Here is a 108,947-nt window from a genome sequence, read left to right on the forward strand (position 1 = left end):
TGTCTTTTTTCCTTTGTAAACTTTGCTTTGAGAAATTCATTTTACTGGAAATAACTGAATATTCTTAGAGGACATCTGCAGTAATTTAGGGTTCAAATACTGAATTCTGTAACCTTTGCCCTTGTGCTACATACACAATAAACTAATATTACTCATTCACCAAAGGGAAAAAAAATAGCTGTGGGTAAGGTATACTCATTATTTAAATCACTCATGATATATTCATTGAATCTTACATTAACACAAGTTCTGCTTTATCTGGAAAAAACACACTATGCCTCATTGAGGGAATATAATTATAATAATAATAATATTTTGCATTTGCATTTTAAATAAACAAAAAAAATCTTTAAATAAAAAATAAAAGGATACTCGACCAGCCTGAACAGATTCTGTGTGTGCTGCTAGTTTTGATTCAGCAGGACTGCATTGCAGTAGAATTAAGCTTCTCTAGGTGTCTTACCATAACTTGTAATGCATGCATAAAACTTGTAATGCATTTTACTTGAATTTTGCAGGAACACTGTTTTAGAGAGAAGTGTTAGGAGTGGTCACAATGTTAAAAGACCTGAACTAGAGATTAAGCATAAGAGTTGTGTACAAAGCCTGTATTGAGTACCATTAAACTTCCAGGAATAGAAGATGACAGCACTCATTTTTTAAATTCCCTCTTAACCACCAAATATACTGACTGGAGCATCTATCATGATAACCAGAAAATAAGAGGCTTACATATAAAGCAAACAATGGCTTTAGGGGTCCCAGACAACATAAGCCAGTTTAACATTAGATTCAACGGTTTCTGCAATAGGAGTTGCACAACCACTTCTAATTTCCGAGGGTTCCTTTTTCAAAAGGATTTCTTACACTAAAGTTATGCAACATGCAACAGGAATCTCTGACCACCAGAAGGTTATATAAAGCGGGACTGTAGTTATATTACTATATACAGGTATAAAATTCCAAGTAAACATTTTGCTTAGTTTTTCCATCCAAATACTCCTTTCTGTGTTAACAAGGCTCATTAACAGTGTTCTTCATAAGCCTGATATGGATTTATTCCTGAGTATCATCAAAATAACACTCTTTATTGATCAACTGAACGTGCAGTAAATGTAGGTATGTAGCTTTCCAAAATCAAGGATTGTCTAGTGTAATGGAGTGCAGCATCGAATATTATATTTTTGTTTCAAGTTCTTAGTTCCAGTGCATATAATAAATTAAAACCTGAGCACAGTGTTGTGTATTTACAATGTTACACAGCGCAGAGGATAGGTGTGTAAAGGTCTGGATTATGCAAATTAAAGTATCAGTAAGTAGAATCAGTAAGTAGTCATATACCTGGGATGCAAAGCTTTTGCTTATTTTGGTCTTTTTTTAATTACCATTTGAAAGGCACCCATTCAAGAGTTCATAAATAAAGTGAGAGAATAGTTCCATAGGTAAAAAAAAGTTGCAAAAAGTGTAATGAATACAGCCATCTTAAAAAACTATTTAACGGATTCGGCACTAATTCTGCCTGTATGAAAACTGTACTTTGCAAATGCAAATACCCCATCCCTTGTTGATTGTATAAGGCTCTTTCCTTCTACCACAGCACACAGCTGAACCAGTTACTGGAAAGAAAATCTTTTTAAGTATGATAGTAAATGAACTATGAAAACATGAAAAAGTAACAAAATCCCAGACAATTCCCACCTCCTCTTCCAGGCCATCATGCAAATGTTATTATTCACTACCTTTTAAATGTTTAATATATATTCCTGTTTAATCCCAAAGGGATATCTGTTTAAGAGACCACGTTACCACACACACACAAGGCACTGCTGAGGGCTCAGGTTATCACTGGACTAGCCTTCTGGGGCAGAGGCATCTATCTAGTACTGCACGACCCCTTATGACAAAAGGGTGCTACCAAGATTTCTGCCTGAAAATTCAAAGGCTGACTAAGATTTCACTCTGGCATCCTGCCCTAATAAGACTTAGGAAGAACACTGTTGGTTTCACCCTCGTCATATGAGCACATCAACATCTCCTTCATGGTCTTCTTCATTCACTTTCACTGAGAGCACTTCCTCATTAAGGAATAAGCCACTAAGTCTTTCCTTTCTGGCTTGCCTCTGTTCTTTTAGCTGCCTTTTGCGCAGGGCTTTCTGCTGCAGCTTCCGCTGTTTAGATCGTTTCTGAAAAAGGAAAAACAAAAAGACGCCATGAGATTGGAGAAAAATATAAATTTTGGCGGTTTACTCATATCCTCAATGAAAAACAGCAATCCTTGGATATTCCGAGTCCATTCAGCCATCCAAATATTAGTGTGTATATCCAAATTTATTAAATACATTATTTTATTATATTTGACACCTTGTAAAAAGGCAAGATAGGTAAAAAAGTAAACATCCTTCCAAAGTATTTAAAAATAAATTACAAGTACAGGGGATGGTGCACACTTTTTATATAGTATTGATCAGTCTAAAGCAACTGGACTTGGGCAAGTGTTGAAATGTGTTCAAGATTACTCAACAGTTCAACGGAGTAGTAGGAAGTTTACTGGTATTTTACATAGTTACATAGTTAAATCGGTTGAGAAAAGACAAAGTCCATCAAGCTCAACCCCCCCAAATGAAAACCCAGCATCTATACACACACCCCTCCCTACTTTCACATAAATTCTATATACCCATACCTATACTAACTATAGAGTTTAGTATCACAAAAGCCTTTGATATTATGTCTGTCCACAAAATCATCCAAGCCATTCTTAAAGGCATTAACAGAATCAGCATCACAACATCACCCGGCAGTGCATTCCACAACCTCACTGTCCTGTCTGTGAAGAACCACCTACGTAACTTCAAATTAAATTTATTTTCTTCTAGTCTAAAGGGGTGGCCTCTGGTACAGTGATCCACTTGCTATTTGTCTATAATGTCCTCTAATGTACTTGTAAAGTTTAATCATGTCCCCTTAAAGCCCTTAAACCAATACAAATCAGAACTATTCGGGTTAAGTGTTACAACTTCTTTGGGTTTCAGCTATGTTTAGTTCCTCACAGTTCAAAACAGTTATCAGCCTTAGTGGATGCAATATCATCAGTGGCAGATTGCTTTGGTACACGAATTACAAATGCACAATGTACCTTTGAATCTCGAATTCTCTCAGCTGCACTTGCAGACAAATTGCTGTCACTGTGTGTTCGGCTCATATTGGCACTGGAGTTTGAAGCAGAATTACCACCACTAGAGCCGGTGCTGCTGGCTGTACTGACCATACTTGCACTGCTGCTGCTCACACTGGCTCCACTCACTCCACTAGTGCTTGCTGTGCTGTAGCTGCTTCTTTTCCAGCTTTCCCGTGTAGAGCGTTGCCGAGGACTGTGCTCTTTGATATAGCTCCTGACCTGAACAGACAAGATAATTAAAGATTACATTTTTAAGAAATAAAAATAAAGTGTTAGGAGATAATTTTTTCTTTCAGTGCTGAAATAATTAATTATGCATATACCACCTGACAATTTCACTGCAGCACAGAGTCATTTCAAGATGCACTCTAACCTATATATTCCTTTTGTATTTGCCTGATGGAAATATTAAAGGACATCCAAGTCTATTTCCCTGGGAGCTGTAAAAATCTTAGGGCCCTCCAGTAAAATAACTTGTTTATTCTTAAAGAGATCATGACATCAGAAAATAAACTTTTTTATCATCGATCATAACATTGTCTTTGAATGCTATTTATAATTTTGCCATAAAAGTATTTGCCTGATGCTTTTACATTACCTTTCTTACTAACATGTTCCTCTATGAGGGGGCTGTCATATTTGTACAGCAGTAGTCTGTTAACATTAGAAACTCTAACTGACAGGTTAAGAAGGGACAGTCAGGTTGGCAAAACAGTCAGGTTTAGGAACTTCAACTTGACCTATAGGTAACTTTTGATGTAGATTAATATTTTGAAAAGAAATTTTTTAGTGTCAGTATGACTTTAAGTACTGCGCCGGCATTTTATTTACCTTTCTATTGGTGTGACCAACATCCCTTGCACTAACTCCTGTTTGCACATGTGCAGTAGGGTAAACCCTTTTTACCTTCTAACGGTGTTTCAGGCAGAGATTACAGTTTTAGCTTTGTTTAATCTGCAAATATTGCTCAGGCTGGCCGAAAACTTACTCCTCAGTTTTTTGTTATTATGCCCTAACAGATTTTAATGCAAGGCAACATGGCAGAAAAAAAAAAAAAAAAAAAAGTTTAATGAGTGGATTTAGATAAATTAATTATATACCGTACTCTTAACTGCCTCATTTTATTTAAGGACGAACTCTACAAAGGCTAGCAAAATAGCTGATTCTACAAAACAAATGTGTATGAAAAATCAGCAGAATTGGTTAACCGCTTTTCCACCAGCTATCTCATGGGTTTAGTTTTGTTGCCAGGCAATGTTGTTATAATGAAAAAGTTCTCCATTATTGGAACAGAATAAATTGGATATTCATGGAAATTTGGCCTGAAGTTATAAATATGCTGGCATTTCTTGAAATACGTCTTTATAAAAACAAGAATGTTTCTCAATGTTTAAACTATAATCTTGATAGTGATTTCTAACTCGACGGCTTCATCTCATACATAACATTAAATTATTAGTGTGAAACTAAATTGTCCAATTTTACACAACATTCAAAAAGATGCAAATATACCCATTATGTTGTTGCTCCCCCATCAAGAAAAAGCAGAGTATCCTCTGTCCACCAACCTGTTTCAGTTTTTCATCAGTGAGACAGTTCAGTTCAATTATAAATTCACTGTCAGTAGGAGAAATCTGTGCAGTGGGATCAATAATCTTAATGATGTCAAGTTGCTCACGAAGTCCCATCTCTGTGCTGACCTTACGACTGAGGTATTCAATATACTCAACCTGGAGGAAGCAGATAGTAAATGATTGTTAGAAAATCACATTCAATCACAACTGAAATGTTTTACATTTTGAGCATAACTGCACTTAATCGGCTAGGACAGTTTCACTTGACTGTACAGAACGGCTAAAATATTTAGGTGCAAGGTGCCGTGTATGTATTAACACCAAGCATAGTTATAGTAAGAAAGGCATTAGCATCTCTCTATAAAATTCACTTGCTCCCATGCTTAACATTTCCAAAAGGAAAATGCGAATATGTAATAGATTGATAGAATAATTTTTCCCCTTTCATTCCATGGAAGCAGAAAACACACCTGCAATGCATCTTGATCATTTTTTAGCAACATTAAGAGGGTTATTTATTAAAGGTCGAGTTGTGTTTGCTCAAAAAATTTTTAGTTTTTCAAGGGTTTTTTCAGGATAAAATTATTATTTTTTTTTATGAATTTATTATGCCCCGAAGCTGCTAAAAGCCCAAATCTAAAACCTGTCAAGGTTATATAGAAGTCAATGGCAGAGGTCCCTTGAACCATTTGAAGATGTTTTTCCCTTCATGATTTTCAGGTTATTTTAAAGGGGTGGTTCACCTTCAAACAACTAGTTGTTTGGAAGGTGAACAACCCCTTTAACGGTGGTGTGCTCTCGAAAATGTTATCAATTCAAGGTATTCGAGGCTTTATAACCTATAACTATCAATTTGAGGTATTCAAGTTTTTTTCCCTCGACTGCATTCGAGTTTTAACATTCGAGTTTTCTCATAAATAATCAAACATTTGAGTTGTGAGTTTATTCTAGGTAACATCACAAACTGGACCTTTGATCAATAACCCCTTAATGTACCAAATCTTTTCATGAGAAATAAGACAAATTAAATTCAACTAAATGAAATTAATAGAAGTGTGTGTGTGTGTTTGCTAATAAACCCAAAACCTATGGTGATGGACAAATGTAGCCATCACTCAGATAGGAAGGCTGGCATTTAGGGGCTGTGCTACCTGTTCATCGTTTGTCATTGCACTCCATGGAAGCTCATCCAGATTCCGGTGCTTATTCTTCTTTTTGGATGGGAGGCATGGGGAGCTGGGTATGCTGGGTATGACATCTGACAGCACATCACTCCCACTTGCAATATCACTGCCTGGCAACTTAGAAAACAAAACATAATATGAATGTGTTATTTTGTTACGTTTGCACTGAACAACAATTAAGAGAAATCATTTAAAAAGCAACATTTGCTTTAAAATTTTATTGAGCTTAAACTGTAGATCTAAGGGACAGGGGCCCTCTTTCTCCTATGTCTCTTAACATGTGGCACTTAATCTCTGAATTTTTTTGTAATCTCTGTATATTTATTTTATTATTATTATTATTATTATTATTATGCTTGCCCCTCTATATAGTTATGCACACTGTAAGATTGTACAGCTCTATGTATCCTTATAGTGCTTTATTAATAATTTTATACATAATGTATTCTGCACTTATTGCAAAAAGGGGGCCTAACATATTCCAAAGTGCCATTTGGACTATGTTACTGGAAAATCTGTTTGCCCTTTCAGCTAACCCCCTAGGCTGGGCTGAGCAGTGCTGTGCGATTCACAGGAGATGCAGAATTCTACCACTACTCATCCAGCATCTTGGCAACTAAAAGTTTCCTGTGTAACTCTACAGTGCTTACCTGCCATTCAAATTCACTATCAGACCAGTCCCAGTAAGTACTAATAGAGGAAGAAACATCACTGCACACACTTCCTTCTGGGAACAAGTCAAATGATGTGAAGTCTTGGTCATCCAGAAGGGAATAGCAGTCATCCTGGTCTCCAACTGAGACAGAGGAAAACAATTCCTCACTGCATTCAGAGCTTGCAACACTCGTCCCACATGATGTTAGATTCCACCTTAAAAAATACATAAGAAAGTTTTAGAAAGGATGCAGATTGAAGTGGAATCACTGCTGTGCTTCAGAATAAAGGCAATGCTACACTATTCATCCCAGGGTAATAAAAAAGCACAGCTCTGACTGCCACACCAGCTAATTAATTGTTCAGGATTTGTAGAGGTCTGGCATGGAGACTTGTGAATTGCTAATGTGGTGCCGTTATTCAAAAATTGATCCAGTTCTTAGCCTGAACACTAGTGATGTGAAGGCTGACTCAAAACACACAGGTTGGGTGGGTTCATGCCGACTTCCTACCAAATTGTGTAGATTCGGGCCAAGGTCTTAAGCTGGCCATAGACGCAAAGATCCGATCGTACGAATCGTGGATTCGTACGATTTTCGGACCGTGTGTGGAGAGTCCCGACATTTTTCGTCCGTCGGAGATCGGTCGTTTGGTCGATCGGACAGGTTAGAAAATTTCTGTCGCCTGCCGATAATATCTCTGCGTGTATTGCCGATCGTACGATTTTCAGAGGGAGACTGTCACTAGTGTTGTCAGACATAATTATCGTACGATTGCTGTCAGGGGCAGAACATTGGGTGATCTGTTCTTATTTGATCGGAATGGTAAAGACTTTGATCTGAATGGTTAGTGGAAGGTCGGGAGATGGGAAAGTCCGATCGTACATTGATTCGTACGATCGGATCTTTGCGTCTATGGCCAGCTTAACTTTCCAGTTTGTCCCAGCAGGATTTTATGCACAATAGATCTTGCCTAACGAATTGAATTGCCTTTTATGAGGAGGGGAGCAGAAACCTAGGATGGCAGTGGATGTTATCTATGCATTTAATACTCTACCACACAGGAAGTTACGGATTCAATTAAGGCACAATGGTCTGGAATATTTGTACTTGTATACAGAACTGATTTGAGAGATAGATTACAAAGAAAGAGGGGGGGGGGTAAATGTAACATTTTGCAATTTGACCAATGTTGTTAGTGAAGTACTGCAGGGGTCTGTATTTGGTCCTTTGCTTTTTTTAACTTGTTTAGTAATAACATACATAGTTACATAGTAATTTAATTTTAAAAAAAAAAAAAAAAAAGGAGGACCATCAAGTTCAACATTTTAAGTCTATATATAACCCGCCTGCTAATTGATCCAGAGAAAGGCAAAAGAAAAAACATGAATCCTCTCTAATTTGCCTCAGAGGGGGAAATTAATTTCTGACTCAAAGATGGTAATCAAACCAGTGCCTAGATCGACTTGTACTATGAGCTATCTTCCAAACCCCTGTATTACCTCACTTTGCTAAAAAGCCATCCAAACCATTCTTAAAGCTATCTAATGTATCAGCCTGTACAACTGATTCAGGGAGAGAATTCCACATCTTTACTGCTCTCACTGTAAAAAAACCCCTTTCCGAGTATTTAGCTGGAACCTCCTTTATTCTAATCAGAATGGGTGCCCGCTTGTCAGCTGCAACAACCTACTTGTAAATAAAGCATTTGAAAGGTTATTTTACAATTCCCTTATATATTTATACATAGTTATCATATTCACCCTTAAAGGGATACTGTCATGGGAAAAAAAATGTTTCAAAATGAATCAGTTAATAGTGCTGATCCAGCAGAATTCTGCACTTAAATCCATTTCTCAAAAGAGCAAACAGATTTTTTTATATTCCATTTTGAAATCTGACATGGGGCTAGACATATTGTCAATTTCCCAGCTGCCCCAAGTCATGTGACTTGTGCTCTGATAAACTTCAATCACTCTTTAATGCTGTACTGCAAGTTGGAGTGATGTCACCCCCCTCCCCCCCCAGCAGGCAAACAAAAGAACAATGGGAAGGTAACCAGATAGCAGCTCCCTAACACAAGATAACAGCTGCCTCGTAGATCTAAGAACAACACTCATTAGTAAAAACCCATGTCTCACTGAGACACATTCAGTTACATTGAGAAGAAAAAACAGCAGCCTGCCAGAAAGCATTTCTCTCCTAAAGTGCAGGCACAAGTCACATGACCAGGGGCAGCTGGGAAATTGACAAAATGTCTAGCCCCATGTCAGATTTCAAAATTGAATATAAAAAAATCTGTTTGCTCTTTTGAGAAATGGATTTCAGTGCAGAATTCTGCTGGAGTAGCACTATTAACTGATCTGTTTTGGAGAAAAAAAAAAAAATACATGTTTTCCAATGGCAGGATCCCTTTAAGCACATCTTCTCCAGCGTGACCTTCAGGTTAGCATTGTAAGTACTGTCTCCATTTGTTGAAGATACTAAATTGTGCAAAACTAGGTTCCATGCAGGATGTTGCTACTATGCAGAGAAATTTGACTAAACTACAGAATTGAGAAGCAAACTGACAGATGAGGTTCAATATTGACAAATGCAAGGTTATGTGCATCAGTAGAAATAAACGAATTACCACTTAATGGGTGTGTTTAAGGCCTCCATAATTGAGAATGATGTGGGGATTTTTGTGGGTAACAAAGGTGGGCAATCACGGGCCACTAAAAGCTGCCAACTAAATCCCTCCTTGCAGAGTAAGCTAATTATTTGTCCTTATATTGGGCCCCAGGGCCATCTGGGGGGGGGGTTGGAGTGTCCCATGCAAGTGTCCCGGGCCTGAAGGGGGAACAGCAGTGCTGCACTTTCTAAAGAGCCGGGCCCCCCTTGACAGTGCTGAAGCCGTGCGCCATTTCCAAAGTCCCGAACAGGTGAAAACACCCGAAGCCACAAAAACAGCCGAAGCCGAACTCCCGAAGCAGCAAAAAGACCCGAAGTAACGAAAACAGCCGAAATTTAAGTCCTGAAGCGGTTGAAAAGACCCAAAGTCACGAAAAGGGGATTTTGTTAATCCCCTGGCCATCAATGTATTATTTTAATATTCTATAGGCCTCTGCCAGCAATGTTTTTTTAAATATATTGTTTGGGGCCCCAATTTTTTTTTTTTCTTGTAAGGGGGGACCTGGTCACCACTCTTTTTTTTTTTTTTTAATTGTAGGGGGGCCCTGACCACCAATTTTTTAAAAAATATTTAAGGAGGGCCCTGACACCACAGTTTTTTTTGTTTTTTTTTACTTATAATGGGACCCTGACCATCAATAGGGGGTTACCTTTTTTAGCACTTATGTCTGTGTGGTCTATTAACTGTTGTGTGGAGTGGGCGGGATCTGGGTGGGCAAAAATTTTGTTGTATGGGACCCCATGATTTCTAATGGCGGCCCTGTTGGGCCCACAGTATATCAGCTAGATATCAATCATGCAGGTTTGAATATACAGTTGATGCCAAGATGAACCAGGGGCTGCCTTTTTAGACTTGAGGAACTGAACTTTCATTGGAAAGATGGTGGTTCTTCACATGAGGGCAGTGAGGTTGTGGAATGTCCTGCTGGGTCATGTGATGGCAGAATGTATTAATGCTTGGATGGTTTCTTAGGTAAGCATAACATCAAAGATGATTGTGCTCCTAAGCTCTTCAACTAGTATACTGGTTGGTATAATAATAGGTATGTGTATTTAATATATGTGCGTTGATTGATGGAGCTGAACATATCTTGTAATGAGAGGAGCACTCAACACGTGAAATAAAATTCAACAGAACAGCAACAGTGCACCTTTATTAGTCACTAAAGATAAACTATATGTATTATTAAAGGGAATGTTGACCCTTTGCAAAAGCCTACCTGCGTCGTTAGTCTTTCACAAGAAGAATTTTGTCTAGGATATTCATTTAAAAATAAAAATGGCTTGTTAAAATGTGCCTACCCTTGCTTCACCATCCCTGCCCAGCATGGCAGTTGCACCCACTAAAAGAGCAGCAAAATAAGCAGCAAGGACAACATTTTCAGGTTTCTATTTATAACTCAAAGTGATAGTGGCATGTTATAGTTATGCAAACAAGTACAGGGTGTTCTTTTTGGCTTCTGAGAAAAGCATGGGCCCCACCTACATCAAGCATGTCCTAGTTTTAAAAGTTATTGCTGGGTAAATACCAGTCGAGCAATGAGCCCTCACGTTTCAATTAACTCATTACGTCATTAAGAGTACAGTTACAGAGCACGTCACTCCTTAGAGCAGGGATCCCCAACCTTTTGAACCCATGAGCAACATTCAGCAGTAAAAGGAGTTGGGGAGCAACGCTAGAATGAAAAATGTTCTTGGGGTGCTAAATAAGTGCTGTGATTGGCCATTTGGCTGCCCCTATGTGGGTTGTCAACCTAAATTGAGGCTCTGTTTGGCAGTAAACCTGGTTTTTATGAAACCAAAACTTGCCTCCAAGCCCTGAATTCAAAAATAAGCACCTGCTTTGAGGCCACTGGGAGCAACATCCAAGGGGTTGGAGAGCAACATGTTGCTCACGAGCTACTGGTTGGGGATCACTGCCTTAGAGCATACCTCCCAACTGTCCCATTTTTAGAGGGACAGTCCCTCTTTTGACAGCTCAACCCACAGTCCCTCATTTGTACTGGAAAGTCCCGTTTTCTTCTCTGCATTGAACAGCCAGAAAAAGAAACAAAGTTTCTAACTTAATTGGCTTTTGGCAGAGAGCCCAGAACAGCCACAACAGAAGAGGATACATTAGTAACAATTCAAATGTATCTAGATAAGCAAATAAGTTATTGTAACAATATAAGATAACAGGCCCCTTGGGAAAAGTTAGACGCACAGCTTAAAGGGCAATTCGCCTTCATTAGCAAAACTAATAACTGGGGAAAAAAACACAGAAATATGCTCAAACTTTTATAACCTGCAAAATGTTGTAAAATGAACATGGTAATTAGGGGGTGTGGCCACAAAAATGGGCGTGGTAACTATTATTTCCAGAATGTTGGGAGGTATGCTTAGAGGAAGCAATGTGGCACCTTCCCAAAACAAACACTAAGCCACCCACCGAAACACACATGGGAACAGGGTGTGACTGTATAACAAACAGATGGCCCATGCTGTACATAAAAAGGCTAGCACATGGAACGTATAGACTTCCTATAGACCCTGCTCGGGGCTGTTGTCCCACCTGTTGGAGTTGAAGCGGTGCAGCGGGTCAGTCCGGTGGCAGGAGGAGAGCTGGCAGCCAAAATCACTGACATCCAAGCAGCCCTCCTCACTTACACTGCCCCGCTGCTGGGACAACAAGGGAAAAGGCTCATCCGGGGCCAGGAACTTCTCATACAGTCCTTCCGACATGTTCCGACGTGTAAATGCTGACCGCAGCAAAGCCGGCCCGGAGGAGGAGCTCTTATATAACCGGCATGGTTACAGCATTTGAGAACGACCTATCTGCGGCCAGTTCTTCCCTCTTGGTGCTGATCTCATGTTGCGGGGCCGCCAGTGCTACATACAAACAGTCCACCCTCTGGAAACAGCGAGACTTGGCACTGCCGAACCTGGATATGCCGAGTTCCGCCCCAATACGCCGCTAGTCCTGGTACTATAGGCCCTATCAATTCGCTAGTACCCAGCAAGTGGGAGTTACATAGATGCAGCGCCCCCTAGCGTGTGGGAGGGCGGGCAGCACTTATTACCAACCAATTACCAGAGCCCAATTGAATCTCAGCCGGTGAGTCACACGCCTTCTGTCAGGAACGCTCATGCTGTGATACTGTGAAGAACCACAGTTCCCATAATGCACCTGTATGCTATGTGCTGAAGTTGTCGCGTGCTAAGACGCCTTCTGTGAGGAACGCACGATACTACTGTGAAAAACTACAATTCCCATAATGCACCTGTATGCTATGTGATGAAGCTGTCGAGTGCTTAGGCACCAGTTTGTCTGCGAGGGAGACTGGGTGGCTCATTATATTCAAAGTCAAGTTCTCCGACTTTAGATTAACGAAAATAATACGCAGTCTAAAGAAAAATACTTAATATCACTTGACTGTAAGATTGATGTATGTAGGAGGAGTAAATAGAAGTCCGGGTGACTGATGCACTGTTGGGCAGAAGAAGGCACTACTTCTGTGATCCAACCGCAATAGAGGATTGACAAATCGAAATAAAATAAGCTATAAGTAGTTTGGTCTGTAGGGGGAGCTGTAGAAAACATTTCATTCCTCTGGGCTAGGCTTTTGCGCTGTCTGTTTTCCGATGTCTGTCACGTGAGCAGCAATGTCATGTGAGCTGGGACAGCTCTTTTCGTAGTGGGTATGAGAGGTTCCATGAAGGGGTAGTGGGGAGAAGATGGCAACTGTTAGATCTGTCCATCCTTTCTCCTCCTCAGCTACATCCTTAAATAATGACAGGACCAGTTACCTGGGAGCCCGGATTCCCCCTGAGGTGGAGGCTATGGCAAAATATATGAAGGACCTGGACAAAGATATATTTAGGAAAATCCTTAAAGGTAAGGGAAAAGCGAGTATGTGCGTTCAGGTCTTCCTATTCTGTTTGTCCTTTAGTTATATAGTGATCATAGTCTAGACAAAGGTGTATATATCATACCACCCAACATTTTGGAAATAAAAAGAGGGACAAAAAAGAAAAGTGGGACAAAAAAAAGTTGGCATTCATAGCGCTACAATTTTTTTGACCACTCCCATTTGTGTGGCCACACCCACTAAATTACCATATTCATTTTACAAAATTTAGCAGGTTATGAAAGTTTGAACACATTTCTGTGGGTTTTTTTCCCAGTTATTACAGTTTTGCTAATGAAGATGAATTGCCCTTTAAGCTGTGAGTCTAACTTTTCCCAAGGGACCTGTTATGTTATATTGTTACAATTACTTATTTCCTTACCTCGAAATAGTTACAATTACTTTTTTGAAATTGTTACAAAAGTATCTTATATGCAGCTGTGGCTTTTCTGGACTCTCTGCCAAAAGCCAATTAAGCTAGAAACTTTGTTTCTTTTTCTGGCTGTTCAGTGCAGAGAAAAACGGGACTTTCCAGTACAAATGAGGGACTGCAGGTTGAGCTTTCAAAAGAGGGACTGTCCCTCTAAAAACAGGACAGTTGGGATATAGGAAGCGGGCTCTGGGTGAGAGGCAGTGAACGATACCCAGTTTTAGTGTATGTTTATGAGTAATATCTAATTTCTAGAGTCTGAGGTGTCCTACCATTATTTGCTGTCGCCCCCAGAAACTTCTAGTAACCCAACACATCTAGGAAACCACCATGCACACTGCACTAAAATACCCTTTTCTTATATCAGAGCTTACCTTATGGAGGGCTACACAGGCATTTAGTTGTCTTTTGTGATGTAACTATGTCTAGTTGCTTAATTGGAAACAGAGCTACAGAAGTAAATGGCTCTCATTCACCAACTGCTGGACATGTAACCAAATGTATTAAAGGGAAACATGATAAAGCAAGGCTGCTTCTTTTATTATTCATAGCTTGTTATGCAGGGTTACTATCTAAATCATGGGGTTCCATACTACTTTAGGGCCTTCATCCCTGGACACCCTGGTTATTAGCTCACTGTACTTTTTTTAAGCCCTGCCATCTAAGTAGAATGGGACCCCAATTTAAAAACAAAGGCTCATCTATGATGATTTGATCAGTCCCCCCAATCTGAAACACATCCACAAATAGCCCAACTGTGGCTATACCCCATAAAGCCCCACTACTGATGACAGCATTGATGCTAAGAACAGACAGAGAAATGCCATTACAAAGGGTAACACAAGATTGAGTGCATGTGCAGGAATGAATTGTTCCATATGGTGCTGGTTACTTCTGAATAGGGAGCTACTCCATCATCTTTGTTGAATTAACTTTCTTTTCTTTTCAAGCTGTGGTAGAAGCCTTGGAGGGAAAGGACAGTCGAGAAACCTTACAGTTGATATTAGAAAATACCTTAATGTCAGAAGAGAAGCTAAGTTTTCTTATTTCTGGGGCATACACCCTGTTGAAAGTAGCCCTAAGGCTTCCAGTATCAACACTTAAACAGGAGGTAAGTATATCCAAGTAACTGCCATGTCAAGGAAAGAGACTCTCTTGTCCTAATAGTTTGTTCTCCTTGACTTTAGGTTTTTAAGGAAGACTTGAAAGAGCTCAGGTAAAATAAAATACAGTTATTGCACTATTGTGACTTCAACTCTTTAACATATTGTGCACAGTCAATTCCTCTTTAGCTTTGTATAATGAAATATATAGCCTAAAAGAGTCCCTTTTAAAAAATATTATTTCTGCACTTCTATCTAGTACTGGACAATTCATTTTTAATTATTAATATTACTAGTGTTACTATGGGTTTTAACATATTTTATTTTGTGTTATTTGTTTTTCAAGGATCCCAGAGGATTTTATAGAAGATTTTGCCAACATAGTGTATGGAAACAGGTCGGTGATATTATTTATATTATTTATAAGACCGTTACACGACAAGTATCACTGTTTAAAGGCAAATCATTTACATTGGTGTACTAACTACTTTCTAAGTGAAAAAGATATCATTGAGCCAAAGCCCTGATTTTTATATGTGTACGTTTTTTATTTGTCTTATAATATATAAAAGCTCTTGTTAAATTGTTTAACATCCCTTGTTAAATTGTTTACACGCGTTGTTCAGCATCGGCAAGATAGAGGATATGATACATTTTTTCTTTTTGTAGACTGGACAATGAGTGTCCAGATTTAGAGCCGTGTTTTTAAATATGTTTTGAACCCATGTGTCTGTAATTGTGTATATAAATATAGAGGTCATAGACTTTGGAAACAGTATGGATTAATGTGGAGTCAAATTTCAATAAATCTATAACAGTAGTGGTATGAATAGCCGTCTCTATTTATTTACTGTGGAAGTTGTCATTATGGTTGGTGTGTTCTGGTACACACCCAAATTAGGGAAAATGTTTACAACCAATTCGTTTTAGCAACTTACTTTGGCTATATGAATGCCAACAAAAAGAGAACGTTTCATGCAATTAATATGGGTATCCTGGCTGGCATGCAAATTCCCAGCAATATTTGGGTACCATATATATTGGTCAGCCAGGCAGTTCTGAAAATATTTTATGCTGATGCAGCATGCGGGCCATTTAAAGGGGTGGTTCACCTTTAAGGTAACTTTTAATGTGTTATAGAATGGCCAATTCAATTATTCTTCATTATTTATTTTCTATAGTTTTTTAATTATTTGCCTACTTCTGCTAACTCTTTTCAGCTTTCTAATGTGTGTCACTGACCCCATCTAAAAAACAAATGCTTTGTAAGGCTACAAATGTAAAGTTATTGCTACTTTTTATAATTCATCTTTCTATTCAACTTCTCTCTAATTAACATCTCAGTGTCTTATTCAAATCAGTGCAAGGTTGCTAGGATAATTTGGACCCCAGCAACCAGATTTCTGAAATTGCAGACTGGAGAGTTCCTGAATAAAAAGCGAAGTAACGCAAAAAACACAAGTAATACAAAATAAAAACCAGTTGCAAATTGTCTCAGAATTTCACTCTCTACATCATACTAAAAGTTAATTTAAAGGTGAACAACCCCTTTAACAAACAGCACAACATAAAGGTGGCCATTTGTGTATGGTATTTCCCCCATGTATGGCCATGTTGATTTCCTTTTTAATATCGTTGAGACATTAGCATTTGCAACAAATGTAACTACACAGTATCTACACCTACATACAATCTACCATTAGAAGTACCTGTATTTTTTTTTATTTTTGTAGGAGACCAATTCTTGAGAATGCGGCTTTGAAAAAAGGTGTTACATTGCCAACGTTAGAGGATATCCGATGGAGAGTTGATGTGGCAATTTCTACAAGGTACATAGAGGCCAGTCACCTTACTTAAGCTGGAACTATTTATATTCCTGCAGATTTATTCTATGCATTACATTTAAAAGAATATGTTTCTCTTGTTGTAGTCTGACATGGCAACAGTCATGTATCTCTCTTATAATACACAAAAGCCACGAATATCTTGTAAATTATATCCTTATAAACTGTGACTAGTGATGTTATCAGTTATAAACTGTGAGTATTGATGTCATTCTTGTCACATGACTCACTGAAACGTGTGTATTATAATAAATAAAGTACCCCCTGTTGCAAAATATGAAGATATTAGAAGTTACCTTGGAGTTCCATGACCATATTTTATATGGTCATGAAACTCCTCGGTAACTTATATTATCCTTATAGTTTACAAGAGGGGGTACTTTATTTACTATATGACAGCAAGTTGTAATATGACCATATATCTCCATTATAACTGTTGTAAGATACTTTTGCGCGTATCCTTATCTATGTCACTATAAAATACTTCCCCAGGTATTGTTGCCTTTGCGGTATATTTTGAAATGTCAATGCTGTGGTTGTTAATGATATTTTAACTGCATACTCTTGTAGCTCCCTCTCCCGAGCCTTGCAGCCTTCCATTTTAATGCAGCTCAAACTCTCGGATGGAATTTCTCATCGTTTTGAGGTAAGGTCATTTCACATCTCTGCATTGTGTTCCTTGTGTGCACTGGGCCCGCTTGTCAACAGTTGCAACATAAATCTATCCATGAATTCATGTTATGTATCTGTGAAGGCTTAGTTCCCTTAATACATTATGAGATATTCAGTTCTCAACTTCTTCAGTACAGCTCTCTTTTTATAGCCTGCCCACTACATGACTATATTCTAAATGAAATACCGTACAGCTCACAATTGCAATCATTTTCTACTGTCTAGACAGTGTCCTTACCTTTAAATAAACAATACTCTCCCAATTTATAACAAATAATAGCAGCCAGGTAATAATACCTTGCACGTACTTCCCTTTACATGGTCATTAGTATTGATATAATGCCATATTCACTGCAATACAATATTAACCATACATGATTCCTCATATTGAGAGCAATCCAATATAGACGGATTCTAGTTTATAGGCACCACTTCACAACCCTCTCAGGCTGGGTTTCATTTAAACCCTTCCTCCTTTGTCTGTGTGCTAAGCCAACATGGAGAGCATAGGGACTTTTAAGTCCCAGAATCTGTCATTTAAACATGAAACTAGGTGAGGTGGGCTTGAATAATACTGCCAGCCTAAGGATGGTTGGAAAAGAGAGGATCACAAAAGGGGATGGGGGTGGTTGGCATTTTTGTTCTGTGGAACAAGAAATCTTGAAATGTTGCCATGAGTAAACAACAGAGAAATGTGAAATGCTTTATTGTATGAGGCAAGCAGAAAAACTACTAGCCACAGCTATTCCACAGTATTTGCTTAAAAGAGTGCTTACTACACAATTTTTTTTTGTTGCTCCGAATATAATGCTAAATCATATAACGGCTAATCGGTAGGTGATCTTTAATGCCCTATTCTCATTCTTGCTCATAAGGAACAGAAAATTACTCAAGAGTTTTAAATTGTGCCTTGTCACAGAGTGCTTCCTCCAAGCTTCTAATCTTAGTACCTAAATTACTTTGTGTGGGCTGGAAGCCCATTCATTTTATTTTTATAGATGTGGCCAGATGCACACCATAATAATCTGTATATACATAAAGCAAACACAAAATGCATTTGAACATTAGCGTGAATTAAGTTTCACCTGTTATCCATGCCATTGTGCCTATTAGGGAATGTGATCTGTATTCCACAGACATTCCCTGTAGATTTAAGCAATTTTTATTATTTTGAAATTATACCTCAGCACAGATTCGGGCATCAGTGTTCCATGCAGCCATCTTCCATGTCTTCGGGAAGCTGAGTGGGAGGCCAGTGAAGCGCCGCATGCACAGTTGGAGCAATTTACTGGTTTGCGACAACTGTACATGCGCCGAAATGGACAAATTGCCGAAGCGCCGGAAGATGGCTGCGTTGAACTTTGATGCCTGAATCTGCGCTGAGGGGCAAGTATAAAGTTAGGGGCATTTCCCCCGGGGGGCAGTTATGCTGGGGGAGAGGGGGGGTCCAGGGCCGGACTGGGAGTAAAAAGCAGCCCTGGCAAAAAAATCAAAGCAGCCCACACATAACTGCGTGCTGGTCTTTTACTTACATACACGCATATTTCATTTGTATATATACATATATATATATATTATATAGTGGATAATGTACCTCCTACTGTAATTTATAAAGATATTATAAGTCTCAGAGGAGTTATGTGACCATATAAAAGCATAAGGCCGCATAACTCTGAGGTGATCACATATCTTGATAAATTAGGGGGTACATTATGAATTATAATTTACAGCAGGGGTGTCCAACCTTTTGGCTTCCCTGGGCCACATTCGAAGAAGAAAAATTTTCTGGGGCCGCACATGAAATACATAACACTTTTGATTTCTAAAAATAAAGGAAATACACAGAAATTAACTACAATACCTGTGCAGTAAAAAAAAAAAGTCTAAAAAATAAATGAATATATTTGAAAATATGCCTTTTTCAAATTTTGCAAATTTTTCCACGAAGCAAAATGGGACAGATTTAAACATCACCAGGGGTGTAACTGCTGTACATAGGGGCCCAATAAGGCCCTAATAACTGTCTCTACTGCTATTTCCCTAGGAATGACTCAGTTCATCAAGCAGCTGGCACAGGTGGAACGCACCTTTCTGCTTTAAATATCCAACACTGAGGCATAAGGGCCAGTGGCGGAACTACCGGGGGTGCGAGCGGGCCAGGGCCCGCACCCCCTCAGGGCCCCCCGGCAGCGCCACATGCCACTGAAATCCCCACTAGAATTTGGCCGTACGGAGGGGGGCGGGGCCCAGCTGCGCGTCACGCACCCTCTAGGAACGCTACTGATAAGGGCCCCATAAAACAAATAGCAAGAAGTGAACTTATAATGGGACAGGATGTCAGGATTTGGGGGTGTTGTACTTCAAAAACAACAGATTTCCATTACAGATACACTTTACCCTTGGGCAATACAATGTTCTCTAAGCAGGCAGTAATTGTAATACATATTGTAGGAGACATTGAAGGAACTAACTAATGACCCTAACCCCCCCCCCCCCACCACTCCCAACATTCCAGATTGTTGCTGGTACCTGAGCAAACATTCTTAGCAGTAAACAGTGTCAGTGACCCCTCACCTCAGCTCCCTTCTCGTGTCTATATGCCTACTGAGCAGTAGTTTTTCCCGGGACCTCACATGCTGACCTGACAGATTTAAGATGCAGAGCGCAGGGGCAGGCAGTCTCTCTCTCTCCAAAGGAGACGAGTCACGTGGCTGTGACTAGAGCCATGACATCTCCACAAAGTTGCAGGGGGAGGGGGGTGTGCCGTCACTGCTGTGGAGCAGCAAAGCTCCGCAGCAGAGTCTCTCTCTCTCTCTCCATATCGTTAAGTCTCCACCAGCGACGTGAGCAGCACCAGCTGGGCCGCACGGATCACCATCCCGGGCCGTGGGTTGGACACCCCTGCCCTAAACGGAGCAGTCAGAGGCAGGGAAAGAGATGTGCAACACTTATCAGTAAAGCCGACTTCTCCTCACTCGCTCTCTCTCCCCCCTCCCTCTGGAAATAACTTCTGCGTGCGCACTTAAACTAAGTGAACTGTGCGCTCCTTGCTGCTAAAATATTGTTTCCTTTTAATAGCAGATAAGTGCAGCGCCCGGCCCACCTCATCACAGGATAGAGCGGCCGTTCGGGCAAATGCCCGAACGGACAGATTATCAGTCCGGGCCTGGGGGGGTCTATGTGGGGTGGGGGTTTTTTTTTTAAACCGGTTGAATTCTCCTTTAACTTTTGTGCCCTTTACTAGATCGAAATCCGTAGTCTTCACAAAAACCACTTATTAGTACTTGGAATAAAAAAAGACCAACTGAAACTTATTTTTAAAAAAATCTAATTTGTAAATTTGAATGAATAGGCTGTATTCGAATTGTTGGAATCTAAGTTTTATCCCCCAAAAAACCAAATGACTCCAAATAGGAGGAGGAGGTACCCCATAATTTAGATATTCGAATCGAATTTTGAACTATTCGATAGTCGAAGTACATTAAAAATAACTCAAATTTAATTTTTCAATTCGACCCTTGATAAATCTGACCTCTGGAGGCACATTTATCAAGATTCTAATTCATGTGAGTTTTTTTTTTTAACTCAATTCAATTTTACTTGAAATTTGATTGGGGGGTAATTTATTTAAAAAAATGGAATGTCAAACTCGGACGAATTTTACCGACCCGAAAACTCGAATTGAATTCAACCAAACTCGATTCGAGTAAATGTCAGGAAGGCTACAAACATCTCCAAATTGGTCACTGGACCTCTCCCACTGACTTATACAAGAATTTGCCAGGTTTTAGATGGCGAATAGTCTAATTCCAATTCTTAAAGGATAAATCTTGAAAATCGAATTCAAGTTTTTAAAAAAAATAAATAAAAAAAAAAAACCTCAAATCGAGTTTGGATAATTCCCTAGTCAAATTTGACAGTTTTGACCATAAAAAAAATTAGAAAATTTTAATTTTCAATTCGACCCTTGATAAATTTTGCACAGAAAAAAAAACATTATTCAATTAATAGTCTTACAAATAAGGCAGCTCATGCACTGTTTCTGTCTCCATCTTGATATTTCAGGGGTTTTTTTAGATATAAATGGACACTTCTAAAAAGTCACACCCTGTTTTTTTTATATTTTGTCTATGTATATCTTGATCACCCTGCTTTTGTCTATTCTAGGTTCCAGTAGCCAAGTTCCAGGAACTAAGGTATAACATTGCTCTAATACTGAAAGAGATGAATGATTTAGAGAAAAGAAGTATTCTCAGAATCCAGGACTAATTCTGTCTCCTGTGGAATCCCGACTTTGCCAGTCATTCTAACAAATATCTTCTGCCTTGCTGTAATATATATATATATATATATATATATATATATATATATATATATATATATATATATATATATATATATATAATTCAACAGAGAAGGTCCGCACTCTCAGGTCTTAAAAGTAAAAAAATGGTTTATTTTAAAAAGACTAACGTTTCGGCCTCTCCGAGGCCTTTCTCAAAGTACAGACATGTATACAATGAAGGCTTTATATACCCTAGATGGCGGGAAAGGCTAATTGGCTGACAGCATCATCATCATCATCATCATCACTATGCGTCAAGTACTATAGTTGTTAGGATACACATGTATAACACATTAAAATTCATAACACTTTTAAGTTAAAACCCCAATTCCAATGAATAAGGAAATAAAAAAATATACTATGTAACAGTATTATTTGTAACTTTTTGTTTTACAGCGCTCAGTCACCTGGCTATGTTGTTAAGGTTACATAGTAAAATATTCGAGTAGATGAAAGGTCTGTATATCACAATACCCCAAATACAATGTATAAGGATACAAAGAAAAATATATACAGCATGAAAGATAAAGCCTAGAACATGTCGATGGTCGCGATCCATTAAACCATTCAAATGTCTGTGCTAACTCTTAACTACTGGTGCAGAGGCCCACCCTTTATCAGTATACTACAATTTAACCCATTAGTAATATGTCGTTATTGTACTGTGTAGATACTTATAAGAACACCCATAGTCTCGGTGATAGTAAGTAATATAACCAGAAAGTGTCTCAAATACTTATTAAGTAAATAAATAACCCCTTGGGGGGAATTCACAAAAGTGTCGGGAACGAAAAAATGTCTTTAAAATGTCGTAGAAAGTGTCGTAGCAACAGCCGACAAATTCACAGAGCATTTCTCCGCCAATTTTCCGACATGTGCGACACTTTTGAATTAGTGTCGTTAAAAGTGGGCGTGGTTTTTTCGGCGCCACTTTTCCCGCCATTTTTATGAATTACTCGTAAACTCAATTTTTTTACCGACAATTTTTCAGACACTTTAGGCTCTCCAAAATGAAAATGTCAGACAAATTGTCGTTTAAAAAGTCTTGGTAAATGTCGTTTGTACGATGAAAAGATATACGACATTTTAGAAAATTGTCAGACTTACGAGACATTCTGAGATGGTAACATCTGCCTTTGTGAATTTGCCGTTCATACGACATTTTACAAATTTGTCGACCGCCACTTCTGGGTTACTTTTTTTACCGACACTTTTGTGAATTCCCCCCCTTGTGTCGGGAGTATTAACCCTAAATATACCAACTATTCCCATTCTTAATCTATCTCACTGAACCTTATAAGTGAACATATATCCTGGAGAATAAGTGCTGAAGATTTGTATAACATGTTTGTCATCCAGAACTATATCAAGTTAAATCAGAAAATCAAAATAAAATAAATCAAAATAATAAGTACATAAAAAATGAAAAAATAAAACTATATCTTAAAAACGAAAAAAAGGAAGAAAAGAATACTAAAGCACCAAAAAATGAATGAAGAAGTCCCCAAAGTTTGTGAGACATATAGTTCAGTCAAAATATCCATATTGTTGAGGCCCATCAAGTAGACATGGATAGAGTCAACCGGGTAATCAGAGTATATGGCTTGCACTTATGGGCTCCATGATTGAAGTGTTAACACGGAGGGACTTTAACACGTAGGTTCTTTACCGTTTAGCAGATCGAGAGGGAGGCATCAGTGTGTGTACCGTGTACCATGTTTCGTGAGTGCCGACTTCCCCATGGATTGTTACTATATATACACACACACACACACACACACACACACACACACACACACACACACACACACACACACACACACACACACACACACACACACACACACACACACACACACACACACACACACACACACACACACACACACACACACACACACGAAACCCATTAGAAAGTTACGGGAAGGCCATCCCCCAAAAAATAATTTACTTTTTCTTTGTAAAAATAAAACCGTACCTTGTACTAGTTAACTAAGCTGCCTACATTCATGATAGTGGTTAAACAATGCTATTGGGGCTATTTAATGTTAAAATGATTTTTAGCATACTGGGGATCCAAATTTCAAAAAGGTCCCTTATCTGGAAACCCCCTCAGCATTCTGGATAACAGATCATATACCTGTAATAACTCACTTTAACAAACAAAAAAACTCAAGTGTAATAAAATGCATAAAGTTTGCCCAGATGTAGTAACCCATAGCAACCAAACAGGCATTTGCTTTTAAAGGACCAGTAACATCAAAAAAAATGTAAAACAATTCGTTAGTACACATCAAAAAATAAACACCAACACAAATTATACTTTAAAATCACAAAGCCTTTATTAAGAAATAACTTACAGAAACTGCACTTCCTGTCCTGTACAGAAACGGCGAAAGGCGACCATCGATCCTGCTGAGCTTGATTTCTCCTCCTGGCTACTCATGGATGTGACGCGACTTGCTGAACTCCCAGCATTCTCTCACAGCCGCGGCAGCATGTGGAGTGAGAGAGGATACTCCGATCATCCCACGCCCATAGTGACAGCAGCACAATGATCAGCTCCCCGTACAGCAGGCCAGCTACGAGTCCCAGCAGCCCTTGCGTCTGCGGCTGTGCAAGAATGCTGGGAGTTCAGCAAGTCTTGTGTTCCCTAGGAAACCAAATACCAACGTGTCAAGCACAATGATCAGCTCCCCGTACAACAGATCCCCCGTACAACCGGATTTACAGAGCAGGAGCGGGACTAAGAGACCATTAAATATTGTGCCCACAGTGGTCTCATTAGGCCCCAGGCAGCGCATAACTACTCCCCCTGCGCTGGCTGCCGCTTTTCTTCATCAGCGACATCATCCATCGTATAGGAGGAGGAAGGGGGCCCGGGCAGTCACTGCATCACATCCATGAGTAGCCAGGAGGAGAAATCAAGCTCAGCAGGATCGATGGTCGCCTTTTCTGTACAGGACAGGAAGTGCAGTTTCTGTAAGTTATTTCTTAATAAAGGCTTTGTGATTTTAAAGTATAATTTGTGTTGGTGTTTATTTTTTGATGTGTACTAACGAATTTTTTTACATTTTTTTTTTATGTTACTGGTCCTTTAAAACAGGACACCAGTAAATTGGGATGCAACAAATACAGGATTCGGTTCAGTATTCGGCCAGGATTCTGCCTTTTCCCGCAGGATCCAGATCCAGATGAACCCACATGCCTGGCTGTACCGAATCTTAATCATATGACTTTTCGTCACACAAACAATGAAGTGAAAACATTTCTTTTGTACTAGTTTAATTGAAAAACATGAATACAGGTAATGGTAAACATATATAAGGATCTTGAAGCTCCATTAGGTTTATTAGGAGTATGTAGGATGAACAGTTGTACAAGTAGTACATGCAAAGGTGGGGGAGAGGCAAACCTTCTTTGCCCTGATTTGCATGTGTAATTTAGGCTAGTATTCATTTTGGTATTAAACCGGATCTTTCAGGAAGGAACGTTTTAAAAATGGTGGATTTGGTGCATCCCTACCAGTAAATCCTACCTGCTGATTGGTTTCTGTAGGTGATAAGAACTGTAGCAAACTTTGCACGGTATATAACATAACCCCTGAAGTTTGCCTATAACAGACTTGGTTTGCAAATTATTCTATTGTTTTCAATGACAAGTCAGAACAAAACATTGTGACATTTTTCTGTACTCACATGGCATAAATGCACTGGTGCTACAATTTTATTACATTAATTCCATGTTGTAAGACAACTTTCTTAATGGTAAAACTGGAAAGAGGACCATAGATTGTTGTGCCTTCATATAGACTGTGTGCAATACATCACAAGCTATATTTTTCAACAGTTTTGGACAGAAATTCCGTGCAGCGTCTGCATCCGACAGTCACGTCGCGTCGGATCAACAATGCGACTACATCTGACATTTCTCTCTTACCTTATTTCCGTTCAAGCGATTTGTTGCAGTGTAGTCCTACCCTAAGAGTTGAGAGACCTTATACAAGGCTGCGAAAATGTACATAGAAATAGTTCTGTGAGGTGGGTGAATATTTTATTAATTGAATAAAGGAAAGCAATTACATAAACCTACTTACTAAAGGCACATAGTGCCAATCAGTGTTGATTATATAGCAAGATGCTGACGCAAGCCAGTAGCGAGTAATATTATAGCCTTGTTTAGTCTTGACTTATCTAATCAACTCCCTATCCATCATACTAGTCTCTAACAGCTGCTGATGTACTGGAGCTGGAGGCTGCTGCTATGTAACAAATTGCAAAACATCTATCTACCAACAGATGTGAACAATAGGGATGCACCGAATCCAGGATTCGGCCTTTTTAGCAGGATTCTACCCGGCTGAACCAAATCCTAATTTGCATATGCAAATTAGGGATGGGGAGGGAAATTGCGTGACTTTTTGTGACAAAACAAGGAAGTAAAAAATGTTTTCCCCTTCCCAGGATTCGGTTCGGTATTCGCGAAGGATTCAGGGGTTCGGCCAAATCCAAAATAGTGGATTCGGTGCATCCCTAGTGAACAATGGAGTAGATATTGGAGAAACAGGAAAATACTGTTGGGACATCAGTAACAAGTTTTTTTCCTTTAAGCCAAAATAGTTAAAATGCTATTTATATGTTATCAGGCCTTAAAGGGGTAAACATATTAAATATAAGGATGCACCGAATCCGGTGGGGGAAGAGAGTAAGAAAAATTTGACTTCCTTGTTTGTGTGACCAAAAGTCATGTGTTTTTTTAGATTCAGTTCGGCCAGGCACTCGGGCGAATCCTGGATATGGTGCATCACTAATTAAATTAAACTTAACTCTTAAACACTGCCGGTTAAATAAAAGCGAGCCAATTAAATGGTAAGGGCTAGCTTATTTAAAACTGATGTCAAATCAAGAATATCTAAATGCCTCCAACTGGACAGGCCTGGTCTATGAAAAATAGCCATGTATTTGTATAGCTAGTGTATAAACACATGCAGAGAAACAACAGTTCCACTCCATGATGTAACTGCATCAACAGATATGGTGACAGCACAGTTTTGCCACTAGTCACCTGTCACTGTCGGCACCCTAAATTAAGAACCAATGCTAAGCACCCTTAGTGCTTAGCATTGGCTCTTGCTTCCACCTTTAACAGCTGCCTTTCGGCTAATCGGGATGCCGCCAGGTCTTATTAAGAGAGGTGCCAAGCGAAAGGTTCTGAGCGAGCAAAGGGGCATGACGGTAATGCAAAGTCTTTTGGGCAGACGGTCACGATACAAGGCGTAGACAGAAAGCGTCAGATCAGGCCGGGTTGGGGCAGGCAGAGTACAAACGGTGTCAGGCAGTCAAGGTTCAAACCAGGAGATCAATCAGAAGGGATACGGAATAAGCAGAGTCAGTTACCAGGCAAGGGTCAGGATACAGAAGTCAGAATCGTCAAAAACCAGGCAGGGATCACAACAATGTATCAGAATCAGACAAGAACAAACTCAGAAGGCACCAGGAATTCTCTAGGAATTAACCTATAATGGGCAGTGATAAAATCCACAGTGTTTCTTTCAATACTTTAAACTTTCGCGCCATCGCACGCTGTCGTCAACACGCCAGTGCACATGCGCCTATAAATGCCACGCGTGCCCTAGCGCCTACGAAGAGGAGCGGCGCGGCGGGCATCCCTGCCGCGCTGCTGGACAGTAAGTTATTATATCACCACAGTCACTGGGTGAATCACATATGCTTGAGAATGCACAATTCATATAGACCAGGGATCCCCAAATGTTTTTACCTGTAAGCCACGTTCAAACGTGGCTTACAGAAGTAAAAAAAGAAATCAGCTGCCTGTGTACAGCCACCTTTACAATTTGTTGCACTCACACACATTCACAATGTAGGATAGTTGCATCTGACAGATTCACACTGCTATTGAAGCTACTTTCTCGCCAGGAGATTCTCTGCTCTGATTCTATCGCGCCTCACACAGGAACCTTATAGTGTAGAGAAGGGGCGGGGCTAACTCCAGGAGGCAAAGCTGAGCAGTTTGCGGCGACCAAATAGCTCTGGAATAGTCCATTTTTTTGAAGGGATGCTTACTTCAACACACAAACCTTGTTTAAACTTGTTGGGGGTTTGTAATGTTAATCTTGAGAAATGTGCTCCTATCAAAAAGTACAAAATTATATATATATATATATAGCAAGGAAATAGCCTTTATTTTGAAGTACAAATTTCAGAGGGGGGAAACAAACCCACAGCTGTGGATGCCCATGCAGACAATGACTGAATTTGTTACAAAACACAAAGAGGTTTTATAACAATTTAAAGGCTCGGCGGCCAATGGGAGGAACGTCTGGGCATCATGTGACACGGCATTTATGTAACACTTGACTGGAAGGCTCTCTTATTAGCAGGAATGGAGCAGTGTAGAGAGCTGGGGGAAGGCAAGGGCTACTGAGAGCTAGAGCCACAGTGTGGAGGCGCAATGAGTGGCCATGAGGCAGACAGTATTATGCTGGAGTTCGCGGCTCAGGCTTTCCAAGCCAAAAACTTCCAGCTGGCGTGTGAGATCTATGAGAGGCAACTGAAGGAGCAGAAGGCGGTGGACTGGGGGCTGCTGCTGAAGAGGGCAGACTGCTTGGCATGCTCGGGCAAACTGGAGGAAGCCTGCGTCTTGTTCCACAGGGCTGCGGCGCACAAAAAGCTGTGTGCGGAGGATCTGGCGACTCTTGTGTCCTGCATGGCAGATCACTTACGGACCAGAGAAGGGCTGCCCGCCCCCGCTGCCCAGCAAGATGCCAAGTGGGGTGCCCTGACCTGTAGGGAGTGTCAGGGATTCTGGTTCGAACCAGTGACCTTGCTTTGCGGCCATACGTTCTGCAAGAAGTGCCTGGAGTGCCAGGCGGGCAACAAGAGTGAATGCAAAGTGTGCAGGGCGAGCAGCGAGCATCCCTACAGAGTCAACGTGCTGCTCAGCAACATCCTCAGCAAGTGGTTCCCCAGCAAGGCGCAGGCTGTACAGCTCAGGCAGGAGGCCAATGGCCAGTACAAAGACTGCAAGTGGCAGCAAGCACTGGCCACATACAATGAAGCCATCTCTATAGGTAACCACTATAATAAGAGCATGGGTTTGTGGGGCAGGCGTGACAAGTATGGGGGTATATGCTCTATTCTGGGCCAAAAGCTTGCCATTAAATTACTATCACACTAGGCAGAATGGTGGTAGAAGTTCTAAAGAACAAGTGTCAATTCTATTATTTTTTTTCGCTATGAGATAAAAAAGTGTTACAAATGTATAACGCTGCAAGTGTTTTTATATGTAAGCTTATAAAGTATAGCTGCAGCAACACTATTATACACATATATATATATATATATATATATATATATATATATATATATAACCTGTAACATATATTCTTATAAATAGTGCCTAGTGCTGTTATGTGTCACATGATTCACTGAACATTGTGCATTAGAAAAAAAACAAATGTACCTCCAGTTGATACATTAAATTGTTCTGTATAAAATTATTACAATAAGGTACCAACCGGAGCTCCACAGAGCTTACAATCTAACATTTACCCCATACAATTTGTAGACATATGCACTGGGACATACTACTGTCACTATTCGTAATAATTTTACATTTATTTAGGAAGGGAGACATTTTAATTTGAGATTTTATTCTACTATTCTGATAGTTTACCATTTGTTGGGGACACCTTAGATATTCCAATGTATGCATGTAGTAGCAATGTGCTAACATACCCCCATTAGTAAGTAACAGTCAGTAGCAATTGGCCATAGAGCACTGATGGGGTATGAAACAAAAAAAAAAATAGCTTTACTTTCCCAAGGCAGCAACTCAATAGGTAATTAATTTTGTTTTGTTGCATTTGTTTAACTTTTTTGGCTTGTTCGGAATCTATATCTAGTGCTAATAGATAAACAAGTCCACTTCACACCAGGTGTTTATTGGTTTTGGGGGCCTACTTGTTGCCAGAGTAGTGTTCTTCACCTCTCCACTAATGACACATACTGTAAGAAGATGCCTGGCTGGTTTCCTCCCCGCCAGTGAAGCTATGCTGGAAAGTGGGTCAGGAGAACAGTGTTGTATAACTATGAAGGCCGTTTTGTCTATCAGCTCTCCCTATCCCCCCCCCCCATGCCTGGTTGTATAACCAGTAAAGTAACTCACAAGTAGGTCAAACACTTCCCGAGTCCCCAACTACCCCTGTCTTTTATTGGGAAACTATGTTGCAATGATACAGCCCTTAAGGTTTACATTTTATTAAGCAGATCACCTTGTTTCCCGAGAACATTGTGTTGACTTGTTGTGGATTACAAAACATGCTTCTTAAACATCCTATGAAACTGGATTTTAATAGCCACTTTGGTCAGCTCTTGTGCTACATAATATCTGCGTGCCTCTTGATTTTTCCAAGATTGTGTTGGCATAGAATATAAAAAAATAAACATTTATTTAGTTTACCTAGATAAGTAAAAATCCTTTTTTCTCTATTAAATTCAGAAATCCTGTTCTTTAGGCAGTGCTGTGCAACTTTATTTCATACAGTTGGACAGAGCACATAGCTATTATAAAATGTCCTACAAAGAATTCTATGGATATTTTTAATATCCTAAGGACCATAAAAATGCCCTGACGGGTCACATCCAGACTACTGCAAAGGGATCAATTTTTGAGTGCCATCCCATAGGTTAAAAATCCCTGGTGTGAGAAAGCTGCCCTATGTGTATTTTAGGAACCCATTATTATAATTTTCAGCTCCAGTAGCAGTAATCTAATGCTAAGCCCATACAATGTGGTCAGTTGATGGTTGCATGCCCAGCCCATGTATTCATTCAACAATGCAGAATTCACTCTAGTAGATTCTGGGCTAAGTGTAATAGGTGTATATAGAACTATGGTGGAAATAAGGAAGGGCTAATGGGAACTGTCCTTGGCAGGGACCCACTAGAGCTGGGACCCACGGGGAGATTCTCTGCTACTTTGATAGGCCAGTCAAATGCTAAATATGGCAGGCCAGTCTCACCCTGTATACATATCGTTTGGACACTCTGGGTGTTTTAGACCCACCTATAGGGGGCCTACCTAGCAGTCCTGCTGTCAGGGCATCTGTGTAATCTAATGGCATTGGCAGTACAACATGCTGTTAGTGGGGTCCACCTTACTCAGATTCCGGGTGCCTTAACGGAGAACAACCCCTTACGTTTGTACAGTACACAGTGAAACGAAACAACGTTCCTCTAGGACCATGGTGCTACACAACACAACATAGATGTACCGGACAACAGCCAGAAAGTGCAAGTGCAAAAATATGCAACTCCTGCAAGACAGGTCAGCATAGTGCAGGGACAGGACAAGACAGTGCACACTCAGCAGCACACTAGCCCCAGTAGACAAGTCTCCAGGGTATACACTTGGGGAACAGCTAGATTGTCAGCCAAATATCGCATCACCTCCCTCCAGAACCTTTGTACTGGGGGGCAGTGCCCTCGCCAGGTGCAAGAAGCATGCCTCTGACTCCTGACATCTTGGACACTTGGGAATCTCTTGAAGATTTAGTTTTGCCTCAGTGGATGACACAGTATTGCAGCTCCCTCTTTACTTTACAAATATATAGATAAAGCTCTATGCAGAATAACCACTTATTTTATTGCATAGTTATAATAATGAAGTTGGAGCTAAAGTAAAATTCTGCTTATAAACCAGGTATATTGTATTATTTTTTTGGATCTGTTGTGAACAAGATAGATGTATTATATGCCAAAAAAATAAATACACTCCGTCTGCAACTGGACACACTAATTAGAAACACCAATATCAAGGACTGCTTAATTATGCAAACAAGTGGTAGACTTAAGCTCCCCACTGACTGTAAAGTGAAGACTCTTCTGTTGTGGGAAAACCGTAATTAGTATTTAATGAACATGCTTCTTATTAATGCCATCACTGAACTAACATTCCTACTGTATTTAAGTTTTGTAGATGAGATTTCTCAGCCACAGGAGGGCTCTTTACCTGGTTAATGCATTATTAAAGAAGCAAGTGAACTTGTAACACTAAAATTCACTGCCCACTCACTTACACTGTCTAGTCTTTTTCAGTTTGTTTTTTTAATAAAGTAGATGAATTCCCTCTGCAGAAGAAGACGGGCTAACATTGTTGTGCTTTATTCCATCTTCATTTACTAGCTCCTCAAGACTATTTACTGTACAGCAACCGTGCTATGATTCACTTAAGCTTAAAGTCTTACGGATACGCTTTACAAGACGCGGAGACCGCATGCAAACTCCAGCCATATTGGGTAAAAGTAAGTGCTTGTTATTGGCATCTCGGTGTACAGCATATTTAAAACAAAATGAAGGCTTGGTTTTGACTGTGATAAAATTATGAGGCATGTTTGGGGGGGGGGGGAAAGCTGATGTTTAGCACCATTGTCTTGGATATAACATCATCCTTTCAGGGACCACCGAGTTATGACTTAACACAAACAATTACCAAGACTTTCTCTATATTTCCTTTTTTTCCCCATGACACTTTCTTCCATGTCTATGACTTTCTCTCTGTCGTTGAAACTCTCTAACAAAGCACCCAGCCACACATACACAGATCCAAACACAAGCACAGGTGTTCCTCTAATCAGATCCATACACATTTTGCATTTAAAACAACAAAGTACCACTAATTATCTTTAGCTTGTAATATATTGCTTAGCTGAGTGCTACAGTGAACTCCATAGTGGTATGGATAGATGTAATATTTTTTGTTCTATTGTTTTTTTTCCCCAATAGCAGCAGGCACACAATAAAAGTACTATACACATTAAAGTACTGAACAAAGTAAAACTACAAGTACTGCAGTGTTCTATGACTAAGATAAAGACACTCTGCAGTCATGGAAATTCTCAGGGACTTAAAATAACCTTTTATATTTATCAGCAGATAACCAATAGCACATATTACTATCATTATCATTTCTTTTTAAGCACCAAAAATCTTAGTGTTTTATTGCAAGTTTGTATTTACTTCCTTGTATTACCAGTGATGAGTAACCAACCCTTTTCATGAAGTCATGACGCAATGTGCCAATTGTTTTTCAATGCCCAGATAAAGCCTTTTGAATGTTTGATACATTTGGCGCTTTTAGGAAAAATGTACTTTTTGTGTAAAGCAAAACATAAAAAGTATTACCCTATTAACTATAGTAATAATATGTAATATGTAGGGTCACCTGAGGAAAGCACAATCGTTGGTCAACTTAGGAAGAAGTGAAGATGCTTTGCAAGAATTTCTTTTCTGCCTTGCATTGGACACTGGGAACAAGAGTGCAAAGTCTGAGGCCCAAAAGGTAAAGTGTTTAGTTGTCATCCTTTTTCAGTTGTGAGTGCAGTCATTATGGAAAATAAACTTGAAAAAAGATTCTTTGTACAAACCAACCTTTCAGTTAGTCTGTCCATTCCAGAGTCATTTATGTTTTGGGGACCCCAGATAAGTAATACAGCTATATGATCCATTATCTGGAAACCCATTATCCAGAAAGCTCCAAATTACGGAATGGCTGTCTCCCATAGACTCTGTTTTATTGAAATAATCCAAATATTCAAAAATGATTTCCTTTTTCTCTGTAATAATAAAACAGTACCTTGTACTTGGTCCAAACTAAGATGTAATTAATCCTTATTGGAAGAAAAAAACAGCCTATTGGGTTTATTTAATATTTAAATGATTTTCTAGTAGACTTAAGGTATGAAGATCCAAATTACGGAAAGATCCATTATCCAGAAAACCCCAGGTCCCGAGCATTCTGGATAACAGGTCCCATTCTGTAACATAATACTTTCCAGGATCTCACATCCATTAAAAGACTAAACTTGTAACTATCATTTTACTAGAGCAGCAACAGTCACTAATGTCACCTTGAGGCTTGAGATGATATAGGTCTTGTTACTGGAGCCTAAAATAAAATTTGTTTTTCTTCTGCCTACAGCTGCTGCTCAATTTATTAAGCTTGCAAAATAACCATGGAGACTTGCCAGAAATCCTCCAAACAATGTCGCACCCATTGAGATTAAAGGGAAATGTTCTTAGTTCACTAAACACCCTGGCCCCTAACAGGAACATGCAGAGATTGAAAACAGTAAGTGTTAATGTATTATTTAAAAGTAACATATACTGTTGCAATGGTGACTTATTAGTATTATTGTTAATTATTGAGCTCAAATATGGTTGCTCTTCATAAAAGGGGCAAAATCTATATATTTGCTAAATTGATGTATAATTATATTTCACAACCAACAAGTGTTATTAGTGCTACTTGTCCCAAGACAAATATAAGCACTCTTGCCCGCATATGTAATAAAAGGCAGCAACTTTGCCCAGGTGCAGCAACCCATAACACCCAATAAGAAGTTTGCTTTTAAATAGGTGATTAGTATATTCTGATTAGTTGCTGTGGTTTACGGCACCTGGGAAAACACAGTGTTTATTATTAAATAATTGGAGTTATTTAATTACCTTTCCTAATTAAAATAGGAAAGGCAATTAGTTGCACACAGTCTGTAACTATTGCCTGAAAATGTCAATGTTCAGACATGCATGCATACATGCGCGATTTGAGGAATTTCTTTTAGAGAAAGATAACCATTTTTCAAAGACCTTAGATGGCTAAAGTAATCAAATAGGGGAAGTTTCAGGTATTGTCCGTTACCTGAAAAAGTTTTAAGAAACTGTGTATTTCACTATAGGCCATGCTGTTTTCCAACACAAGACATGTAAGTGTGCAGCCATTATCTTCTCTCACTCAGGTTAATATGGATATTAAAAAGGGTGTAACCATTTCAGAAGACACAGATCCCAAATCTAGCAGCTCAATGCGGTTGTCAAGCCAAACCCCAGAAAGTAAACTGAACTGCTCAGAAAAGACCACGACTTTCACAGCAGAACCCTCGGTACTTGTGTCATCTACGTGCAACATGCTTAAGAGGAAAGCTTGTCCGAAGGAAACCGGATGGTCATCTGAACAAACACCCTGCAAAACCTTGAAAAGAGGTGGGGTAGTTAATCTCCTGTTATTACATCCTCTTCTTCGAAGGAATTGTGATAATGCCTTTTAATAAGCTCATTACAGTAAAATACCATTGGCAGCTGCTTTGCTACAGTGAATAGGCTTCTATTTTCCACTCGGGTAAAGCAACGCTGTATATCTAGGAAAGTAATTTTAAAAATCCTAAAAACATCGGCTAGACATTTTTCATAAAGGGGTGGTTCACCGTTAAGTTAACTTTTGGTATGTTATAGAATGGCCCGTTCTTGGCATCTTTTCAATTAGTCTTCATTATTTATTTTTTATTATTTGCTGAAAGCTGGCTCTTTCCAGCTTTCAAGGGGGGTCACTGACCCCATCTAAAAAAAATGCTCTATAAGGCTACACATCTATTGTTATTGATTCAGGCCCTCTCCTAGTCATATTCAAGTTTTTTATTTAAATCAATGTATGGTTGCTAGGGTAATTGGGACCCTAGCAACTGGGCTGCTGAAATTGCAAACTGGAGAGCTGCTGAAAAAACTCAAAAAAAACCCACAAATAATAAAAAATGAAAACCAATTGCAAATTTGTCTTGGAATATCTCTACATCATACTAAAAGTTAACTCCAAGGTGAACAACCCCTTTAAGGCATCTCCCTCTTTATAAAATACTACCCTTTACTGTTGAACTGGGCCACCTGGACACCTAGAAAAAACCTTGTTAGCCTTTATTACGCAGCCCACTCCCTTGCTGAAATGTAATCTCTCCCCTGCCCCAGACTCGAAAATGGCAAAGGAGGAGATGGTAAGCGGCACATGGGTGGGGGGGCCTAGGTTGGAAGCTGGGTCACCTGAAAGGGGGGGCCCTTCCATTGCAGTCCTGTTGGGCCCCAAATGCCTAGCCCGACCCTGCTACCTTCATCATTAAAATATAATGGCCATTTAGTTGGGCTCCATGGAGCACCTTTATAAAGTCGTGAGAGACCAATAGGAGTAATAATTGCAACATTGAATATAATAGATATTAGTACTGGCAAGAACAATTCAATATTGTCGTTGTTATCCCATACTAACATTCCCTTTCCCGCAACGATGATTATATTGAAAATAATGAATGTTTTACTACTCGGTATCGCATATGTTATTAGAAAAATAAAAGAGATTAAAACAAAAAATATATAAGCCCATTTAGGGCCCATATTTTCCTGACTGACTGAAGGGAATGTTATGTGTTTTTAGATCCTGCTGTGGCTCGCGTTCTTGGGAATGAGCACTCCAGTGCTTCATGTGTTGATTCATCCGATCTGGATTGTTCCCTTTGCATGAGGTATCATTTTTTTCCTCTTGATTACCCACAGTTTGCTGCCAGGTGACAGAAAAACAGCAGTAAATATTGATATTTAATTAATAGTGCCACCCACATACAGATACACTATTGTGCACAATCACATAATTTCCATTATCCCTGGCAACAATTGATCAGGTTTTAAGCCTATAGACAATAGGTTTATCTGCTCTCTTTTGCCAGACTCCCTTTGACCTAATAGTTTAGGAACCTTTTGCTCATTCATATGGATTTAGAATAGGTATCATATCTATATTACTGTTTAGCTTGTGACCAAGCATACCAAGACTTGTAGTCCCTATTTATTTTCTTGTTGCAAGATATTGTTGCTTTCTCTTTTTATTCTTTTGGCTTCAGACTGTTGTATGAACCAGTAACCACACCCTGTGGACACACATACTGTTTAAAGTGTCTTGAGAGATGCCTTGACCACAACCCCAAGTGTCCTCTATGCAAGGAAGACCTTTGTGAGGTAAGCAGGATACTGTTATAAAGGTGTGCTGGCCATAAATCATATGAATTGTAATTTTCATAAAAGTTTTTAATTGCTTTATCATACATCCTTTCATTCACCGTGGCTTCTTTTGTTTACATCATTATTGCTTGGAGAACACTTAAATGTAATTGTTATTGAAAGCAGCATCTGTCTGTGTCTTTCTGCACTGCTAGTTCTGACCTGTTCCCACAATGCCTGCATGCTCCTTCACAGGCTTTTTCGTGCTTGCGTGGCTCATGGGTAAGAAAAAAGGGAAACCCTGCAACGGGTCATCCATAATTTTTTATAAAAAGCCTTCATATTAGGGCTATACAGGCAGTCCCCGGATTACGTACGAGATAGGGTCTGCAGGTTTGTTCTTAAGTTGAGTTTGTATGTAAGTTGGAACATATACATTTACTTATTTATTAAATGCAACTTAGACAGATGTTTGTCTAAACATAGTATTTATTTTTACCTTTCTGTGCTCTGCAGTAGACAACACACAACAGGGGACTGGGGTAGGTGGTTTATTAAAGCTAAATGCTAATAAAAGTCAAGCAAACCACAGTACATTACTGTAATAGCATCCCTTTGTAACTATGAGTTGTATGTAAGTCGGTTGTATGTAACTCATAAGCCAAATGTACTTTTTATCCTGGGGAAGATTTAAGAACTGGGGCCATGCCCATAGTCTAAACCTGCTTTATTTTAAAACTAAAATAGATGCATAAAATGAGTGCTTGCTTATCAGTCACTTAAATATGTTGTTTGTGTTTTGAGATAACTTTCTGTTCTTCGAAATAGAGTTGCCGCTGTTAACTTTCCTCCTGTGTTCCAAGATGATTTCCACTCGCCGTCGCCCTGAAGTGGTGTCACTCTGATGCTTTTCGCAAATGTCGGCTTCCTCAGAGGCAGATGTCACTTTCAGGGCGACTGCAAGTAGCACGGCATTTTTGAACGCATTAGGAAAGTTAACTCACTTTTTATAGACACACGATCACAGACTTTGTTGAACACTTGGGTGTTATGTATATTTTCCAATATTGCGCTAGGTCTTGTTTTATGTTTATTCTCCTAAAGCTTAAAGGACTGATTCCCTATATTACAAGGCAGTGTTTGATCAGCTTTTCCTTTCACAGGGAAAGAAATAGCAAGTCATACTATCACAATCTGGCATTTCTTCCCATACAATACAGTAGAAACTGTTGCAAATAACTTACTGGCAACAATTATCACTTGAAAAAAAATGTACTGGCAAGTATCTAATAAAAAACATTGTGTCCCTTTGTAGTCAGAGGAAACAAATATGTAAAAAGAGACCCAAACTACTCATGTGCCCTAGCCTTATTATGGTATATTCTTTTTGTGTATGAATGTTCTTTTTGTGCAGGGTTGCAGAATATAGAAGTACTATATAAATAAAGGATAAGAAAGAAGAGTTTGGGCATTTTTTTCTTACCAAATGTATTGAATTTTACTAAAATGGGGCACGTGGATTATTTTTTATAATAAAGTTCTTTGAATCATTGAATCTAATATTAAGGCAAGCTAGGGTTTCATTTAGGACAAAAGGCAATGGAATATTTATTACTGAACTGATTACACCCTCATTTATCACATATTATTACTGTAATTTCTGTTAAAAACTTTAACAAAATGTAATTCATTAGCGTTGATATTAAAACTGGTTTGATATTAAATCATCTGGTTCTACTTATATTTCTCATGTGACAGTTCTTTGAACCAGAAGGAATTCCTTGCATAGCTATTATCCTACTGCTCTACAGTATGTTTCCAGTATATTTCCAGTGCTGGTAATTCTGGCAGGAGGATTAGTAGTTAGTTCCATGGCTTAGCAAATATAGAAAGAGCCTCTGTACTGATATATGCAAAGTAACATTGTCTGTTTAACTGCATCACATCAAATCCCAATCTGCTGAAAGGCACTAATAAATTAGCTTTCTTGTATGAATAACTTTTTTTCTCCCTAATCATTTAAAGCATACCCTCTATTCCAATTCAAGTTGAAAAGTATTTTTATGTCATTGTTTTCAGTATCTGGCAATCAGGACATTTTGTAAAACTGAGCTGATGGAAGAGCTAATAGCCAGTTATTTCCCAGATGAGCTGAAAGATCGAAAAACAGTAAATGAAGAGGAAATAGCAGAGCTCTCCAAGTAAGTTATTTTCTGGTTAAATATAAACAAATATCTAAATAAAATATTTGTTTTCTAGATATAGTTAAGAGCTATGGCACACATAGCATCACGGCAGTCAAAAACGAGGGGAGTTAATTAATGAAAGGCACTAAGATTGCCCTGGTGCAGTAACCTATAGCAGCCAATCAGCAGGCTGCATTTATTGGTCACCTGTTGGTTGCTATTGGTAACTGCACCTGGGCAAACTTTAGTGCCTTGTATAACATATGTTATATACATATAAATGCATGACAAACTAATGTTTCCTTTGTGCAATCTGTGGGCAATTCTAGGGGGCTGTCCATGTCTCCACAACAACTGCTGTCTTTACTAGTGCTTTGGGCCCTTGATACTCACTATGAAATGCACTATTTTCATTATATTCAAGAATGACAGATATGCACATTTCCAGCATCACATCATGCTTTAAATATACACTATTGATAAATCTACAATGATTTATCCTTCTCACTGTAGTCAAGTACCCAATTTTTGGAGCCAGAGAGGGTAATTTGCTCATATTTGCATAGATTGCCATAAGGAAGTTTACCAATAAGCCACAGGCCTTAATTCAGTTTGCATCAGTTCAAGCCAAGAGACTAACATAAAACCATTCTGCAGCGGACATCATCTGGAAAGCACAACAGGGTTCATAAACTTCAAAAGCTGCAATTATGATTATAAACATAAAATTTGTTTCTGCTTATGTTGGAGAGCAAACCACATTCTCTCCAGAACGTGAGCATAAATGCTCATTCCAGGCATATTCTTGTTTATGTCGTGGGGAGAAGTAAAACAGGGTCTGAGGTGAGGCAGCGAGTAAACAGGGTTTTGCCATTTCATGTGCTTGGGCAGGAACTGTTCTACAGTATTTAATTTTCTACAAATGAATTACGTGTTTTCAGGATAGGATGTTGTTTGGATACAGAGTAAGACTGGGCACTGATGTCACAAGGGTCATAGAGGTCATAGCTCCAGTGGGCCCTGGACACCCCAGTCTGACGCTGTTAGGATACCTTTCATTTTGTAATGTTAAAAGAAATCTTTTTTTTTTTTTCACGAAAGCTTGAATAAGAATGTGCCCATATTTGTTTGCACAATGGCCTATCCAACTGTCCCTTGTCCGCTGCACATATTTGAGCCTTGCTATCGCTTGATGATACGGAGGTGCATGGAAACCGGCACAAAGCAGTTTGGAATGTGTATTGGGGACTCTGTTAAAGGGTATGTACTGTAGGTGTTGTCAATTTTAATGTATTCTTCTAGCTGCCCTGCTTTCCTTTTTTTTTATACTCTGCATCTTTTTTAAACTGCTGTGTTTCCTCTATGGTAAAATGTGTACAAAATAGCAAAAAAATACCTCACTCAACAGGCTTAATAGAAAAACAAAAGAAATTCCAAATTTGTTGGGATTTTTTTTATTTTTCTATTAAAATCAGTTACTCTGAGCCTGTTGAGTGCGGTATTTTTTTTTTTACTATATCTATCTATATCTATCTATATCTATCTATATCTATCTATATCTATCTAATATATATATATATATATATATATATATATATATATATATATATATATATATATATATATATATATATATATATATATATATATATAAAATCGGTAATTACATTAAAAAGGTTGTGTCAGGCCAACGCTTCGGTCTCCAAGACCATTATCAAGACCAGGATATATATATATATATATATATATATATATATATATATATATATATATATATATATATATATATATATATATATATATTATACTATTTGATGCAGTAGAATAAAAACCTGCATGCTACATACCTGAGGTTACAATATTAATCATTGTGAGATACAGCCCTATGTAGGGGATTGCTGATGCTGTACTTCCTGTACTTACAGGCCATTGCCATTTCATATTGTTAACTAAAGATGTATTTCTGCTCAGATTTGCAGACTATGGCTGTATGTTGGAAATCCGAAATGTGGAGTTCTTTGCAGATGGCCGTTCAGTCGTAGACAGTATTGGGAAAAGGAGATTTAAAGTAATAAGACACAGCCAAAGAGATGGTTATAACACAGCAGACATTGAATATATTGAAGATCAGAAGGTAAGTTGAGTTCTGACCAATAGACAATAGCTAATAAACCAAACTTAGTTACAAACAGATTGTGTCTATGGTATTGCTGCCTCTGGAGAACTCCTTGCATGCCTTTGTCCTGTTTTGTAGCGGCCACTTATATTTAAGAATGAATGTACATACACAATAAAATACAACCACATACTGACTGCTTAATAATTCTTGGGGAGAATAAATAGTCAGTCCATAGTTCCTAAATACATTTATTATTTGATATTTCGAAGACCTGTGAGTGCTGACCCTCTTTTTTTTGTTTTGAATAATTCACTTTCTGGCTGTGCACCCAGGCATTTATATAATTTTTTTTCGTGAGTGCGGGCATCCCTTGGAATGAATATATATATATATATAATACACAAAAGCCATGAATATCTTGTAAATTATATCCTTATAAACTGTGAGTTCTGATGTCATCAGTTATAAACGGTGAGTTCTGATGTCATTTCTGTCACATGACTCACTAAACTTTGAGTATTATAATAAATAAAGTACCCCCAGCTGTAAAATATGAGGATATTAGAAGTTACCTCGGAGTTCCATGACCTGTATAAAAACACTCGGCCTTCGGCCTCGTGTTTTTATATGGTCATGGAACTCCTCGGTAACTTATAATATCCTTATATTTTACAATAGGGGGTACTTTATTCACTATATATACATACATACATACATACATACATACATATATATATATGATAAATGACGGTGCATATATTGATGCATGAAACATTTTTCCTATTAGGTACAAGAGCAGGAATATGAGGACTTACTAGCACTGCACAACGCTGTGTATGATCAAGCTTTCAACTGGTTTACTGCTCTAAAACTAGCGCTGAAAAGTCGAATTTTAAGTCATTTTGGACCAATGCCAGCCAATGATTGTGATGTACAGGTAAATTATTTAGAGTACTTTATTAAAGTACTTTCATTAATTTTTTTTTCGGGGTTTTAGTCTGTGATCTAAAAGTCTGGAATAAATAACCGGCAAATTGATTGATCCTTAATGAATCAGTTTAAATTATTATGGATAAGATTGCCCTGCCCCTTAATGAGCTGTTTTAAACTAGATTATTGTTAAGAAAAAGACAACACTGGATTTTGTTGCTTAAATAACTTTTGTTTTTTATAGGCGAACCCCAATGGACCTGCTTGGTGCTGGTGGATTCTTGCAGTTCTTCCACTGGAAAGTCGGGCTCAGCTTCCTTTCCTTTCCATGACTTCACTAAAAGATCGCCTGACAGGCATTCGGCGAGTCCTTCTGTTCATGTGTCGATCTCGCCCACGATAACATCACGGTGCAGACTTCTGACTGCATTTTTGCCAATAATGCAAGTGTGGCTGCATATTCTAGTGGCTCTTTTGAAATCCACATGAATCAACACATTTATGTACATTCACGTCTTTTCCTTTTTTTTATTAATTATGGAGAAGAGAACACAACTGAAACAAATCAGACTTTTTTTGTATCATTTTGGAAACAGTGACCCTTTTTCAAAGTTTTGTTATACAAAACATGGGTTTTTGCACAGAGGTACATAATGGTGATTGTCATTCCCAATAATTTATTTTTTCACTACCTTTAAGCAATCTTCAGTTTTCACTTTATGTAACTTGTCTTTGTCTAGCTGCTATATTTATTTTGTTCTATTCAAGAGGAAAAGATCTGAAGAAAAGCAATTGTTCGAAATCCTTTTTTAAATCCATTTTTTTTTTAAAGCAGCCTCTACAATATAGATTCTCCCAATATGAAAAACAAAGAAACTGCTCAAAGTGAGTCCCAAAATATTTCCATTATATCCAAAAAGGATCTCAGAAATTTAGATTAAAATATGTTGGCTTCCAATGCCCAGAGCTGTCCTCTGCCGTAATATAAGGCTTATAAATAGCATAATGCTAAATACTAAGCCAAATCTTGAATACAGTCCTGGAATGCATACAAATCCAGAACCTGGCTTTGGGTATCTCAAAGCACTTTAATACCATACATTAAAGCTTAGGAGAAGCAACCGATCACTAAGGATAGTGATTTAGTGATAGAGATTTAGCCTCCATTCTCCTAACCACTGTCTGCACTAAAAGCCACTGAGGTTCTATATAATATATACAGCAAGGCTGAAAACCTGAATGAATGGGTCTGTACTGTTAGTGTATTAGTAACTGTCTCTGGAGACATGAGTCTACTTGTTTAAGACAGAGAATTAGGTCAGTTTTGTTATTTTGTGCACTAAGTAGGGTCATATTGGAAATTTATAGTAAAGTCACATTCTACTTCCTATTCACATAAGTACACTCAAAACTAGTGATGGGCAAATTTGTCCCGTTTCGCCTCGTCGAAAAATTTGCGAATTTCCTGCAGAATTCGCAAAACGGCGAAAAATCGTGAAATAGGAAAGTTCAATTAAAAATTGTGAAATTCGAATGTTTTCACTAAAAAATTGTGAAATTTGAAGGATTTCACTCAAAAAACTTGAAATTTGAAGGATTTCATTCAAAAATCTTGAAAATCTGACATTTTCACGAAAAAATCTTGAAAATCGGAAATTGATGCTGGCAAATTTTCACCGGCGAATTTTCACAGGAGATTTGCAAATTTATTCGCTGGCGGTGAAACGCTGGAATTCACTGCAAATTCGTGCCAGGCAAATTTATTCGCCCATCACTACTCAAAACCAAACGGTCTACTGAAAAGCCTCTTCATTAGGGTTTGAGATACAGAGGCTTCTCAGCCCGATTCATTTAACTGATGTTAAAAACTGGGCTATGTTGCCCTTTTGAAGCTATTTCATATTCCATTCCCAGTTTACCTTTTATAACTGTACCTGTTTCTGTTGTTCTTTTGCTTTTATTGCAGTATTCTTTCTTGTTTTGATATTTGCACTCTATCTTTTCTACCTCGTGATACAAGAGTAGGTAAAGTAAAAATCCTTCCTATACACTTACAGTAAGTCAGTATAGGAAAATCATCACAGAGATTACCAGTGTCGGACTGGCCCACCGGGATACCAGGAAAACTCCCAGTGGGCCCTCTTGCTTCTAATCATTTGGCATATTTCATGGTCATTCCCTATTTTTATGAGAACAAAGAGGTTTAATAGATGGATTAATAGATTATAGTATGTAAAGAAAAGAGACTAGGAGAATAGAGGTTGAGTGAGGAGAGGAAGAATAATAGTACTGAGAGTGGGCCCCTGGTCTAAGGTTTTTGGGTGGGCCCCTGGTGTCCAAGTCTGACACTGTGTGGGGGCCCCTGAGGTAGTGGGCCCAGGACCCCCAGTCCAACACTGGAGATTACTATAGAAACCAGCAGAACCAAACTGGCGGGGGGGAAGGAACATTGAAACACATCATTAATATTGGTGCATCGTTGTAGCAGAAGTTTGTGCTGCTGCACATATTGTAAGTTCTTGAAACTGCATGTATAAGCTTAGATCACAGCAGTACCAATGACTTCATGTGGCCATCAATGGTGTCTGTGAATGCAAGTGTATTCACTTCAAGGCCAGCTTCATTCCCTAGTGTGCATGATGCCGAATGATTTCTGTATATGGTGTGGCTCAGACAGTCAGCCAACTGACAGAACCCAGTTTGTACATAGACCAGGCAGTTATCTGCAAGGGTGAAACATACATTCTGTTGCCGGTACCATTGCAGCAAGATGTAGCCTTCAGACTGACGTGTGTAATGGTAACAAAGTACATGAATTTGAAAGATTACCACCCTTTAAAGGATTTCAGCGCCTGAGCCCAGGAGGATTAGTCAAAATAACTCGGATAATCTTTACTATCTATGTCCACGCAAAAATGGGCTTAGGGTTCCACTTGTTCTAAGTTTAGTAATGACAGTTTGTACAACTTTAATCTAGGAATATTGTTTCCTCCTGTCTTTTCTCCCATTGTGCATCCAGTATAACAGCTTGCATGATATTGTAGCATTCTTTGTGAATGAAACATACACTTTAATTTTGGTGTATTACCCTTTCAGAGCTTTCCTCCTGCTTTTCTACAAACAAAAAGTCCTTTTTAAATGTGTTATTCTTATTATGCAAACTGCCTCTTCGTGATGGCTTCAGGGACTGCTTATATTTATATAGTCTTAGGGATATACTGTATTAATCAAAGAGTGAAGTCTGAGATCACCACAGTCCACTAGGGTGAAATTCCGCCACTCTCCATTCATTTCTATGGGATTTTTAAAAGAGTATTTATCAATGGGTGAAAGTGAAAGTTCTCCCTTTGATAAATACGCCTTTAAAAATGCCATAGAAATGAATAGAGAGAGGCGGTATTTCCCTTTAGCGAGTTGTGCGATCTGCAGCCTCACTCTTTGGTATATATGCCCCGTAATATGTCATAGAATGACTTGTTCTAAGCAACTTTTCAATTTGCTTTCATTTTTTTTTTTTTTTTTTATAGTTTTTTAATCATTTTCCTTCTTCTTTTGACTCTTTCCAGAAGTGGTCACCAGTCTAAAAAACAATGCTCTGTAAAGTTGCAAACGTATTGTTATTTCTAAATTGTATTACTCATCTTTCTTTTCAGGCCCTCTCCTATTCATATTCTAGCCTCTTTATTAAAATCAATGCATGGTTGCCAGGGGAATTTAGATAACTGAAATTGTGAATTGGAGAGCTGCTGAAAAGCTAAATAACTCAAAAACCACAAATTATTAAAAAATGAAAGCCAATTTTCTCAGACACTCACTCTCTTCAATCATATTAAAAGTTCATTTAAAGGTGAACAACTCCTTTAAGCCTCACACTACAGACTTGAATACAGAAGCAGTATCATTGTCTGAAGTGTATGCTTCAAAACAACAACCCTTGCATCTATTAAGTGTGTAAAGCAACACTTTCTTTCTATGATGGTCACACCAATGTTGTTGTGTAGTTGCATGCTGCAGTTTTGGATAGGGATGCTGGAATGTATGTCCGAGGGTCTTGTCTAAGGGAAAGTACAATGCTGTTGCTGCAACCAGATGGCACACACACAGTCTATCATCTGCCTCTAGCCATTGAGTTTACTTTCCAATAACTGGAGGGCTCTGACTGGGTAACATCCCTATACTATAGTGTAATTGATTGGCAAATGCCCTCTGCCAGCACAACTTGCTTCTATAATACAAATCATTTGCTTAAAGGTTTGTTCTATATCTCTGCAGTGCCTTTGTCAATTCATAAATCGTGTTTAAGTTGTTGGCCTTGTTTATTCCATTGCAGAAAACCAGGATTTTCCATTACTGCACTGATAAATGAAGAATTGCATTACATTCAGTTAAGTTGCAGTGCTGTTAACTACCTCTATAAATATTTATATTTTTTTGAGCTTGATATGATTTCATTGACATTTATCGGTTAAGATTAGATGTAGATGTTCTTGTTGTCATGTTTAAATTGTCCCTGCCCTAATGTTAAGTGAATAAATGAATGGCAACTCCACATGTATGTTTATTGGCTGTATTTGTAAAGGAAACTGTGGGTTATGTAATTTAAAGTCAGATCTTTCCTTTTGTTTTACAACTTTTAAAATGTAATTGCTAATTGGTTGATGCGGGCAACATCAACTGTAATGCTTCTTTACACAGCATGATAAATAGCCCCCTAACAGTAACCCATAGCAACAGGTTGCAATTACTGGTAACTTGTTTTAAAGCAAATATCTTATTAGTTGCTATGGGTTACTCCTCCTGGGCAAACGTAGTGCTTTTTATTACATATGGGGGTATATTTATATCTGCAGTTGCATGGGTGTTTTTTTTAAACTGCATTGTTAATAAAATAAGACCATGCAGGCATGCTTGATGGGTTTGAGCAACATTTATCAGCTCTGGATACAAACTAACTGGTTTAGCTATGGAACCCCCTCTCAAGGGTATGCTATCTGTGCTACGCTAAGATAAGCATAAGACATAAACTGGTTGTATACTTTGAGATCCACTCAGTGTCGGACTGGGCCGGCGGGACACCGGTAAAAAACCCGGTGGGCCCCGGGCTATAGTGGGCCCCGCCGGCCCAGATCCGCTATTTAGTTTGGCTGCGCGACCCCACTTTGTCGGGGGTCGCGGTAGAATAGAGGATCTGCGCATGCGCACAAAGGAATTGCAGCGCGTGCGCACAAACGCGGCACCGCGCGCATGCGCATTGCTCCACTGAAGCACGCCGGAGAGGCAGCGGGGCCCTGGGGCAATAGGCCCGGTGGGCCCGAAGCCCCCCAGTCCGACCCTGGATCCACTCATTTGGTGACCTACAATTGGAGCTAAATCCAGCTAATCAATTATTGGCCATGGGGCCAGCCAGATAGCTTTCTGGTTATATCACTTGGGCACATGCATGGGCTATTGGCAGGGCCTAATTAGTTAAATGGAGAGGCTGTGTTGGCAGCTTTTATCCACCCATTAATGATGTGCGGTTGGGTTTTTCCCACCTGCCCGATATCCGCCCTCCCTCCACCTGCACCCACCAGAGCCTGACTTTGGAGTTCCTTTTATTGACCTGCGCCACCCCGCTGACAAAAGGGGCTGGCGAGTAAGAAAGCAGGAAGAACAGCTCAACCCGGACCCGCAAACAGGGGTGCGAGGTCGGCCCGAGCCACCCGACCTATGGGTATCGGGCCGGCCCGCACATCACTACCACCAATGTATAGTCACCTATACACTGTATGCTGCATCTAATTTTGAGTGGCAGACATGAAACCAAAGTCAATAAAATAAAGTCAACCCCTGAAGCTGATTCTTTCTTGTGCTAGCTGTGACAGATGCAACATGGAGTGAGTGAATCTGGATAACAGTTCAACCTGGCAATCACCATTCAGTGAAAAAATGACTGCATGCATTAACTAGAAGGGTGTGGAACTGAGCCAAGCAGAATAGCCTATTGACTGTAGCAACATTCATGGTCAGCATGCAGTTTGTAAAACTCCAAGGGGCAAATTTACTTACCTCTGAAAATTCGCCAGCGATGGCTTCGCTCACAGCGCAACACTTCGCCAGGCGTAGATTCGCCAGGGCAACGCTAATTCACTAAATCCTTTAGTAAATTTGCCGCCAGGAGTCATGTTGTGGTCCCTAATGATAATTAGTAAACCATTTATACCTATATTTCAATATATTTGGATACTAAATAAAAGTTATTTAATGGGTGATTTTTTTTTTTTTAAAAAACTGAAGTCGTTGACTTGGTAAGGGATTCTTAACCTTTGGATCAGGACCCGAAAATTGGTCCCCATTCTGTGTAGGGAGTATCTTCATGATCCCCTAGATAATGTGTGATGCCTTTTAAAATCAAACGTTATTCAAAACATATACTGTAGCTGGTTGAAAGCATGCCACCAAGGTAATTTTGCACCTTAATTTAGTTTACCCAATTAAAAAAAAATACGAAATGCTGGATTTGGACGTTTATAGAAAAGCACAAGTTTATACAAAGGCTTTATTTTACTTTTCATTTAAATGGACCACTAATGAGCATCACTTGCAATGGACATGGGGCATTTATTCCCTGCATATTGTGAGGAGGATCAGACGAACAGATAGTTCTTTAACCGTGTAATGTCCATTTATTGTTTACATGTTCAGACTCTGTGAGCAAAAAGGTACAAAATAAAACAATAATATCCTTGCCACACTTGGGTTTTAACTAAAAAACTATGTATTATGTATACTACTGTTCTACTACTGTTCCACTACTAGGAATTAACCCCCTCAGGACTGCTGTACATATGGGAGTAAGAGATTAATATAGGGGAAATCTATTTCCCTTCAAACTGTTCTTCAGTTACCAGGTCACAATATGCTGAACTGTATTTCTTGGCTTCTTAGAATCAGTCTCCGTAGAATTCTCTAAAACATCACCTGACCAATAGCATAGTATGTAGAATACCCAAACAAAGTAATACAGTATGTTTTCTTTTTGTTTAAAAAAACAGTGCATTTTAAAGTTAGTGAGGTCAGATATGATATTTTCAGCTGATTCATAAGAGTTAACAACATTCCAAGAAAGCACTGTCATTGTAACCTAGTTCAATAAAGAAATGAAAGACTATGGAAATTGTCAGCGAAAAGCAAAACATTTAAGCACACAGTTAACACAGTATGTTCATGATCTACGGTACTTGATATAACTTCCTATACTCAGATTGACAGCTATTGATTTTTTAAGGAAGCATTGTATTATCCCTTTGAATCTCCTGTCAGGGAGATTAATTCCTGTGATGTTTAACTGCCATTATAAATTGGAACAGTTGCACAATAATCAAGTGCCACCCTAGTATACTTGCAAAATATACTTTACAATATGATCTTCAGGGACCAGAATTCAGCTCTTAAAGTTACCAGGAGCAACTTTTTGCCACCCCTTATAACCTTTGGGGCATTGCTAACTGAGGTGTTTAATGTACCTTCACCACTAGGGCGAGGGGCAGCAACTGCCCTGCTACTTACCCTTTGCAAGGCATCCAGTGTTTGCTGCCTGCTGATTGGTTGTTTTAGGTTGCTAGACCTGTACATAACTTTTATTGCATTACTCCCTTTGTACAGTATGTGTGAGCTGAACACAACACACCTATTTTGATAATCTACATGTTATGCCTTGTCATGCTGTCCGAATAAACAAGAGGCCCTAGTCTATCCTAAAAATACACAAAGAAATACAAAGTGCATATTGTGATTTATTATATTTCCTGGTATTTATATAGCACTGGCACATTGCTGAAACAGTTTATGGAGATCTTCTGTATGTTGGAAAAACAAACATATTTGCAAGTTGGATACTATGGAATTAAGAGCTAAAGTTAATTGTTGTTTTTAGAAGATAGTGAATGTACCGCCCCTATTTAGAGTTGAAGTCATTAAAAATGTACCTGCAGGTAAACAAAAAAAAGCAACTTGCCAGACCTGTGCACACTGGTTGTGGTTGTAAAGGACACTTCAAATATCTATGATCCCATAATATGTTATGATTGTACATTATATATTATACTCTTGTCTGAAAAATACATATATATCCACATCAGACTTTTTACAGTTCATTATATATGTATATATGTCTCTTTCCACATCAACCAAAGGGATCTGAGCCGTCCCACTGTCTATATAAGGACATACACATAAATCTATGGCTTATTCATTTTAATGTGGGTCCCTAAGCACCTAGATATTATCTGTTGGTGGTTATATTTATTATTAGTTGTGTCTGTGTTAATAAGCAACATAGTGTAGCAGTAGATACCATTACCAGTGGACCAGAGGTAATGTCAAAAATCACAGACATGTTTTTAAGAAATTGGCAACATGGGAGCCTTTTTTGTCTATTGAAAATGCAGTTGTAGGATAGTGGATATGAGAAAAATGCACCTGATTTTACCCTCCCAGTTTTTATTTGTAGCCCTAAAGCAGAAACAAGGTGTCATGAAAGAAAACAACCATAGACTCTAATGTAGTTTGCTACCAAAATGATAGTCGCAAGACAAATAATTTTTCACAAATTAAGCCAAACGGGACAGATTCACTCACCACTATATGTAAAATGAAATTTATTTGAGACACATTTAATGTTAAGTGGCAAATGAAGTGCCTTCCTATCAAAACAAAGAATATGTTATACACTACCAGTCCTGTTTAAAAATGATTGCAGAGAGATCATTCATCGCTGTTTAATAAAGTCAATGTTCGAATAACAAAAAAAAAAAAAAAAAGATGTTTCACAACTGTTCTGACAATAACAAAAAAAAAAAAGTCCTGCTCATGTAACACATAGAAGATACATTATGTACTGAAGGGTTTGCTGAAGCATGGCACAGTGTACAGAGCTACAAAGGTTACTTACGTAAATGTAATAGAATAAAGCGTTGGCTGACATAGCCCCGAGTCTTATACATAGCACAAACTGTCTTGTCGCAGGCAACTCACACTTTCTATCTCTATATGCATTGTAACAGAATGCAGATGTTGTGGTTTGTGAATAAGGCAGTGGCGTAACTTGGTAGCATTGGGCCCAACATAAACAGTCCTCTTATACTGACCCCCCCCCCTTGCGCCGCACCTCCCAGGCAGTCACTGTGACGTTATTTTAAAGGTAAAAGATGGGTCTCGGAAGGGGACTATGATGCAGCAGACTTTGCAGTCTGGGCCTCCCTGTTGCCCAGGGACCTGTTATCCAGAATGATTGGGGCCTGGGCTTTTGCAGACAAGGGATCTTTCTGTTATTTGGATCTTCATGCCTTGGGTATACTAGAAAATCATTTAAACAAAACATGTTGTGGGAATAAAACACATGTTGCATCAAGTTCTGCTGTAAGGCTCTTTCTCAGTAACCTTTGTTCAATTGCTCCAGTAGTGCTGAGAAATATATTATATGTTACCAGTTCAGAAGTTCAGCAACCTGAATTACAGAGTTTATATTTGAGGAAGTAAAATGGAACAAATATTAATTAAATACTTCATTTTAGAAGTATAAAAAGCAAATAGAAAAAGTAATTTTTTTATGCTATACTAGTAGAAATACATTTGTGAAGGTAATATACCCCTTAATTAGAGTGCTACAGGACGCACATATTTCAGAGGATTAATATCCCCTTTAAACCACTTATTCAAATTTGAAAACTAACAATACAGCTAAAATTTGGCAAAGAACAGATTTTATAGATTTGGATGACTGATTGCCCTTTAAAGTACATATAAGAACATGAGCTGTGATGATTCGTTTGGGCTCATCCATATAAAGCAGGATTTTTGCTCAATACAACAAACTGCACTTTTCTAGTAAACATGGCACATTTAAAGTTCAGGATATTATAACAACGCACAATGTTAACAATACAAGCAGTGGTGCAAGGAATTAGTTAGGTTACTGCCAGACTGTTGTGCAGATTATGTGCATGCATGTGTGTGTGTGTGTGTGTGTGTGTGTGTGTGTAGCTGTTATATAACATGTACATGTGGCAAATCCCCAGGATAAGATGATCCATGGATTACATCTGTGCAGACTCTGTACATATAGTATTGAATTTTCATTATAAAATATAACAAAGGATATCAACAGTTGCAGTTTCCCTAGAAAAGGTATCTTTCTTATGGGATGGGACATCCATTTATAATTTTGTTGTGTATAGGTGTCACTGATTTAATAAGCTTATTAAAGAAGAACACACACAAGTTAATAACATCTTATTTTATTTCAGTGATTTAATTTAATTCTTAGTGATTTTGCTTAATTTTCAGTTCTGCATGCCTTAGTTAGTTGTTGTTAAAGGGCACCTGTAACCCTAAAACAGTTTCTCCCACTAGAGGTACAGGCTAATAGAGCCTGCACTCTGGTTGAAGAAAACAATCATTTATTTGTTTTTTAAATGCCTTTGCCAGCACTAGGCTGTCTGCACTTTTAATTATAGAGGGATAACATGATTTTAAGGATTATTCCTTAAAGCCGGTACTTTTTACATTCTCTCATGTTCTTGGCAATTCTGTAGCAATTTCCCATAAAATATAGGAAATATGGGTGAAATCAACCTAACTTTATAGCAAAAAAAAAAAAAAAAAATACTATATATATATATAGCTATAGTGAGGTGATCCCACTGGTGTCTAATAAAAGGGCAGCCAAGTTTGGGAGTTTTACTTTGAAAGCAGCTAGTAAGTTGCAGGTAAAACTTAGTCCCTTTGTAAAATGTATAATGAAGCAATAGAATTCTTAATGAATCAGATAAAATTGAGAATAGGACTGGCCAGATATGGGATGACTTTGAAGTAGTTGGCCAGCTTAAATATATTGCAATATATGGACAAACAATCTCTGTTTTGTTTAAATGTAAGGCATTTTTCAGTAGCAGTATGCACAAAATGTCTGTCTTAAATACACATGGAGGATCTTAAATCCATCAGCAAAAGACTACACATACTTCTCATCCCCTCACAATAGCTATAGTAGATTGGATTATATTCTCCTGAAACACAGTGATCTTGCCACACTAAAGGAAGCAGCGATTGACATAATCTCATATTGTCAGACCACGCCCCAGTTACATGTACACTAACTTTGCCTCGCATAGCGGACCCCTATGACTCAATTATTAAAGATCCCATCCTGAAAAAAAAAATTGGTAAAGCACATTCAAAATTATTTTAAAGATAACATTACGGAGAGGGAATGAACCCCTTGACTGTTCTGCAAGCTTATAAATGTGTAATGAGAGGGGAATTTATTAAACTAGGTGCCAAAAACTAAGTTGTGTGTGGAAAGCTGCTGGCAGCAACATTAAAACAACAATAGATAAAGAATCATATCATGGCTGTCAGAGACAAAACGGGGGGACGCTCAACACACCTGACATCTGAGATTGCTGAAATCTTCCGAAATTACTATACAAATTTATACCAATTACCTAGCACTACTCTAGACGAATTGCAAAACACACGCAGACTAGAAAACATTAGTAATTACTCATCATGAGCAGGATTAGGCTGTATCACACAAGAACAAGCACTGACTTTAGATTCCCCTCTCACTACACAGGAATTTCTCCAGTCCATAAAGGAAGCAAAGACAGGGAAATCACCAGGGCCTGATGGATTCACCATTTCATATTATAAGGAATTTGGAAAGCCCCACATCTCACTAAGGCAGCAAACTCCATCTCTGTAGAACAACCCATTCCCAAAGAGGCGTTGGAAGTGCACATCACCCTTATTCATAGAAAAGGTAAAGATCCACAAGACCCAGGGGGTTACAGACCCATCTCTCTATTAAATGTAGACCTAAAATTATATTCTAAAGTCATTGCACAAGACTCCAAGGCTTCCTCCCGACTCTTATTAATAAAGAACAAGTAGGGTTTGAGACCATTGCTGAAGCAATAAAGAGGCATTGGTTCCTAGTTTTGAGAGACAGTGGTGTCACTTCATAGTCCTCTGGCTTACCTACAGATTTAACTTCAATTTTTGCCATTAGCTATTACTCAAGAGGCTTATAAATGTGGCAAAAGTTCCAAAAGTGGACAGGGACCCCAGTGACAAGAAAGATGTGGTGTAAATACTGCTTACTGTTCTTGAATACCCCAGGAACTATATAAGATCTGTTACAAGACTCCAGCCTTTGGGGCTGGTTCCTATGTGATTTCAGGGATGCTTTATTTATTATTACAGAGGAAGCAATGTTCCTTGGAATGTGAATTCATGACTGGGTGGCTAGGGAAATAAAACTAGGGCACAATAAATTGTCTTATATATACCTGAGCAAAAGAGAACATGTAGTGCTTGTTACAACGTGCTGTCTCACTTAGAAGATATTTGCATTGTAATTGTACGGTTTATAAAAAAAAGGGTGTGTTTAGAACCCTCACTGGTATTTATATAGTAACTTATATAACTCTATGAAAACAGATCCATAGTATTATGTACAGGGTTTATTGAAAACAGTCTCTGTAAACCAACAGTGTTTGTCACCATGGCATTTAAAGGGGGATGTACAAAATAAAATCCAATTTTTACTTTCTTTAATGAAAAAGAAATCTATCTTCAATATACTTTCATTAAAACATGTGTACAGTTTTTATAAGAAACCTGACTGTATGCACTGAAGTTCCTCCTTCGTTTTACTTGCTCTGACTGCTGAGGAAAGGAAACTTCAGACGGTCCCTAACTGCTCTGCAGGGAAGCAATCATACTTTCAACGACTGTGTAGAGATGTCTATCTGCAGACCCAGTGCAGTCTGTATATTTTGATTATTAATCAGTCTTGCTGTATCGGCTTCTATGGCAGATATTATTTGACTTGTGCTGTTTTGATAATTTATGATGATGCGTAAGCTTAACATCCCAACTGAAGCCCAGACCACACTGAGCATGTGCATAGTCTTGGTCTTGCAAAGATGTACAACAAAGTTACAAGATGATACCCCCTGCGGCCATCTTTGAAAACATAAATCATTTGTTTAATTAGGCTTCTGGTGCAGTAAAATCATGTTTATATGTTTCATATATAAAATACATTTCTAGCATTTTTCTATTTTAAACTTTAGTTCCCCTTTAAACAATGCTAGTAATTATTGTATAACAACTAATGGGACACTAACTGACTTCCCTGCAAGAGAAATGTCTTTTCTAAAACCACCATCTGTTCTTCTTAGACAGTGAATTTTTTCCTATGCGACATTGAAAATGCAACTCTTTGCCCAGTATTAATAAATAAGACACATAGAACACACATGTTCATCTGCCATGGCTATCAAACATACAGAAAAATTAAAATGCATTTGTATATTCTTATAGAGTTCTAAAATTATTTTAATATAAATACCTATGCAAATAAAAGTTCAGTATATTGACAAAACATAAAACTAGGAATCTTCTTGTGTCACAAACAGAGCAGTTAATCATGAGTGCCCTCTAGAGGATACATTTCCAACTGCAACCTATCCTGACATTCTGCAAGAGGTTAGAAGGACTCAAAAAAGACATTAGTCCCCTCCAGACCAGCAGAACCTGGTATAGGCTGACTGTTATGTCGCCAACAGCTAATATTATTTTCAAATTATTACAGTACCAAATTTTCCAAAGATTTTTAAAGTAGTACCAATAGTGTCAGTAGTATTAACATAAACATTTAGGGGCAGATCAAAATTTGAGTTTAGAGCTTAATAAATAAAAACCCACCCACATTCTATTCATTTTGTGTGCTTTCACCCATTAACAAATACAATTCTAAAAATCCCATAGAAATGAATAGAATACGGGCGAGTTTTTATTTATTAAGCTCTAAACCAGTGGTGTAACTACAGGGCCCCCCTGCAAAAAAATCTTCTGAGGGCCCGGCGCACTGCACTTCCCAAGCCACCTGTCCCTCTGCACCTCCCCACGGCCGCCCACTCCCACCTCATGCCTGTCTACCAAGGTAGGGCAAAGCAAGCCAGGCACCCAAGGCAACCTGGCTGGTCACGGCACCGATTATATGCGTGCAAATGTGCACACGCGTGAATAGACACGCACACTCAAGTTTGCGATCTAGGTACATGCCTACTCTGAATACCCATAGTTCCAGCCCTGCCATCCTTTGTCTGTGTCAACATTGACATTTTCATCCAAAATCCCACCTAATTTCTTCTAAATTAGAACAGTCTCTCGCATTCAAACGTAATATTCTGGGCTTGATTTACTATCATGTCTGCGAAATGACACCAAGGACAATTCCAATAGCAGCAAATTAGCAATTAGTTACTATTAGGCTTTAAAATATTAAAGCCACAATCTTATTTGTTATTTGTGACTGCACTGGTGTAATTTAGCGCCTACAGTAAGTTACTAAATGAAAATCTATGATCTTTAGAAGTAAAAATGTTTTCAGTCGGAAATAAAGTACTGTACATGCAATGACCCTAATGGTTTCAAAGTAATTTGTGTGGCATGATTTACTGATACTTGTGTATTCTAGTAAATAATGTGTTCTCTGTTTCAAACTACGAGGATATTAGAAGTCACCTTAAAGTTCCATGACCTGTATAAAGGCACTCAACCTCCAGCCTAATGCTTTAATAGGCTCATGGAACTCCTTGATAACGAACATCCTTTTATTTTTACAATCGAGGGCATACTATTCTCTGTAGCTATGCTTAGCGATATCATCACTTGTAGTCTGTTTTTTATTGATGTCACTTTGAATTGAACCGAGTGTATTATTATTGAAAAAATCCCTTTATTTTAAATTTATGAGAACTTTGGACATTAGCTCAGACTGATATAATAACACTCCGCAGCATCGTGCTTTTACATGATCATGACATACTTATTTTTTTACATTGGAGGAACATATATTTTATAAGAAGCAGTCAAAAAAACATACCAGGGTAACAAAGTTACTGTCATGCCTCTTAATTGTGCCCATAACCAATAAGAAAGCGTCTATGATAAATAAAACACATATATATTTAATCAGATAGAACTGAAATGAAAGTAAAGACATAAAGAGCAGCTTAGCATTTAATAATAATTAACATAAACACATTATGGACAAAATGTTATACAAAATTCTTTTCAAAAAGAGTACAAAAATAGTAATATAAGGCAAAGGCTTTGAAATACAGTGCAAGCATGTTACATATATACAATACATGTATGAAAACCCATGTTTCTCTAAGGAATACAGATATCATGGGGATATAGGCAGGTTCTATACTGATCACTCGTAGGTTTACTACAAGATGGATTGTTTGCCTTAATATTCTTATTATAGAGAATACAAATCATTCTGCAGCCACAGGAAAAGTGCATAGTTCCTTAACTACAAATGCTGGTAAATCTGCAGATAACAATTGTCTCTGAGGCAGGATACCTTAGTCTTTGGGTATTTCCATGCGGAAATGGACCTGCAGGCAACTATTGCTCCATAGAAAAGTGGCACATTCTGTATATTGTAATTTTATTAGAATATATGATTGTTAATTATTTCCATGCTAGAGACAAATACCAATTGTGCCAAAAGTTTAACTTATTAAGGAGGTTACCACATATGTAACTGCTTTGGTACCACTAGAAATGAGGACCTCTGGGCCAGGATATTACAATGGCCACCCTGCAACCCTTCAGCTGATCCACTCCAATATCCAGCATCTGTTGGGGAATGCTGGGAACTATAGTTCAATAATTGAAATGCTAAAAGTTGAAGTTCCTTGGAATATAGTAAGTAGTACTAGAAGATCTCAACTAATCTCAGAATTTTCGTTTCTTAAGAAATGCTACAGCCAGAAAGTTTCTTGTGAATAAGTGACCTATGGCTCAGGCGGATCAGCGACTCAGAAACCTAATAGTTTGATGCTGCTTTGCCTGTGCACCTTTGGGTTCTTGGACATTTTTGAGAGCCTTCCCCCTGGAAATTTTCAGTACCAGGCACTTTAAAATCTGTATTCTGAAAATGAGACATGAGCTTTCTCCTCTTGTGCTGTGCATTGGTGATTCCCTAGAAAAGGAGGGTTAAGTGGTAAACTTAACATGTAAAAACATCTTTTAACGTTGATGTGGCCAGTACTAGTTGCTGAATACATGAAAATACTGTTTTATTACACAAAATTCCTGTGCTGACAAAGTTCCCTTAAAAGAACAGACTTAATTGGATCTACAATAAAACTTGTTGCTCCCCATTCAGATAGCACCATTGACATTAAACTGGTCTCAGGTGCACTGCTAATTTACATTTTGAGCAAAATTATTTGTTCTTTCTCTGGTTTAGAAATCGAATAGAACCAGAGGGATTCAGAGTACTAACAGCAAACACAAGGCAAGGGTGCTAGCTTAACACTCCACCCAACAAAATAAAAGGAAGTTACAGTACCAGGAGAAAGAGCACAAATATTGTCAGATAAGGCAGTAAAAACTATTTTCTGTAACTAATAGGGAACAAATTCATATACTGTACTGTTAAAACAGACATTCACACTAATAAATTATGTCCCCTGCAATTGTATATTGTCTGTTATGGATTCTTGTACACTCTTAACTACACATTTGCTACCCGGAAAGGAAGTTTTATCAGGTTCCAAGATACCATTTGATTTTAAGCACAAAACCTCCTTATAACTGCTGAGTGATTATACATTAGTCCTCTCTTCTGGATGCAACTGGAGTTCTCTCCTTTTATGGCTAGTGTGTTTGAACAAGCCTGTATAACTGATTACCGCAAATTGTTGTTATATAAGAGAAAACATAACATTTATAGGGAAACTACCTAAAGGCAATTGCAGTTACAAAAATCTCAACATCTACTTTGCAGCTGTGCTCCTTTCTTTGGTGCCTTCACTAGCAGTCTCCAGCACATTACAGCATAAATGTGTTTTTATATTTAATAGTTAAAAGCCATTCTCTAGCAGAGAACCTACAAAGCACCTAAACAGCTCAATCAAGTGACTTATCTATAGCAGGATTATACAATTCACATTCCTCTTGCCTTCAGGAACCAAACCTTCTCAGCAGTGAATTTACTGAGGATGATGGGAGTTTTTGACACCTATACAATTCTTGCATGTTCTTATAAATACTCATTTTAGTTTATTGATACGCCTCCTTAAAAAATGTAATAGTCCACGTCAATAAAAATGAAAACAAAGTATACTGTGATATCGGTATTATTTTTACTCGCATGTGAGAGCATTTGCCTCAAGGATAGTCCACCTGCAGCCTTTCAGCAGTTGCTCAACTACAGCCAAAGATGTATGAAATTTTAGTTCCCCAACAGCAGGAGGGCTGCAAGTTAGACATCCCTGAGTTACATGTTGTGTTTCCTAAAAGAAACATAAGAAAGACAGTCTAGCATCATATGAAGAGCAGCTTCAGTACTTGGCTATAGACATTGCAGGCTTTATATGGCTGCCATTGTTCACAGTGAAACAGCTGGTCTGAAAGAAGCATGTGTGCATCTTTGGGAGAACTGCTACTGCACTATCTGAGGCATCTCGCTCCATGCCTTAGCCTTTTTCTTGGCCAGAGACAACCAAGGAGGCTCCTCAGAAGTCTGGGATGCAATAGGTGGAGTGGACTTTTCAAGATCCAGTCGGACATCTGCTGTAGAAGCTAAAACAAAACAAAAGGGAACAGTGTTTGCTCTGAAAAGATCCAGTAAAAGTGTTCCAGCATAGATTGGTTATATATGGTGGAATATAATGTAATATGGCCTCAACATTATTTAATAAATTAGTGAAGAAGATTTAAAGCAGTGTTTTTCAACCTTTTTCACAAATTAATTCAAGGAATTGTTTTTGAGAGGGAAAAGGGAAGTTGAATGGGTGAAATGATTAAAAACAAGAGAATAAGAAAAATACTTTTATACATAAGGGTGAGGCAAGGTGAGTGTGAAGTAGGTTTCAGATGCCATAAAGGAGGTTGTTGTACATATTGTTAAAACACCGAAAAAGGGGGACACAGGACACGATATTAGTCACTCAACACATGGAACAGGTGATTCGGGTGCTCCAACCCCAGCCCCTCAGATTGGGAAGCGGATAAACCAGCAGAATACAAAGAAAGAGGGGTATCAGCCACTCAGAAAAATTCCACAAGGGCCACCAAAAATAAAGTTAAAAATGTAATATTTATTGTAGATTTCTTTCTTTGTCTTCTGTTGTACATAATGTACCAATATACCCATATTTATGGAGGACCTGAATAAATACAAGAGGAGCAGTTCTTGAACTGAACCTTGGCAAGGAGAGTTTTTCTTTTTTTATTAAAGCTGTTAAGCATTAAAGTGGGGGTTTATATTATTATGTTCCATTGTGCCAACCGTGTGCAGTTAAACAAGTTAAACAATGAATGCACTAAAGTACTGCTTTTATTTAAAAGTTAATCAAGAAAACAAATGACAGTTAAATTCATAGTTTACCTGCAAGATCAGAAGAGGCAGGCTCCATATTATTCTCCTTCAGCTCTGGGCTTTGTAGATTGATGACATTTCTTTTCACTAAAAGTTCACTCGTCTATATATACAAAAAATAAAAATATATAAAACAATATATATATATATATATAAAATTGCTTGATTAGCTTGATTGTTGCAACCATTCACCAAGTTTTTTTTAGCCCAGGGGAGAATGTCTTGGTTCAAGTTACAAAATAGTAACAAACTGCATTTGTTTATTTGGTCCAAGTAGCTGACAGTTGCCTCTTTTTACTGTCGCTTATTAATTGTAGTTGAAATCTCTTGCATGGGAGCATTTTATTTTTTACAGAAATTAAGTAGACCCACAGACCTGAGAAAAGTGTCACAATAAAACAGGCATCAACAATACCTAATACACAATTGACAATGATTTAAAGCAGTCTTTCTCAACATTTTTCTCAAATTAATTAAAAACATGGGGGTTATGTAATAAAAGGCATTAAGTTTGCCCATGGACAGTAACCCATAGCAACCAATTAGCAGGTAGCATTTACTGGTCGCCTGTTTAAAAGCAACCATCTTATTGGTTGCTATGGGTTACTGCTCCTGGGCAAACGTAGTGCCTTTTATTACATTAGGGGGATTGTCTTTGCGACCCAAACATTGGGGTAAAACAGATATGAATGTTATTATAATTAATATTTTTTATTGTAGGAAGAATCTTTACAGCGTTGGACTGGGGCAGCGCCCCACCAGGTTTTATGCCAGTGTCCGGTCAGCCCTGTACAGTCCTGAATCTTTACATTATTAAATAGTATAATTGGGACCCAAAGGATAAAAATCCCAGATTTAATAGTTAGTAAAACTCTCATTCTACAAACATAAGATCTTTGATCTAGCAGGCTTGAATTATCTCCCAATATTATAAAATGAATGGTGAATCTGTCAATGAAGGAATCGTGAGCAGACTTTAAAGGCATTTTTGCAGAAATTATGAATAAAGTTATCGTATGAAGGAAATTTTTAATTATAGTTCCCTGTCTTTGTAGTGAGAACTTTATTTATATACTGTGTCTAAGAATGTGATGGAAGTCCTAACATTTTACATACATGAATACATAATTCTACAATACATACTTTACAATATTTTGTGCTGGTTTTTTAATTGGATGTATCAGATATTTTTCCATCTATTTAAATTGTAGTCTATGGGGAAAAAAAAGGTTTACTTCTCCCTACTTTGGACCACATTTTCCCTTACAGGTTTATGACCCAGCAGTAATCTGCAACAGAGAGCCTAGCTATGGTTTTCAAACACACACTGTAAATCGCACACATTCCGTAAGATGCTATTTAACCACATTGATTCCTACCTTTTCTGTGCCAGTGCTCAGGTCTCTGGCAAGTACATGATCCTGGAATCCTTTCTGTTTCTGTTTTGCCATTGAGATCCAGGCTGGTTCTGGGCAGGCAAATAGGGAATACATAATTATTAACATATAACAAAATGTATCATCTGTTTGAAAGCATCCATTACATTTTAGCACATGTTTCACATGCTTTCATAATATATGTTATATAAAGTAACAGACAGGTGGCCACACACAAGCAGAGTTTTGAGATCATTGATAAGCCAGCCCAAACACACGTTTTATAATCTGGCCACGTAAATGTAGCCATCTTGCTATGATTTGATTGAACAGCCCCTGGTGCCACACGCAGGCTGTAAATTTGTCTTGTGCTGAACATAATTTTTTGCCTATAGTTTTAACAAAACATGTAAAATCTTCAGCTATGCAGCGCAAATAGGGAAATTAAAGATTGTCTATTAAATCTTTACTAAATTACATACTTTTATATGTAAACCCATTTAAAGGAGACATATAGGATAAATTAAAACCCTAATTTTGCAGACTATATGGTGCTGGTTTTACTTTTGTGTGTAAATTAATATTGTGTGGACCCTTTGCTGAAGCTCCCTATAGATGTTTACTGTGAACATCTATAGGGACAGGTGCTTGTTACTTAAAAGGTATTATATAGATGTATTATGGAAATCACCTATAAAACTTTCACCCATGCAGTTTTGATATTGTAGGGTCTTACATAGGTTACAATCTATAGATTTTTTTTCCCCACCAGAAATGCTGAAAGCTATCCTAACATAGACTGGAAAGATCACAAATCCCTTGAATCCCTGAATAATGTAGTCTTCAAAATAATACCTAATAAAAACAGCAACTCATTTCAGTAAGTATGTTCACTATTAGGGATTTACCATTCAACATAGCAGTTTATTCCTATTTGGCTTTATTTTTTAAAATAAGAAATTAATGATTTTTGTTCTAGATCAGTACAACTGTCGCTCGTAAATACTGTTCTTAGAGTGGTCCTGATATGTTACTTGCATGGTCCTGGTCCTCTCCTGCCCTATGCTCCCTGTGTGTGCCATACTCTGCCTCCCTAAGGCTCCCTTCTGTTTGCCATACTCTGCCTGCCCTATACTCCCTCTGTGTGCCATACTCTGCCAGCTCTATGCTCCCTCTGTGTGTACCATACTCTACCTACCTGTGCCATACTCTGCCTGCCCTATGCTGCCTGTGTGCCATACTCTACTTGTCCTATACTCCCTGTGTGTACCTGTGGCAAATGAGCACAGTTGGGTTTGTTCTGGGGTTGTTAGCATTTGGAAATAATTCTTAGTGGGTCTCTAAGGTGTTTAAGAATGTTCTGGGTGTTGCTGTGCTATCCACAAGGGTGGAGGAGGCATTTGCATTTAATAGTATTTCTTAAAGGAAAACTATAACCCCCGAACAATATAGGTCTCTATAAAAAGATATTGCATAAAACAGCTCATGTGTAAAACCCTACTTCATGTTAATAAACCATTTTCTCAATAATATACTTTTTTTTAGTAGTATGTGCCATTGGGTAATCATAAATAGAAAATTGCCATTTTAAAAAATAAGGACCACCCCCTGGGATCCTGTGATTCAGGGTTCACACAAACAACCCAAACAAACCATACATGTAAGGTCACATGAGCCAATTAACAGGCATAGTTCTTTATTTTGCTTCCACAGTTCTGTTACAGTTAGTTGTAGTATTTCTGGTCAGGTGATCTCTGAGGCAGCATACAAACCATCACAAAATGGTGGTTCAAGGCAAGATATGTAAAAGGGCAAGATTTACTTAAATATCTATACCGGCTTGGTAAGAGTCTTTAATATGTCACTTAATATGATATAAACTGTTGCTTAAATATTCATTTTGGGGGTACAGTTTTCCTTTAACGACTTAAAGAACTATTTCAGAAGTGATGAATGATATCACTCTCTACATAATACTAAAAATTATCTCAAAGGTGAACAACCCTTTTAATGTGGATACGGTCTTTAAAGCTTTTTTAGTAACATGGGTGTGGTTTAAAGTGGCAGTGATTTAAAAAACAGGGAGTGGCCCTAATCCAGGAACAACTAGTGCTATGCCATCCTGTGTATTAGCTAGCCTCAGAGGTAAGAGACAGGTGTAGGCATGAGCAAAATGGTCCATGGTCCCACCAAGGAGCATTGTATGGAGTCACCCTGGCAGAGCAAAAATAACAGTTAAAGGTCTACTGGAGCCAGGATCCTTATGGCTTCAGTGTGTGCTTTTCTACAAAAATTGACCATTTTATAATTAGAACTACTGTATGTGAGGCCATTTAGCTTTGTGTCTAAGCTTTAAATTAAACTTACCATAGTTCTGCTTTTGTGAAAGCTCTTCAGGTTTTGTCTTTTGTTGCCATCTGTCCTCGCTGGCTTGGGATGGCTTAGAAACATTGACAATGTCTGATTGTGTTTCTGCTTTCTTTGCAGGGTCTTGGATATCCTGACTAACTAGTGATGTGGGTTCAGAAGAACAACAACTCTGTTTTATTAATTCACCAACTTGTTCTTCTTCATTGTATTTTAAAGTGGATATTGTCCTTCTCAGCCGGACCCCAAAGGCAACTGTTGATTCAGCTTCGCTTGATTTGATTATAGGAACATTTTCTTTTTTTGAATCTTCTAAGTTGCTTGAATCTGGGAGGCTTGCACTTCCAGCAAACATCTCTGGCTTAATGCTGTGTGCACTAACATTCCTGAAAAAGCTGCTTTCTTTCACACTGGACCCCCCAGAGAGAGATCTTTGCCACACTGGGGCTACAGTGAACAGAACTGGCTTTGTAGAGCTTTTTTGGGGACTTTCTGAATGTCTTGAATTTGGCTTACTGTCCTTCAACACTTTTTCTAATGAGTCTAGAGGCAAATTTTCTTCTTCACATTCAGGTGAAGGCTGATTTATTCTGTTGTCCTCTTCTAATATGTTTTGGCCTGAATTTTCAGCTTCCGGCACGGTGTGCTGTCCATTAAGGTTGAACATATCTTCATCAGTTGTTATACACTTGTCTTCCTCTTTGGCTATTTCAGTCTCAAGCATAGTTTCTGTGTCCTGTGTTGCAGTGTCTAGAGTTTCACTCATTGTAATACTCAGAGAGGCCTCATCTTCTGTTTCTGCAGCTTTGTTACTGTTACAGGCATCAGTAGCTAAAGTATCAGGCAACAGGTCAGCAGCTGGTAAGTTCAACTCTGTTACAATTAAAGAGCTCCCCATACTGATGTGTGCTTCGTCTTCAGTTCTTGATAAAGAAATATCCAGATCAGAGCCTCCACCCTGTTCATCATCTTTACTTTTAGCACCAATGGTTTCCACTAATGAAATTACCTCAGTGCACTCTTCATTTTCTAGGAAAATGTTTGATGAATCACATTTTATGTCATTGTCAACAATAAAATTTGAAGTCTCGGTCTCTGTATTATTTGAAATCTCTGAATTATCAGAAACTGCTGTGATATAACTCTGCACAAATACATGGTCTTCAGAGTCAGAATAGTGAGAATTCTGTTCTTGCCTGTCTGTTTCTTCACAGTGATCATCTGCTTGGTCTTCAGAAAGTACCAGACTGCTATGGATATCAACGTCTGTCTCCCGATAGGTTAATTCATCTTGAGGAATACTTTGCTCATCTCCAGGAATCAGAGTAACAGAAACAACATGTGGGGAATCGTCTTCATCCTCCTCTTCTTCTTCTTCCTTTGTCTCTTCCATTTCAGATTCAACTTGCAAAGGAGTCCCATCCAGTTCAAGGGACTGTACCAATACATCTAAAAGTAGGTAAACAAAAGGTTTATGCCTTGCAGAATGTAATCTATAAAATATGACAATTGAAGAAGCACAGCACAAAGAGCTGATTTTAAAATGTTTTAAACATTGCAGATAAGGATTTTAGGGGGAAATGTAATAGAAGTTGTCAATGCAAAAGAAATGATACATATAGGGAGAGAAGTAAACATTTCACATGTAATATTCAGACTGTTATTGCATTGCAAATTTAATTGTGAATTGTGCACTCTAAAGACTTGCTTGAAAGTGCCATAACCTTTTGGCACGAAGATAACCTTTTCGGTAAGAAGTTTTATTCTATACACTATGCATCTGGGTTTGCAAAAGCTACATTAAATTTGCATAGAGATGCATACATTTTCCCAAAGGCGAGTATTTTTCCCCACTGCCAACTTAGATTACATTTCCACGTTCCATTTTTCCGTGAGTACCATGAAGCGGACATTTTTTGCATGTTCCTTAGAATATGCTATGCAGGATCTGGAATTTTAGCTCTGAAAAGCATTCACTCATTAACACTCATTTATGATAGCAATGCAAGGTGCTAAAATAGGTGCAAAATTTAGCACACACATTTGAACATAATTTGTATATAAGCTTATGTCTGTGTTTCCAATTCACTTTGAAAAAGGCTGGTGTCCCAGCCGAAACGTTAGTTTGTGCCCATAATGAAAAAATTTCTACATTTTGTAAGACCTGTGAGTGCGATTTCTACAGAATAAATATATATATATATATATATATATATATATATATATATATATATATATATATATATATATATATATATATATATATATATATATATATATATTTATTCTGTAGAAATTGCACTCACAGGTCCAACCCAACCCACAACTTGGGTGCCAGACCTTTCTCATGCAAATACAAAATCCAGTTGACGGCATATCAATTGGATGGTTTTGGATAAAACGCATTGATGTCGTTATATTTGGATTGGAGTAAAACAACCATTTTTTTTGCTGTGAGAGCTCTCATTTGTACTATTTTATATATATAAAATAGTACAAATATATATATAACCTCCTGTGTAACAGGAGTTTGTCTTTAAAGTGGGGTGGCTTACAATTCATTGATTTTAAAGCAAACCTACTGTTTCATTGGAAACACTGCATTGTTAGCACTAGAGGGCACCAGAGAGGTTATAAAAAATATATTTCCCTTCCTCCTGTATAAGTTAGCTCTGTACGTCAGCTCACAGACTTTGTAAACTATTAGTTTGTAAACTAACACCACCAACTAATGTATTAGTTGTAACAGTTGTTTTGTCACCTTCTTCTTTGCTTTTGTCTTGTATCTTCTGAAGTAGAGCAGTGTATGAACTACAGTAAACTGCAACAGTTTAGAAAGGGAGTCATGTGGCTTACTGAGATGCTACTAGAAAAATGGGGGGGGCAGTATATTAATGCATTTTTAAAACTGAAATGGGCACTATACCCACTTTTAAATATTAGCTCAATGAATAGGTATTGTGCTGAATACTAAATGTTTGAAAATGCATTTTAATAAAGAAGAATGGGGATCGCCACATGGGAAACCCTTTATATGCAGTGATCCAACTGAATTGCGGGAAAATGCCTTCTTTTACACTTTTTTAAAAAAAAAAGAGTTTTCTGAAGGTTAACTGCCAATTTAATTCCTTGCACAATTATCTATTTTTCAGGCATGTAGCAATTAAAAGGCTTACTTTGCCATTTACCAGCTTTTTCCTAGTTTTTTGACACAGCATCAAGAATTTTTCAAACATGTGTTATACAATTAATTACCCAAATTAAAGGGGCAAACAGTCTGTGCACCTCTATAACTTCGTTGCACATTTAAACAGAATTTATAAAGCAGCCTTCAGAACAGACAGAAACTTCCTTGTAGCAACACAGCTACCCAGAGTTAGAATGGGTCTGACCATGGCATATTGTGAATATACTGCAAAAAAAAAACCATATTACTCAGAAACTATCAATAATTTGTTATTTATATTGCTGACAAGTTACTACCTTCTTTGCTTTTGTCTTCTTCGTTGTTCACATTTTCATCAGACCTTACTAAATGTAAAGTTTGCGTAGCTTTATATTGTTCTTCCTGCAGAAAAAATGTACATGTAAAAGATTAAAGGCCATACTACTATAAAATATTGCATGTTGTAACAAAGGGGGTATATTTACTTCCAGTGCTGCCATCTCTATATTTAAATTGTGTAGTGCACTATGATAAAACTTAACTTAATAAACTTTAATAATCACCCTCTTAAAAAAATCAGGCAGTATGGGAAAATTAATAAAATTTAAGAAATTAATTCAAAAGAATTTGAGATTAACGCTTTAGTAACCAGGTGCAATATTGCGTCAATTATATTCTCACAACTTGATCTCCCTGCCACGTTGATGTGATAAAGCCTGTTGTCAACTTTAGTCAATGTAAATGAAGTCGAGTATATTACTATATATTTTTTATTATCATATTGTTATGTGCAATGCTTGTTTTATATCTCTAGCTTTTGGAGATACTTGAAAATAGTTGTTGCAGGGTAATGTAATAAAAGATGCAAAGTTTGCCTAGTGACCAATAGGATTTTTGTTTTCAAATAACTGACCAGCAAATTCCATTTGGTGATTGGTGATTGGCCATAGGTACCGTAACTAGATCAGTGGCATAATTTTCACCTTTTTATTACATTACACACTTGTCCCCATATATAATAAATGGCACAAAGCTTGCCCATGTGCAGGCAGCCAATAAACTGGTTACCAGTAAATGCTATCTGTTTATTTGTTGCTATAGGTGATTAGACTGTAGCCATGCAGATGTAGATCTGTTATTATACATTATTGAAAATTTGTCACTACACCTCACAGCTTTATAGTGATGTGCGGGTCAAACCCTACCCGACACGGTGTGACAGCTCTATTTATAGAGCCATGCCCGACCCTCCCATATCTGACATCATGAAAGTGGGCATGTACCGCGGGTTTTGGGCCAGCCAACACATCTCTAGTGAGGTGTATCCTGGATACTCTTAATAAAACAATGGAAAAGGATTACCATTGCATGCAAAAAAACATACATCAGTTTGCTTCAGTTTCAGAGCAGGTCCTCTTTGCTTCTTCAGCTTCACTGCAATCCTGTGCTTTGCTGCTGAATTATCCAGGCAGGCCAGAGGGCTGGCAGGAGATGAAAAGTCCACTGGAAGCAGTAAGCCAGCTGGTGTGTTGGAACGAGGAGCCCCACTGGATTGAAGTGGACTGAATGGCTGTGAAGGGACAAAATAAAATATCTTATAAACACAAACCTTGGTAATCAGCCTCTATTATTTCAATAAGCAGTATACATCGCTCGTGTTGTATAACGAGTACTGGGTTTGATTTAATATGACAAGAAATACAAAATCTACCTTCAGATCTCTCAAAGACTACAATTGAGTTCTGTACCACTTGCTGGAACTCTATGATGACATATTTTAGAGCAGGGCCAACTGGAGGCCTGTGAGCCATGTCCCCTCAAAGGCATTACTAGTTGGCTCCATAAACATGCCATCAAGATTTTAGTAGAACCTAGTCCAAAACTCAGACCAATTCCTGAAAGAATGTTCTGTTTAGAGAACATATAAAAATCTAGGATCGATATAGATTATTTGTTAGAAACCTAGTATTAGTACAATAAAGCAAAGCGTTTTGGAAAATGTATGTAAGCAAAATTATACACAAAAGGGAGTTACTTTTTCTATTTTACAAAAATCAATGTTATCTACAATAAACATCAAGCACTGATCATCACTTGCTTCATGCCATTAATCTCACCTTATGCCCAGATTATCTATTAGATATAAATACACCAGGCGCCATCTGTCTAGAAAACCTCAAAATGGAGCTTAATCAAGACCAGGCATTGTGTTGTTCTCAAAACTAGACATTTGCTAACTAATGGTTGGTCAAGCAGTGTACATAAAAAGGAACTGACCATATAATTGCAGAGAACAGAAATGTTATTATTAGGTATAGCGTATACTTTGCCTGTCCATAATTACACAAAATAGAGACTAAATTTGGCATTCAATTGCTGAAGCATATTTGGAAATGATTTAAGCATACATTACAAAAATAAATCTGTTCAACCCCTACAGTTATATTCTGTACATATTGTGACCGTTATTCTGCAGTTTCTACAGTTTTTATGTCATTTTTATTCCACCCTGTCTTTTTATCTGCATGTTTGTGTCATGTTTCTGCGTTACAACCTAAAGTTGCACACACACATTATTGGTAAGAAAATTAAATTGGAACAATCCTTCTAGATGTACCAAAGTACTGGAATAAGCTGTGCTTTACACTACCATATCTTTGTTACTTAAAAGGGAACTCCACACAAACATAACTTAAGCTTTTTGAAGAGTAAACATAATTTCAAGCAACTTTGCAATATACACCAATTAAAAAATATGTACTTTTCATGATTTTTTTTTTTTTTTTATAAAACAATTTATTTGAGCAATAATCAGGTACAATTCTTCCATCTCTAAATATATGCATTTGTTTTACGATCTTGACATTGTATACAAATCAGATCTACATATTAACAGTAACATAAAGGTATTAACAAATAGATCATGCATTTTACGTAGTCAATGCTGTTAATTCCTGGCTTATACTGTCTGAGTTTCCATCATGTTTAGTTTTTCATGATTTTTAATGGTTTGGAACAGTTCCCTAAGTCTCCTTCTCTCCTGCTGATCTGTCTCACTACTTTGCTGAGCTGACTGACTACTGTTACTTTGTATCAGCAGCAATCTGTCCTTAGCCTGTATCCTCCAAACCCCACAATTCCCTGGGGTTTCAATAAGGAACAGAACATCACAGCGCAATGTATTGTGGGTTATGTAGTTCCTGCGTGCTGTCTGTAAGTTGTGGAGAAGTTGTTACAGTTTGTAACATCAGTGTTTAGTCCCTCCTTCCCTGCCACGATGATGCAGAAAGAGAAGAACTGTTAAACAGCTGGATTTCAGCATAGAAATGGCATTTATTCATACTTTTTGAAGAAACAGGTAACAGGTAAGGGTATATTAGGGGGTTACTGAGTGATGTGGGCCTCTCCATCAAATTTTGGTTTGAAAGCCAGAGTTCCCCTTTAAAAAAATTTAAAATTGAAGTGTTTTTCTTTACTATAGTAGTCATTGAATACACCTACAGGCCTTAAGTACAGGTGTTTGTGCAAAAATGAAGAAAAAAAAAAACAAAATAATGAGCAACACAAGGATTTATCTTGCACATTTATAGAGTTTGATATAAAATCATACTTGGGGCTTTATTTTTCAACTACAGATCTACACATAGACACAAAGTGATCTGTATGTTTGGGGAGGCAAATTAGCCATATAGACAATTAGGGCCTCATGGGCCCCCTATACCATCTTGCAGCCACAAGATCTGCTTCCTCTGCTTTAAAGGCATTTTTTATTATGTTGTTACAAGGGCAATGTATTCCCTGTTCAGCAACCATCATGGTAACCGCTCTAGACAGTTCAAAGCCAGTTGATGATGGGACACAGATCAAACACAAAAGAAATCCCTCAGTTACTATATAGCCTCTGATGAATATAAAGTTGTTTTTTGACTTTATTCATACCCTGATGATAGAAAATGCAAGCCAGAATTAAGGCTATTTACCCATTGAAAATACATAGTTCATGATTATGCATCATCTTGATTTTGTCTGCCCTCAGTTTATGCTTTTTAAAAGGCTAGTTTGTAGCAATAATTGAAAGTATACAAAGATAGACAGTATGATGAATGATACATGTACTCAGAAATAGTTCACAGTCAGTAAGAATAAAGTCAGAATAAGATTTGGATTTCCCATAATATGCAATTGAGTTTTCACAAGTTGTTCTTTTTTTTTGATTATTCTGATTTAGTATCAAAACAGGTCTTACGAGAGACCGTAGCAAGTAGGCTATGCATCTGTAACTGCATGATGCATAGAAACAGAAGGCATGCTAGCGTGCATATAAGACACATTTGTGTTTAAACTATATGTTTGCAATGGAAGCCCTGGAAATATTAATTGCCCAGCTTCACCTAGGAAGAATCAGAGTAATCAGTTCTCTCGCAGCAAATTAGGGCTGCCGAAATGAGTCTCTTAGGTCTTTACAGCTGATCTGTATGAACCAGATGATTAATAGGTTAAATGGAACTCGAACATTGTGTCAACATGTTTTTCTCATTTAATTACTCTCTGGAGGTAGGCAGGGCAAGCATTAAATAACCCAAATCCAATTTTCTGGGTGCAGCAAGCAGAATTTACACTACACTGTCTGAGTCAGACATTTTATTGTTAAAAAAAAAAAACCATGGATATTGTCCTGATGTTCAATAGGAACATAGCAGAACATCATAACAAAAAAATCTGGCAGCTAGGAGTTACTACAATCCTGGCTTAGTATCCGATGGCAGCAAAATATATTACTCAGTAAGGAAAGAAAAAGAACTCCAACAAAAAAACATTTCCCTACAATGTCTTCTGTGCAGATGCTCTGTAAGTTCTCAAAAGCATTTCAATTATATGAAGAAATGAAGGATTTTCTCACAAAACTGTTATTTTTATCTGACCCCATCACAGACAGACACAAAAGAGCTTCACCATGATAAGTCTACTGGCTTTTCAGCATTCCTGAAATTCAACTAAATAGTGGAATTCATTCCTTAGAGAGTTAAAATAGTAACCTCAAATGCTAGAGTTTAACAAAACATATTGAATTTCTTCAAAAAAATAAATAAGGCAGATCAGGAAACTGCCTATGTTCAGAAATTTTCTGGGAATGCTTAAACCTCAAATGCCTTAAAAAAAATTCAATAGCTTTGGGGGATAGTGGTTACAGGCTGCTATTTTAAAAAGCATGTATTGTCCCAAGTAAATATAGACTAGTTATATAGTTATTATGAGGGCATATGGCTGTCACGAACCCTCCAATTTCTAGCAGATCTAGCTTTTATAATTAACAGCCATTAACATTCGACCCACACCCTCTCTGTTCCTCCTGCATGGCCCTTCTCCATGCTTTCACGTGCTGTGAGTAGTAATCCCAGAGTACTGTGCATGTTCTACTCCTTGGACTTGGAAGAGGAGAAGTGTCTGCAACGGTGCTACTACATAGACCACCAGTTGACCAGTTTACTTTGGTGACTGACATATGTCTCCAAATGTCAACTATCCTTTAACATTTTGATATTTTCATTTGATTTTCATCTTAGCACCAAGCAGATGCATGGAATGCAGGTATCCTATTACTGGTCTTGACTAATGTAATCAATTCTATAAAAAAAAAATTAAAAAAAAATTAAAAAAAATTGCACCCCATGGTGAGTACTTGGACTTAGTCCAAGAGAAGATTTGAATATTACCTTCATATAATATTGCCCCCTTGATTAAGTCATGCTTCTGTTAGTACACAGTCTTTGCCACACAAGGGAAATAAATGGTCAGCTCTGATTTTCTGTATGACTGCTATGTAGTGGTTCATCTATACCAAGGCGCACACAGTATAAAATAAGCCAATTCAAAACACATTCATTTTGCCATTTGATTTCCTAATAGACGTACCTGATCATCCTCACTGTCAGTCCCTCCTAAACTCAAAGAACTCCGTCTCTGTGCAGGGTTGGAAGACTAAAGAGAAAATGGATAAAGACAAACAAAATACATAGAGATTCAGAACTGAAACCATTGAAAAGATCTTTAATTTTATGGTTTGTGCCAATGAACAGTGGCAATTCTTATTTCAAGAGTTCTGGGACTGATTTATTCACATTAACCTATGGATTTAAATTCTGCCAAATTACATACAAAACATCATACTTTGCACTTTAAGACAATAGAATTTTCTGTTACCATCTCTTGCTAGATCTAGTTTTAAATCTTTTTCCAAACCCTTTCCCTCTAGGACAGGGGTCCCCAACCTTTTTCACCCATGAGCAACATTCAGATTTAAAAAGAGTTGGGGAGCAACACAAGCATGAAAAATGTTCCTGGGTGGTGCCAAATAAGGGCTGTGATTGGCTATTGGTAGCCCCATGTCGACTGACGACCAACAGGAGGGTCTGTTTGGCAGTACATCTGGTTTTTAAGCAACCAAAACTTGCCTCCAAGCCTGGAATTCAAAAATAAGAACCTGCTTTGAGGCCACTGAGAGCAACATCCGAGGGGAGCAACATGTTGCTCATGAGCTACTGGTTGGGGATCACTGCTCTAGGAGATGTAGTGTGGGCAGAACAGGGGCCTGTCCAATAATCACCCTGATTGAGATCCCGGGAAGCCGACATGTCTGATTTATACATACGGTATGTTACATATGATATGCACACATTAGCGACTAATGATGTATAAAGGAAAAAACTGCATACCTTTTCTGAAGGGCGAGCCAAAATTTCATGTAAAGTTATTATCTCTGGAGGACTTCTGGGTAACCCATCATCTTCTGAAAGTGCACCAGAATCTTCCATTTTCTTGCGAGCAATGATCTTAGGAGAGGACCCCATCCTGATGTTCTGCTGAAGCTGTAGCTGTAAATTAGAGCATTATAGAGCTTTTAGCTGGCAATGGAAATTTCTTTCCTGTGTGGTTGGCCTTGTAAACATCTGAATATTTTGTTAACTCCCCCTATAAAGATGGCTATACTGTTTCACTAAGCTGTATGTATGGGCCCATCAGACAGCCTTGAAATGCCTTCGGATCGCATCAGTCCTTCTGGAAAACCTGATTTGCCATTGCATTCTATCAACAACTGCAAGGGGCATCAGTAGACCTGGCAGTAACATATATATTAAAAGTATGTTACCATAAAAAATGTTACATGTACCTGAAAAAACTGGTGATGTGAGAAGTAGAATGGAACATAAACAGATTTAACATCAAGAGAATAAACACCAGCAGTGAATTTTGGAGTCCCACTGCTTTTATCCCTAGGAAGAAATGTCAAATTCTGCTTCTAAGTTTTCCATTTTCACAAATATGCTCTAATAGTGCTCATCTCCAGAGCTTTGGATGAAAATTTAGTTAAGGAATTATTCACAGACTGACTTTGTTGTTGTTAAATGGATGATTTGGATCAGGAAAATAAAGTCATACTATACATGGGTGCTGCTGACAGTGGATGGGCACTAGTTTAGTGATTTCCAGGTAAGTAAAAATCCTGGTAAAAAATCCTTGATAAATGGCCGCATTGGCCTGAAAATGTTGCTGTGATGCCCTAAAGCACTATAAAAACTTTTTAAAAAAGAAGTTTGGTGGTGCTGTTCAAAATACTTACCCAGTAAAAATCCTTGAAGCAAAATGTGTATAACATGCTTTTTTGGCTGTTGTATACCCAAAGCTTGTAGGTTAAGCTTCTGTATAGAATCATACTTTCCTAAAGATGAATGTTTTCATTTTTTATTCATTGTTGTAGAGTTTGCCTCCTACCAGTCCCTGTCAAACTCAATTTCCCCAATTTGACTAAGAGTTAGGGGGTTATTTACTAAGCTCCGAATATCCGAAATTCCCAGAAATCCGAAAAATAAAAAATCACGAATTTTTCGAAATTTATTAAACCTCGAGGGCTAAAAAGCCTGAATATAAAAACATGGCATCTCAAACCTGTCGAGGTTGCATAAAAGTCAATGGGAACAGTCCCATTGATTTTTGGTTGTGTCGGGGGTTTCGGGCAATTTCACAATGTTTTCGGAGCTTTCGGGTGAATTAACAAAAAAACGTGAAAATCTGAGCTTTTCCCGCAAAGCAAATTTTCAGGAAAATGTAATAATAAATAAGCGTTAAAAACCCGAGCGGGTTAGATCGGAGTTTGTAGCAGCCGATATTGACATAAATTCAGACCTTGATAAATAACCCCCTTAAAGTCACACTACACCTACACTAGATCTAATCACTCAATTTCTTAGCTCACACTGAAATGGCTTTCATTTTATAACCTCCTCATACTTCTCATCTTGTTTACTAATATATTTTTTCTCTTGATCAAGCGGTACTTATAATAAAAAAAAAAAACTCCTTCTGCTTCAGCTCTGCGTTGCTCTGCATTGGATTAAATGGCACATAAAACCAATTCTCATAAATCACCCCGTGCCTCTGGAACACTCTACTATGTTTCACAATTAATTGGTTTCTCAATCTTTTCTAAAGGAAGCATTTCTGTAGTATTCCCCAGATGCAATACTAATCATATGTATGCACTTGATTCTCACTTGCACTATCCCTTTAACAGTATGTAATTAACATTTGCTTTGGTGTATTAACCCATAACAACCAATAAGATACTTTTGAACATGTGACCAGTAAACATTACCTGCTGATTTGTTGCTATAGGTAAATACAGGGGTGGATAAATGTACAGGCTGTCCTAGGCTATAGCCTAGGGGCCCATTATGATCAGGGGCCCATTTCTATTTTATTTTTGCTGCTGGGTCTGGTTGGGTGCACCTGCTATGAGAAAAATGCAGACAAAGTGTGTGTGTGTGTATATACTCAAATGCATTGATGTCAATGGCATGTGCTGAACCCAACCCAGTATAGAGAGCTCAGGTGTCCGTGTGCCTGGATCTGCTCACATCCAGATCCAGCAGTGGCTCAGAATGGAGCCCCTGTGTATGTAGCCTAGGGCCTCACATGTCATTAATCAGCCACTGGGTAACCTGTAGCAGCACCTCTTATTATAATCTTTATTATAACCTTGTCTGTTTCTGTACTTCTGTTCTTCCCTCCCTCAGCTGTTAGCACTTATGTCTTAAATTACCCCCTATGAATGTTCGCTGAAATAAATCTATCACCTTGTTGGGGTTGCCCCCTTTTTTGAGGCAGAATACCAGCCTTCTGGTTCGGACAGGGTGATGTCATTTTGGGGTGGGGCAATGATGTCACAAAGAAGGAAATGGGCAGATGGGGTGGTGAAATGGACGGAACAGAAGAGGGTCTGTCCTTATAACGGGTAATCAGGCAGCGGAAAAGGACAGCAAAGGAAGGGATTTACAGGACATTACAAATTTAGCAGCAAGTAAATTGTACATTTGTAATATTGGCCTTGTCCCTAGCTGCTTATTTAAAACCGGGCAAACACCAGCTGAGAGGCAACCCAACCCCATGCTAAAAAAACTTCAGCCCTAGTGAGACTGAAACAAAAGCTGCCTATAAATACCCATATAATCCATGTATGGCATGGCACCTATTTTCCAGAATGCTTGGGACATGGAGTTTTCCAGATATGGGTCTTTCTGTAATTTGGCTCTCTATGCTTTAAGTCTACTAAACAATAACTTAAACGTTAAATAAACCCAATACTATTGTTTTGCCTCCAGCAAGGATATATAATACCTTAGTTGGGATCAAGTACAAGGTATTTTATTATTACACAGAAAAAGGATATTTTAAAAAATCTGAATTATTAAAATGGTCTCTGTGGGGGATGTCTTTCCATAATTCAGATAACACCTTTCTGGATAATGGATCCCATACCTGTACTTAAACTGCTAAGAAATACCAAAGAAATGGTTGTACCTGTAAAGCCTTTACTTTCCCAGGGGGATTTTCATGTGAGGACAGCTCCTTGGGAGCATTTTCTGCTTCAGCGATAAACACACTGTCATGTGATAAGGCCTTGTTTCCCATATTGCCTTTTGTCCTTTCAACAAACAAAACATAAAGTTATAAATTTACATTTTGGCTAATGAGCATTTTTCCAGACTTTCCCTGAAGATTGTTCACCATCCAGCAGTTAAAGCAGAACCTGATATCCGGCTCACATGCATTCTGTATTCAGAGATTCAGTTCTCATAAACCTTCTAATTCTCATGAGCAAAAACCACTTACTTTCATAGATAGAAATTAGTTTAAATTCTGTGACATGGGCAGCGGTCAGGTAGTGGTTTAATTAAACAGTTCACCAATTAATTGTTCTTGGTCTAGATTGTCTAGCAGCCATTTCAATGTGCTAAACTCCTGCACAGCCTACAATATGCATTTTTGTTTTTTACAAGCACATTCAGTTGTATGTTACGCTTCCATTTTGTGGGGGTTGCAAGGGGTTAAAGTACAATAACAGCTAGAGACAGAGGCCACAGATAATCTTCCTAAGTGGTTGCATTCACATAAGCAGCTAGGAGTTGCCTTTCATTCAGTCTCTGAACCATTGTAGTTATTTGTACGGTAGATCAGAATTGGTTTTGTTTCTGTATCTGTTCTAGTTCCAATCAAAAGGTCTATGAATAGATTAAAATATATATGGACGTAAAATCACATATGATATTTTTGCCCAGTAGACATATACAGAGCATAGAGTAACAACAGCAGACTTTGTACACATTGGATATTTTGTCCCAAGGATTCTGGATCTGGTGTTTCCGAATAAGGGTTGTTTTCTGTTTTTTGGATCCCATACATTAAAGCAATACCAAAACTTTCCTATAAAAATCATAGGAACATGTCCATATCTAGGAGCTGCTGCACGACCAATATGTTCAACTAAAAGCTCCCCCAAAGCCGCCGTCAGTCCCACAAACCTTTGTTAACCTGATCTTCTGATACATCGTCACGGATCTTCCACATTGCTTCAGTGATGTTGAGCTGGGGGCGGAGCGATCCTTCCATAGGCTGCAGTCCTGTTTTCATTTGTAATTGGCCAATGGAGAGATTGAGCCGCCCCCAGCCCAACATCACTGAAAAAACACAGAAGATCATTTAACAGTGTCAGAGGGTCGGGTTAACGAATGTTCGCGGGGCTTCTTTGGAGGGGCTTGAAAAATATCCGGCGTGCAGCAGCTCCTAGATATGGACACGTTCCTATGATTTTTATAGGAACTTGTTGGTATCGCTTTAAGTCTGATAAAAAAAATCATTCAAACAATAAACCCAAAAATGGCTGCTTATCGTCAATATAGATTCATGCAGCTTAGTTATCAAGTACAAGTTAATGTTTTATTATTACATCAAAAGAGGAAATAATTGTTAGATATTGAAATTATCACTTAAAATGGAATCAAAGGGAGATGCCCTTCTAGTAATCTGTAAGCTTTCTGGATAATGGGTTTCAGGATAACAGATCCCATACCGGTACTATGCAGGGAACCCACATTGTGATTTTCATATGTAGTGCCCCTTACCCTAGGTCTTGTGCTGGATGAAGGGCACTGGAACTGGCTCCTGTTACGCTGACATCACTGCTGGATTGGCTGGGCTTTAAAATGTTCTCCCTGATGGGAACAGGTACTTCTTTCCGTCTGTCCTTCTTTTTTACAAAAAATTTTTTGAAGGCCTTAAATTTTGACTTCTTTTTCCCTGTAGCTAGGAAAAAATAAAAAATAAGATTAGAATTTTAAAATGAAAGCAAATGCTACATAAGAGACCTAGAAGATAGATCAAAATATGTGAGGAATGGAGGAAGTTGGTTTCCTTTTGTCTATTCCGGGTCAGTTGTTACAGGAACTGATGCCACAAACAGACGTGGTCAATATAGGACAACATGTAATGCTGCTATCTATGACACAGCTCCATTAGCTATGTCCAAAGGGGTAGACAGGGGATTTATGTAGCAAGCAGGTTTGTTTTGTCACATAGCAGCACACTTGCTGTTTACAAGCTGCGACAAATGGGTGGATTTACGGGTGCGTTTTTTCACAATCGGCAGAAAGTTTTGAACTGAGCAGCCCCTTGAAAAATCAAGCAATCTTGTTCAAAACAAATAGGTGACAAGTCTACAAATACTTCTTTGGATCTTAAGTTCCACTTGCTATCATCTTACAGTTAAATTCCTTCTAGCAGTTGAAGCCCAGAAAAAGGCAGAGGAACAGTGCTGTTGTCAGTGGCCCAGTCACATTTTATGTGCCGCGCAGTCAAAAAAAAATCTACCGAGGGGACCTCACCCTGTTGGCCTAGTGGGCCGGTGGGGATGCCCGCCGCACCTTCGGCGGGGACGCCCGCCTCGTTGAACCTTCCTCTCTGTGCGCCGGTTCTCTATGGCGCGCGTGCACTTCTGGGTTTTATGAGTAAACGTCGCCGGCATCATGACATAAGGGCGCCAAATTTAAATGAATTTAAAGGGACTTTGTAACCAAACTCATTGCCTGTTGTTTGGTTCTACTAGTTCATTTCCTGGGTGCTATATTCTGTATCCGATTCCTGTTTTTGACTCCTGCCTGTCTATTCTGAACTCCGTTATTCTGACCTGTGCCTGCCTGACCATTCTGATTGATCTCCCGATTTTTGACCCTTGCCTGTCTGACTCTGATTGTACTCTGCCTGCACCGACCCGGCCTGTTTGACTATGCTCTGTCTATTCCAAGAACTGTGCTTTCCATCCTAATTCTTGCTAACGATCGTGCCACATTGCTCGTCCAGAACCTTCACTTTGCTCCTCTCTTAATAAGACCTGGCGGCATCAGATTAGACGAGGGCTCCTCCCAAGGTGAAAGGCGGCTGTTAAAGGCAGAAGCAAGAGCCGTGACCAGGGAGCCTAGCATTGGTTCTGGATTTTGGGTGCCGTTTGTGACATTTGGTTTAGGGGGCGATACATCGGTGGAACAGGCAGAAGAGGGGCTCGAAACAAAACCAACAGGACACATGCAACAACTGTTAAGGAAGAGGCTGCAGGTGTCCCCACGAGCACGAGGAGATCACCAGACTTCCCCGCCACCCCACTAGACCACCAGGTACAGTTACACATACTTCAATGGTATCGCTACGGAGCGCCGATCAAAGCAGTCACGGAGTCAGGCGTTTGAATATCAAATTGTTGGCTTTATTAAGCGCATTAAAAGTACAGTGGAGGGGGATTACAACTAACGCGTTTCGTGTCAGCAAACCTGACACTTCATCAGAGTAATTAGTGCATACCTGTGTAGGTGCTTAAATAGTGACACATATGCATATCATTAATGAATTAAAGGAAAAAAGAAGTGTTCTCACAAAATAATATACAAATGTTCAAAATTATACATATAAAATAAAACACATGAATATCTGTATCAAAATAACAATCAATTTTTTCAAAGAAATATCCTAGTGAGAATATGTGTTGTGTACATTGATTACTTAATTCGATGATCTCATATATATGAAGAAAATATTAAATAAATAATCGATTTTTTATTTTGATTATTTAATATTTTCTTCATATATATGAGATCATCGAATTAAGTAATCAATGTACACAACACATATTCTCACTAGGATATTTCTTTGAAAAAATTGATTGTTATTTTGATACAGATATTCATGTGTTTTATTTTATATGTATAATTTTGAACATTTGTATATTATTTTGTGAGAACACTTCTTTTTTCCTTTAATTCATTAATGATATGCATATGTGTCACTATTTAAGCACCTACACAGGTATGCACTAATTACTCTGATGAAGTGTCAGGTTTGCTGACACGAAACGCGTTAGTTGTAATCCCCCTCCACTGTACTTTTAATGCGCTTAATAAAGCCAACAATTTGATATTCAAACGCCTGACTCCGTGACTGCTTTGATCGGCGCTCCGTAGCGATACCATTGAAGTATGTGTTAAGCCGGCTAGAAGGAGCCAGATGTATCGCGAGAGCTGCGACTCAGCAGGAGCCGGCGTACCACGGATGAGCTCCGCCATTAGCCGCATCGTCCTTGTGTTTGTTACAGTTACACATCCTCCCTTGGCTACCCCTCATGCCGAACCTCCCGGGCCTGCACCACGTTGCAATTTTAAAGGTCAAGGATGGATCAGGGAGGGTCACGGGGTAGTTGCAAATAATGCCTTGGTGGCCTGCAGGGCTCCAGCTGGAAAACCCATAGAATGATTATGTGCTCCCTAGATTAAATAAAAAAATAGGGACAAAAAAAAAAAATGAAGGAACTGTGCTCTGCTTGACAGTTGTACTTATGTGGCACAGAACCAATTTACCAGCCCCCCACACTTGCATTGTGTATTCAACAAAAATAAATGTAATAACGTAAGACAGCTTATTATAAACTGTCACATACAAGATGCATTCCCAAAACGGAGTTCATGCTTATGTCAATAAACGCTCTGATTTAAATACCATCACAGAATTTCAGGCTTACGTACATAAACTGTAAACAGTGGCTGTGTAGAAACATGTATGTCTATACATATTATCGCCAGTCTGTCTTTCCCAACTGCAGCTGAACTACAATTTCCAATGCACTGCATGTCTCATTGTACTAAAATACAGCTACTACTTGTTTAGTAAAAATGTGTATTTTCCATAGTGACACTCCACCTGGCTTTGTTACTTATGATACTTTATGTATTTAGGGTCCCCCCAACTTCTCTTAAGTCACTATATTGGAGCTTTGGAATCACAAATATTTAACTTCATCAGGAAAAACAGATTCATCAAGAGACAAAACATCTTTAGACCTATGGTATTTGGAGGCCTTGATGTCCCCTCCCTAAACCATAATTATATGGCAGCTTTTATACATATAAAGTACATTTTTCTTACCCAGATTAAAATAGTGATACTATAATAATGATACATCTCCATTATGTTTTAGGGACTGTCAACTAGTAGGCTTCTTTATTCACACTTGGTGCACATTTACTAAAGAGTGAAAGTGAAAATTCGCCAAAAATGAAGCTGTCCCTCAATATTTCCAATTTAGTAAAAGGATAATACACCAAGTTTTGGATAATTAACTTTGCAGTGGTGAGAATTCTCTTTGCATGGTCATAAATTCAGCTCTCTTCTCCAGGTGAAAATTCTCCAGTTTACGAAGAAGTATTTTTGTCAAGAGAAATTTCTCCAGATTCAGTCTGGCAAACTTCCCTTATAAAGATAGAGCAGCCACTTTAAAATCGACATAATTTTCACCCTTTCCATGCTAATTTTTCTATGGCGAAAACTCTCTAGAGAAAAATGTATGGGAGAAATATACTGGTTATTGTAAAAGAGAATTTACGCCTCGAGAACTTTCACCACATTTAATAAATATGAGATGTGTTGTAAAAATAAACCTGGCAAAGTGAGGTGAACATTGGTGAAGTTAGATAAAGAGAAAATTCATACTTTAGTAAATGTGCCCCTTAGTAAGAGTGTCCTGTAGTTCAGAAATTCGGATCTGCTGTAATAGTTCTTGCTAATACATTCACAGCTTTCAACATTATAATTACACTTGGGGCAGATTTATCAAAATGTGTGTTTACAAATACTCACAACTGTTCTTTTAGTTCCTATGGGATTTTGAGAACCATATTTTTCAAATGGTGAGTTCTAACTTTCACACATTGATAAAAACAATTCTTAAAATCCTATAGGAATGAATAGAATGGGGTGGAGCTTTTAATTATTAAGCTCTAAACTTACATTTTGATAAATCTGCCCCTTAAAGGAGAATTCAACCCTAACATTAAAAAAACCCTACTCCCCTACATAGACCCCCCCTCCCTTCTCCCCCAGCCTTGTGTTTTACTTACCCCTCTGCGCAGATTCAGGAATTGTAGTTCATGGGCGCCATCTTCTTCTCTTCGGAAATCTTCGGAATGAGACCGACGTGGCGGCGCATGCGCAGTTGGAGCAATTTTCTGTTTCGCGACAACTGCGCATGCACCAAAACTCACGAAAATTGCCAAAGTGCCGGTCTCATTCCGAAGATTACCGAATCAGCTGAAGATGGCGACTTTGAACTCCGATACCTGAATCTGCACCAAGGGATAAGTAAAATGTCAGGGGCATTTGCCCGGGGTAACAAGCAGGGAGGAGGGTCTATGTAGGGTAGGGGGGTAGGGGCTTTTTAACGTTAGGGTTGAATTCTCCTTTAAGCTTGTTCTTTACTCCATTCAATAACCCCCCAGAGACCATTGGCTCAAGCATCCTGAAATCCACTTCATCAATACAATCAGCTATTTCCAGATTTGACCTTGTTCATAATATGTGCAAAATGTCTGCTATTCTCAATGACAATCAGATCTGCACATAGCTAGATGTGGACCCATACTCATAACAGAGGTACAACTGTCACAACCTGACTTGCTATTGTGAATCGGTATACTCTACTTATGCCCTTAATATAAAACCTACAACCACTGGCTGAACCTGGCTGAGATTTGAGTCTGAACTTAACTTTCGTAAAATGTTACAGCAGCAGGTTTTCTCTGCACCCAAGTTTACAACTACAGCTGTGTTTTATTTATAATACCATCATTTGGCAACATGACATGAGAGAATGGAACCCCATATAGGGATTGCTTGGGCCAGCAGCTAAGCTGGGCCAGCTGCAACATTTTAGGTATGTTTCTAGAACACAGTTGTAAACTGGAGTACTTCTAAGTACATGAATCTGGGCTTACATTGCTCAGAAATGACTGTATCTGTAAACAAAGTCTCTGTTCTGTCGGTGAATGATCCAGGCTGAAGTCTGTTTCAATAAGCTTGTGCTGGGAAGTAGCACTTGGAGCCAGAAGCATCTGCAGGATTTATCATTGGATCGTTGCAAAAGAAGCCACATTCACCAATTTATACGGGAACACCAATAAAAGCTATACAGTGACAGCGCAGCTCAAAGCCATTTCTAGTTTTAGCATCATAAGCAGGAATTGACTTAAAGGAAAACTATACCCCCAAAATGAACACTTAAGCAACAGATAGTTCATATCATATTAAGTGGCATATTAAAGAATCTCACCAAACTGGAATATATATTTAAGTAAATATTGCCCTTTTACATCTCTTGCCTTGAGCCACCATTTCGTGATGGTCTCTGTGCTGTCTCAGAGATCACCTGACCAGAAGTATTTCAACTCTAACTGTAACAGGAAGACGTGTGGAAGCAAAAGACACAACTCTGTCTGTTAATTGGCTCATGTGACCAAACATGTATGGTTTGTTGGTATGTTTGTGAGTACAGTGAATCCTACGATCCCAGGGGGTGGCCCTTATTTTTTAAAATGGTAGTTTTCAATTTATGATTACCCAATGGCACATACTACTAGAAAAGTGTATTATTATGAAAATGGTTTATTTACATGAAGCAGGGTTTTACATATGAGCTGTTTTATGCAATATCTTTTTATAGAGACCTACATTGTTTGGGGGGTATAGTTTTCCTTTAAAGGGGTTGTTCACCTTTGAGATAACTTTTAGTATGATGTAGAGAGTGATATTCTGAGACACTTTGCAATCGGTTTTCATTTCTTATTATTTAAGGATATTGAGTTATTTAGCTTTTTATTCAGCAACTCTTCAATTTGCATTTTAAGCAACCTGGTAGCTAGGGTCCGGATTACCCTAGCAACCATGCATTGATTTGAATAAAAGCCTGGAATATGAATAGGAAAAGGCCAGAATAGAGAGATGAGTAATAAAATGTAGCAATAACAGTACATGTATAGACTTATAGAGAATTTGCTTTTTAGAAGGGGTCAGCGACGCCCATTTGAAAGCTGCAAAGAGTCAGAATAAAAAGTCATATAATTATAATACTATCAAAAATAAATAATGAAGACCAATTGAAAAGTTGTTTAGAATTGGCCATTCTATATTATACTAAAAGTTAACCTAAAGGTGAACCACTCCTTTAAACGAGTATTTCACCTTTAAGTGAACTTTTAGTATGTTATAGAATGGCTGCTTTTAATCAACTTTTAAACTGGCTTTCATTATTTATTTTTAGTAGTTTTTTGAATCATTTATTTATTTTCTTCTGACTCTGACGCCGTTTACTGTACACTGATTTAAAATGTACATTTCTAAAATAACCATAAACAGTCATCTAACAGCCCAAGTTATATCAGTGTTTCATGTGTCTGACCAGTGAAGATCTGTGTCCAATTTCTCTGCATGTGCCTGCATCACAAACAAGGTAATTGAAAAAAAATCTTTCTGGTGAACTCAAAACTCTACTGAAGATTGGAAGATGAACAACCCCTTTACAGTTCACGTTATGTAAGAGTGCATGATTGGGACAGATCTCTTTACCAATACATAACAATGTGCAATATACTATTGTGTTTTACAGGGAGTCTTGCTCAGCCTCAGTTTCAATGAGACAATTTTCTTAATTGCCCTTTGCCTTAAAATATGTTTCTATTCATTTATATCACCATTAAAGGAGAAGAAAAGTCGTTTCAAACTTGGGCCAAATGTTAGGCATCCCAAGTGAATGTATTTACTTACCTGAAACCCTGGGCCGGTGCTCCTATCAGCAGAAAACTGCACCGGCCCAGGGTTATTCCAGTGACCACCTCAGATCACTTCTCTTCCGTCTTCTTCTTTCTTCGCATGGCTGCGCATGCAGATTAAAGTGAAAAGCCGAACGTTAACTAAAAAGTCGGCTATTTTGTTCTACTGCACATACGTCTGCCCTGGGAAATTTGAAGAAAGAAGGAGCCAGTAAAGGATCGCTCCGTGGTGCTCCCTGGAAGAAGCCCAGACGGTGCAGTTTTCTGCTGATAGGAGCACCGGCCCGGGGTTTCAGGTTAGTAAATACACTCACAATACATCCAAATGTTAGCCACCCCCAAGTTTGAAACAACTTTCCTTCTCCATTAAGGGTTTTTTTGTTGCTTATTTACAGTGCAGTATCTCTTTTGGGAACCCAACTACATTGTACGATTTATATGCTGCATTTCATTGTAGTTCAAATAATGCCTCCTTTGAACACCTCTGGGTTTGTTCACCTTTGAGTCAATTTTAAGGGGGTTATTTAATAAAATTAGAATGTATTGAATTTTTTAATTAAAACAAAGGTCGACCTAACTCCCATCCAATAATTTAACTCATTTATCAAATAATCAGCTTGAAAAAGTCGGTGCAAGAAAAGGCGACAAAAATTCGAATTGTATGACTTTTTTGATTCGATGCTGAAATCGCTTGAAATTTTCGAGTTGTCACCCGAAAACCTAAAATTTTTCACATTATCATACGAAACCCAGCGCAGATCACTACATCTTCAAATTGTAAAAGGGACATCTGGCACCGACTTCTACATAACCTTGACAGGTATTAGCTGGAGTATTTTCAGATTTGATTTTCAGCACCTAAAGGAGTTTTCCCCTCTAAAAACTTGACCAGAAAAAATTGAGGTTTAATAAACAGGCCCCTTAGTATGATGTAGAGGGATATTCTGAGAAATTGTGCATTTGGTTTTCAATTTCTTATCATTTATCATTTTTTAGTTATTTAGCTTTTTATTCATCAGCTCTCCAGTTTGCAGTTTTAGCTATCTGGTTGCTGGGGTCTATGATCTGATGGAGTGCAAGCATGCCAAATGTATATAAAATGTTGGTAATACAGAGGAAGACTCAGAAACTAACAAGCATTTTAGAGCTCAATATACTCCCTTAGATTGGACTCCCTAACTCATCACTAATTAGTTCTTCCTTGGTAAAAAGATAAATAGGTTTTATCAAAACAAACAACATGCAGAAGCACGAAAAGGTCCTGCCAAGCCCCATTTCCTGCTTACAACCTTTATACAGCAGAATAATCTTGTAACATAAGTTTAATTTCAGGGATCTAACCACTGTAGCATGAACATTACTAACCCTATCCCTGCAGTATTCCACTTCCCCATCTGCAGTCCAGACCTCCTACTCTGCATGCATGAAAATGTGTGTGGCCCTCTCTCATGGACAGGAGACAATGGACAGCTTTGCATGAGGATTAGTTTAAACAGACACAGAGTATAATAGATACAACTACATAAGTCATTGTTCACTTTTTGGCATGGGGTAGAAACAGTATCGAGTTTACCTGAACACTCTTCATGGGGCTCTTCTGTCTCTAAATTCTGTATTCCTTCTGTTGTGTTTGCAGCCATTATAGTTTCACTAGAATATAAAAAAGTATGTTATTAACCAGCGTTTTGTTTTTGTAAAGCATCTACACAACAGTATACAGTGGTTCGCAGATTTGTTAAACGGTAACATACTGTATGTTGCATTTATTTGTCAGAAAGTAGCAAAAGTTTTACTACTGCAATCTGAGTACAATGCATTCTTCTGTACAAATTGCATGACATTTGTTGATAGAAAAATTTAAAAAAAGTCACCTGCTGTATGAATTGTAGGAATGTAGGGATCCTAAATTAATAGGGCGTCTTTAATGGTAGTGGGATTAAAAAAACTCTTCAGGTGCCCATTATTTAAGAAGACAACCCTTTAGGTGCTGAATTAAAACTCTCAGTTCCTCCATAAGGCTCATCAACATCTTAAAGGGTACAGGGTGGTCAACACAGTTATACATTTTTAGTATCAGTGCTGCTTTGCTTTCAAAGATGTGGACTGGCCCCCAGCCCCTTAGCTAATAAAGACTTATGGAAACATATTCGTGACAAACACTAGCTAACTATCTAAAACTATAGTCCGAGGAATAACCAATACAGTATATAACAAACCCCTTACTGGACTTAAACCTACAACCCCCTTTTCACCTCATTTTAACCATCTCCGCAGTTTTGGGAACCACTGACCTACTACAGCTGCTATCAGTCTCTTTTCATTCAGGACCTGTTATCCAGAATGCTCTGGACCTGGGGTTTTCCAGATCAGGGCTCTTTCTGTAATTTGGATTTCCATGCTGCAAATCTATTAAAAAATCTTTGAATTATTAAATAAATACAATAGGATTATTTAGCTTCCAATAAGTATATATCTTAGTTGGGATCAAGTATAAGGTACCGTTTCATTACTACAGAGAAAAAAGGAATTCATTTTCAAAAAGTTTAATTAATTGATTAAAATTGAGTCTATGGGAGACATCCATCCCATAATTTGAAGCTTTCTTGATTATGGGTTTCCAGATAACGGATCCATACCTACATTTTAAATGTTGTGACTGATCCACTGGCAAACATGCTTATCTACTTTCCCCAAAAGCCACCCATTCCCATAAAGACAACTTTGAAGATCAGTAGCAAGAATTAATTCTAATTTTGCGAAAGCAGTTTTAAAAAGCACAGTTAAATAAAAACTGCAACATTTTTTAAGCCTCTAGCAACACAAGTAGAATAGAAGTGCACTCTATACAACAGTGATGGATATATAAAGTAACTGTTAAAATAAAAGATAGAAGGAACACACACACGTATTCTTTAACATGCTACAATATATACTTTTGCTATAACTTACATTTTGCAAGCTGAGCAGGCAAATGTTTCCCAGACATTTTTTTCCCCCGGATATATGAACTATAACAATTCTATAACCCCCATGTGTGTAGAAATAATGGAAAGCAGCTGTCTGAAAGGATTGTTTTCTGAAATTTAAAAGGAGGAAATGCCTTTGGTGCGGAGGGTCAGGTTCAGTCTGTAATTATGCAAAAATCCCCTTTTCTTAAGGCTAACAACATGTGTTTGGCTCAGAACTATCTTGGTTTGGTCTTTAAATAAGTATTGGACAGTATTATGAAAGTAACAAGAATAATGATCCTTGTTCGCTTTATAATTGATATAAATCTGTTGCGCCATAAATGATATCCCTCTCCATGAAACAAAAACATCAGCATGTAACACAGCCAGTATTTCACTACACTATCAGCATATGAACCACATCATGATAGTCCAGCTAAGACAATCTTTTCTAAACCAGTATTACTCAAACAGCTTTCTTCAATTCGCTTAGTAGTCCGGTGGCCATAGACGTAACAATTACGATCTTTCTTGGAAAAGATCTTTCCAAGAAAGATAGTTTGTTTCGATACACACGTGTAGAGCTGAAACGTCAGATATACAGGTAGATATACAGGTAGAAACAATAGAATTCTACCTGTATCTGACGATTCAGCACTAACAATGGCCGATGATTAGGTGCCTTCAAAGGCACCGATCGAAATTTTCCGTCCAGGCCCGATCAACGAGCCGACCGATAACCAAGTCTTCTGCCGATATTGGTCGACTATTTTCCCACCATACACGCACCGAATATTGTATGAAAAGTTGCTTTGTACAATATTATCTGTGCGTCTATGGCCACCTTAAAGCTAAAAGGTGTCCAGTCAGTAATTTAGCTCAGACAATATAAAAAAAAATACCGGCAGGTTATTAGTGCCATGGCTGGTGAATGTTATGAGGAACACAGTTTGTAAATTCCAGTGGGGAAGGGATTAATGTGAATGATGAAGAATAAATAAAAGGAGATGATAATAAACACCAACAGAATTATTATTATATAGTACAAATATATTCCGTAGCACTTTACAGAGTAAACATCATACCTTAGGCAGGCAATTAAGGACAAAGTCCCTGATACAGGCTGTTTGACACAAAAGGTAGGGGGGTGGGAAGACGGATGCCTACTTGTCCCCCCTGCTCACCTCTCACTTGCACTGTCGCTTTATTTGGCTTAACAAATGAGCCCTAATATGTTGTGCATGTTAAAAAGGATACATGTTCTCTTTTTTTGGCTGTTTTTTTTTTAGTAAACTGAACCTCTCCCTGGATGATTTAATAACACCTCTAAGCTACAATCATTCTAATACAATCAACACCTTGTCTCCATGATCGTTTTACTAAACAGATTATGCTGATTGGAGTAAGATTCCAGGATTTATAAACAAATATTTTTGTACAGGACATTCTGAAGTGAGAAAGCCAGTTGTATGACTAGCAAAAACGTCTTCAAGGAAAAAGAAAATACAGCAAGTCCAGTTAGTTTGACCTATGACAATAGATACTGCCTGTGTGTTTCAGTACTTTGATATGCTAAAAGTGAACTATTTTGATTACACAGATGGACAGCAGGCTTCAGCATGATATTCGGTGTCCTTTGGTCCTTTCATTTTCCCTTGTATCATCCAAATAACATGATGCTGTCAACTCATACTTCTCAGTAGGGATGTTGTTCTGTGTGTGATGGGTTGTTGCCAAGAAAAATGCTTTGCATTTAAGCCAGAAAAGTGTTTTAGGTCAAAAAAATTCAAATGAATGTCTTTTTGCCTCATGGCTAGAGAAATTCCAAGTTCCTGTATGTACTTTAAAACAGGACACATAATGTAGTGGCTTTGCGTGAATGAGCAAGTCTATGCATAAAATACCCAGCTGAGGCAGCCACCAATTACTCTGCATGAAATTTATTAGACCACACTGTACCTGAAAAATTTAATAAAAACAGAGACTGATCTGTGCCTAGACATCCATTAACTATGCCCTGTGTTCTAATCTTACAGGAGTGGCTTATTTTATACTGATATCATATACAGTACATCAAGTTAAATGCATTAATGCACTGTTTATGATGTTAAATGTAAGGTGGAAGATAAGTAATACAGTTTTATTCTGAAGATTAGCTCTAGGCAGATCTGGGAACGCTAGTACAAGAGGTGGCGTAGGCAATAATGAATAATATGAGGTGCTGGTTTGACCCTGGGCTAAACATGATCATTCTCTGTAAAAATTGTCCCTCTTTTTGAGTTCCCCATAGATTGGATATGATCCCTATCTGTGTTCCTGCAATCACAAAAGCAAAGGCCTCAGTTCCCTATCAGGGCTTCCGACGGGTCTTCCCGATCGATATCTGGCCACGATATCGATCGGGAAGGTTGGATTTTTACCCGACCGACCCGTCGGAGCCGATTGGCGCATCGTAATTCGATCGTTCGGCCATACGGCCGAACGCTCGAAATTACCCCCGATATAGCCACGCAGTTTAGTGGCATATCGGGGAAAGATCCGCTCGTTTGGCGATGTCGCCAAACGAGCGGATCATTGAGTCTATGGCCACCTTTAGTGTCCTTGGTAGACACGAAACGAGTCAGGCCTTGGTTCTTAATTATGGAAAATAAAATTTAAGATTTTAATCTTAACCATCTGACTTTTCCCAAGGGACCTGTTAGCTTATCTTGTTACAATTACCATTTGTTCTCAAAATTGTTACATAGTATCTTATCTGCTGCTGTGGCTGTTCTGGGCTCTCTGCCAAAAGCCAATTAAGTTAGAAACTTTGTTTCTTTTTCTGGCTGTTCAGTGCAGAGAAAAACTGGACTTTTCAGTACAAACGAGGGACTGTGGGTTGAGCTGTCATAAGAGGGACTGTCCCTCTAAAAACGGGACAGTTGGGAGGTATGCAAGATGTTAAATGTTCTTAAGGTGAAGAAACAGCTTCCCTGATCTTGCCACTACAAAGTCACAGTTTAAAATGATTTGTAATCAATGTGGGTAACAAAATATATATTACATTATATATTATATTATTGCTAAATAAGCATGAACATGTAGTTCAGAATTTGCTAAGTGCCTAAGTGCCTTCTCTTTTCCAGGATAAAGACTGCCCAATGGTAGCTATGTAAACAAGGATTCATTTTCAGGACATTGTGAAGCTGGCCAGATTTCCTGGATCAGGTTTTGTCTCTGGAATGAAATGTACCACTGAACAACGCTGCATTCCCAGGGAAATTAGAAATATGTGCACTGTATCAATTCTTAGCCCAAATGTGAAATAATAGAACACTCAAGCTGCTATGTTCTGCCTTTTCCAGTGTTTTTAGAGACAAGCACTAGCTAGTAAGTCAACTATGAATTTTATTTAAATGTTTGATACATACTGCACCAAAATAGCAATGTTTACATGATTTTAAAATAGTTCTTCTTGAATTCATTAATGTTATATTCAATGTCGAACTGGGGGAGACAAGGCCCACCAGGCAAACCCAAGAAAAGAGCCCCACCACTCTGTTCGCACCTTTTCTCCTCCAGCTGTGGGCCCACCTCTCCTGCACATTACCCCAGTCACCCCACTTATAACCACTGCCAGTGCAGATAATCACTACAACAGAAGATTTTTGCAGAAGCATTCCTGCATCCTAGTGCTCCACCAATGCATCTACAAAACACAACCAAGTTGGCAGGGCCCTACTGGGGTTTTTTCCTACTGCCCCAGCAGGACAGTCAGTCCCTGGTATATTACAAAATTACGTTTTCAGAATTTATTCTTTAAATATTTCAAACCTGTAATAAACCTGTTACTTTTACCTTTGCTTACAGCCAAATAGTTTCTATTGACAAATATAAAACTATATTAATTTATGCATACAACTTGGGTCTGCAACTGTGTAGCACTACGCTTGTGTTGCTTAACCCTGAGTTCCATACTATATTGATCATTTCTGTTATCACATTCTTGTGTTAATAATGGTGTGTATCCCCCCCTCCCCCTTTTTTTTCTGTACCCACTCCTTAATTGACAAAACTATTCAATAGAAAAGATACAAAAAAATTAGATGAATTTAGGATGTATTTCATTAGTTTTTTAGTATTTTAAGCCATCTTTGGATGAAATTTCCTCTTGTACCTGTGCTGTAACTTGAAATGCATGGCTAGACATTTAGTGCAGCAATTTATATTAACACATCTAATAATAATTTCTATGAAAAGATTATTTTGTTTTCAACCCATCAGTATGGTTCCTGTAGGTGCCTGATTGAAGTGAAAGTTGATGTTCTAATGATTTAGAACACCAGTCTCTTTCCCATCTGATCAAGTTACACGTACAGCGTATTCAGCACACGATTACACTGGCTCTTATACATCTAAATGAACATTAAGAGTGGCTTGCAGGCATTTGCTGACTACCTATTCTCTACACTTTAGTAACAGGAGACCCGGAATTACCTTGGCAGAGCTTGGAAAGTACAAAAATGATTAAAGAAAGTATATCATCATGAACATCTTTTGTTCTGCACAAAATGTGTCAATAAAAAAATGTGATTACAACTGCAGATAACAGTACTTGAATTCGAGTCATAGTTTGCCTATTCCAACTAGAAGAAGGGAAAACATTTTAAAATTCAAGAGTTTTTAAAATAACATTTTAGCAAACACATCAGTGTAGTTAAATGAGAAAAATTACCAAAGAAGTAGGGCAGTAATGCTGCACATTAGATTTTGAGGTCTGTACATGACCAATGCCATCACATTCCTTTAACAATGAAGATCTGTGCCTAATATACCCACAGAAGCTCCCCATCTTCTTTTCTGGTGATTCACAGTTATCTGAGCTAAAGGATCCAAGATGGTGAGCCCATGTGAAGACCTGGGTCATTACTGTTATAGATATACTCAACTTTCAGTATATAAAATAGGCATTTCTTTTATTTGCATTATCTAATATTTAAAGGCTGGGTATTTTAGGTCAACTCCTCCAATTTGCCTAGCCAGGCCAGTATCATCAGGATACATGTATAAACCCCCATCCACTTTCTAGTAAGCTTCTCCATTTGAGGTCTGCAATTAAGACCCTCCAACAAAAATTTGGACCACTGAGTGGTATATTATTGTGTGCAATAGAATGTTATATCGATGGAATGCCCCAAACCCCCTACCAGAAAAACTGAAGGTAATTTAAAAATGTTCCATCTTTTAAAAGTGGTTCCCAAATTTTCAGAAGTGCAGACCTAGTGAAAAATAAATACTTTTGGGGTATGTACATTTCCTGGTGTTACCGGCTCTTTAAAGTGGATGCTGTGACATGTTCTGTTGTGGTGTGCTGTGGTATGTCATGTGAGCCCTACTCAAACTGTATATGTTTGTGTGAAGATAAGCAAAACCTAAATAAAGAATTTCAAGCTTATTTCCTTTAACCCATCTGCACAGTGCTGCGCTGTATGAATTATGTAGAACTAACAATACCTTAAGTTAGTCTGCAGGCACTGTGTGATCAATGGAAATAAGGTAGGGCCCCTTAATGTAATGGTCCCAGAATGTAACATTTAAACAGGCCAGAGTTTCTGCCCTCTTATCGGACCTTTATCAAGACCAGAGTAGAATTGCAGAAGTGGCAAAACGACAGTTTGGGTAATTCCAAGCAGGAATACACGTATGTTTTATTCACAGTAGGGGTTTCTGCAAGACAGGGCACTTACATAAAATATATGAAAACAAACAATTTGAGACTGGTTCATTGCCAGTCTGAAAACTTGCTCTGTCATAGGACCCCAGCGACTGTTGGTACAACTCACTCCAGTGAATTCAGATATTTAAATATAGCAGGTTTTATAATACAATATTTATCTTTCTAGCTCTAGAACCTCATTGTGTTCCATTGTGAAGCAATAGATTCTGGGACCCTTAGCTGCCCAGAGAATCTGTACACTACCCACTATGAAAAGCAGATGGACTTCAAGAAACCATTACTTCACAAAAATGACAAAGGGTTGCATTATACTGTCAGCCTAAAGGATGTTGGGAAATAATTTGTCAGAGTATCATTGATTCCTTTTGGTCTATGAAATCAAGAGTTTCAAAAATGTTTGAACAATGTAATTCTTCTAAGGAATATCAGGGGTATCATAATTAAAAAGAAATAAATTTCACAGCTATATTTCAAGGTTTATAAGTTTCTCTCTATACCTAGGCAATAAATGTAAGCAAGTCACAATCTCAGCAGTGTTCAGTGGAGGAAGAGGTGAATGATTTCAGTATATGTAATGGCATTTATTTTGCTGGGTAACACACTTATCAGATGCAAAGATAAAGCAGGTTCTGGTCTGAAGGTAATAACATACACAAATACCATTTTGGGGATCTAGACTTTCTGCAACATCAACATTGAACATAAGAAGCACTTGGGAATGAAAAAGTAGAGATTGGAGGACAAAGCCGAACCAAAAAGGTCCGCGTAAGTCATATTTATCGAAGTCCACAATGGAAGCCAAAGGTCAGGGCAGTTGGCAAAGGTGGCCCACTTAGGAAGCGGACCTCTAGGCCCCCCTCTCTATGCAACATTTTAAATTTTTCTTTTAATCACACTGTTTTTCCTTTTTTATTTAAACTCAATTGCTACAAATGCTGAACTTTCCAGATTAAGACCAGAAAGTCTTTTTTACCATACGTTATAATAATAAAAACACACACACACCCAGATAGATCAAGCTATCTAGCTGGAGGCCTGTGGGTCATACATGGTCTTCCATGAGATTTTTTTGTGTCACATGCCATTATTGTTTCTGGGCTACTAAATGTGCTGTTTTGGGTAAATGACCAAATACATTTGAAATTATGGAGAACACATATACGGTTAATATAGACTGGACATACTGATCACTAGAGTTTGTACAGAAAGGAATATTTGCAAAATTACAAATGTAGGGGCTACAGCACATGGGGGTGTTTCCTGCTCCAGGGAATATCCTAAACCTTTATCAGACAAAAATATGCTGGTGTGTGCTGTCTTTCACATTTCTCTTTTTTTTGTATATAGAATTTAATGATCATAATGTAGCCATAATGTTATTATGCAGCCCTCCAGCATCAACATCATAGGAAACCCATACAGCAAAGTACCTGAGAGTGGTGCAGTAATGTGTTTAACGCAAAGCCCAAATCTGAAACAAAAATGGATAAAACAAACTTGAGGCTAATTAAGTTACATTTTGTAACAGATAAGAGTCCTTAATTATAAAAAAAAAAAAAAAACAAGTTAACGTACACATTATATAGGTAAATGTTTGTAAATCTCACTGAAACATTTTAATGGTGTCTTTTCTGCACAATTTATTCTCCATTTATAGCTGCTTATTTAGGGCATCGGGTCACTTTGAGTTTAGTAGCTGGCCTTTTATTCCTCTTTCTTAAACTTCCAAGGCCTATAAAATGATTCTTACAAAATAACTAAAATAAATGACACCATATAAATCACAATGTTTTTTTCTTAATTAAACACCAATCTTCATCAAAACTGGCCAGCTTTCCATTTCCCCTTTAGCAAAACTTTAATAACACATAAAACATGGCCTTCAAGCTCCCACAATTGTGTTTAAACATTCCATAACCTGCCAGATTTTGTAAAATGGACAAGGCATTTAGGGGTTGTGGCCATAAAATGGACGTGGTCAAAACATTTTCATTGTGCTGCATGTGGCAGATCTTTTTGTCCCTCTTTCCGTTTTGATATGAACCTCATCTAAAGGCTCTAATGGAAAGTGCCTTCCAGTGGCCAGAATATATGGAATAATGTGGAAATGTTGGCTTGGATTTATTAAGCAATAACCTGTAAATTAAGTCATTCTCAGACATGAGAACACCATTGTTTTACTCAGGAAGGAAGCCATACAAAGCTTTAAAGTCTACAATCAGTCAGTATAATAGCCCTTAAAAAGAAAGTAAAAAATTAATTGGTTTAATTTGTGCACTTAATTTTTGTGTGGCTTTTAATTACATTATTTGCCTTTTTGTTATGCTTTTCTCCAACCTAAAAATTTTAAATTGTTATTTTGTTGATTGAGTCAGCCATTTGGGGATTACAGATGTAACAACTAGAGGGGCCCCACTAATTCTATTTTGCATTTCTGAATCTTTCTATTGAAGATCTTTCCTATACTTTTGCCAGAACTTCATTTTAACCATATGGAATCAAAATATTAATCAATACAAAACAACAGATAGACAATGCCATAGATTTAGAACATCGTGGTATGGTCTAAACCAGTGATCCCCAACTAGTAGCTTGTGAGCTCTCCAACCCCTTGTATGTTGCTTCCAGTGGCCTCAAAACAGTAGCTTATTTTTTAATTCCAGGCTTGGAGACAAGTTTTGGTTGTATAAAAACCATGTGCAGTGCCAAACAGAGCATCAATGTAGGTTGACAATCTACACAGGGGCTACCAAAAGACCAATCACAGCACTTATTTGGCACACCAAGAACATTTTTCATGCCTGTGTTGCTCCCCAACTCCTTTTTCTTCTTAATGTTGCTAACGGGTTCAAAAGGTTGGGGATCCCTGGTCTAAACTATACTAATAGTTTGGTTTTAAGGTGAATTTCCTCAGATTTCGTTGTTGCATACCAATGTATTGCATACCAGTAAACTGCCAGAATTTCAATAATTCTTTTGATTTCTAAAAACAGCATGCATTAATACACTCATATTTTATGCTGAAAAATAATATATGATGTCTTCATTGAGCACTGCAGTTTGCCCCAGGAATTCTCTGTAAATCTGTAGCAGCTTTATTCAGTTATTTTAGATCCTATTCAGTCAGTGGCTCTTGCTTTAAACAAGACATTTCTTTTCTGGTTTTCCTCATTCTCTGGAAAGTGCTCCCTTCCTGAACGTTGGTGCATCAATGTCTATATATGGAAATGTGGATCTAGGGAATATAGATAACATGAGCTAACTAACAAGTAGATTCATTCAAGAAGTTAAAATATGCTGCATGTTTTTACAATATAGCCAGATGATATACATGTAAGGTATAGTAGATGCAGTGTATTAGATATAGTGTAAGAGATGTACTGAATAAGCTGGATTGGTAAAATAGGTGTTCGGATATAACAAATACAAAAAAAAAAAATTAATGTAATTAAATAGAAGCTCCCATTTCCTTTTATTCACAAACCTGCTGTCGTCTACTTCTAGGTATTCTGAAAGGGTCCAGTAACAAACACCCAGGGGTGTCATCTGAGATGAACAGGAAATCTCATTTGTACTGCAATTGCATGTGAACTGCTCTGTTTTGTTATCAGCCAGCTCAGGATGCTCAAGCTCCAAGTATACTAACCCTAATTGAAGTTAGACCTCCAAAAACTGGCTAAAAGCAAATTAAGATTTAGCTGTAAATGGAACAGAATATAATATTATGTATCTTGTTTACCATTGTTACCAAGTGTTTTAATTATTTAAAAACATGCAGCTACCATCTGGCACTACAAATAATGGACACACTTTCTTCTGAAATGAGCTGTACCCAATTTTATTTTAGTGCCCCGTTTTCCTTTTTAATTCTCTTTTTTTTTTTTTTTTTTTTTAACATCAATGTATTACTAAATAGTGTGTTCACCTTTAACAATCTACCACTAGGTGGATCTGTTTGTAGACTTTAGACGTTTGTAAAGGTGTTTTACCAGCTCCCCAAATAAAATATTTGAACAGAATCCTCCTACATTTTTATAGAAAGCTCCAGGAGCAACATCCCTGCAAAAAGCTAGGTTTACATACTTCAGTCTAGGCAGGAATGAATCTTTCCATCCAATCCCTGCAGAATGAAAGTGGATCTGTTCCAAATTATCAGGCCACAGATGTTTCCTGGCACATTTTTGGGTTAGCAGCATTCCGTCTACAGAAAGGTGCGCAGATTGTTTTTCTTTTCAATAATTTTCTTGTCCGACAGTGTAAGCAGCGGCTCACCTTCAACTCTTTGACGGAAACAACAAAATGTACATTCTGTTGCCAAGAAAATTTAGCTTATTTATGACACTATAATAGGATGTGGCATTCTGGCTGCATACAAGGAAACCTGGGATAAATATAAAACTACACATTGGGGCTTTCCAGGGAGTATTTGCTTCTACCTTGATATCTACCCAACTTCACCTATAGTCCGTAGGTCCCATGTATTCCAGTGTCTGGCTGTCGTGTGATGCAGAGAGTTGTGTTTCACTAGAAGCTGAATGGACACTGTTTTGATGTCCCAGCTCTGTGGTTAGCAAAAAATGTAAATAGCCAGGCTGGCATAATTTGATGCTACTAGGTTTGTAGACCAGAATCTTTAGAACACTGAGAAATTCACAGCTTATTCTGCCCTCCAACTCCAATTCCCATTTAAAATCTCCCACCATCTATGAGCGGAGGGCTACCAGATGAGAGAAGTTCTAACACAAGAAAGATGCACATCCCATTTATATGTATGTATATGTCTCCTTCATCAATTGAATAGTTATCAGAAAACCTCAGCATCTCTACCAAGGCTTTTAAACAAATACCTCTGGATCAGTTCAGCAGTTGTAAAGCACCCGCAACTACAGTTCAGTAGAACCCCTTCTACTCACAAGAAACATAAATGTTTCTAAAGTACAGCAGAATATACAATATGCAGCACTATAAAGAATGCACTTTAGCCCCCTGCTTCTCCTTTAAGCTGTATGACCCCCATGATGCATAGAAATCCCACAGACACAAATTGCTCTCACAGAAAGAACTACAAAAAGCATATAAAATTCATGTAAATATTAATGGATGTAATTTAGCAGACAGACAGTTTTTCCTTTAGTCCAGTCCTTTCTTTGCAAAGCAGAGAGTCAGAAGAACAAAAGAAGAAGAGTCACTTACTTTTTACCTTTCAGACAACTGTACAATGCAGACATTGTCTGGGCGCACTAGCATTTACTTATTGCAGGCCTGTCATTCAGTCGCCTCTGCTTTGACTTGCAATTAGTCCTTAGGATCCAGCCCTGTAAATCCCAAACATGCAGCACCTAGCATGCCGAGAAAGAAGACTCAGCTAAGAGGGGCAGGCCAGTGATCTCTCCATCTGGGAATAAGGAAGGCTGTGCTTGTTCCATAAATGGATAGGCACAGTGCTGTGACCTCCCCTTTCCCATTCTTCAGCTCTTCCTCCCACTGTGCTGTGTGAAAACAGCAATCTTATGCAGCACACCATCAAGTCTTGCCTCAGGGTAAAATTACCCAAAGGGGTGGGGGGGGGGGGATTACCCAGGGAAGCAGTACTGCAAGCTGTGCCTTTTCACAGGCTCATGTGGGTGCACTTCTGACTGACATTTCTGCTTTCAACATTTATTGGAACTGGAACATTTATCAGAAAGTAATTACACTATGGGTGGTTTTCAGTTTCATAAAAAACAAAAATGAAACTGTTTTGTATATTTTTGCCAATTCAAAATCAAACTGATATACAAATAAAATGTCATATATAATACCATCAATCTATTTATGCATACACACACACACACATATATATTCCCGGTGGCTGTGAAAAGTCTACATAAAATTCGTCAAACTCAAATTCTGGGAACAAAAGAACGTAGTGGACCTGTGCTTGTCCGCAAAGAAGCTACATCATATGAATTAAAGTTTTAGTTGCATAAAACCATGTCTACTGCCAAACAGAGCCTCTTGTAAGCTGCCAGACATGCCAGTTCATATAGGGGCTACCAATAGCCAATCACAACCAATATTTGGCATGCTAGAAACTTTGCATGCTTAAGTTGCTCAAACTTTTTTTTACATTCGAATGTGGCTCACGGGTAAAAAAAGGTTGGGGATCCCTGCCTTAGACACTCACTCTTCTCAAGGTATAATCACGAGCCAAAGCCTAGACAGCAGGAGGCAATATGCAACCCATGGTGCATAAATATATATATATATATATATATATATATATATATATATATATATATATATATATATATATATATATATATATATATATATATATATATATATATATATATATATAATGTCAACTACAAGAGGTCCTCTGCACTCAACCCATTATCAATATATTTAAGACAGAGACATTTTGTGCATACTGCTACTGAAAAATGCCTTACCCTTTAAACAACACAGGGATTGTTTGTCCATATATTGCAATATATTTAAGCTGGCCAACTACGTCAAAGTCATCCCATATCTGGCCAGTCCTACGCTTAATTTTCATCTGATTCATTAAGAATTCAATTGCTTAATTATACATTTTACAAAGGGACCAAGTTTACCTATATATATATATATATATATATATATATATATATATATATATATATATATATATATATATATATATATATATATATATATATATATATATATATATATATAAAACTATATATAGGTATATATTGCAATATATGGACAAACAATCCCTGTGTTGTTTAAAGGGTAAGGCATTTTTCAGTAGCAGTATGCACAAAATGTCTCTGTCTTAAATATATTGATAATGGGTTGAGTGCAGAGGACCTCTTGTAGTTGACATTATATATATATATATACACACACATAAGTGGATCACTCCTTTCAAACTGAACTAGAGGAACGTGACAGAAGTGGTACATGCCTAGCCACCCCACACATACACCATTATGTCTCATTTGCCTACCCCTAGTTTCGGCCTTGGAGGAAGGTCATGGTTATTGACCGGAAGTGGGTTAAGCTTAGATTAAATAAAGACACATTTGTTACACTGTTATAACAATGAAACAGCAGAGGAGAGGGAAGGGCCCCTGCAATAAAGGAATATCACCTGAAAGAATTCATAAAACGTGTCTCTCTCTCTCATGAACTGGCGGGAAACAAGCAGTCTTACTGACGTAATGCAGTCGTCAAAACTTAGCGACCACCCATAGTGTATACAGCCGTATGAATCCTCTACTGGTTAATTAAAAACAGCAGTCAAACTTATTATAACAAAAGATATATATTTTAAGTTGCTACTTATTTTACTAGATATTTAATAGATATGACCATGTATGATTCCATCCTCAAAATTTTACAAAGTAGCAACTTAAAATATATATCTTTTGTTACAATAAGTTTGACAGATAACATTGCTGTTTTTAATTGAGCTTTAAAGGTGGTACCAGCTAAGTTTAAATTGCGACATTTCTTTAATGGTTTTTTAACGAATTTTGATAAATCAACCAGTTATTCATTAACCAATAGAGGATTCATATGGCTGTATACCCTATGATTGGTCGCTAAGTTTTGACAACTGCATTACGTCAGTAAGACTGCTTGTTTCCCGCCAGTTCATGTATATATATTGCAGACCTAACATGTAATTGTTACTTTGAGAAAGGCCTGTGACCAGGCTGAAACGTCAGTTTCTTACTAAAATAAAATCAACTTTTTAACTTATAAAAAAAGTCCTGAGAGTGCGGACCTTATTGGATGTGTATATGTAAAACATTACAGGATTCTAAAAACATTTTAAGAAGCATAATTATATGAAGATTTAAGCTGCCAGTCATGTATCGGGCCCATATGTTTTCCAACAGAGATTTCTAACAAATTACCCTCATACAATTTTATGCTGGTTTCCCCTCTGGTAGTCTGAAGTTGATTGATGTGACAGCAGGAGTGTATTTCAGCCATCAGGGTTAATGTTCTTTGCCTTTATTTAACAGACCTAGTTGCCAGGAAGTTTTAGCTTAAACACATACATGGGTTGCAGCTCTATTGATGACAGGTTATGGGGTAAAGGCTCACTGGTCGCTACACAGCAGGCAAAGAGCTCACAGGAGAAAAGAATAGGCTTTACAATACTGTCCCTCTGTAAATGTGCTACCTTCTGCTTTTCTGAAACCAAAATACAAGTAAGGTATTACATCTTCACTTAAAGGGATACTGTCATGGGAAAAAAAAAATTTCAAAATGAATCAGTTAATAGTGCTGCTCCAGCAGAATTATGCGCTGAAATCCATTTTTCAAAAGAGCAGATTTTTTTATATTCAATTTTGAAATCTGACATGGGGCTAGACATTTTGTCAATTTCCCAGCTGCCCCCAGTCATGTGACTTGTGTCTGCACTTCAGGAGAAAAATGCTTTCTGGCAGGCTGCTGTTTTTCCTTCTCAATGTAACTGAATGTGTCTCAGTGAGACATGGGTTTTTACTATTGAGTGTTGTTCTTAGATCTACCAGGCAGCTGTTATCTTGTGTTAGGGAGCTGCTATCTGGTTACCTTCTCATTGTTCTTTTGTTTGGCTGCTGGGGGAAAAAAGGGAGGGTGTGATATCACTCCAACTTGCAGTACAGCAGTAAAGAGTGATTGAAGTCACATGACTTGGGGCAGCTGGGAAATTGACAATATGTCTAGCCCCATGTGAGATTTTAAAATTGAATATAAAAACCATCTGTTTGCTCTTTTGAGAAATGGATTTCAGTGCAGAATTTTGCTGGAGCAGCACTATTAACTTATTCATTTTGAAAAAAATTTTTCCCATGACAGTATCCCTTTAAAGATAAAAGGATCACCCAAGATTAGTTAAAAGTAATCATGGCTAGGGTTGTCACCAACCTGTTTGACTTGTAGAAATGATGCTGGATGCCAATGTTATTACCAGGAAGATCAGAATGTTTTTCCCACAAAAGGAAACCTTAATAATGTCTTCCCTGTCTCCACCCTTTTTATATGCCTTCTGTAAAAATACACTTACGCAACACTGTGTGCACTTTTCAGATGCAATTCCCCACAATACAGCATTTTCCCCAGAATTCCTTTGCCACTGCAGCCGAGTTGCACCTAGAGCAATTGCATCAATTACTTTGTGTTTCTGTAAATTGGATGCAGGATGTGGCTTGCATTATCACAGTGGTGCACTGGAAACGATGGCATCACTAGTTTGCACGGCATCAATAAATGCATTAGTGTGCTAGTCACCTGCTGCAACTATGAAGCAGCTATTGAAGCAGCCGCCATTGGAAGCCAGGAATTACAACTACATCCAGGGTGATGGTAATGTCTAAATAGCAAAGAGCACCGTTCTGCATCTGAGCAGGTGCACTAAAACTCAGTGCAAATACACCAAAGCCATGTTTTGGAGCAAGTACCTTTTTTATAAGTGGCATGACCATGTGAATGCATATGTTATACATGTTTTTGCACCCCATACTTTAGGCTGTGTTCACAAATGAGCTTTAATATTTCTTATGTCCTATTTCAGGGAGGATAATTGCAATGCAGAACCGGTCAGTCACAGTTAAGCATTTGCTGGATCCCTCCCTAAAGCTATGTATAAGGATTATTACATTGTGTTTAAGTAAGAGAAGACCACTCAAATTTGGCTACAGTGCAATATATTTTGATGCATTGTGTTAGACAGTTGAATTACAGCACCAAGGAAACTAATTTTAGAACTGCATTTAACTGCTTAGTTGGCAGCACTTTCATTGAAAGTTGAACATATGGTGGTTACAAGCGGCTGGGTTTCTGGCTAATGTACAGTTTTTAATATGAGCAGAAAATATGTTTTTCAAGTGTAAACAGGAACACATAAATAAAGCCAAATGTCAAAGCTTAGCTTTCACTATGCCTCCACTTCTATTGACATATTTGCAATGCTGTTCTATGAACAGATAGAGGCTGAGTTTCTTATGTCCAGCACTGCACAAATTCAGAGCAAAAATGTCATGTACAGATACTGCGGCTCATTTGAGATGAAATATACCATATGCCATTAGTGACCCATTTCTGAACTCTCAGTTGCATTCAGACAAGGGAAAGGCTTCCCATGTCTCCCAAAAGAGATTGCTCAGGATGAAGCCATTCCCTCAGGCAATTAACCCTTCAGTGGGATGGCATTAGTATTACACAGGGGGAAAAAAAGGAGGGAAAGCAGAACAATAAACTAACACACAAACCTAGAGTTTGGATATTCAGAAAGAAAACAATAAAGCAAAATTAACAATGCAGGAGGTTTAATTTATCTCCTAGTGTATTCCAAGCTGAAGTAATGCATTTTCTGGAGTAAAGGGGTTTATTTTTATAAAATAGTATTTTCCTTAAAACAAAACAGATGATATTCTAGTTCACCCATACTCTTGTGTATTTTACCAATGATTTTCTACAACGCAAGTTCAACAGCCAGGGGCGATCCTGGCCCCTCCGCCGCCTGAGGCTCTTAAAGTACCAGGAACAGCATTTTTGCTGCCCCTGGAACCTAGTGGGGCACTGCCGCCTGAGGCGACAGCCTCCACTTGCCTCATTGGCGAATAACCCCTGTCAACAGCTAAATTACCAAAGTAAATTGATGCCTAGTGATGGGGTGCGCACACACACTCTGTTGTTCTAAATTGGTATATAGTCAGCTCATGCTGCAAGGCTATGTTAATCCGATTCAAGGCTATAAAGTGATAAAGTGATGTATGTCCCTTTTATGGATCTAACAAGTCACATAAATACGGACCCCCTTTCAAAAAATATAACAGTAACTTTTTTCCCAGTCAGAAAAAGATTCCTTCCCTCTCTAGAGAGGCCTTTCAAGCAAACATTTCCCTGTTCACATTGCAGGCGGAAAGGCACAGGAACATCCCACTGTGAGAACAGGGGACACTTTTCACATTTCACACAATCTGTGCATTAGCACATACTACTGGATTTTTTTTGGATTTTTAGACCACAGAGTGTAACCGCCATAGTTAACTAGCCCCTTAAGATTCCTCAGTACTGAAATACTTCTTGAAGAAGTATATATGTGTTAAAAAAAATAAATATATGTGTATATATAAATTGCACAGCACTGTAAAACCAGAGATGAAAAGAATAATATGGGGCCATAATAAAATTGAAAGCGAAATGACATTTCTTGCTAGCTTATCTAAAGGAGGATCTGATGAATGAAACAAAACGCACAGATTATTGTTAATTATTGATAAACAGTCAGGGGCTAGTCAAATGAGAGGTGGCCAAAGTGTACGTACAACAGGAAAAGTCCTAAAGACAATAATAGAAGGTCATAAGAGGAATGAAAGGTGTAGTGGAGAGCAAATATATAGATTGATTAGTAGGTAGAGACTACATAACACCAGACATAACATATCTTAGGGTGTAGTATAACTGACGGGAATATAAAATTGTATCAGAGGCAACTGCAGCTGAGCCACTTCTAACAGAGCTGGCAGGGTATTTTACCTGTGTTTGAATCCAAAAATATGACTTCCCCACTTCCTGTCTGGTGAGGAAAGCACCTGCCCATGGATGCAGTGGCTTCCCGATTCATAGGCCCCTAATTTTATCAGCTCAGCCTAATTTACTTTTGTGACTTATGCTGACATTCTCATACTAAAGTTTCAGCAATAAGAGTTTTTGTTGTCTTCATTTGGATGTAATTTAATATCTGTCTCTGCGACGACTGGTATTTCCTGTAGCATCACAATAGCCAAAAATTGCACAAATTATTTTACTGTGGCTCATCTGTGTAGAGATGTTATCTGCTCTGCTAATACATTTTAGAAGAGACTATCATAAGCTGTACTGTGGGACATTCTGCGATCCCTACAATGGATTCCCACATAAAATGTGCATCTGTAAAATAGAATATCCTTTTTTACTGGACCTTGTTTAGGTTACCTTACAGCTATGATGGCAAGGGTAGACTATGTTACATTTAAGAAACCAAATGAAATGTTTTATTGTGCCAAAAGTGCTTATTAAGTAGAGGAACACCTTTTCATTACCCAATAGTTTAAACCATTGGTTAACTGCAGTAAAACTAATGAAAGCAAACATCTGACTGGTTGCTATAGGTTACTACCCTGGGGCAAAATGTACTAAAGTTTAATTAATTTCCCCAGATCTAAGCAGTTTCTTACCCTGCTTTGAAAGTTATGAGGTTATTTTTTCCCAGCCATGTTTAGGTCATCAATTTCTTTCTTAAAGACTTTGAAAGTTTAACAGTATTTATTAGCAGTGTCTAGTAAAGGATAATACAATCTGTACTGTATTAGTTGGCAATAAAGATGAAACATTCTAACGGAGTATGATATATTGCAACACAACATTCCTCTCTTGTAGCATGTTGGAAAGAACATTTGCTTTCTTCCATATCAAATTAGATACATATTTTAAAAGCAAATATTAAGATGGACATTATTCCCAGATGTCTCCATGCTCCTTGGTTTGGTTAATATTTTAAATTCCACCCAGAACTTCTGTTACCATTTATCATATGCTTTATGTGCACTTGGTTTCTATTGTAATATTTGTTACCCAACAGCAGGTCAAAAGCCTGTGTTTCATTAACACAAAATACTGTGTTCACAAGACACTCTAACACAAAAGCTTTTGTTTTCTCTATGTGTTAAGACTACCAAGCAAAACTTGATTTGCTAACAAGAAGGATAAATAGCATATATATATATATATATATATATATATATATATATATATATATATATATATATATATATATATATATATATATATATATATATATATATATATATATATATATGTGTGTACAATGTGAGTAGCTGGTTAAGTAGCATAAACAGATGTAAATTAGAAGGCTTTTGTTATAGTCACAATTTATTTCACATACAAAATGTATAGGGCAGGTTTAATGAGCATACTTGTGGATGAATTATAAAGCACTTTGAAGTTAACACAGGAATAATTAATTTTATAAAGCTATGATACAATTTTACTCATTGCAACCTTACTTCCTCCAGCAGGAAGGGCTTAGTAACCACTGTATCCATAAAAGAGCTTGCATTTAATGAATAGTATCAACCTTGATGTCTCTGACAGTCATATGGAGAAGGAATAGTTTTATAGACAAACACATAAGTACCAGCTACTGCATAAAGAGAACATTTTCCTATGTTTGATGGAAATATATACAGGTTAATGTATAATTATTTTTGGCCTCCTTTGTTTTCCCCTAACCTTGGTGAAGGTATTACGGACTCACATTTTAATTATCATCCACTATTGTTTTTAGGCTTTATGGTCACAAACTTCCTGCAGCCCCCTATAGGCATAAAATACCCTTAAAATAAATCACAATGGGGCATTGCCAAGAGACTATGGGCACAGTATGGTGTATTTTGGGGATATTTTATCTTAGAAACAGCTGGGAGAAGCCTTTAGGACACTCATGCTGAGCCATTAAACATCTAGGGGAAATCATGCTGAGCACAACAAACACACTCATTGCAGTTATATGTGTTTTCTATTCAACTAAGTGAGATTGCGAGTTTAACAGGATTATTCGGCAAGTCCAGTTGTTTTAGAATTACTTATACTACATAACAGGACTCTTTATTTTAACAGAATTTTGCTCAGTTTTAAGTGCAATGGGTGTGTAGATTGAAACACTGGTCTTAAGATTTGTTGGTACAACCAGGCAGAATAATATGTAGTCTTTTTTTTTTTTTATTTCAGTCTGTTTCCTCTTCCTAATAGATTGTAAACTCTTTGAGGCAGGGGTCTCATCCCAACTGTATATTGAAACACCAAAGCACTTAAAACATAGGTTTATATACCTTAACTGTAAAACGTAAACTATACTTTTGTTTGTGTTTACTTCTTGAAAAGCACTTCACAAATTTTTCTGTTGTATAAAAATACATCAGTTAACTCAAGTGCTTAGGTATGTCCAAATTTATGTGCAAAATTTGTGACAAATGTACTATAATATAACACCTAAGGAGACTTACTTTTACCCTAAATTACAGGTATGGAACCTTTATGGGAGAAAGCCTTCACACTCATAATTTGGAGCTTTCTAGAAAGTTTCTTCATAAACTCCAGTTTAACCAAATAATTCTATTTTTGTACATTAGAATTAAATGCTAGACAAATTTAGTTTGCACTTGTCCCATAAAAATCAATCAAAATTCATAGTTTAAACTATGGAGTGTATGGTTGATACTAGAATAACTTTCCACCTTTTACCATTTTCCTCAATATTAAAGTTTTTCACATTTTCATGTCTTCCTGGATCAGCTCTGGGGGGGGGGGGTCACAAAAAAACTATTCTAATTTGATACATTAGTTGATACATTTCTTCATTTTAGGCCGGCTGAGCAGAGGGGTGGTTCACCTTTAAGTTGATTTTTAGTATGTTATAGAATGGCCATTTCTAAGCAACTTTTTTAATTGGCCTTCATTTTTTATAATCTTTGAATTATTTGTCTTCTTTTTCTTCTGACTCTTTCTAGCTTTCAAATCAGGGTCACTGCAAATGTATGGTTATCACTACTTTTTATGACTCCTCTTTCTATTCATGCCCACTCCTATTCATATTCCAGTCTTCCAATGCATATTGTCTTAAAAAATAACTCTCTACTGTATATCATAGTTCATAGCTCTATATCAAGTTGATTTAAAGGTAAAAAACCCCCAACTGTTATATATTTGGCCCCCTCCTATGCAGCTACTATTTGGAGCAGGAACAAAAAAATGTCGGTGTGCAGTTGTCCTAAGGAGTCATGTACCATGACATCA

At 38.0% G+C, this 108,947-nt stretch overlaps 4 protein-coding genes across 7 annotated transcripts; 2 read left to right on the plus strand and 2 right to left on the minus strand.

Annotated features, from left to right (window-relative positions):
- Window positions 1-499: 499 nt before the first annotated feature.
- Window positions 500-12,160, minus strand: fam199x.L (family with sequence similarity 199, X-linked L homeolog). The gene is given in 6 exon segments (NM_001092278.1): window positions 500-2,183; window positions 3,137-3,397; window positions 4,747-4,908; window positions 5,904-6,053; window positions 6,587-6,806; window positions 11,814-12,160. Coding segments are annotated over 6 exon segments (1,134 nt in total). The 5' UTR covers window positions 11,984-12,160; the 3' UTR covers window positions 500-2,012.
- A 56-nt stretch (window positions 12,161-12,216) lies between these two features.
- commd5.L (COMM domain containing 5 L homeolog) lies at window positions 12,217-21,906 on the plus strand. Of its 3 annotated transcripts, none has more exons than XM_041572759.1 (8): window positions 12,217-12,356; window positions 13,017-13,136; window positions 14,530-14,690; window positions 14,767-14,795; window positions 15,029-15,079; window positions 16,416-16,511; window positions 17,097-17,172; window positions 21,366-21,574. In XM_041572759.1, exons 2-8 carry the CDS (start codon window positions 13,082-13,084, stop codon window positions 21,465-21,467), a joined length of 570 nt encoding a protein of 189 aa, XP_041428693.1. In that variant the 5' UTR covers window positions 12,217-12,356; window positions 13,017-13,081; the 3' UTR covers window positions 21,468-21,574. The 3 variants fall into 3 exon arrangements, with proteins under 3 accessions (XP_041428693.1, XP_041428692.1, XP_041428694.1); XM_041572760.1 differs by lacking the exon at window positions 12,217-12,356 and adding an exon at window positions 12,387-12,940; XM_041572758.1 differs by lacking the exon at window positions 12,217-12,356 and having other exon boundaries at window positions 12,386-13,136; window positions 21,366-21,906.
- Window positions 21,907-27,827: 5,921 nt separating this feature from the next.
- lonrf3.L (LON peptidase N-terminal domain and ring finger 3 L homeolog) lies at window positions 27,828-43,036 on the plus strand. Of its 2 annotated transcripts, none has more exons than XM_041572761.1 (12): window positions 27,828-28,633; window positions 31,749-31,867; window positions 32,782-32,904; window positions 33,544-33,693; window positions 34,340-34,604; window positions 35,821-35,908; window positions 36,284-36,398; window positions 38,460-38,581; window positions 39,668-39,826; window positions 40,538-40,700; window positions 41,473-41,622; window positions 41,860-43,036. In XM_041572761.1, exons 1-12 carry the CDS (start codon window positions 28,015-28,017, stop codon window positions 42,016-42,018), a joined length of 2,232 nt encoding a protein of 743 aa, XP_041428695.1. In that variant the 5' UTR covers window positions 27,828-28,014; the 3' UTR covers window positions 42,019-43,036. The 2 variants fall into 2 exon arrangements, with proteins under 2 accessions (XP_041428695.1, XP_018085410.1); XM_018229921.2 differs by having other exon boundaries at window positions 27,838-28,633; window positions 34,361-34,604.
- Window positions 43,037-56,618: 13,582 nt separating this feature from the next.
- On the minus strand, window positions 56,619-87,104 carry kiaa1210.L (KIAA1210 L homeolog; the record flags this gene model as incomplete). The annotated part of the gene is given in 11 exon segments (NM_001095455.1): window positions 56,619-59,273; window positions 60,082-60,175; window positions 61,452-61,540; window positions 63,816-65,264; window positions 67,299-67,383; window positions 68,366-68,551; window positions 72,895-72,960; window positions 73,695-73,853; window positions 76,837-76,960; window positions 78,438-78,612; window positions 87,028-87,104. Coding segments are annotated over 11 exon segments (2,634 nt in total). The 3' UTR covers window positions 56,619-59,133.
- Window positions 87,105-108,947: the final 21,843 nt, after the last annotated feature.

Source organism: Xenopus laevis, chromosome 8L (genome assembly GCF_017654675.1).
Source record: "Xenopus laevis strain J_2021 chromosome 8L, Xenopus_laevis_v10.1, whole genome shotgun sequence".
NCBI lineage: Eukaryota > Metazoa > Chordata > Amphibia > Anura > Pipidae > Xenopus > Xenopus laevis.

Excerpts from the sequence above, each read along its gene's own strand:
- commd5.L (XM_041572758.1), top strand. The coding sequence starts at position 12,977 with ATGGCAACTGTTAGATCTGTCCATCCTTTCTCCTCCTCAGCTACATCC. Across the intron at positions 16,512-17,096 it reads GATGTGGCAATTTCTACAAG|CTCCCTCTCCCGAGCCTTGC; the intron begins GTACATAGAGGC and ends ATACTCTTGTAG. Across the intron at positions 17,173-21,365 it reads GAATTTCTCATCGTTTTGAG|GTTCCAGTAGCCAAGTTCCA; the intron begins GTAAGGTCATTT and ends TGTCTATTCTAG.
- lonrf3.L (XM_041572761.1), top strand. The coding sequence starts at position 28,015 with ATGAGTGGCCATGAGGCAGACAGTATTATGCTGGAGTTCGCGGCTCAG. Across the intron at positions 35,909-36,283 it reads GATTGTTCCCTTTGCATGAG|ACTGTTGTATGAACCAGTAA; the intron begins GTATCATTTTTT and ends TTTTGGCTTCAG. Across the intron at positions 36,399-38,459 it reads GCAAGGAAGACCTTTGTGAG|TATCTGGCAATCAGGACATT; the intron begins GTAAGCAGGATA and ends CATTGTTTTCAG.